The sequence below is a fragment of the Botryllus schlosseri genome, chromosome 11 (assembly GCF_051294905.1).
Source record: "Botryllus schlosseri isolate E-star chromosome 11, Bs_hap1, whole genome shotgun sequence".
NCBI lineage: Eukaryota > Metazoa > Chordata > Ascidiacea > Stolidobranchia > Styelidae > Botryllus > Botryllus schlosseri.
In genome coordinates, this window is record NC_137246.1 from 14,233,036 (window position 1) to 14,339,560 (window position 106,525).

Genomic DNA, 106,525 nt, shown 5'->3' on the forward strand with positions numbered 1-106,525 from the left:
CTTGAAATGTGACTTGACTCGTGACTTGACTTGACTCGACTTGACTCGAGTCACCTCCAAAAATCGAGTGACTTGACTTGACTCGAGTCACCTTTGAAAATCGATTGACTTGACTTGACTCGAGTCAAAATGTGCAATGACTCGAAATGACTCGTGACTCGAAGGTAGTGACTTGATCCCAACACTGTACCTTTGTACCGCTAACTGCCTCAATTCGGATTGTTTATTGTCTTCATTCTGTGCTTGCGTTGTATATGTTGTGCTGCTTATAAGCTTTTGTGCTTGTCCCGAGAAGGGAGATGTAGTGGTAGCTCTATGGCGCCACTAGGGTGTGACGACATCGCAGGTGCTTCGGTGCTTGGTCGTCACTGAATACATGGCTGCTTGAGAACTACACGTCTCGTATATTAGACAGATGTGCAACATTTTACAATTCATGTGAACGAATTAGGATCGTTATCATAACTACTTACTTACTTGAGTAGGCTACTTTTAAAGTCAGTCAATTCTACTTCAAGTAGTTTTAGGTTGCTAATGGAAGAAGTACTTCTACTCGTACTTGAGTAGATTTCTTGACTACTTTGACCGCACCTCTGGTTATTATATTGTGGAATCGGGAAAGAAGGACACTTTTTCAAAATTTTCAAACTCAGAATACCGGAGGCAAATCCTGAAAAATTCAAAAAACTTTCCACTTCGTGGTCGGTTGACTAAAAAAGGTCAGCTTTCCGGCTCAACTCCAGAAATACAGTTTTTCTTTCACGCTTTACGTTGGATGACTAAAAAAGCATCATTTATTCTCATTTTCAGTCGAATCTATCCACTATCATAGCTCTAGGCAGCTCTAAGCAGTAAAGGAGGACGAATTGCCGAAAAGGAGGACATTTAGGCGTCCTCGGAGGACATTTTCAAAAACCTGAAAACGGAGGACGTATGGTAGGCTTACCATACGTCCTCTTTTAAGAGGATTTGTCCTCTTTTTTGACTTTTTTGAAAGCGTCCTCGGAGGACGCCCTTTTGTCCTCTTTTTTGAGATTTTGTCCTCTTTTTTGAAAATGTAGGTCAGATTTAGAGCAAATTGCGAGTGATATACCGTAAATTAGTACAGAAGTGACGCCCCGGAGGGTATTTCGGAGCGAAAAACGCTATATTGAGCCCCGAACGGAAAGATGACCTTTTTTTAGTCATCCACCTAGCAATGCGGAGAGAAAAACGGTATATTGAGCTCTGAGTGCGGAGAGATGACCTTTTTTTTAGTCAACCGGTCGCAAAGTGGGAAAAATTCACCGGTTTTTGAGAACTCTACTCCGGTTTTGCAAGTCTCAAATTTCTGAAAAAGTGTCCTCTTTTTAGATTTCCAAAATATGGTAAGCCTAACGTATGGTAACCAATATTCCCTCTAAGCTGCGCACATGCGCAGTGCTGACACGGTCTTTGCGCACATAAAATCTACGTTGCGCACAAGAAATCCGAAGTGATGACCTTTTTTTAGTCGTTACGCGCTCTTGTCCAAGGGTCCAAGAGAAAACATTGATGGTAACCCTAGTCCTACGCTAAACCCACATTTTATACCTCTGTTTGGTGATATCGAATGGTTCGCATTTATAATATACTGATTTTCCTCACTTAGATAGCAGTTTCTGGCAGAGGTGGTCAAAGTAGTCAACAAAACTACTCAAGTAGACGTAGAAGTAGCGAAAATCTACTCAAATACAAGTAGAAGTACTTCTTCCATAAGCCACCTAAAATTACTTGAAGTAGAAGTAGAATTGACTGACTTTAAATCTACTCAAGTAAGTAAGTAGTTTTGAAAGCAGTCTTAATTCGTTCTCATGGACTGTCAAAAGCTGCAAATTGAGCTATATGTGGAAGGTGCAGAGAGCTTGATTTGTATTGATGCATCCTAGGAGGTATCAATTTTCGACAGAATAAGCATTCTTTCGCACCATGGTATTCAAATCATAGTATTGATACGAAAATGCGATACTAACCCATTGTTTACTAGAAGAACCCGTTTTAGGAAATATTATGGCATGATGGCGCCCGACCCCACATTATAAGGCCCCAAGTAGGCGAAGTGCAATACTAAGAAGTTCTATCGGATACGGTTTCAACACTTTGCGCGATTAGTATACGTTAATAACAAATATTGTGGATCGTAAAATTTATATTTAGTGGAGATTTATTTTAGGAAAAGAGAGGCACTTGAGGGACAGTTGCTCCTATGCTTCAACATGTATGTTCTGCAGGCAAAAGAACTGAAAGTAATTAGAACTCAAAGTATATGATACTCGGAAATGAAAGTGGAATACAAATACCACTTGTAAAAAGCGCAAAATATTATTTAATTTCTTTTTTCCATAAAGATTCAAATGTGATCTGCTAAAACAGGAGTAACGTTAAAAAAGCCGGATTTTTCAGATAAGCAGAACACGTCATGGGCTGCTAGATTCCGAAACGGTAGTTTCAAACGTTATGAAATATTTGATATGGGCGATAGATAATGCGGTGTGAGCGGAACCAGGCAATCCGGTACCTAAATTATATTCACTGATAATTTCGTGTAAACATATATGTAACTTCAAAACTACTGTGCGCGAAGCGCAACAAAATTTCTGGGCTTTACTTGACTTTTATGAACATTAAATGTTAGTACTCCGTGAAAACAGCACCGAAACTCATGCTATCTTTGGTATTGGGATATTTAACTACTTCTACTAGACAAACTGAAAATATCGAAAAGTAAGTAAGTAGATCACAAAATATTACGCAGTAGAAGTAGAGAAAATCAGATCTACTTGAGCAAGTACCAGAAGTAGAGGAAAACTACTTCGAAAAAGTAGAAGTACTTCGTTACTGACCACCTCTGGTTTCTGGTCGCATTTTCAAGTACCAGTAGGCCAGCTACCAATAGACGAAATCCCATTAGTGAGGTTACTTGACTATTCTTCGAAATGTCAATGAAATGTAGGTCATGGCACTAAGTCTCGAGTCACATGACTTGGTTTGAGTCATGCGCAATGACTCGAGTCCAAGTCGACTCAATACACAGATTGAATCGAGTCGAGTCATTTCCGTATTTTGATAAAATGACTCGCGTCAAGTCGAGTCATCAGAAAATCGTCTCTCGAGTTATTACAACCCTGGTACTGCTACTTGTAAATGCTACCGGAAAAATGTTATAAGTTAGGAAAATTAGTATATTATGAACGCGAAACATTCGATATCACCGAGCAGATTTGTAAAAACTGGGTTTCACGTGACATTAACTCGGAACTGCACAGTCAACATAATGACTTGGACTCGAGTCTAAACACTACACTGTAAAAATTAAAGGTGGATTTTAGGGTGGAATTAGGGTGGAAATATTGTTTCCGCCCATGATCAAAGGAGGGTGACTATAATACACCTCCTGAAAGGTGATATCCTTCTTTCCACCCCTATTTGACTGTGGATGATGAATCTGCCTTTACGCGTGAGGTGCGCATACGGGGTTGTTGTCGCGAAATTTAATGCGTTTGCCCAAGGTGGCTGGTTAAACACACATATGAAGGCCGGAAGGACATTGGTATGTAATATGTGACCCTCATATCGGTACACAGAGACAGCGAGATAATAGTTATAAGCCATCGCGCAACCGTGCACAATCATTGAATGAAAATCTCTATCTTCATTGCGGGGAGCAGATATTTGTTCAATGTTCAGTTTGAAAGTGTTGGAATCAAAAATTATTCAATCGTCCGTTGGTCGTCCGCTGTACTAGTAGTTCGTCCGTTACTATGTATATGTTATGTTACTATGTTACTACGTATATTAGTTATATGCCGTTACCGTATATAGTTAGAAGTTTGTTGTTGCCATTGTTACGGTGCGAGTTACTGAGTCTGCGATTTTTACTGTGACGTCAGAATGATACAAACGGTGAATGAAATCGTCAGACTGATGCCTGCTTCTGATTGGTTGTTGTATCACTAAAAAGTTCGGGTGGTAAAAAGATGGCGCCGACAACACAGTTGTCTGCGACAAATTTTGTAGTAAGAGAAGCGAGTTTTTTTGAGTCCATGGAGTATACGAGAGGGAGATAGTTGGCTTTGGATTATGGATTGGCGTTGTCATGCTTGTATTAGAAATGCGTTATCGTGTTGGACATACTTGCCCAGCCTGTCAAGTCTTCGGCTGTGAAATTGGATCGTGCAATCACGTTGCCACGGCATGCAACAGCTACAGATGCCATTTAGATTCTCATCACATGACGGTGCAGGCCAGATATTCATGAACATTTGCTAATCAATCTGTCTGTTTAGGTAGCCATGAAATTGTTAGTTAAGCTATCAAATTATTGTCCGCTGATTACTGTCGACGACGCTTCTGAGATAAGAGAGGTTTCGGAAATACACAAAGGTGAACTCCATGACCGTGACTTCGAAATTCAGTGTTATGGCAGAAGATTAGGCCAGTATCTAGATCTGGAGTATGCGGATGTCGGAGATGATGACGTCTTCAAAGAGGACATTGCAATATGTCAAGTAATTGTAAGTAAGCACACACTGAATTCACATCATTTACTTGCTGCTAGCTGAACATTTTTAGTTGTCCAATTCTGGTGCGATAGGCGTTACATTTCTATTGTCGAATTTATCCAGCGTATAATTCACTGGTAGCCGTGGCCCGTCGGTATACATGTTTTGTAGGACTGAATTCTGCAGTACACTCCTTGTTTTGTAATGCCACACCTGGTCTGCTCATATACCTGCCTTTGATTGCGTAATATTGATAGTACATTGACTCTTGCTGGTGCGAGAAAACATTGTTGTGTTTAAGAACTACGATTGGTGGTGTGTCGCACGTCCAACAGCTTTCAAAAATGCTTCATGAAGACTAAGTTTCGGTGTCACTGTACTGACTGTCCTATCAAGTTAATTCGAATTATTCCACGCCCGCAAAAGTAAAGTATATGCATATTGCATATTGTATATCCACACAAGTGCATGCCATCTCACAGTTTGAAAGGCAATGCTGCAAAGCCAATTTTGGTTCCGTCAGTATTCCTTGATCCCATAAGTACACTTCTCTTTACCCAGGTAAATATTGCATTGCCGAGAAAATGAATGATCCATTGGATGTGCTGTCGGAAATCGCCCTCAATTTGACGCCAGGTACTCATGACGGAAACGACCGTTCTGGTGAGTTATAGTAAATTTTGAACTGAGCTGTTGGTTTTAACAGAACTTACGATCTCGTCAATTATGCAATCAAGTATTTAATTGTGATCCATTATTTGCCATATGTGCTCATTAGTCATGTTCAATTGTACAGCAATCAACATCAGGACTTGCCATGAGTTTTTGTGCCGTTTTTGATCTATGCCAGGGGGGTCAACCTGTAGCCTTAGAAGCCGATATGAATAAATAGGTGAGCTCGGAGTATAAAATAAATGGACATAATCGACATTTTAATGCGGATATTTGGCTTCCAGTTGGTGCATTAGGACTGTGCGCTGGAATGCGGCCGCGTGCTGTTTTAATATTAGGAAATCAGGCCGTGAATAGCAAAAAGGTTGGTCAACCCTGATCTACAGCAATGCCTCCATAGCAAACAACACACTTATGCTCTGTAAGTTGGTTGTATTTTGTATTACAGAATCTGGCGATCTGGACTGGATCTGCCATTTTCCTCACAAATAAACTTCTTCCTGTCTGATCAGGTACGAATATTTATCGATATTATCAAGCAGTTGTTTGATTTGAAGTATACATAATTCGGGACTGTCAGAACGATCCGACAGTCCTAGTCGAACTTTGCATTTTATAGCAACTATGTAATTGTAGTTTAAACACATTTTTTCAACGGTATACATCCCATTGCTATTAAATCGTTTTTAGTCTGGCAGTTTTTCATAACTAATCATTTGGCTGGAAATTCGACAACAGAGCAGTCATGTTTTTTATAGCTGCAACCGATGAAATAAGATCAGATAAGGGCATTTGAATATTTACTCCTCAAACGCCCTGCTGTTGACAAGCCCGTGCACCCTTTTCATCGCAGTCGCAGTGAAGCAGTGGTGTACAAATGGCGTTTCGCAAAGCAATTTCTGGGTGTCCACACACTCAATTGGCAACATGAATGATAACCTAATTTTTAGGCCCAGATTCAGATCATCACGCCGTATATTTAGGCGATTACAAGTATATAAGTGGTGATCTGCAAGCCATGTTAGTGTTATATACTTCAAGTGGACATCTTGAGTAGTACAGCTTTTTCAAAAAGTAGAACTAAACGCATAATTTTAGCTGTATTTCGAAGGTGGCCACTTTTCAACTCGATAGGTGCATATTCGCAACTTACTCAATATGAGTAATAACATGACAGTTGCAGTAAAACAGAGTTACAAATTTAAAAACTTTTGAGGGTGTCCAGCCCGCAGGACTGGACGGTCAAAAAGAGGTCGGCATGGTGACGACAAAAAGTTGGTGTCAGCGTGAGCTGCTGACTAACACCTGGTTGTCAAGTCCATCTAATGTTCATATGCCCGAGCCAGTGGCGTTAAACGCAGTTAACAAGGCTATACTGAAGTAGAAGTAGGAAGACATAATTTTACTCGGTACGAGTTATGTTGTAAACCAGCTACAAGTAGAAGTAGTTTGACAGTCTTTTGATACTACTCAAGTGAGCATGTATTTTTGAATAGTTATAATACGCTGCCAATATGTATGTTTAACCTGTTTCACAATACCAAACCTTTCTTCAGATGCCCAGATCAGCCTACCTTACAATTTGTTCTGCTGTGGAAAAGAAGGAGTGGGCCATCTACTTTGATAAGGAGACAGTCCGAGATATCAACAGCTTCCATGAGGGATTTGCAGTGATGCTTTCAGTCTACTGGATATTCGACATACAGTTTTCGACAAACATCAGAAATTCCCTCACTTTCATATCAGTTCTAGAATACTGTTGAAAGAGATGAGTTCTGCTGTTCGCACCAAACTTGGTAAAATCTGTGACTAATTTAAAAATAAAGTTTTGGAATAATGGCCATGTTGTGATTTATGTCAACGTGAATTATGAAGATTTAATTCGGATTTTGTGCGCATCTACGTCGTTTGACGAAGACATCCGGATAGGATGAGGTGGTATCTGGATAGGCTGATGAGGTGGTTTACCGATAGCATAGGGGAGGGAAATTTTCCACCTAAAATAGGTGGGGGTGGAGAAAATACCACCTCCTTTGGGTGATTTTTGAAACACCTCTGTAAGGTGGCCACAGTTTTTACAGTGTATGACTCGGACTCGGCACGCTACTCCGTGACACAGACTTGACTCGGTGGTGAATTGAAAATAACGCGACTTGACCCGAGTCAAAACTATAAAAGTGAAATTGACTTGTGACTTGTAACCTTTGTGACTTGGTTAGATGGTTACATAACCCTGGTCGAGTCGCAGTGATGACCTTTTTTAGTCAACCCAACAAGATTTCCAGTAAATATTTGAAGATCAGCTGTTTTCAATTATCTTTTATGATTTGATAGTGTCCTCGATTTCTAAATATGGTATTGGTAACCTTACTCAATAGCCTGCTTCTAAATGGTTTCCAAAGCACGAAAATTGAATACCCTTTGCCAGATTGCTGCCACGGAGTTGCCATTTCTTGTTGGTGGCCAACATTCGAAACTTCCACTTTATGACTTTGGTGAAGACTCAACCAGAACTCGCTGCTATATTGCCTAGCTTTCCCGTTAAAACACGGGTCCGAGTGTTGAGAATTTGGTAAGATTTGGAAAATTATCCTCATTTCACACACTGACTAGACTAGACGGTGCCTTAAGGACCCACTCTACCGACACTCAATGATAATAATTGATGACAGGCTCAAAAGGTAAATAAACACTGGTCTAATATACATTGCAAATTAGACCCTGGCCGTGGCTACGTTGTCTATATCTGGTGGTAATTGTCCGTATGGTCATACTTGTTTTTTTGGAAGTATTTACACGAGTATGGCATAATTTTACAACCTGAAAAACACATTTTTTTTTCAAAAAGGTCTTTTTTTTAAACACTGTTCAAAACATGTTTTAAACAAAGTGTTTTAAAACACCGTTTGTTTTAAATGCAACACTAATGGAAACCCTACAATATGGCGACGCCAAAAGTTCATTTGAAACGCCGTACTTGCAGGATGTTCGTTCTATGAGCTGTATTTGAAGGAGACACGAATATAACCACGGTTGGGCTGTTACTATTAGAAGTTTGATCGGATTCTCCCTCATCGCACATTGCACTCACGTACGAGTTGAGTGCTGGGTCATCCATTGTGCGCCTGTGTTTAGTTTTTCCACAATGATTAAAAATTGAATCTACTGAATTCTCCCTATAAATTTTAATCGCGATGAAGGTTCTGAAAAATAGGACGAGGGCCTACGACAACTTATCGTAATTCGCCCCGCTCTTCGACGGCCTAAAGGACGACGATATAACCACTTAACCAGTTTCTAAGAATGAACATAACGGCTAACCAACGAAGAGGAAGAAACAACGTTAAATCTCATCGCTGTATTTCAACCGCAAACGCCCACATAAACTAAATCGGCACACGATATTCCACCGACATTCCTCTATCATCAGGAGTTGCTAAAATCGCGAAAATAAACATGAAATTCAAGTAATAGGCAGTTAGTTGGGCTTAGCGCTGGCCAGCCCGAGTCGGCATTCTGAACATACGCTATGAACAGCGTGCGAACACGCGCCAGCAACGGAACAGACTCCGCCCTCCCTCAAGCCGGAATCTCCTCCATTATAGCCTATTGCACTGATAGCGGTCCCCGTCTCCAGCACGCGATCCCGTTTCGAAGCAAGCACACCGTGTTAGCGCGGATCACACCAACTGAGGCTTGAACTTACCGCCACCGCACGCTTCTTGATATGATGGCAGACTGGTGTCGCAACGCACGCCGTGATGGTTCCTACTCGCTGGACACGGCGGGAAAGAAACTCTGACAGTGTCGTCACGTGACATCACGTGTCTATACACGACCTTAGCCGGCGCAGTGTCGATGTCTACACAAGGCTGATTGACTTCGGGTTGAGTTGCTTCTACTTCCAACGCTAGAAAGTTATCGTGTCGGTTATCATTGGTGGCCACTGACACGGTTTCGGATTTGTTCCGTTTCTTGAATATCCCGCGAATGTACCCGTTTCGCTTCTTGGCGGGATACGTCAGGCATACGACTAGGCCTATAATCAAAACCACGATCAAGACCGACAAAAGACCAACTGTGATGCTCTGCGTCTTGCTGATGCCATCGCCGTCTTTCGGGTAAATGATGATTTTCGTGTTCTGCGCCGAAGCGTTCGAGTCCTCGCCCTTCTCGCACTGCGTGCCGGTATATCCGTCCATGCAAAAGCACGAATACTTCCCCGCGCCTTCGCGCTGGCAGATGCCTTCGTTCATGCAGGGATTGTCGCCGCACGGGTCTTCCAGCTCGCAGGCGTCTCCGTAGTATCCGTTCTGGCATTTACACGCAGCGATTCCGTCTCGTTTCAAGCACCAGCCGTGCTTGCACTCCTTGGAGCATACTGGACTCGTTTGACGACAGGACGACCCGGTGAAACCGCTCGGGCATACGCATTCTGCTCCGTTTCCGTTGGATTTGCATGTTCCTCCTGGGAAGTAATGTTGCATTTAGATATTCGGCAGGTCTCCGCGCGCGAGGTTCTAATGGCCTTGTGGGTCTTACTCAGAGATAGCTAGCCAAAGTAGTCACATTTGTCAACACAAATAGGCGGACTTATCGAAGTTCCCATGATACAAGGGCTGCGATGACTATTTCACTAGTCAATGTAACGCAAAACCCGTCCCACAACTACTCTTTACTTTACAAAACCCAAATAGGTGGAATTAGTTGAAAAGCATCCACTTTAAGTAGCGTAAGTAGGAACCTGCTTGAGTAGTCCCAAAATATAGAAGTGTTTCGTTTATGAGCTTATAAGCCTAGGGCACAAGCAGGGCCTACCACAGGCTTATACGAAAGTATAGGCCCGACATTAAAGGACCATAGGCGGTAAAAGACCATGAGACCAGAAACAACAACAAACGAACAGTGCGCTACAATTACAGCACGGTAACGGAAATTCACGTTCTCGCCTTTTAACCGTTCTACGAATAATGTCAAAATTTCACTATTATTTGTGTACGCAAAAAGAAAGAATAACCTATACAGCCACTATAATTTGACGTAGTAAGCAAGTAGTGGAAAATTGCGGATGACTGTGACGTCGCGGGCCATATTATCATGTAAGACCGTCAACTGTCTGCGGGCCCGCGGGCCGTGTGTTGCCCGTCCCTGTTCTAACGCGTGTGTCAAGTGTGTTAATCATGATGAGGCAGGTCATGTGGTATTCAAGTCGCACGCACATAGTTGCTGTTTGTAAAGCCGTATTGGTTCAACAACATCGATTATGGATATAATGCCTTGTAGTCATGTCTACTGCAGACCATATGGACTTACTGTTAAGTCGAAGCGATAATTATATTTATAGGTATCCAGAAACTGCTAAGATCATCGCCAATCGGAAATCTCCAATTCTTTGGTCAATCGCACATTATACATTACATATTATCCGACTAAATCATCACGTTTCACGTGAACACCAAAAGTGCAATGAAATGCAATAAACCAGATGTTTTCCTGTAACCTGTGTAGGCAAAGCTTTTGCTCACGTTGCTTTGCAGTATGTATCGCTATTGGAATTGCGCTAGGTCATTCAAAACACCGATTTTCTCACGCAACCGCAGAGCTAAGCCGTCCCCAGCGGGATAACCGAACGAAATCAACCGTCTCCATAATACTCTCTTAGCAAAACGCGGTACTAGAGTCGCGCATAGTCGCGTCAAAACGGCTCCTCCACGCTGGGAAGCACCCCGCTGCGATACAGCTTACTATAATCGCCGCTATCTTGAGACCGTCTGTTGTCTTTCGGATTACTGGCTTATTTCATACAAGCACAATGCGATCGCACCTCTGCAATCAGTTACAAGACTGTGTTTTCGCAGCGTTGATTGCCTTTAATCGCAACCGTACTGGAGAATTCCCTTCACGTCGCAAAGACATTTGCATCGCGGTATTGCGACAGCGAATGGTTCATTGTAAATCTCCCCATCAGCGTCAAGACAAATAAATAAAAGATACGAGACTGTTGATACAAAAAGTTGTTTTGAATTCTCTACTAGTTGCTGACGATTACCCAGACTAGTTCCAGTCGAAAATATTCGGGTTTATTTCAATATGATTATATTATTTATAATTGTCTACAAATTATTAACAAACTCAACTTAGTCGAATACCAATTACATTATTTCGTGCCTTACATCCCAGCAACGTATACAGAACATATAGTTTGTTGACGTGGGCCGCAATTTCAATACCGATATGTGACGATGGTGAACGACACAGTTTGTGACGATGGTGAACAACACATACTCTGGCGTATTTCAGGTTCTGTAGGTCGAAATGATCAATGCTTCAGAAAAACCCGGAAATAAAATTTAACGAGGTCGCGAAAGAAAGTATACCATGCTCGATTACATCATCGTTGAATTGTGGAGAAGGCGGACTTCTTGAATTTCATAAAGACCGCACTTTTCATCCGTAGTCTATCGCATAGTGCCATGGTATAGCGCACAGCCGCACAGGCGAAATTTGAATGAACTCCGAATACATATACCAGTGCGGGTCACATTAGCCCAGTAATTGAACGCACGCACATTTAACACCTTAACACGGTTTCAATGTAATTAGCCAAAATATCATTGTCCCGGTACAACAGCTAATGGATTTTACCATAATATGTCACAAAGCGTCTGCTTGACCCATTTGTATCGCTTGCCGCAAGAAAGTAACCAGATACCTATACTATACCAGGCTCGCGAGCGTACACAGCACAGCGCTACAATAGGGCGGGAACGCGATATCGTCTGGAAATTACAAACCATGGGAAAATCGACCATTTTTCAAAATAAGGTATCGATTTACCGTTGATTGATTCAAAGAGTAAATAATACACCGGTTTTGCTTACGGCGTCAATCAATAGCGCATCACCGTGTTAACCACAGCACTTCTATTACCAGCGCGGTATAAATAGAAGTTGAGCATATATGAACTCATTTTCTGGATAAACATAAGCGTCTTACCATTGAAGCAGACAACTTCCGAACACAGCGACCTTCGACGCTCGCATTGCTGACCCACAAAGCCAGGTCGGCATTCGCAACGATACCCTGTCAGGCCTTCCGGAACGCACGAGCCACCGTTTTTGCATGGATTGTTCAAGCATTCGTGATCCTCGCACAGCGACCCCGAATAACCCGGCGAGCATTGGCAAGTGTAGCCGCTAGACGTTGCCTGTAATCATAGTAATCAGGTTTCGGATATTTGGCTTACCCACACCTAAATGTACGCGGCCACGTACCTTGCATTGCCCGCCGTTTTGGCAGGGACTTGCGTCGCAAATGTTTGTGGAATATTCGCACCGCTCTCCCGTAAAACCGGGCTGGCATTCGCAAGCGAAGGTGCCGAGACCGGCGTTGCGACAACGCGCGCCGTTCTTGCACGGTTTGTGATGCACGCAAAAATTCAAATCTATACACGAAACAATATCAGTGTTTTGGGAAAATTCTCTCAGAAACCGCGCTGCCAGTAATTACTCACCGAGGTTGCAGAACATTCCACCCCAGCCCTGCTTGCAAATGCATTGGAAGGGCGATTGGCACGTGCCGTGTCGACAGCGCGGTTCCGGCACGCATTTCTCGCAGAGATTGCCCTGCCATCCATACCGGCACCTGATGAAAAATCGAGATTTAGCTCCTAAATTTACACCGCACAAGTGTGCCTGCGAAATGTTTTGACCTATATCGATAACGGGTGACTTACAGGCATAATGACTCCGTCTGAGTGGGTATTAAAATCAATAGGTAGTGTTATCAGAACATGAATGTTTATTGTTTATGTACTCAAGGTTCTGGGAAAAGTTTCTTGGCCGTATATAATGTGAACGTAACTTACTGGCACTCGTTCGGTTGCTTGCAGAATCCATGGGCCGTGCTGCATCCTGGGCGACATATAGCTGTAACATGGACGGAATCATCATTTTTGAAGCATAAATACGAAGCCAGAATCGTACATGGTCGTGGGCCCGAACATATGCGTAACCAAACAGATACTCTTTCCATTACTCCGGGTATGAGTTGCATATTAAAGTCGATCGTACGCTATAAGACGGGTTGTTGATTGTTCGGATTGTTCCATAGATACAGACCGCGGGGTTAAGAATCGGGCGTTATCAAGAGGATCAAAGCTTGTGATGTAAAAGGCGATAGACCTAACATGAATGCTAATTTGCCGCAACGGGTAGGCGAGTTACATCTTCACATCTCAACCTAGAAGTGTGAATGTAATGAAATCACTAATTGAATGGCGGTCCGCCGCCGTAATTTAACGATTCAGATGAACACCTCAAGATAGCAAGGAACGAGGAGCTTTGACAATAGTTAGTTGTCGCGTAATAATAAACCAATTACTTTTACACACTTCTACCGAAGATGTGAGTGAAGCCGTTCTTGTTTACTCACGTTCTAAGCAGTAGTTCCGCGACGATCTTGATTTCCAGCCATCGAGGCATACTTTCTTTCCATCGTTATTACAAGTCCAGTGTCCGAAGCGGTCGTTCCGAGGCTTACAGTAATTGCTGCACCCACTCCCGTAGTAGAATTGTTTGCAACGGACTCTATAGGAAAATCTCATTAGTCGGCCTTGCTGGCTCTGTGTTTCCGTTTTCCACGTCCTGCCAGGTCGGAGTGGCGATATATCTTTGGTCATGCTAGCGATGGACGGCCCTAGAATAACAAAAAGAGTTGCAATTTGGAGGGGCTGTTCACACTTCCATTTGTGTGCCTTGAAGTCGACTTCTATCAAAATACACCAATCAAAACTCTTGTCAGGAAAAGGAGTTCGTATACCACATAAAAATAGTACATTGCACGCTCTCTCATTCGAAATTTCATGCCAGTGACGTCATATTTTGTTACGATTGTTGATATACAATGTTGCTGTACTAGTTGCTGACGATTACCCCTGACGAGTGTCAGCCGAAAATATTCGGGTTCATTTCAATATGAATATACGATGGCATTGTTTCGAATTGGTGTCATACCTGCAATCTTGCCTTCGATCTGATCATAAGCCGTGATAAGCAATGAAAGCGAACCCTGAAGTGTGAATTGTGATAAAACAATTATTCGTCCAATACAATTGATACAAGGTCTTTGACATACCGGCCACGTGAAATTGAAGTCCGCCGTCAGTATGTTATCAGCGTAGTCGCGTAGGTTGAATTCAAAAGCATTTCCGCCAAGAGTTGCTGATCGCCGGGAACCAAAAGTACATCCGGCACGAGATTTGTAGTGTGTGAAGCAAACGTTGAACGCCGTTCTGCACTGAAGGCTGCACGTACTCCCATGGTTAAATTGCGAATTATCTTGACAGCATCTACCCTGCGCGTCTCTGCCACCATTATTTTGGAATTCCTCTATTCGAAGTTGAACAACGCCAGATCCGTATACCTGGAACGAAAAGAAACAGCTAACATATCCTGCACATGGCTCGGTTAAAACTTAAACCTTTACCAACATACGATCAATCTACTGACACTACAATCATTCAATAAACAATCTCACCTTTTGAACATTTAATAAGGCTAATAGAAATATAAAATTCACAACAAAAACGCAGCTATTCATTCTTAATCTTTGGCCAGCTCCGTCGGCCGAAACAGTTACAATAATATCATTTTCTGCAAGGAGACATAGATTCATCAGCATTGCACTGACGTCGCATCTAGAGAATTCAGCTCCCTCTCTCACAAGAACACCAACCGACTGACCGATGGTCGAGTGAGAAAGCCTTTTTTCTGCCCTAATTACTACGCTCGCTTTCCATATGTCGCGAATCGTAGCTTTTAGATAGCGCATCTTCGAGACAAAGTACTTTTACCTTTTCGACGTTTACTTAAATTGTATGATATCTCCACTTCAACTTCAAGAAGGGTTTATAAATACTTATACTAATAAACTGTGTCCCGCATCAATTTATTTGTGACTCAGGTTTGTATACCAGTTCACACGCTGGGAGCTGAAGTCAAGTAGGTCGAAGTCGCAAGTGGCGATTGACTTGCCTACGAAGTCAGGTTCTCTATCCCATGATATATGAACGTATAGGATCTATCAAATATAATGCATTTCGCATAGGAGTCCACTTAATAAACAGTAGTTCTCTTGAGAGACCACTTCAAGCAGTGCGTCTGACAATCGCTGATAATTGGTAATACCTTGATTGTTAACGGATTAACTGGCTTATGTATTACGAACTTCCAGACAAACGTCGTATCAATGTGAAGTCCATGACCTGCGGATATCACCGAGGCATGCCAATAGCTGCGCGAAGTAAGTATAGACATCTGGCTTGCTGTGTTGTCGTCTGCCTCACCCGCCAGCTGCTGGTAACAGCGAGAGCTCTTTTCTGCGTCGGCTACCCGCGATTTATGTAAACAAATAACTGCGTTCGGTACAGAGAATGCCGAGCCTCGTCTTACTTAAAAAACTTTGTTTTTCCTTTCTATGAGAATGTTATGTAGCTGGAAACAATGAAGCAGGAATATCCGTCTGAAAGGCGACTCTTTGAACAAACGTAACGCAGTTTGGGCGGCAACAGGCATTTAGAGAAACCAATCCTCGCCGATGACTACCAAACAAAATGTGTTGTATTGCCGGCGTTTCTTTTTCATTTCTAAAAATAGGTGGGTGACCGACAAACCATAGAAATTTACAAACAACCACGTCTACGGCCTTTCGATCCAACTTCAAATTTCTGCTCAATGTAATAGTGTTTAAAGACACCGTAACAACAGCGAAGGAACACTTCAAAACCGTGAATCGAATATCAGTCTGTGGGGCTGACGACCGCTTATATCCAACTTACCAAGACACTGCGAGTAAATCACCAGATTGTATCTGCCTTGCAATGTGCATTTGCTGCGACAAGGCTGCCGTACGCTAGTCCCAAGCAGTTGACAGCAGATACAATAGAATTTACAGGAATTTAAAGCCAACAGTGCTAATTGCGGATCAATTCTTGCAAGCCAGAGCTCTTCTTCCTGACCGCTGTCTTGTACGAACCCACTCGGAAGAACGCTGCATACCTTACCCGTCAGACCTATCACAGCACCTTTCCTTGATAAGTTCGGATGCCCCGATCCTTCACGGTAACCACCATCAATGCTGACGGCCGGGTTTCGACTTCCTGAAAAATGCTCGTTTCAGAGTTTCCAGCCTCCTTCCAGCACTACGCCACGTCTTTACAAATAATAAGCCCAGACAGAAACTAGGATAAGCAAATATAATAACGTATTAAGGACCACACGATCGAACACTAGGCGAGGTCTTGGTCGTTTCAGCATCCTCCTATCTCTTCATTACACAGCCGAATAGAACTTAAAACCGCCGATTGCTATACCGTAACTGCATCGATACAAAGATATACGAGAATCTCAAGGCATTCGGCGACGAGCCTCAAGAACCTTATCAAACCAAACGCGTGCAGCACGAATTTGCTCATCCGCAAGCCTGCGAAATTGAAGGCGACTTTATTTTGAAAACATCCTCCAGTATAAAACGACAAAGACAATCGCGCTAATCCAGCGGCCGCCAACGGATACAACACGCTACCATCACGAAGGGCTGGGCATACCGATTCAAATACGAAATTATCCGTACCTCGGCATTGTGATGTTTTTATCAACAGGAATCAGTTTAGCATTCCGAGCTCGTAGCACATGGCTGGACTGGACAATACGTTCACGACGATTATCGATAAAGGCAAAATGTTCAGAAATTACAAATCAATCTTGATTGGCATTCTACACTCAGAAAATTTGTCTGTTACGGCATCATGTGCTATACTCGATTTTTGCCCAACCCTTCTCCTAAGAGTTCTAAAAGTTCCTGCTTCTTCGTCGAACCGCCTGGATTCAACACGAGCAAGCAAGACGACATCAAACAAGTGGCTAAAACGATCTTCCTCGTGCTCCGACTACAGTCGCATTAGCACATGATCAGGATCCTATTGGTATGTACAAAAACGGATCATTCGGGATACAAAATAAAATCACGCTAAGAATGTCTCGAAGCACTGGCAGTCCCAATCATCGTCAAAAATCTCATCCCGCTACGCCGTGGCCCCGGCTTTACTTGGGCTGGTACCCTTGCTGGCCGTAGTATTGCTGGTAGTTGGTGTAGTAGTTTTGGTACTGACTTTGTGCCTGCTGCTGATAGTACTGAAGCCACTGCTGTGAGTAATCCTGTGTAATAATGAAAAGGATTTAGAGCACTAGAGTTGCACTAAAATCTAATGATGATCGCCAGAAATGTTAAAATTGGTAATGTGAAGTCGTGGAAATTACATTGCATTGCACATAAACATGTCCGATTGAATGCCGGAAACATAAATTTCACACAGCGTTGGCAAAAGTTTCGTGCCGACCACGCTGAGAGATGGATGGATCGGTAAAATTACCTTTTTGATACCACTTTATTTCCGAGACGCAACCGTCGTGGGCAACACCATCAACACCAAGTGGTAAGTAACAAACTAGTCTACTATTTTTTCACAGTACTTGAGTAAGTGATATTTTTATACTATATATAGTATATATTATATTATATTACGCAACAGTTTTTTAAAGTTATTTTTCTTCGTTTCTCAACAGATTTTTCCCATTTTCGACTCGGTTATGTTCGCGTCACTTTCTCAAGTGAAAAAATAGCCGCTGTGGCACAGTAACTGAATACATTTTCGAAACTACACCATTTGAGGTATCTTTTATCATTTCGTGTTAGCCGCAATGACGCAGCCTTCCCTTTCGAGAGTGGCCCGGCCGCCTTCCAACAACTGCTGAAAGTATGCGACCTATCGACCAAACTTACTTTTTGAAACTACTTACTTCCAGTACTTTCAGACATGGCTTCGAAATCACTACTTCTACTTGTGATTAAGCACAAACGCTGACTACTTTGAACGTGTCTGATCTTTCCGCACGGGATAAATTTTGATTGAGCAATCTGTTGAATGACGAAACGAGTTCGCCCGCAAGAGACAATACAAGTCACTGTGACAAGAATAACACGGCGAATACCTGTTGCTGGCCGTAACCCGACTGCTGATACCCCTGTTGGGTTTGGTTGGTGTTTGACGGCTGGGAGAAGTTGTATCCCGTCGACGGATATCCGCTTGTGTTTTTGTTGGTGTTGGAAGAGTTGTACGACTGATGATGATTGATGTACGAGTAGGACTGGAAGGAGGACGATGACGATTGGAAATCCATAATTTCAATCGATACTCTCGACACTCACCGAAGCCGATTGAGGAGCCCCAGATTGGACCGATGCGCCGCGCTTTCCGGCACTGGAATTTTTCGAGTGGTCACCGCGGCCCTTGTTTCCTCCGAAGCTTTGATTTTGTCTGTAAAAGGCGAGATCACGCAATTTTGCTTAAACCGAATATCGAACTGCCTTACCTGTTGTAGCCACCGTAGCCTCCCCTGTTCTGGCTTCCTTGAGACTGCCACCCTGCAAAGACCAAGCAGTGAGATCGTACCACGACACCGCACAGGCAGTGTGGATCTTTCAATTTTTAAAGTAGACATCTTCGATTAACCGCTCACAGTATGCGACTCCACAATCGAATCTATTTTTTTAAACTATGACAGTACTTTTGACAGACCTAGGAAATTACTACATCTGCTTGTGTATTTGCATCAAAACTTACGCTATTGCTTCTACTAAGGGCTGTCACCGAGTCACAAGGTTCTGAGTAGAATTCACAGTGCAGAGGGTCGAGTCTGAGTCGTAGCATTGTCATTGTGTTCACTGTTCAGTCACGAGTACAAGTCATGCCAAAATCACTTTTTTACAACCCGGATCGGATGACATCGAATGCTTCGCATTCTTATACAAAATTTCCACACTTTTAGCACTTTCTCGCTATATTTTCAAAGTACCACCACCGATAAACGAAATGCCAATAATGTGGTAACTTTACTATTCCTCAAAGTTACAATGAAATGTCCATCTTGGACGTCGAGTGACAAGTCTTATGACCCGAGTACCAGTTGAGTCATACACAAATTGACCAAGTCGAGTCGAGTAAATTTCACTCAAAATCATTCGCGTCAAGCCGAGTCACCAAAAAATCGCGACTCGAGTCATTACAACCCTGCTACTACACGAGAACCAACCAATGTTAAATACTTTGACCGCTGCTGCATCGGAGCAATACTATTAACAGTTAGTTAGGTACTTTCGAGGTTACGTTTTACCGACACCGATCTAGCCCGCACCTTTGTTGGTCTGTCCGAATCCTCCCCCGCGGCCTCTGTCGCCTCTCGAAAAGTCTAGAACACCCGAGCGAAAAATCGTTACAGGCGGGCCAAATCAAACCTCAAACCCATCACACCGACCTCTTCTGCCATGGTTGAACGGGCGGGACCCATATCCACCACCCCGTCCGAGTGCCGGTGGACCGCCACCGTACGGCCGCGGGAAGTTCATCATGCCGCCACGACTCCCAGGCCTGCTCCAAGGCGCGGCCGGGCCACCGAACCGCTGGGCCTGCCCGCGAAATCTCGGCTGCTGGTGTCTGAAACCCCCGCCTCTGCCACCTCTGTTCCTGTTTTGATTGTCCTGAGAGGCTGAGACAGATGCAAGATTATTAGGGAAGCAACAAAGTCATCGGTGACATGGGTGCACATTAGGGCTCTTTTTTTACTAATTTGACTAGACTCCGAGAAAAATGCATCACGCCAAATTTGGCTCAATTCCAACCAGTAGATGGGAAGTGATGACAATTTGAAATTTAGTCCATTTTTACGGTGACAAAGTTCGTCACTTCGCCATGACTGAACATTGTGTTCCAGGAATGCCGAGAGCACAGCTTTCTCACGCATTTCCATCTCGAGACGGGCCTGTAGTAGCGTTTAAATAAAGAAATTGCTAATCGATGATAAAATTACGACGTTGATGAGCTGGAAACTAGACTACTTCGTTGAAGATATATAGGAAAGTATGTTTGCTAAATGATGGTCAATAGCTGAACTGAAATGCATGCCTTGGAGGTGACTTTTCTCGAAAGACGTCAACTAAATGTGTGCCAACAGGAGTTCGTGTACAATGTACATCTAAAATTGGAACATTGAGTCTAAGCGATCTATGCGCCTCGATTATTCGAAATTTCATGTGACGTCATATTTGGTGACACCATTGTTGATATACAATGTTCTTTCCAATTCTCTACTAGCTGCTGACAATAGCCCCTGATGAGAGTCAACTGAAAAAATTTGGGAGCATTTCAATACGATCACACTATTCAATTGAACTGAAATTGTCTTTGTGCGAAATTTGAACAGCCTAGTGTACCTACTTCGAGCTCGTTTTTCGGGAGGCGGCGCGTTCTTCGCCCCCTCCTCGCGGTACTTCCCCACCAGCTTTTTCGCTTCTTCCTCGGCCAGATCGGTGAAAACTACGCTATCAAAGAGATTTCCTTTCTCCGGAACGGTAAAGTTGGCTGTGACAACACAAAATTGAGTCAGCACGGCGGCACAGGCGGCGTTTTGACTACCCCGTCCCAAATTTACGAAGGCCGCGACACAAACACCCCAGAGTTCAGAAGCCGAGAGTAAATATCCCGACATTACGATACCTTTCATTTCAAGCACGGCCACTTCAGGCACCTCTTCCCCCTCGTCCGAAGTGCGTTTGTCAAAACGAGTCTTAAACTCCTCCTCAGATGGTACAATTACAACAGCCTTGCGCTGAAAGCCCGCAAACGGGCGCATTTTCCGCCTCTGGGCTGACGCGTACACATTTGTCTTATGTTGCATTCGCGTTTTGACGCACACGTCAAGCAGGCGGCGCCCATCGTAAATTTATCATGTCGGACCAACGACAAGCATGGGCAAAAAAAGAAGCAAAGCAACGATTCAGTTTCTTCAGTTAGATATCATTTTACAATGATCTGCAGAGTACACAAAATCGATATCGTTACGTCACACCAGCTAACGCTAACGGTCCTTATCACTTACCTGTCGAGCCACCTGGAACAGACTAGGACAGAGGGGCGGGCTCAAAATCGACCAGCTGCCATCCAAAACATGACCACGCAGTTGCAAAACATAACAAATTAACCAATATCAGTTAATGGAGTACATTCAGTCTTGACGTAGAAAACACTAAAACCAAGACAAGGTTAGGGGAAAGTCGAAACCGTCATGTCTGGCGTGTGATAAAACTTCCGCATTCTCTCAATTTTCTACGTTCAGAGTCAGATGCAAGTGCAAAGGCTGTAACAAACTTTGCTGAAGCAACAGCACTCATGCAGAATCGATAGGCTATTCAAGGACAGCATCCAAGTTCACATTTCATCCAATTTTGTTCACTGAATCTCGTTTCATCTTATGTTGTACGGGAATTCTTTTAGGGCAAGCGGTTTTTCAGCATTGTAAAAGACAAATAGTCAGTATAGAGTAGAATAAAATAAGCTGCCAACAATGATCCCATCTAGTTGAGGAGAAGGTTCAAAACAGAATATTTAGATATGAACCATCCACACCAGACATGGCCTGACAACTACAAGTGCCGAGTGTCTGATTTCCTATTGGAATCATGACAGTCATCCAATAGACTAGCTAGTTAGAATGGCAACGTATGGCAGAAATTTGTCAAGTCGCTACCTACTCCGAAGCATGTACACAGTAACAGTTACCCCTGACGAGTGTCAGCCGCAAATATTCGGGTTCATTTCAGTATGAATATACTATTTAACAGTAACAGTTACCCCTGACGAGTGTCAGCCGCAAATATTCGGGTTCATTTCAATATGAATATACTATTTAACAGTAACAGTAGTAAAAGAATACATGCAACATTCAGAAGGATTGTGGTGTTGTCTGGAGATATTCGACAGGCATCCAATTTCTATAGTCACATTCCATACAAACATACACCCTCATAAATACCAAACTGCGCAACTCACATTCCGGATGGCAGCAATTTCGTTCTCTCGCCCGCCCCAGTCCTCAAACGCAATTTAAAAGCGGGATTATCTTCCTACCTGATCGATGATGAAGTTCCTTCGCTTCCTGGACGCAATTTGCAACAGCCGGTTCAAACATTGAGTGGCATTATGGATCAAAAGCTCCCAACGGTTTGCATAGTTTTGTTTCCGACTCACACCCATAACCTGAAACGCAAACGTCGTGAGTGACATAATTTGGAAGTGTTCATATTTCGCCTTATGTCTATGCTATTTTCAATTCAATGATGCTACGGGACACCGCTACAATGGCAATAGCAAGCAATGTCAACATGTTCCTACATACATAGACTTGAACAACATCCCCCGCACACGGGCGATGGGTAATAAATAATGCAAGGAACAAGGTAGGGTTTTGTACCGAGCGCACACGGCAAATGTCTACATCACGCAAACGGCGGTTAAAATGAAGGTTCATTACACTGTGTGCAACCTGACGGATCATAATCATAATCAAGCAGAATTGCAAGTAACTGACATTGCTATTGTATTTGGCCATGGTGCAGATGCAGCCTATATGGCAAGTGATCAGTGAGTAAGGGTCAAAAACACTTACCTGAGCAGGAATCTCCGACTGCTATGTGAAAAACAGCAGAAGCTACGAGATGAAATTTGGTTGTTACGATATAGAAATTATTCAACATTACATTATTATATTCTTTATATACAGTAAAACTGGTAAATACGCACATTTCCGGGGAGCAACCCGCCCACAAGGAAAATGGCGAGATTGGAGTAAACTTTTAAAATTTCAGTAATGCAATCAAACTGTTGTTCCTATGCAATACACGAAGACATAGGCGCTGAACTCAGGCATGCTAGGCATGCAGCGCATACCTAGGGATTTTTTTGGGTATGTGGCATACCCAGAATTCGGTCAGGGCTGTAATTGACTGGCTGGTGAATTGATCGATTTAGAAATAAGCAATGTATTTCGTAGTGCTGCTGAACACGTAACGAAATCAGCAGCAACACATTCAGGCGCGTAGCAAAATCCCGTCCTTTTGAAATGACCATTCTGACGCTAATATCCAGTTGCAATTCAGTTAGTCGTATTTTATCAGTGTTGCGCGCGGCCGCGGCCAAATAACGAGACGCGCGTTTCCAGTTAGCGAGAATCGTTAGTACAAAATGTAACGCAACGCGATCTCCCGCTGAATGATTGCGAGATCAGTTTATTGATTGACGCGTGCTCGGCAATGGTCGCTGGCGTGAGTCTTAGCGTTTCCATCAAGCCTAGTTGCGTTGGCTTGAAGAATCCAATCTGCAATAGGCCCGAAGCGTACTACACCATCGCTGGCCTGCGCACGATACCATCGTTGGCCTACACAATTGCGTCTGCAATAGGCCTGGAACGAAATATATCATCGCTGACAAAACTGTCGTGTATCGGGCCTAGCATGCTTTGGCTCCTAACTCTCGATTGTGATAAAGATTGATATCACAGAACTGAATGACATCGAATGTCCGCAAACATGTGCGTGCGTACGTGCGTACTTGATTTTCGCTATACTTGAACATAACCATCAAAAGATGTGTGTCAAGGCTTGAGTTTTAAAAGATGAGAAAGGTTTGAACCACCTGAAATCGATGCCATTCTAAAACAACTCAGCTATGCGCCTGAATACATTGATCGGCGCGAGTATTTGGAAGACGCAACGCGAGGCAATAAGACCAAGAGCTCGATACTAAAGATGTCAATTTCTACAGGCGCGAAATGTTACGATTGTCATCTCCTGCTGTGTAGGAATATGATATCTGATGCGCCGGCCGGAACTATCGCGTCTTCTGTGATTGTGATGTCAGACTGGCTCAGATATTGAACATGGACAGAATTGATTGAAATACATACTGTACTGACCTTGAACAGACAGCGGCGTAATAACATATACGCTAATACTTGAACAGAACGATTAGAAAATGGCTTGCAGGCTCTCGATATCGAAACTTCTGACTTCTCTGAAATCAGAGTCACTAATGGATAGAGTCCAGAACAGACTTCTATTTGGGAAGATAATTCCTGTAACTTTGATTTATTAGCCGCCGCCGCCGAAGATGCGCATTCGTTTGTTCTCGGGGCGGAGTGACTGAAATGTCCTGATAGTCGGCGCGCGTGTTGGCAAATATGCTGCGGGAGATTGCGAGCTCGCTAATTGACTGCACAGTCGGAGTCGCTAGTAATCTTATAGTAGCGTGATGTGTCGAGTATATAGATATATCATACGTGCGAGTCCGTTACACAAGGCTGCTTATCCGGTCGATGTATTATCGGCATTGGTGCATATACTTAAGTATTATAAACTGATACTACCTTTGTAAATTTGAAATGAATTCAATCAATTGAGCAAGCGGCCGGCTGGCTACGCGCCTGGTTAATGGTATCGTAATTTTGTCGCCATATACAAGTGTCAGATGATATTCAATGCTTGCGAGTCGGATAAATTCTGACGCACCATGACGTCAGCCCTTTGTGACGTCATCGGCCTCGCATAGAGTTCAGCGCCTATGCACGAAGATGTCAGATTACAGAATTGCAGTAGATGAAGAATTGGGAAGGGTTGCAGAGCAGAGGTAAGGATGATTGAAAATGAAGAATAAAAATTACAGAAATTATGGTATTTACGAGCAGAAGTGTAATTTTAGGCCTTCCGAAGGATATGCAGAGTGCCCAATAACGTGATCTTTTGGATCACGTCGAATCAAACGTTGTTATTATTATTGTTAGATTACATTATATCATCAATTGCATTGAATTGCGTGATTCTTGAAGTTCCTACACATCACAAACATTTTCACCAATATAACGTGAACATTGTTTCGTTCCACAGTCAGTTCCACAGCTTAAAGAACAACTTCGACCCGACAGCTTGGTATTAAGGACGAAATCAAAAGAGTGTTGAAACTAGGCCGGAAACTACTTTCACAGGAACACTCAGCTGTTACCACCACCTTGTCTGATGTGCGTACTGAGATAGCAGCAGGCAAGTCCCCAACACGGAAATCGGAAACGCAGACATTAAACTCCGATAATGGATAAATTTACTGTTTCGCCAGCATTAGTCCATTCACACTCCCATACCCGCATTTTATCCATGATGTAATTCGTTCCGAGTACATTGTACCGTTTTTCCGGTTGTTCCTTCATCAGCTCCCTGCAGTAATGCGTCTTTCCAGACCCCGGCAGGCCGCACATCATGAGCACCTGAAACGGTACCGCAATTGCAAGGCAGAGGAAAAAGCGAATCGGTCGGTAGCGCATTTCTCATCTAGAACGAGATATTGCCATATCCAGGACTGGATTGGAAACATTATGTTGATAAATATTGAAAATGACAGGATTTACTGATCTTTTGACAGTGACGGGTCACCCACCTCGCATTCGCTCCTCGAAGTCGGGCCTTTAGCGGCTCGAGTTTTTTCTTCCGCCGGAAGCTTTGCGATGAAGACAAAGTCTTTTACCTCTTCAGGGAATTCGGAAAGCGGTTGCTCCTGGAAATAATTCGATCCCAGCACGTAAAAGAGGCGCTAAGTCACGTTTCAGCGATACAAATTCATGCCGTCTGCAGATCGCAATTAACGAGCGTAATTTTTCAAGACGGTCAGTAACGAAGTGCTTAAACTTCTTCGGATTTTGCGTATTTTCACTAGATACTCAAGTAGTTGTGTTTTAGATTAGTTCCACTTGTAGCACAGCAGTTTTCAGGAAAAATGTAATTACAATTACGATTTTGAAATGTAGAAACTAGTTTTGGGATAAGTTTGCATTACTTTCAGGAATGAAATTGTCATTACCACGCGACGTAACCCCCGCATCATGGCAACTGATTACACTTTCGAGGAGTCCATCTGTTTGTAGAGTCATCAGTCATTTTACATTAATCTTAGTTTTAAAGCAGCCGCCTTCTATTAAATGCAAAAAGTACGAGACCCCTTGACCAAATCCATTTTGTGAAGCTACATACTCAAATACAAATATATATTTTTACTTCTACTTGAAATAGCTTTGACATACCGTACCATGGTAACTAACTGCCACTTCTACTTGTAATCGATTAGAAATCCAAGCCCTCACTACTACTTCTACTCAATAGGAATACTGACTCCTCTGACCGCCTCTGGTCATAGTTACAAAAATATTTGGTAGGCCTAATATAACTTGGCCTCTGGTAACATTTGCGTACCTTCTGACCGAAATTCAGCTCGACGCTAGAGTTCTTGCACAACACGTGCGGGAACATCACAAGGCCAGGCGACTTCTTTTCGGTGCAGGCCACGCCGAGATATTTCCCGTTCTTGGTGTACGAAATGCTCATCGAGTCTTCCTCGGAGAAATCCTGCAACGAAAAAAAGTGCGCGTTGCAAGCAGGGCTGCGGAGTGGGGCTATTGTTGAATATTGTCTCGCTGGAGTCTAAGAGTCACATAGATTGAAGAATGGGTGCATAAGTACTATTTTATCTGTTGGAATAAACACGTTAAGAGTGAGAAAAATGAGTATATTATGAACGAGAGGCCTTCGATATCGCCTAAGAGTAAGAGCAGGTACGGGCAATTGTTTTTTCCCGTGGACCAAACCGGCGCTCTCCGGTCAGAAAAGAAAAACTCACAATGAAACATCCGATGATATCGCCTTCGTGAAACGACTCGCCGTAATCCGTGAACTTCCTGTCCACGGAAAATTTTCCAGTGCCCCCGTACCCGAATGACAGCGGCTCTTCCCCCAACTGCAGACCGGCGCTCTCCGGGGACCACCCGACACGAACCACCCGCGGATGGGGTTCGTCCGTGGGCAGGTGTCTCGCGGGGTCCTCTTCCGCGACCTGAACGTAATCGGATTATTCGCAAGCGCTCAAAGGTCTAGAAACTAGGCATGGACGATTCGAGTTGAGCAGTAAGAGATGATCTTCCACTAAGACTTATTTGTGATCGACGGGAATCGTAGTTTCGATACTTTTTTTCACCCCATGGAAGCCTTGAAATCTCGACTGGGTGTACCATGGCATACAAAACATGCAGCACAAAGCTATATGCGTAAACAGGAATGACATTTCAGAAAGCGCAGTGAAATAGGCATGGTCGATAAAGTACCAAATGATCTTTACGTGGGGTAGAACCGGCAGTATTTTCTTTGTGTTACCTATTAGAACTTTCCACATCCTCATGAGTGATAATTGAATGCTCGACTCAGAAGTCTAATACTGGATTTGGAATCAAATCGCTCAGGACACTAGATTGCACCCAGCCTTACTCAAAACCAGATACATGCCTTGCATTCGAAGCACACTTTGCCGCTCGAAACGCCGTAGGTGGCCCGCGTGCCGCCCCAGAGATACGCGAAACCCTCCATGGTCAGAGGCTGCCCGCCAGTGCGGTCTCTCGTGACTTTGAAATTTAAGTCGGCCCGGTAGGTGTCCAAAACGACCAGGCTATCGTCGAAGTTTTCTTCGGGCTCTTCTTCCGGGGGCGGGGTCCTAGTGTTATCACAAGGATATATAATCAAATTATGTGTGAGGGCCATCGCGTTATACCCAACCTAATCAAACTTGGGCCAAAATTGGGTAGGTCTACACTAGCCTAGTCTACCCTAGTGTCGTCTGTGTAGACACCATGACTTTCTAACACTAAGTATTCGAATTATTAAAAAAGATTTTTGTTCAGAGCTCATGTACAAGAACATACAGTATATCGATTGTCCATCTAGATTTCCAACAAATTCCTTCAACAAACGAAACCGCCAAAATACTATTAATAATAATAATCGTCAGATTATGTTTTCATCTGCCCAAGACACACACAGTGTACAATGTGATATACAAGACACGGTGCGAACCAACATGAGTACTCACTCCATCCTGTGCTGACGGGGAGGTCGATCCTCATGCTTTCTCTTTCTGCTTTGAGATTGGCCAACGTCTTTATCTTAAAAGCAGTAAAATATAATTTCAAACCGCGATTACACGAAGGAGCAGACAGCAGTGTCCTATGATTACGGACTGCGCCCGAACGAAGTGGAATTTAGAATTGGCCGCACAACACCGTATAACTCATGCAAAGAACTTGTAGTACCGTATCCTACGGTGACATGCTGTATTACTCAGTAAACCGCAAGACCTAGTTAGAGACCATACTTGATGCATCTGTAGCTTCAGACACTGGTTCGACGGTAGCAGTGGCCAACTTTTCCTCACTGGCGGCAGTCTGATCAGCAGCTGAAATCATGAAATACCAATAAACATGAACATAACAGTTGATCACGCATATCGTTTGATGCTTTAATCAACTCCCAATGACAAAGTGACACAGTTACACTACATTGTAGTATTGCAAAAGGCAATGCTCACAATATATCGCAATAAAGCTGGTGACCATGGATTGAACATGGAGGCAGTACTATGTTTCGACTAAAAATGCAACCCACTGCAAAATCCTCTATGTAAGCTCAAATTTCGGAGAAACCAGAATGGATCGTGTCTACAATTCTACAGTGAATCATCTACAACAGTGCTTCTCGGCCTTTGCCAGTTCACGACCCACACTCATTATAAGTATCATAGTGCGACCCACACTGAGATATGACCAAACGAATGAAAACAAATTACTGAGAAATGAAACAATGCTTTCTACATACATCCAACATACGGTACTATTGTCGTAAAGTCGAACTTGCAAATTAGATATTATCGGATCAAGTCTAGGCTTGATTGGAGACAAGCTCACACCCAACGTAACAATAAGAGTCTCCGTTTTCAGGCTGTACCTAGTCATAGATTTGCTTATAGCTACAGTTGAGAAGCCGGGCTCACATGGGTGTATGGTGGTGGACGACAAGAGAAATTTGGTGGCACTCTATACGACATATTGAGTAGAAAACTGTAACATTTAGAAATGTCTCGCGATCCATCTGAAATGGCTTTGCGGCCCACTGGTTGGGAAGCACTGATCTTGAAGCATAAAAAAATGAACCATCAACTCACGAGCTGCATCAGTCTTTTCTTCTACCGGTAAACTTTCTTGGTCCCCATTTTCTTTCGGGGGTTCTTCTGAATCCTCGGTCTAAACAGAAGATAACTAAGGGAGGCCGAAATCTGAGTGAGTGATGATTTTCCACTACGAGTCAAAAAGCACGGAATTCAATCAATATGCCACGAGGCTAGTATGTGCCTCAGAACGAAATAGACCTACGAGCACTTTATGACTAAACTAGCATTGTCAAGAGTCCATGCTTCCCAAGGTCATTGACTTCATTTACGATGCCCATGGCCTCAACGCAATCACTATTGGCTGAATACTGACCAATATATTTGATGGCTACAATTGAGGTGATGTTGGTTACCTACCAATTATGCTAACCCTATTATTGAATTTCACTTGTCCCAGCTGTTCCCAATTTGTACCTTAGCCATTGGTCACAGAGTTATCATGTGTGGCAACTGGTCGAGGTGTGTTTCATTTTCATTTCAAGCTGCAACTTCTAAAATCCAGTTGGGAATGAACTAGGCAGAGTGGAGAGAAAGACACTATACAGCCCTCACGTTCAACCGAGGTACCTTATTATCACTGACGTCTTTCATATCTTGGTCTTTTTCCTCAATATCTTGTTTCTTTGCCTCCTCAACAACAGGAGCATCTGCTTCTTGACTAACTTCCTCTGCAGGCTGAGGCGCTTCCTCCATAGGTGCGGCTTCATCTTTCTCTTCAGGGGTTTCATCTACTTTTTCTGCTACTTTTTTCTGTTCCTCAGGAGTACTATCAGGCACAGAGCTTTCTTTCGTGTCCATTGCTTCATCTTCAACAGTGCTTGTGTCACCTTTAGCCTGCTACAGACATTGCACGAGATATTGGTGATGACAACCGGACAAGTATCAAAATTTGAAATTAGAAGGTATGGATAATGGATTGATACAATACAACCATTAGGAAAACTATATAAACGCTTGCTCACTGCACTGACATATTACCGATAGATAGGGCGATTGCAAAAACAGCCCATGTTTCGTCTGAATCTGAAACTTGACTGCATTGTTTCTTGTATCACAGTGGTTCTCAATGTACAAGGGGATCACAAAAAGTTTCAAAATGGTGGTTTTCAAAGCAAAATCTTCCGTTTTTAGGTAAAAAAAATAACCGCCCTAGCTATAGAGATTGAATTTACTCAAATTAAAAGAAATTGGGTCATCATCAATGCAGTAGTACAGTGTTCTTCAACCAATCTGTACCAAAATATGCATGGGGTGCAACAGTACGAAAAGGTCACACAGAATCATGGGTTCTTGAATTAGGGTCTGCGGCAATGTTCCCTTTAAGCTGCGCACGTGCGCAAATGCGCAGTGCTGACACGATCTCTGCGCACAGAAAATCCAAGTTGGCAAAAAAATCCGAAGTGATGACCTATTTTTAGTCGTTACGCAGTACGCACTGTGGTCCAAGGGTCTGCACAGTGAGTTGGTGAGTGTGCGCAGACTCGTCAAAAATCAGAGGGAACATTGATCTGCAGACCCCATGGGAGTCCACAGGCTAGGTTCAAGGCGTGCAAGAATGAAAAATACACCATAGGGTCCAGGGGCGTAGACAGGGGGGTAGAATTGAAGAACGTTTTACCCCCTTCCAGGCTCGATTCTATCCCGAAAATCCCAAGTCAACGCTACTGCTATAACAACATTTCTTCACGTTATCGCCTAATTTCAATTTGGTGCGCGCGACGCCGATTGCCGACGCTGATTACATGCCTTTTTCTCGTCGATCTCTCGTCTATGCAAGCATGAAAGGGGCATTGTTACATTTTTCTCTTGGCGAGGGTTAGCGATCAGCTTAATCCCTTTATTCTGAATGCAGTCGTCGAGCAATAATAACATTTGTCACGCGTTTGTTCACGCGTTGTTTTCTCACCAACAGTTCATTGTAAACGATAACGAACATTAATAACATGAAAATAACAACTTATAACTCAATGAAATCATGTTTTAAAGCAATCGCATCTGATTCGTGCTTTGCCGAACTCAAGCCTGTTCCCCAAAACAGCATGAAGACACAATAAATTCGATTCGTATTTTATTTTTGACGCCATTGTTGTGCATTGTCTTGACCTCAATGACCATCTATACCTCATACTAGATTATGCCTTTCGTGATCGGTATCCCACCGGGACGGATTCAGCCTTCAATAGCCGCGCCGAAACTTGTTTGCGATTCCCTCGCTTTGCGAATAAGTCATTATTCACATGCCGGTGCAATTAGTATATGCGCCATGTTCGAAATGAATGGAATTAAAACGCCGAGAAGACGTTACTCTTACACGCGAATTGAATCATGTAAAAATTCATGAAGATATAACAGATTCTGCGCTGTTTTGATTGTTCGTCGTGAAATGTTTTTCTGGTATTGTTTCAAGGTCGATTACTCATTTGAATACAAATAAGATCCCCAAGCGGGTGCGCATCGTAACATGATCCCCGTGCAAGTTGTTGATTGCCAACTCGCTTTCAGTAATTACATCGGCCAATTAGTTACGCTTTCAAACGCGTACGGAATACAGAAGTTGCTATCGCTAAAGGTAGGCCCTATGGCGCATAGAGGCTCATTCTGCCCCCTTTATTCAGTTCTACTCCCTTTTTATCTCGGCTGGCTACGCCCCTGATAGGGTCTAGCAGCTTATCCTGGATAACGTCCAATCCCAAACCAAAAAAGGTCGAAGAGCACTAGTTTAAACAACAAGCGAGCTGAAATATACTTCAAAATGAAAACAGATAAATATCTGCACGAGTTATAGAAAAACCAATCAGTAAGGTGTCACTCAATCAGCAAGTGAGAGACAAACCAATAACAAAATGGAGAGCGAATAGGCCTGAACCAAGTATATGTAGCATTTTGAAAACATGAAGAGTAACATACTTGTGAGGTGTCTTGTTCTGAAATTGAAGTTTCCTGCGCTTCATCATCGATACTGACTTGGGAGTCATTGGCATTATCAGTAGAGAAATTCAACTCTTCACCAGTTTCGCCTTAAAAAGCAGTATGTTTGCCAGCTGATTTCAGGCTTTGAGGGCAATTTTGAGGGGTTCCAGTGCTCTGACCAGATTTCAATTAATATTTTCGGAATCAGTGGGAAACTAGCCTTCGATTGAGAATAGTTAGATAAAATTTTACGCTCCGGTCACCAGCTATAAGATTACCAAGTAAACATTCAAGTATACATTGGTCAGTGGTCACAGTTTGATCTTGAATTGGTTCCTTCTCCGTTAAGCAAGACTTAACAGTGTTATCAGACATCTACAATCACATCAGACATCACAATGTTGCCCATTTCCCCTATTAACTTTGCGTTATGTCAGATGACATATATTAAAGAGCTTGAATTTGGGTAATAGCATATCGTGAAATTATGCCCCTCCATAATCCAATTAGCAGCCAAATCAAAATATACGAAAAATAATATCAACATATAGTATCTGCAATGACCGACATGCAAGTTGGGCTGATTTGTTTCAGTGTTCTGGTGAGTGCACGTACTCTACACAATGTGTATTGACGACCAGCCGATCGATTGCAACAGCCAGGCCAGCGACGATTTGGGAATCTGGCATGCAACAAACTTTAAACAAATTCTATAAACCACGCCGGATCATCCCGGGTTTGGTTGACAATTCCGTTTGCGTTTGAACCGTGTGTGGAAGTAGGCGTAGTGCTGACGATAAGCGTTTGCAACCCGCGTTCGATTCCGAACATTGGAAAATAACTGTGACACCGGGCTCTGTAGGTCGGGGTACGTCAGTTTAAGAGACCGCAACTGGTCGTTCGGCATCATATCTGTTCATTACATTGCATTGTACATTATGTGTGCGTCTTGATCATATATGAAATAACCTGACGATTATTGACAATGTGTGGGAATGTTACAATCAAGTTTCAAGGTATTACAATAACATTATCATCAAATACCGTACGGTTTTAATGACAAATCACACTTACTTTCAATAGCTGACAACAGAAGTGCCATAAGATCCGCTTTCTTCATACTTTTCGTGACTGCGATACTCCTTTGCTCGAGCTCCTTTTTGAGCTCGGCAACTTTCATCTTCTTGGGATTAATGGCGGACATTGTGCTTGCCGGTTGCCGCCGAGTATTAACAAAGTATGGTAGTAACGGCTAAATGTTCACAAGAGTAATTTCGAAATTACGACTAGATCTGATTAAAGATGAACATAGCGCTTTCAAAATCGGACACGGAAACGGCAGTGGATTGGAAATATCAACCGACCAACGAATCAAAATATTGAACGGTCTTCATAATATACTCATTTATCATACGGTACAGAAATTACGCCGTCTCTTGGGACGAAAAAGCAACCCTATTGTTAACACATTATGAATATTATTCTCAATTCGATTCTGCAACAATGTGACCTCCTGCCTCGGAGCAATGCTCCATTACCGATATCCAAAGATTGCTTCGCAAATGAAGATGGCGCCATCAGCACAGTTCGAAATCGACGAGCAGCGGCGGCGTGTCGGTCGCAAAAGCGATGTTTCGCGCCATTAGTGGCCAGTCTGTACAGCAGACCAGCAATGCCGACCTAGGGTAGTTCGTTGACGGAAGAACTGAACTTCCGTGAATTGCTAGCGTCTCTTTTGCTAACGTCCAGTGACATCGGCAATGATTGGATTAGAACTGGACGGGCTGATGGGAAACGCTGCTATTGACAGTCTTGACACCCTGCCGATGCGTTGAATAACATACGAGACATGCGATGGGCGTAGCCACAAGAAGGGATTCAGTCAGTGATATCTGAGATATCCCTGCGTTCAGTGGTCCGAAGATTCTCTTCCATAATAATAGTATAACCCATTCTGACGCCAGTGCATTTGCGACACTACACAGTACTCGTTTCTTACAAATGGAATATGATAATGATTAATGAACCAGGTAATGTCGCCCGTCATTTCGATGATGTGGATTGCAATTTTATCATTGATATGTAAAGCGGTTAACCCCATCTCAGCAAATGTGAAATGGTCCCCTTCCCGTTTGAACGAAGCGCAATGCATAGAATCCATTATAATTTACATGACTCGTACGTTTATTAGTAATGACACTGGTTATAAAAATATCAGTTTTCAAAAAGCCGAAAATATATTTCATGTCTGTTGTCCAGAAGGCTTCGTAGTCTGCTAAAACGGCCTGATGCTTGAAGTTCAAGGACCACTTTTCCTGATAAGGACACACATTTTGTTGCTAGATTTTGATAACATATACCGGTAGCTAGAAAATGATAGATGGTTACAAACGTTTTACTGAGTCATATTTACTGTGATAAATCATCTCATATGGGCAATAATGGGGTGTGAAAGGAACCAAGCAACCGGCACAAATTGACAGAGACTTTCATGAAAACACATATTCCACTCCATCTATTTTGCGCAAAGCACCAACAGAAATTCTGAACTTTACACTTCTGTAAATATTGAATTCTTATCGGTACTCTATGGAAACAGCCCCTTAATTTCTCCGTCCCAATGTCGCATTGGAAGGGCAAAATACTTCTGCTTGACAATCGGAAAATAGCGAAAAGTAAGAAGCAAATCTAAAAATATCATCAAGCAGGGTGGCGGAAGTCAGATTTACTTGAGTAAGCACAAGTAGAGGAAAACTACTCGAGTATTTTGAAGAAGTAGAAGTAATACTTCATTACTTGACCACCTCAAACTAATCGGACTAGTCTGCCTGACTTCATCAGTGAAGAAAATGATGCAAGGTTGATCTTACTCAAGCTCCCCTCCAGACCCTATTCACCCTCAGTTCCCCAGCATGCAGACTACATGGTAGCAGTCGATTCGCATTATAAATTGCAATCTATAATGAAGTTCAGACAAACAAGAAATTGCACACTACATATCCATGCAAAGTTACAAGACAAGAAAATACGTATACGCTACAAAACAGTTTAAACTACACCAAAAACAGTACGTACAGTACACTAGTACAGCCACAGACTGGATTGATACACATACTCAAAATTCTGTGATTGTGATTGCAGTAATAATGGCAAGTCATGTACTTCAGTAAATTAGAGCTTGAGTCATTTTCACGAAATTTCAAGACACCTTTTGCAAGGAAATTCACGAGTCTTCGTACCCCATCATTGTCACAGGATAGATTATGGAAAATGTAAATTGATACAGAGATTGAAGCGACATACGGTACAGCAGTACCACCTTTATTAATGGATTTGGTTGAAGTTGGCCCTATATAAGCTGAAGAGGGCGGGAATTGCTTTTCAAAATGAAGCAAAGTATATTGTGTTGTGTATGGAGACTACCCTTCTTATTGCAGACACGATTCTGCCAAATACAAAGTACAGAATAAAATAACCAGACTTGAGTTCACTTATCCTCTCCCGGTAAACAAAAAAAAACAGCTAAACAAACTAAGCACAACATAATATCAGTTGAGCAATGAGTTGGCAAGTTTCCACAACATGAAACATGTTCTTTAATCACAGTAAGATTCAGACAACTCAGGTAGGCAGCATTCATTCTACGATATCTTTATATCTCTTTTCGAATTTAAAAAACAGTTAAAGAATACACGCGAAGAGTACCTTCGTAATATGTTGGAACTTGACCAAGGCAGCAATGGAATTAGACGTAAATCGATGGCTTGAGATGATAATATCCATTTAGCTGGGTTTCATTCATTGCCACGTCATCTTTACAGATCACATGCTTGTTAATGCAGCTGAGGTAGAGGTGGGTACTTCACAGAGATGTGTTCCAGGCAATTTTCAAACAGTGGGTAGGTTGGATACCAGTCCCATTTCGGATTTGGTGAAAATGGTCTCCTTCGCCTACGCCGTCCTCTGTGACGCATATTGGCGATACTGGAGGTCTTACAATCGATGACCTCAAATTCCTTGTTTAAACATATCTCGACCTGGGCAAGGAGTTGAGTGTTTTTATCCTGAACATTGAACAGGTCTTGTTAATGATATCAAGTGATGAACCATGTTAAAACAACTCACTGCCTCCATGCACTTCAACTGTGCTTGATGTCCTGTTGTAGACTGAATGGCCTTTCGTATTTCTTCCAACTTTGAAACGTTACAACATATAATTAATTATGCAATGCATACTAAGACAATTCCAGCTGCCTATTGGCAGCGAGTTCATAGGTAGGATTTTCTAGATGTAAAATAATTATTAAAACGTTACATGTTAGAATTACCATGACAATAACTATACAGTATGTGTAACACATGAGGGTAACAATTACTAGTCGATTACATCAGAAAGGGAATTATAAATACCTACTAAATACACTAAGACTGTAATCTCGTTAGATCAGTGGTTCCCAACGTTGGGCGATTTTGAGAAACATGGGGGCGAAAATGTTAGAACGTCTAGTGAGATATATTCAATTAACACGGTAAAAAATGCATGTAAAGACGGCATATTTTGCATACGACGCGAGAAGAACAACTCGACTCAGCGAAGAGTAGACACTGGTTTTCAGAGCACCTACCACCTCGGAAAAATGGCCTTTTTTAGTGAATTCACCAGCAATCAGATTTGGGTGAATAAATTTCCCGAATATGTTTATGTCCTCTTTTTCGGACCCGTAAATATGGGGGCGAAAATTTGTATCGAGATTGATAAGGGTGCAGCAAGGCGAAAAAGGTTGGGAACCACTGATCCAGAGGAAACAAGGTATCAACTAACAACCAACATACTTGATAGATCTTGTCTTTTGATGGGAGTATTCCGCTAGATTCCAACATCCTGCATTAAGAAACAAAAAATTCAAATGAAACATGGGAAATGCTTTTCCTCAACTAGGCGTGGTCAATAATATAAATCTCCCACCTGCCCAATGAGTATTTTGACTGCAAATCCAAAGATTTCTCGAAGTACAAATGCTCCGACTGCAAGGCAGCAAGAGATACACCGCAAGTGCCATGCTTCAGCCACTCATGTTTCCTATGAGTCGAGAAGAGTGGTCAAGACACAACATCATATATATAATAATAAAATTGTTCAACCAACCACAAGGAATCAGTGGCTTCATCTACAATTAGGTTGGGCCAGTGAGCCTCCAGTCGTGTCCACATATCCTGTTTAATGAAGATTTTGTAATATAGAAATCCAATAGCAACTCTTTCCACAAGTACCTCTCACATAATAGTAATAATCATGAATTAATACAAAATTCACACCTTAAGCTCGTTAGGTCGAAAAGGCCACGAGTCGTTGCAGTAGCTAGGATCTCTTCCACTAGCTACTGAAGGCCTGAAATATTTAAAATTGATAAAGAACGACATACCCTTAATCTGGCAACTCATCTTACCATAGCCCATGTATTGTCCAGCCTTTTACCACTTTGGGCATGATGCATTTTCCAGAACCATGGGTTTCCTAAAAATGGAAATCAAACAGCTCCATATCAAAATCCCACTAAAGTGAATAAGATCCTAATATGACCCTGCTATATATACATATGGTACTGATTCAAAAGGATAGAGTTTAGCAAATATCTTATGCACCTCATACATTCCTGAGTGGAACTGGTGGCAATGGCAGCGCCACATGCAACTTTCTGTTCAATTACCTAAATAAAGCACAACCACCTAACCTAACTATTTTATGAACATCGACTTTGTTAATCGCAATGCAGAACTTCAAGCCTTTTAACTACAATATATAATATTCTAAGGACACTATAACAATAGTAGGCCAAATGCAGCCAGGCATATGATGATGTCTACTTACATTTATCAAGAGACATTGAGTCTCCGGCCATATCTGGGTATAAACCAAAAATTCCCATTGATTTCTTGACTTCTCAATAACGCAGAATATTCCCCCAAATCCAAGAACCACCAATACTTTTAAAAGTGGTGGTATGCAAGTTTTGAAAGGCTGTAAATAAACGGTACACGAATAGAACGATGCTTCAAAAGCTGTTGATCAGCAATACTGTGTCAGTTTATGTTAACAAGAAGAGCTGTTCAAATAACAAGAATTAGAAGATATTGTTCATATTCATGTCCAGAACGATAACAGAGGTAACTAGTAGTAACTTACCATATCAAGTCAAACGTGTTAACACGACGTGCATCAGATCAACAACGCCCAGCCCAATGTCCGTGAAGTTTGAACCTAGCTGTACTTCGCAAGTGCCTTCATTCAATAACAAACGTTCTTTCACAGTGAACTCCTGCGACCTGCGCTTGCCACAAGGCGGACACACGCAAGGCGGGTATCAATCAATTCGACTCGTTGAATTTAGGCGTTCAAATTGGGGAGCCAATAGAAAATAGTGATTTGTCCATGCGCGTGTGGTTGTTGTGTTATCATGGAGCGCACGTCGTACACAATCTAGCTGCAAAAACCGAACCGGACCGCGACTTGACATATCGATCTCGCCTTCCGTCACTTGCCACTTGCCACTTGCCATGGTTATGCGTCCGGCTTCTCGAGCGGTAGGTCGTGGGTTCGATCCCGGGCCGGGTCATACCAAAGTCTCGAAAATTGGTATCCGCAGCTATCCTGCTAGGCGCTCAGCAATCACGGATAGCATGGAGGAGAAAAAAATAACGGGGGCGCAGACTAGATGACCTCATGGGGCCGTATCGCAACTCCGTCGTCAAAGCGTAGCTACGCTGTAAATTGCTATGGTCAAAGCATCTCGATGGTGCTCACTTTATATTAGCTACTTTTACTTTCATTCAGTGTGCAACTGTGCATGCCTCCTCTTTACATCGCCTATAGGCCCAGGTGGTTGTCTGATCTTAAGACTGACGAAATTCGGAATCTACACCGTTCTGCCTACGGCTTGAGATTCCTATTCCTTACACTTGACTAACACCAATCCAACACACACAGCAGAGCATATAACAGCGTACCTGTTTGTGTTCATACAGCGAGCGACGACACGATTTTCACACGCTATGTGCGCTGCGAGATATAATACCTAATTCGAAACATTTTGCTGAAAATAGCCCTCGCAAGCGTTACGGCAGTGTTTTAACGGGAAATTGGCGATCTAAGAGTACGCGCAATTCGTTCTACATGAATTATAAAAACCCACTACATTTATGACAGGGATATATATCCCTGATTTATGAAAACATACTTAGTAAACATCGGTGCGTAGCGCGATCAAAAATTTCGGGATTTGACATGTATTGTGGAATGTTAATTTGCTCTGAATACTCATTGAGGATATGTCCTACTACCACATCATCTACTGCGAAGTGATTTTTCTTCAGCGCCCCCCATATCGCCCCCTTCAAAATCGCCGGCGCCCCTTGGGGGGCGCTGGAGGCAAGGTTAAGGAACCACTGGCCTAGGCGATGTAAAGAGGAGACATGCACACTGAAGAAAAAGTAAATAAGATAGTATAGAAAATGCAAGCAACAAGAAATGGGCCGTGGCATGTCATGGAAGGCGAGTGATCGGGGATTAATACCGATATACATCATAGCTTAATATTTACTGTCAGTCCTAATTTAACCAAACAAAAAATAATTTAACTCTAGAGGTGTTATAGTAACGAATTGCTTCTATACTTTTCGAAGTACTTGAAGTAGATTTTGCCAACTCGCATGACTTCCTGAAGTGGTTGATTTTAGACTACTTCTACTTGACAGTTTTCAGGGCAAAACTAGGCCTGAAATACAAATTGACTCGAGTACAAGCCGAGTCAATACACAAATTGACTGGAGTCGTTTTACGCATATGAATAAATGACTCGAATGAAGCGGAGTCACCAAAAATCGTGACTCGACTCATCACAACCCTGGTGGTCAGTAACAAGATACTTCAATATTGCAGAGGTTTTAGACCACTACTGCTTTAGTTTTTGACCCAAAACTACTTTTTACACAATGCATGCCATTATATTTTGGGATAGGTTGGCATATCACTTTCCCAAGTGAAACTGATGAACAGCCCACGTGTAACAATAAAATACCTCATCTCTGATTGCGACCGAATCTACAATTTTATATCTGCATATTGAGTAATTGTCAGACCTTACGTTATATACTACTACAAGTAGTAATTTCTTTTGCATTGCTTTCACTTGAATGCTGACTACCTGGACCACGTCTGTTATGCACTGTACAGTTTGACATTGAAATATTTAATATAATAGCAGAGCAATGTAATGTAATAAACGACTTTCCTTATTACGATTAAACTTGAAATTCATTGCACAACCAACGCATTATATGCTCTCCTTCTTTTTTCCAAAATTCAACATTTCGCATTATGTTATCAATCGACTGACGAACAGTGCGTTCAGCAGTAGCTGGAGGGTGGTCTCGAAAGAACATCTCAACATCATCGGCCCTTTCTGCAGTTGTAAAATTCTCGGTGGTCATTTTGATCAATCTCGCCATCAGAAACATGCCCTTCAACATGTCATGAAGCTCGTCCCAATTCGATTTCAAGAACTGCCAAGCCAAACTTCTGCCAGCAGAACCACCCGTAGCGACAGCTCCGATAACGTCCACCTTGTTGTTCGATCGAACTTTGTCAGACATTGCGAATTTCAACACCTTGGCAAGTTCATTGGTATCTTTGACGCATCCCAACGATTTCTGAATACGTTCCTTTTCTTCGTGAAGGTCAGAACTATCGTGGAGCTGCATCAATTCATCCAGTTCACTTCCGGACGCATTGGAAAGCACAATTTGATATACAGGCGATCTCAAATCAGCAATAAGAGTCTTCTTACCGGAAATATGTTCATTGAACCTTCTTCTCGCTTCAGCAATGGTGCTCTCATGGCCGTATTTTCCTATACGTTGAATCAGCATGCTTCTTAGCATTGCATCCAAATGACCTTCACCGGGTCTTGCATCCCACCCAAGCATATTCGAAACATTCTCGTATATTGACAATACATATGACTGGTATTTTGCATACACTTCAGGAAAATCGGACAGCAATATCGAAAGTTGCCCTATACTGCAGTCTATATCATTCCACACCGCATAGCTGGTCTCCTTTTTGAAAGACTTCAGTGCTTGAAGAAAACTGACGGGGCTTGACAACCCAGATAAGCTCAGTGCAGCGAGATCGTTTACAAGATTCAAGCGATCATAATCATTCACCCTATGCAATTCAACCCCGCTGGAAAGTGCTTGTAACATTGGTTCATCATACTGCACTCGATAATAACCACAGCATTTTGAATTGATTGTTATCCAATCTCGTGGTACAACTCCTTCAATAACAACTTCATCTGCTTGCTTTTCCAAAAGAAAACAGCGTGTAAGAGCTTGATCACAATGATCAGTGTCCGTTACCCTGGAGAATGAAATTACAAGAGGAATTGACCAGAGTATAGGATCAGTAGATTTTCCTGTTGAATTTGTACAGAATTTACTTTGTGTCAGTTTCAGCGTGACACAACCTTCTGTATCGAATGATGATGATACATGAACTACAGGAAAACCCATTTCTTTGGTCCAATTTTCCATAACTCTACAGACTGGCATGCTACTTGCCCGTTCAAGTGCATCCCATAAATCCTCTGTTGTAGTATTTCTGTATGCATGCCGGGTCAAATAGTTATTCATTCCATTTCGAAAACTTTCATCACCAATCCAGTGGTACAACATCCGAATTATCGATGCACCTTTGCTGTATGAAATAGCATCAAATATCTCATTCACATCATCAGGATGACCGATTGGCACTTCGATGGGGTGACTACTATGTAACGCATCCAGATCCAGCGCACGTTTGTATTCCTTTGACAAAAACAGTGACCAAATGTTGTAATCTGGTAGGCAGTGATCCGTTGCTAAATACTGCATGAAAGACGCAAATCCTTCGTTCAGCCATAAATGAGTCCACCATTCCATCGTTACTAAATTACCAAACCATTGGTGTGCTAGCTCATGGCATACAATCAAAGATACCCGCTGACGAGCTTCCGCAGAGGAGTTGTCAGGATCAATAAGAAGTGCAGTTTCACGATAAGTAATTAATCCCCAATTTTCCATCGCCCCGCAGCTAAAGTCTGCTATCGCTATCAAATCTAATTTCGGAAGAGGATACGGGATGTTGAAATACTCTTCGTAGTAATGAAGACACTTGAGAGCGATATCAAGAGCAAATTGCCCACGATATGATTTGCCTTTAGGAGTGTATACCCTAACAGGTATTCCATTGCCAGTTAGCTGTTCAACAAAATCGAACTCACCTATCACAACAGCCAAGAGATAGGTAGACATCATAGGAGTGGTAGCATATTTTAGCTGCTTCCAGCCAGAGTCTTCATAGTATTCCTCCTCTACAATGATATTCATGTTACTCAACGCATTCAATGCCTTGGGAACTACCAATGTTACATCAAACTTGGCTTTGACGGCGGGTTCATCCCAACAAGGAAAGCATCTTCTGGCATCAGTAGCTGCGAACTGCGTTACCGCACCATATTTCTTTTCGTGACCCACTTCATATTGGTTACGGTAAAAGCCTTTCATCTTATTATTTAGAATTCCATCATAAGATATCTTCAGAGTTCCTTCGCCAACAGCAAGGCACTCATCAAACCTCACAGTCATGGTCTCTTCATTTTCTTGTAATGATATCGAACCAGAAATAGGAGTTGAATCGTCGGCGGAAAATGTAGCAGATGAAGGCTGAATTTCTGCTGCATTCATGATTATGGTGTCCGTAAGCTTGAGAATCTTTAGAGTGACCTCCACTTCTCCAGCGAATGTAAACTTTTGCAAGCATGGCTGCAGCCAAACACTATATTTAATAGGCAGAATCCAGGATGGCAGCCGGGAGAAATCTTTGTTATTTGGCATTTTATTTTTCACACCTGTGGAACAGAAACATCTCAAAGTGAAACGAATTTACAATCATTCGCAGAAATGATCCAATGGATTTATGGTTCACAAGAATATCACCACTAAACTCTAAACAAATATTCATTCACGTTTAGGAATATTTTCATAATAGGGTGCACAATATGTAACAAAATGTAGTAGGCCTATCACATAGGACTAAGAAATCATGCCAATCTATACCATAGCGAAACATAATATCTGGAATGAGACTGTGGGATGAATTTCTTGAGAGCAAAGGTTTTGGGTAAGATTCGTGCTTTCGCTCATATTTTCCGGTGTTATAGTAGCAAGTAATCATACAACATTAATACAGAAAAATCGATCCACATTCTCGTGAAAGTGACATGTTCATTGTGCCAAATTAACCAAAAAGATTACTACTGCTAGGAAATATTTCCAGCTAACAAAATCAAGCAGGTCCGGCGCGTAGGCTTCAGCACGCCCACACAAGATCACCCACTTGTTATCCAATATACACCCATCAACAGACATGGTCCAATCAGTTCTCTGTATTACTCTATTATCGTTGTTTATCTCATCAAATTGTTCCTAAGTCAGCAATCCAATAAACTGCTGACAAGCTGAGAAAAGTGACATTTCCGCACCTCACTACAATGTAGATATAGATATATCAACCATGAGCTACCAACATTTTTCTGCGTTCAAGTGACCTTGTACTGTAACCAGATACTCAACAGCATAAGTCAACTTCTTGACACTCGAGTATCAACACTTTCTTCCACAACATAGTCAGGTAAGAGCAAGTGTCTCCAACATACAATATTGCTCACCATAATTTATTTTACTAATCAGAACATAATGAAATGGAACGAACAACGAAAACTCAATCAACTACAATTGCATTGCCACACTTTAGATGAGTCCTGTGACGGCGATTCCACAATCGTCTCATAGAAAGCGAGGACACCGACGGAAAAAATTATTCTGGCTACGTGTTGATTTTATCTCAAAGTAGAGCAGGAGCTAAAATCGGTTGGCACTGCATTTTTCGAACAGGAAAGTTACTGTTTGCAAAACCATTCCGATATCTCTTTTCTGTCTCGTCCCCACCATTCCACGTTCTTCCGGATACTATCGAGAGACTGACGCACGGTGCGCTCAGCCGCAGCAGGAGGATGTTCATTGAAAAATACCTCTACGTCCTCAGCCTGTTCGGCAGTGGTAAAATTCTCGGTCGTCATCCTGACCAGTCTGGAGATGAGGAACGTCCCTTTGTACATGTCATGCAGCTCGTCCCAATTGGATTTCACAAAGCGCCAAGCGATATCTCTGCCGACTGCGCTGCCACACCCGACGGACCCGATAACAAAGACTTTGTCGTTGGACCGGACGTTGTCAGACATTGCGAATTTTAGCACTTTGTCGAGATCGTCAGTTCGCGACACGCTACCCAGCGACCTTTCGATCCTTTCTTTCTCTTCATGCAAGTCGGCGCTGTTATGGAACTTGATTAAATCGTCTAGCTCGTCACCTTCCGCGTTGGCGAGAACTATCTGGTACACGGGCGATCTCAAATCTGCCGAGAGACTGGCTTTGCCGGACATGTGATCTTGATACCTTTTTTTCGCCTCGGCGATCGTGTCTTTATGACCGAACTTCCCGATACGTCGTATTACCATGCTCCTCAACATGGCACCGGCGTGCCCATCGTCGGGTTTTGCATCCCATCCCAGCTTTTTGGCGATGCCTTCGTACAAGGAAATCACGTAAGACTTAAACTTGGAAAGTACTTCGGGTGAATCCCACAGCAAAATGCTAAGTTCTCCGATGTTGCAATCAAGGTCGTTCCATACGGCGTAGCTAGTTTCGTTTTTGAAGGACGTCAATGATCGAAGAAAATCAACCGTGCTCGACACCCCGGATGAAGCCAATGCAAACAGATCATTGACGAGGTTCAATCGATCAAGATCCATCAAGCTATTCGTTTCGACTGCCCTCTGCAGAGCTTCAAGCATTTCCTTACTGTACTGAGCACGATAGAATCCGCAACATTGCGAATTCATCTTGATCCAACTGCCTTTTGAAACACCGTCGAGGACGATCTCCTCTGTCTCCTTGTCCATCAAAAATCGTTGAGCTTCCGAGTGAGGAGATTTCGGGGTCGCAACGATGAGAGGGATTGACCAGACTTTCTTGCCTGATGCAGTCGTAGAGTTTTGCCTGGCACAAAACTTGCGCTGAGTAAGTTTCAAGGTGAGAGCGCCTTCCGTCTGACATGACGACGACACGCCAATCACTGGAAATCCCATTTCCTTTGTCCACGACTCCATTACTTTGTTCACCGGCTTGCCGCTTGCTTCACCTAAAGCTTGCCACAGATCTTCGGTTGCAGCATTTTGATACGAGTGTTTCGTCAAGTAATCGTGCATTCCCTTCCTGAAGCCTTCGTCGCCAATCCAATTGTACAACATTCTAATTATCGACGCGCCTTTTTGGTAGGAGATTGCGTCAAATATTTCATCGATTTCATCCGGATGATGAACTGGGACTTCGATGGGATGGCTGTTGTCAATTGCGTCTAAATCCAACGCACGCTTAAAGTCGTGCGCAACAAATTGTGTCCATATATTATAATCTGGCAGGCAGTGGTCTGTAGCTAAATACTCCATGAAAGTTGCGAAACCTTCGTTGAGCCACAAATGCGTCCACCATTCCATCGTCACTAAGTTGCCGAACCATTGGTGAGCCAGCTCGTGACACACGACCAAGGCTACCCACTGACGAGCATGAGCGGACGAGTTGGCTGCATCGATTAGAAGCGCGGTTTCTCGATAGGTGATTAAGCCCCAATTTTCCATGGCACCGGCACAGAAGTCGGCAATTGCTACCAGATCCATTTTCGGGAGTGGGTACGGAATCTTGAAGTAGTCTTCGTAGTAATGCAGGCATTTCACAGCGACATCAAGGGCGAACTCCCCACGGAACGATTTACCTTTAGCGGTGTACACTCGGACAGGTATTCCATTATTTGAATGATTTTCGATGTAGTCAAACTCGCCAATCACAATTGCTAAGAGGTACGTTGACATGATAGGGGTTGTTGCATATTTGATAAGCTTCCAATTCGAATCCTCCTTGTACTCTTCCTCGTGTATGATATTCATATTGCTCAGGGCACAGAGCTCCTTCGGAACAGCCAGAGTAACGTCAAATGTAGCTTTTAGAGCCGGTTCGTCCCAACACGGAAAACATCTTCGTGCATCAGTAGCTTCGAATTGCGTCACAGCACCAAACTTTTTCACTCCATCCACCTCATATTGATTACGGTAAAATCCTTTCATCTTATCATTCAAAATACCTTCGAACGAGATCTTCAAGACTGCATTGCCAAGAGGAAGAGGTTTGTCAAACTTCATTGCCATGGTCTCTTCTTTTTCTTGCACAGATATGGCAGCCGGCGAAAATGTGACATCGTTGGCGCAAAATTCAGCAGATCCAGGCTTAATTTCGGCGGAATTAACGATTATCGTATCGGTGGGTTCATTGACTTTGACGCAAACATCAACCTTACCAGCGAATGTGAATGTTTTGAAACATGGCTTCAACCACACACTGTAGTTGATGGGCGATACGCAGCCCGGAAGTCGTGAAAATTCTTTCTTGCCAGCAGACATCTTCTTCACAATATGTAAATTACTATAAGCTAGGAAAATATGAAACAGAAAGAAAGATGTTTATAGTTTAAAGAACAAGTGCTAATATTTGCTTACTTTGGTGAAGGACAAGGGACAAAATAGTTTCAACTACAACTGACCAGTTTTAACAGAACAGAGTGCATGTCTCTTTTCAACTTTATAGGTATAATTGACTATTATATATGCAACTGAGAGTATTATAAAATGTGCTACAAGTTAAACGCGTAGAGAACACAAAGATGATTAGCATTGAAATCGACAAGTGGATAAGAAAAAAGAGCAGAGACAGCGGCATCGACTGTTCCCATATAAGCATCAATAGATCTGAATTATTGACTGGAACTAAACCTCAAGACCGGAATCGTGGTTTCCTCTACAATGTTTGGATTTATTGAATAAATATAAATAAATTTCAAATTTTACTGGGTAGGCTACTCCATGAAATTATTGGGTTGTCTGAAATCTTTTTTAATAATAATTTAAATTCACTCTCTTCCAAATGTTGCGCAGTTGGTCTCATTCTCAGACGTCATATACTCATATTTCAGTGAAACACGGCGGTTCTTGTTCCCACACGCGCAACTAATTATTGCAAATGTACTTGATCACATCCCGCCCAGAACGTGATGCAAGTGATACACTCTACAGCAGATTTTGTGGCCGGTATAATTTGATCATCCCCGGATAAAATATCATTATCATTATTATGATTACATGAACACGAACAGCCTGGCTACGATTCAATCTTCTATATATTACCAACGTACCCTACATTACCTGGATCTGGATATAGGCCTAAATATCATATTTGTCTACTAAAGTTTTGCGTAAAGTTATTCTGGTTTTAGTTAACATCCGTTTAAGCAAATACCGTCCTTGTTCATACGTACTTTTCCAGAAAAAGTTCAACTCAAACTATACCAAATACGGTGTAAAACACCAAGAGATAGACTACAACACTGTTGGCACCGGCACTGCAACTGTACTATAGTCGTCTACTCGACTCGTCTGACGTATTCGACCAACCGTACCGAGCCGCGGCTCCTCGGCTCGGATGGAAGCGAAGCACTCAGAGAACAGTTACTTTTGAAAGCCATTCATAGACAACTAGACATTTAGACAATGAAGTCGTGGTTTTCATACCATACCAGGGAGTCGTTTGCGTTTCTCTCCGCGATCGCAATCGACGCAAAGGTACTGACTGTTGTCTGGGCGAATGTACTGACCCTTTTATTATAAGTAATCAGCTTCCAAATAGGTCTTGCGTGGGTCCGATATAAGGTGCTGAGCTTTTTTTAGTAATCTGCATCTCCAAATAGGCCGTGAACAGGGGCGAAGGGGCTGACCTTTCCTATTTAAGTAATCAGTTAACCCAGTGGTTCCCTACCTTTTTCGACTCATCGCCCCCTTTTTTCAAGCTCAACGCCGATCGTCGCCCCCCAGATTTTGTGAACCGAAAAATCGGTATACAATCTGTAATCATCGGCAGGTTGACTAAAAAAAAAAGGTCAACTTTTCGGCTCGCTGTCGAATTTTACCCTTTTTCAACTAAATTTCCGCGGGTTGACTAAAAAAAAAGGTCTTTCTCCTACTTCACTCAAATATAGCCGTTTTAACGCGTCATCGCCCCCTGTCGCCCCCTTTGTCCATTTTCGCCCCGCTATCGCCCCCCTAGGCCGCCAAATCGCCCCCTGGGGGGGGGGGGCGATATCGCCCACGTTGGGAACCACTGAGTTAACCAAATCTATACTTTTGGGTCGCGGATGATTTTCAAATAGTAGATTCGATGATGAACACAAAAAGGTTGAAAATCACTGCAATAAAGTATTACGCCTATACCGACGGATGATGTCTCCATCAAATGCCGACAGACGACAAGTAGGCAATATCTATAAGATAGTGTAAGGTGAAGCGTCCAGCTATTTGATCGGCGGGCCATGGATTCGATCTTTCATCTACACATTCCCTTGTCTCTAGCGGCACATATGCACATGCACAATGCACATCATGCACTCATGGTATGCAATGCATGCACTTGCACATATCGTGTGTACGTACGTAGGCCTATATCATGAATCGGCGTATATGCCACAAAAATATTCGTCCTAAATGCGACTTCAATGCACATTTGACAGTACCTATAACTACGCGAGTCCAGGCTGAATAGTTGAATACCCGTCACTTACCTCTTCTATTAATGATAGAAAATAGTTGAATACCCGTCACTTACCTCTTCTATTAATGATAGAAAATATATTCTTGGTTTAGTTTATCGCTACAGAACCTTCGCCCGCGGGCAAGTCATCAAGCAATGATTGGTTGTGAGGGCGCAGCGACTGCACATTATTTACAAATTCATTGTTTGTGGTATTCATTGTGTTTTTCTACACAATGGGCATTTAGCCTACATCATGCCGATATTCTCTATTTTGATACTGTAGCTGCCTACTTGTAGGACAACCCACTCCTAAGCTTTAGACAACGCTTATGCGCATCAGATATGGCGAGGAGCCTAGAGATAAACCTCCAACACTTGGGAGGGTATTCCAGGAATCGATCTCGAACCCGCAATCTGCGGGTGTTGCAGTAGTGGATCACTTGTACCATTGTAATGAATGAAACAATGTGACGCTTACGACCACATTATATACCGATTGTAAGATTGTGGTTTATTCAATATGGACGATTGGATGAACTTGTATATCTTGGGATGCTCGGTAGTTTTAGAAGGATAATTGAAGCAACAAATCCTAACTATAATAAAATGAACAGCTCCTAATATCTACTTAGCAACTCGATGAACACTTCTTTCAAAAATAAACGTGTTATCGTACAAATGCATGTTTTAACAGAATAGCCGGAAGAATAACAACACTGCTAAGAAGAAGAGTCAGACGGACACACTCAAGTGTCAAAAATATTTCAATTAATCAGTCGAAGCAAAATCCACACGGCACACAGTGATAAGTCACATGTTTAAGGTCACCAATCCAAGTTGAGTGGCAACAGTAAAACTATACTAGTTTGAGAGAAGAATACTATAAACAAACAGCAGCTATAAATTAGTGAAAATTGATAGAAAACATGGAATCCTTTGCAAGCTGCAATAAAAATCTTGGCATGCAGGAAAAGTAACAGTTAGGATACTTCAGATTGTAATAGTCTTTGTCAAAAGTTTATCCACTATTATTGTATGAATTTAGCTTGCACATCTTTGTAAGACAACGAAAACCGGGCGTACATCTCCCATCATCTTGATTTACACTCCAGAGCAATAAAGAATCACGGTGATCTCATTCTCCAGAGTCCCCGCTGCTGGAAATATCCCATCCGAATCGATTGTGACTGATTTTAAGAGCAGACCTCAAGTTAGGCACGTGAGCAAATATATATCGAGCAGCTTGCTTTGTTTCTTCGAGAGTTTTTGATCGTAAAATACGATCAGCATATTTGTAATAAAGCGAGTCTCCGTTACTCTTGGAACTGTAAAATGTGCAAGGTTTGGTGTGAAACATGGATTCAATGCTGAAGAACACACCTAGTGTTGACAGACAGTCTCGAAAGAATTAAGAAACATTGAGCACTTTCCAGAAAGGTTGCTGTTGCGTCGTTAGAAATAGTGAGTGAATGAAAATTATGGAATTGCTCTGACAATTGGGCTGTTGAGTTGTTGAGCTCATTTTTACCCCCAAATTTAGATAAAATTCTGAATATTATCTTACCTCCCAAGAACGGAATCGAAGAGTTGAAATGCATTTTTCCTTTGCAGCATCGCCACTAACACTGGGCCATTCTTCATTTCATCAATCTATGAAAATTTTCGAAATCAAATCCAACTCTTGTTGAGTGCAAACAACAGAGCTCACATAATTCAAATTGCTGTCAGAATAATGCAGGATCTTTACCAATTCTTCAGCTTGGTTCTGTTTACACCATACCATTCTCATTGCACAAATTTCAAATCCCTGAAATCACAACAATGTTATGTGCAAAACAGTGTTGGGATGGCTTGAGTCATGACTTGACTCGAGTCATATTTGAGATACTTCTTTATTGACTTTGACTTGACCTGGACTCAACGGATGACAAATATGCAATGACTCGTGACTCAAAGAAAAATTTACAAGTCATCGAATATTTCACTTCGCAAACCATTATGAGCCTTTTAGTCGCACTAGAAATCACAACATCATCAATACCAATCCTGAATTTACTGGATTCTATTAAAATTTACGTTTTCAATATGATTAATTCCATAATCAAATGCAGACACAACAGCTTTACTATGCCTGTAATGACCGTCTCTGCCTCTGACTGGCATTATAATTCCTAATTTCTGCCTGCTATCAAATTACAATTCAGGGACTCCATAACGCAGAAGGCAGGATTGCAACCAAGTCAAAAAGCTCCGAGTCACGAGTCAATCCCACTTATAGTTTTGACTCGAGTTCAGTCGAGTCATTTTGAATTCCCAACCGAGTCCAAGTCAGCAAGCAGAGGGTCAAGTCCGAGTCCAAGTCATTGTGTTGACTGCTTAGTTTCCAGTTAAAGTCTTGTTAAACTTGTTAAACCCAGTTTTTATAACTTGTTTGGTCATATCGAACGGTTCCCATTTACAATATACTAATTTTCCTCACTTTTAGCAGTTTCTGGTTGCATTTCCAAGTACCAGTACCAATAGATGAAATCCCAATAGTGTGGTTACTTTAGTATTCTTCAAAATTACAATGAAATGTCGGTCTTGGCCGTCTGATTTTCTAGTCATATGACTTGGTTCGAGTCATGCGCAATGACTCGAGTCCAAGTCGAGTCAATACACAGCTTGACTCGAGTCGAGTCATTACTAGAGCCACATTACAGCACACAGCCATATTCTGCCATTTAATTTCTTATATAGTAAACAATTTTAATTGCATTTGAGTGCGATTGCAACTTAAGTGTGCACTGTGAACCATCTTCACATCTTTCATTACTGACGCCAATCCTATCTCAAACTATGCAAGCACATGATGTCGATTAATTACTTACTTGATTAAATAACTGATCCAGTATAGCGACATAAGGTGGAGCTTTCCACCGATTGTTATAAAAATTGTCGCAATTCTGCAGCGGCGGTGACTCATTCTGAAGCAAATCGGGCATGAGAATTGTCACAACTGGCTCGAAAAGATCGTCTTCGTTTTGAATTTTCCTTTTCCCCAATCCTTATGATGACATGAGGGTTAGAGACAAATAAAGACAAATAATGAGTGGAATAATTACCAGGTTTATTCGATGATACTTGTGCCATACGGCCTTTCATTTTTTCTGTAAAGAATCAAATATAAGAACATACGGCACTGAATATAAATGCTTTTGAACAAACCTGTACACATATACGGATCAACGGCTGGGCATGGCACACATTCCATTGCCAACTCCTGGGTCTCTTTACAACACAATCCATATGGAAAAAATAATTTCATTTCTTCACAAGCACTGGCATAGCTGTCAGAAACTGTAAAAACAAAAATGAAATTCAGTTGCATCAATATGTCAGTAAATTTTTCGTCGTCATAAAATATCTGAGGAATTGAACGATGAATCATGTGATTCTAGAAACAAAACCGCAATGTTCCTTAATTAAACACCAATCTTGGCTAGTGACAGCAGCCAAATCATCATATTTGGACCGTTGGTTCTTAACCGGTAGCTGAATGGTGGACCACTAGAGCGTTTGGAGGTGTTCCATAGAGCTCTCATGCAGTTTTTAAGTTGATCAATGGTTTTGTTTTGTTCAACTCATCATCCCAGTAAAAATATACGTTAAAACTGACAAACTACTTCAAGCTTTTCAGTGTTGAGTTTGTTTGTCACTAATCCGTCACAGAGAAAGAATTATTGGTATATTTCAAAGGTAACTTTTACAGAACCACTGCTTTAGATGGAGTAAGAAGTAGAAACAGAAATAAATAGATAATAGAAAGGTATGCAAATATAAAAGTTTGAAAATAAAAGCTCAAAGTGATGTTCAGTCATTGTTTATGCACCGTGTATTCCATTTGAAATCAAGTCGATCCCAAATAGAGCTCGTAGCGTAGGTGGGCGTCTTGTGTCCAACGACTCATGGCTTTTTCGCGAATACAGTCTGCTTCTTGCTATCTGCGGATTTTGTGGTCCCGCCAACTCACAGAGGTGTCTGATTGCGTTGCTTCTTTGCACGCATGCAACTAGTGACAAATCCGAGAGCATGTGATCGAGATACACTTGACACTCGCCTTGCATCTAAATGAAGTAGACATATCCTTGCATATCCGGCTCATAATTCTGCCACAACAAATGGAAAGTAAATTGATGAACAAAAACTTGGTATAGTCTGTCGATGAATATTGCTACATGATTTATGATGGCACTTATATATTGCTATCTCGTTTAGTTTAATGTATTTTATATCAAAACACTGAGATGGCAGAGTGCGCGCCAAAGGAATATGAACATTTAAAATATTTAATAACACATTGAACCGTCAATATAAAGTCGGAATAATTATTGAGTAATGCATGCTTTTGTTTGTTGAAATATATGGTCAAACAGGTACACATTCACACATTTTAAAAATGTTATCTATTATACGCATTATCGCATACGCAACACATACTATGTGCACATATTTCGAATTCTGGGGGAACAAGTAAATTATAGACGCCCAAGTCTACATGAAAAACACACGCATTAAATTGAGTGTTAAATATAAAACTCTTTCTGTCTTGGCCTTTCAATAATTTCATATAAATAAAAATCCTACTTCTTTTATGATAGAGGGAGCAACTTGAAGTGCTTCATGTTCCGACATCTTCACAATGTTCATTGCAACGATGGTAAAATCTTGCCTGTGAAGCTCTCTCATGATCTGTCAACAGCAATAGTGAGATAATGAGATAGTCCATGTCTTGAAAACTGGCTTCGAAGGTTCATATATATGGATGACACCAGAGTTGGATCAATTGTAATTTGTAATTGTAATTGAATGTAATTAATTACATTTTTCAATGTATTTGTAATGTAATTGTAATTGAAGCATTTTTATTTTGTGTAATTGTAATTGTAATTGTAATTTGACAAAAATTTTGCTCAATTACAATTTCAATTACATTAAATTGCTATTGAGACCTGACAAGCACAACCTAAAACAATTGACTTAAAATGCATTCTCTTTAAATGTCAACAAGGAATTTGGTGGATCCATTCGCGGAAGCCCTTGACTGCGCCCTTGCGTGCGAAGTTTTTTTTTATTTTTACCGCTATGCTGGCCTCGGCTGCCATTGTACACAATTTTTGGATTACTGACCAACAGATGGATTCGCAACACGTGACTCACGATTGAATACGCCGAGAAGCGAACTGCTGAGCCGGCTAAAAGCAGCAGAATTGATATTCCCATAGCTGGCGATCCAAGCGTCGAAATTTGATATGTATGGTCCTAATCGAAAGCTAGTGTCGCACTGATTCCGCAATAAAAGTATATTTCCAGGCAATGGTACCATCCCAAAATAGTCGTGAAAGTCTGGGAATCGGCATTGTTCTGAACAATCGCTGGGCGTAATTGGTAATTGTTGTGGTCATGCTGCTGCAGCGCTCTCACTTTCCAGAACAGTCGGCCTTAAACGGCTATTTTGGAGCAGTTACATTGCCCTGACGAGATTTTATTTTGTATTTTCGGAATTAGTACATCAATAGCTTACTATAAAGACCAGATGCATCAAATTTGGACGCATGGATCGCCAGCTCTAGGACTACAAATTTTGCTGCTTTTAGCCGGCTCTGCAGTATGTTTGTCGGTGCATTCATCCGTGACTCACATCTTGCGCATCTATCAGTGGGTTGGCAATCTACAATACGATTTCAGATCACGATGCTGCATCGTTATTTCGTCTGGCTAACTAACCAGACCACTGGATATTATATAACGTCTTATCTGACAAAGCACGGTTTTGTTTTCACTCCTCATCCTAATTCCTACGTCCCTCGATAAAAATAATATTATTTCTTTAATTATATACTATAGACGCAAATCCAACACGTGCATATATTATAATACTTTTTCAACGACATACTGCACCCTATCCTTAATCCTAACCCATAGGAAATTAGGTAAATAACATTTTACATTTCCAATTACGTGAGCCATAATTACCGAGCATTCAAAATACGCTTATATTACGCCACAATGACATCTCACATAGCATACTATGTACGCACATAAACGCATTTATTACTACACAATCTGAACTAGACTTGAATTGTTGTTAAATACGACGCTACGGTTGTCAAGGAGCACGGTTGAATTTATGATTATTAAATTACATGTCCAACAGCAGCAATTGTAATTGTAATTGTAATGTAATTGAAGCATGCAAGGAGTAATTGTAATTGTAATTGTAATTTGATATTTTTAGCATGGAGTAATTGTAATTGAAACATTCATGAAAGTAATTGTAATTGTAACTGTAATTGAACTGAAATAATGTAATTGATCCAACTCTGGATGACACCACTTCAAATAGCGTAGCATAGCATACCTTGATAAAATGTCTCGGAAACGCATCTGGCTTTATCACAAGTACTGAAGTTAACGGCTGATTGCAAGTTGTCATGAAGGAATATATCGATTCGTCCAAAGATGATAGATGCTTGGCGCTTACGCTGCCGTCACCGTTATGAAACGAATCTTTGTGATTGACATCCTTCTTTCCTGTATGAGGTTTCGGCACAATGTCTTTGTTCAGTAGATTTAACGAAAATTTCGCAAGCGGACAGGCTCTTACAATCATCACCAATATAATGTCATGATTTTCCGTGCTCTAATATCATGTAACAGGAAATGTAGCGTTTCATCATGATACAGCTGAGTTTTCTGGCCGCAGTTTAGGAAACTTTGGGGAAGTCTACAGATTAACTCAATACTTGGTGTTCCAAATCTGTTTTAAACGTATATGGAAACATTTTCTCTGTAGATTTCAAAAGCAGCCAGCAAATAAGGAAAGGAAATTTCAGCTACTTGAAACACAACGTAAATGTGTGTGTCCGAATTCTGCCATCTCAATTCGAAATAGATATTTCCTGTAAGTATTTGCACCAAAAAGTCACTCTGCAATGATTTCATTCATGGATCCAAACCAGATTTTAAAATATTTCCATTGCTCGTAGCCTTGTTTTGTATACATGATTTGAAAGGGATATAAACTTGAATAAAGATTACAATCTACAGATTTTGAAACATTAGCCAAAATCAACCAAAATTATCTCCCCGACTTTATGATCAAAACTCTACGATGAAACTCCAAACAAAATAGACTTACCGCTTTTCTTCTTCTTTTTCGATGATCCCCGTTTCACGTTATCCTTGGAAGGTGTGTTGGTGTTGCTCTGCTGACAGTTGCCGACACAATTATTATTACAACTACAGTTACATTTGACTTGCTGATGCAGCCGATACTGCAGTAAGCGTGCGGGGGGTGGCAAGTATTTCAACAACGGACGACTCTGATTGTCGGGGAACAGTTCCTTATCCGAGAAAAATGCGTTGACCTGATGATAAACAATGTTAGGTACCGAGTGGAGGGTAATATGTCATGGCGAATTACTTGGCGATAAGCAGTTTCAGGCGACGATGACATCATCCACGGAAGTTCCGGAGAGTGTGGCCATTGGTTGCCGTCGCAGTTGGAAGATTTCATTGACGATAAAACCTCGCCTAATACCTGGTTTAAGGTTCGATAAATTTGATTGGTATTTCGGTAGCACGAAAGAAAAGTCACACCTGAAACGCGTTCACTCTTCTCATGACCACAAGTAGGACGGAGGAATTCTGAAGCTGTAAGATACTACGGCACCATTCCTTCGTACCGACTTCGTAAAGGCATAGCTCCTGTACGTGAAAGGAGCATTGTCTATGAATACCCACAGGGGAATAGCATGTGACGAAAATCAATAACCATCTTGAAACATCAACATTAGAGGTGGTCTGTAACTAAGCACTTCTAATCAAGCAGGTTTTGACTTGGCTATTTACTGAAATAGTTATGTTTTGAGACCACTTTCATACAGTCTTCATTTTTTAGGCAAAACTAGGCCAGAATACTTCCTTCTAATTGTACACGAAAATAAATTTTTGAGGTTACTTCTACTCCTAATTCTACTTGAGTTCTAGCAATGAATATTTCGACCACCTATGATTAATTTCCGATTGAAAGCTACTTCTTACATTTGCCAAATTTTTAGGCAGTGACGAAATTCTTTTCAGCCCCAAGACTTCAAATCCGTTGAATGGTTCCATGTCGTAGTCTTCATCGGCGTTGTCCATGTTGTAAATATCCGTGCCTATATTGTCTTCCAGGCAAGGAAAGTCGCCATGGACCAGGCCTGAATTAAACGTTATACTCAACACATGAAACTCGATGCTTCTACGACAATATTGAAAACTCACTTCTTAGAATTTCAACGCCTTCCTCCATCGCTTCGTCCCCGATGACACAGAATACGACCACTTGTTCCATCTCGGGATTTGGGGAAATGTTGAGAAAATTGTTTAGAGGTAATGACATGGTATTTCCGCTGTCAACGTCGATGGCCTGGAAGCAAATGGTAGAGATTTAATGCAATGAAAAGAGAGCATATGCGAAATACAGAAGTACTGCTCGACATTGTGAGCCCATCGGAGGACATGTGTTGAATTTCATTGGTTCAGAACATTTGTTAGTAGATAGCTGATTGAGGATATATTATTATCCTAGTAGAAATCAGTTTTCCATAATTGCTTGTGGCCGTTCTCTTTTTCATTTGAAGGTTCTCGAATCAACTATTATAAAGCTGCAACAGCCTGTACTCTGCCGTCAGAAAGATCATCTCTACACTCTCGGAATATTTCATTAGTGTCATGTTTTTACTCGGCTATGTTATAGCCGAAATCGTCTGTTTTACCCGTAACTGTACGTTTGTTATTGCCGTTCGCGACTAGGTGCACTTGTTGTTATGTCACAGCGGCAAAATTCTGTCTATATTTCGAATTTGGCTAACCTCATTCACTGACGTACGCTCCTGATGAGAGTCAGTCGAAAATATTAGAGTCGAACAGATTTGGCAATATGAATATATTGTTTGTTGCTATAAACATCAGACTACGAATGAGCAAACTTCTTTAGTAATCTGACATCTTCCAAATGTTGCACAATATGCTATATTCAAGTCAAAATTAACGAATCAATCGCACTGCCAACGAATTCAAATATACAAAATGAAATTCAATAATTTCAAGCTCCACAAACGTCACCTTATTCATAACGCCAATCACATGCTCCGCACTTTCAGAATATGAAGCCGTATGGAAACACTGGCAAGTGACCTGCTTCACATGGCCTTCTTCAGGACTACTCAAACTAACCATCAAATCAGTCTGCAAAGCTAAGCACGGGTGTTAGAAATCTCATTTACGGACAGGAAATCTACGTTTTACCATGGATCAGTCCGTTTTGATGCACAATCCCGTTTTCTTTTGAAATGAGTAATATCGTGGACGGTCTGAACAGCCACACATCTTCATAATAATCGAAATCCAACGACGCGTCTGGATCAAGACGTGGGCAGAAATACGGGTAATTCCTATTGTAAACGGTACAATGAAAAAAGCGCTGTCAAATAAGGTGTAATCCTAACTTGCGACCTTTGGGGAATATTTAGAGCAGACGATTTTCTCTCATCCAGACGCAATCTCCTTGTGGCGATCAAATGATACCCCGTACTTAACACAGTGCACAGCACATTGCTGATGAAGCGCGTCGGAAGTTGGGGTGATATAACGAGGTAGATTCTTTGAATGGGCGATGTCACAATGTAAGAATCTTTTCTGTACTCGTTGGAAATTGTGGAATCTGAAAGTGAAAGATTGAACTCCGTAATAATGACGGTACGATTTTCAAAAGAAGTACTTCATGACATAGTTTTACAATATACACAACAATGTTTTCAATTCAATGTCACTTTGAGGATGATAAACGTTTTAAGATCTACACTTCTGATGCCGGGTGATATGTAATGATGTCGAACAAGCTTACATTGACTGGCAGCAGCACAAAACATCCTTTAGGTGTAGAGAACATACTACTATCTACCAGTGTTGGGATGATTCGAGTCACCTTTTTCGTATGGCTTGACTTGACTTGAGTCACTTTGCAAAAATAATTTGACTTGACTTGACGTTTCAGAAATGCGGATTGACTCTTGACACGTAGTAAAATTTACGAGTCAATTTCAAGTCATCAAGTAATCGATGTCGACCGTGTCTTGTATAAGTTCGGATTGTTAACGATACGCTGGTTTGACCTGTGAGAGCAACCAATCACTCAATGATTATGCATTTTACCAATCCTCCATTTGTTATATCACAAATAAATTGATCGCAAACGCAAACGCTTACAGTTTACGTTGTCGTAAAGTAGTAGTTAAGTAATATACTAGCAATATATCTCTGTTCTATAAACTGCTCACAGTGCCCAGTGCTCACCTAAACCAGCCCTCCTGTATTATTTAAATTGAACGAATATATTTTTATGTCATGGATAGATGGTAGGGTATTCCATCTCATCCTTTTTTCTGCTTTCTGACGTCTCGCATTTTATCCTGTATTCTCGCTGATAATTCAAGACTGACGACTGGGGCTACCGCAACCTGCGTAGTTTAGCAGTTGTACGTATGCGTGAGCGATAGAGCGCCTTTATGTGTGTATAATCAACTTTTTATTCGCTCTTCGATTCAGAATCAATGAGGACTCCATCTGTATTTAAAACAGTTGGCATAATGCAATGACTTTGAATCATGTGTCATACTTTGAAAAGCTAACTTGACTCGACTAGTGACTTGACTCATGATTTGACTGGCCTTGACTCGACTTGACTCGAGTCACCTCCGAAAATCGAGTGACATGACTTGACTCGAGTCAAAATATGCAATGAGTCGAGATGACCCGTGACTCGAAGGTAGTGACTTGATCCCAACACTGCTATCTACTGACAATGACACCACGATCTAGGATGCAGAAATCTTTGAATCAATTTGTATTGTGTTGAAGTTTACAAATTGAAATACCTTTACTTGAAGTTAGAGCAGAGTTTATCAAGAATTAGAAATATACAAGGTTGGCACAATAATTTGAGTACTCAATTCTGATTCAAGTATTAATTGTCATGATTCAAGTCAAGTAGTGATACCCGAGTTTTTGAGTACTGACATTATATGCGAAACTTCAATTGGTTACATCACAGCATTAAAAATGGATTATATAAAATGAAAAAATACAGGCGCTTCAACATACATTATTTTCATTGTGCTTACACAAAAGGTACATATTTGTACTTTCAAAGTTGCATACCGTCATAACATCATAGAGCGTGGTACTCGTATACTCGATTCCTAATTGAATCACTCAGGTACACGGTTTAGCCCATCCCTGGCATTATACAGAGTAACTCGTGAGTTGAAAAAAATTCGAAATATTTTGATCAATAAGAGTTAGATTTTATCTGTCTCTCTATCGATCTATACTTACATTTCGATGTTTCAAAGGCAAACACGGAGTCGTCAACATCATTTTTGTCACTGCTATCAATTCCATTGCAATTCGGCGAACTATGATCAGCAGTCCCATTGCAATTCGCTTGTGTGAGATTCTTCACGATTTTGCTATTCGGGTTCACGCGACCTCCAAACCAGACGCATATCTGTTGTTTTGCACGCGTTTCGCTTCGGGGATGATAAAATAAATTGACATCTGTGAAGTACATTCGAAATCAAATGGTGAATGCCGGGATTAATTTACAGTGGCGAGAACAGATTCGATGTGCCACGGTCGGTTGTAAAGTGGATGCCGTGCAATGCAGGGTAACAACTGACTGCACGTATCGCAAGCAAGGACGCTGTTTCTATTAAAATTGATTCCTTAATGAGTCAGATTACAAATCCGATTACTAAACTCGACTCATTTATTGCCTATTTGAAAATTAATAAAATACTTTCTCAGTCAGACGTTCAATAGCTACTATAACCTATTTCATTTTAATATCAGAAGACCTGGAAACAAATAAATATAATAGCACCGTATTTATAATGATGTTGCTTCATCAGGTATTATACATAATAACCAAATCAGGTATAACCATCACGTGCCAGAAACATATAAGCTGAAAACCGACCCATTGAATGGAGACCAGTCGATAGCTGCTCGCCATACGTTGCATTTAACGAGTGTTTTTCCGACATCCTAGCAAGCACCGGATCTCTGGGGCCAACTGTTTTTCCCCAAGTCTTATGTGCCGCGTGCCCTCGTATGGCAAGTAATGCGCACGGAACTATCGCATCTTGATACTCGGCCTCTTCCCGGTAGCTGTAATGTGCTGCAAAGCAATTATCATACTTAAAAAATGCTACAGTAAGCTACAAGCTACTGCCTTACATGTATTTTCATCGATATATCTTCTCGGAACGTAGCACAAACGTAATCCGACCAAATCAAAGCAGGAGGTTTGCAATCGTATTCCGATGTCGAGAACAGCAATTGGAAACATAAACGCTTCTCTTTGCAGAAGGCACGTCGTTATCTGATGGCGAAGCGGGAAATGTAAATGATGCACAGGATTTGATATTAAGACAACTTACTTCTGACTTTGACGAAGAGCTCAATTCCGAAGGCAGAACACATTCATCGCTCGATATCGACTTAGAGAAAAAGCCAGGATTGCTTTTCAAAACTTTCTTTATGGCCTGTACGGGCATGGTCGTCGATACATCACAGATTTGAAAGTAGCTAGCATACTGACACGTACCATCATATCGTTAGAAGCCGCGACATATGTAGACAACGGCTTCATTGCACAGGTAACGTCCGTTTCGGCCAAGGTGTAATGCAGCGGCGATTCGGGCCTGCCGTGCCACGGGCAGACGTCTTGAATCTTGTTGGACTGGAGAAATTGCCTCACAACGTGCAGGAAGGCGTCCTCTCTCTGTGTCGTGGAACAAGTTTGCAGAAGGTGAGTTCACAGACATAGCTGAGGTATGCGGTGATGTAAATTTAGCCACGTGAGGACTTGAGTAGACCAAGCGATACTGGTGCAGTTTACTCATGCGGTTTCGTTTTCATTCCACTTGTACAGATCTCCAAATCAAATTAGTTTACACTGCATCACATAGAAAGTAGTTGGCTAATAGTTCAGAATGGCTTTTACTAGTGAAATTGCTAAAGTCAGCCAAAGGTATACCTGTAGCCTAACCGTGACAAATGATCTTTGAAATTGTATGTCTTATTAGCTATCTTCACCACTTTTTAAAACAGCCTATTTGAGATCGTCTGAAATCCTATGAAAACCTCTGTTCTCTACCAATGCTCATAACGTTTTAGTGTGCCGTGGAAAGCAGTACCTTCGGTTTGATGGAATATAATAACATTAATGGATAAAATAAAGTGGTGATACCTTCTGGATGTAACTCACCTTTGACTTTTTTCTCACTCGCTTGGAATCCGGGTTATAGAAATCGTTCGGTACAATGACAGCCATCAATGAGAGCGACTGAGTGTCTTCGCGCCAATACTGATTCAAGGACACAACGTTGAAAGGCACATCGACGTGAGTCAGTTCTTTGCCTGATTGGTATTGAAGCCGATATGATTTAAATTGGCAATAATCAAAATCTAAATCAGTATCAAAGCTGTGTCAAGAGAAATTTTAAAGTATACACACACTGTGTTGCCATTCACTCTATTGCTATGCTTCTACTGAAATGTAGATCAATTTAGGCAATGCTCAATTTCAATCTCATATGGTGTTGTTGACCATTTTTATGAATGCAGAGCATTTCTGTCGATACGTACCGTTTTATAGTTAAAGTAATACTGGGAAAAATCGAGTACCTGAGTGATTTGATCCTGAATCGAGTATCAAGCTTCAATTGTAGTCAAGTCATGAAGTCATAGCAATAATGAAGTCATAGCAATAATACAGACTTCAGGAGCACATACATATACCTCTTATTGTGATCAGCAAGTAAATAATGACATTAATTCACAGGAGTGCAGTTTCCATAAATGTGAATGCTCGTAGCCTAGCGATGCATGTTTTGAATGATATGATAGGGCCAATCGAGATTCAAAGTACCAGGCAATGAGACAAATATATTGAAATAGTGATTCTCAATGATTCAATATTCCCCATAGTACAAGGGGCAAATAATTTAGGATGTAACCATTTTTAGTAGCATTGTTTTGTCGTCATACCGAATTATGTTGACGTTCTTAGCGATACTGCTGCATCTCATTTTATTCTGGATAGGTCACAGACTGTAATGCCCTATCATGCAGTCAAATACGAAAACAGGGGGAGAGTATTACCATTGATGTCCTCCAACAGATCATGAGGATCCAGGTCTCGACTGAAAGTGTCGTCAGTTCTCGGTTTCCGGATATCATCCAAATCTTCTGGCACCTATCGTTACACAAAGTGTAATTCGCGAGCGCCACCGTGATAACATATGCGAACTATACGCACCAAAGCTAGAAGCCACGACAGCAGCAACGGATAGGTGACGGAAAATCCGACGTTGTGATCAACTGGGCTGGCTTTGTGGCCGCCGCAAGTGCGATGCAGGATCACTTGTCCGATTGATAGCATGTTGATTGCCAGCAGCACCATTTGTGTATCGTCGGTTGAGAGCGTTGGTGGGATGTTGTGCACCTCTTGCTCGAATGATGACGTCTGTTACGAGATGAAGAACACTGTAAGATTGCCAATTTCTAACGGACAAAAACTGATGCATGTCATAAACCATATAATTTTACTCACGCAAAACCCAACTGCAAATGTGGTAAATGCAAAGATTCTACTGCACAGATCTTGAGAAAAAAAATGTCACTGCCAAGACTCGGGGGTCTCTCGTGTCGATGGCTTTAGATTTATCAACTATATCAACACAGTACAATGCAAACTACCAGAATATTCGACCCGCTGAAGGAAGGAAGGAACTTAGTTTATTTTTGTCCTTGATGTTTTTGCGGCATATACACCGACTCATGATATATATACACCTGATCTGTGCATATGCATACCATGAGTACATGATGTGCATATGCCGTTGGACAAGGAAGGTGCGGATATAGCCTTTGACGGCTTTCTAAGTCTTGCACCACCCCTCCATGCTATCCCAGTAATGCATGAGCGCCAAGCAGGGAAGTCATGGATACCAGTGTTACTAATCAGGTCTTTGGTTCGACCCGGCCGGGGATCAAACCCACGGCCTACCGATCAAGAAGCCGGATGCTTCACCATTAGGCTATCTTGTCGGTCATAGAAGACCGTGGAAACAGTCGTTAAGCTACACTGCGTTATACTCACCATGTCAAAAAGTAAATCAGAGCCTTTGTGATGTTTTTCGCGTTCCTTGTCCAGCAAAATCTTGAGTTTATACCTCGTTTCGTTTCTGATGCTTGAGCCATTCACAAGGCTTTTATAATAACTCTCTCCCTGGAATCGTTCAAACACATGCCTGTGTGTAATAGGAATGCTAGACCAGGTCTCCTACCTTTGGAGTCGATGACTGAAGTTTTTTGTCCTTTGATTTCGATTTCTTGTGTCCGTTCGCTGGAAAAGATGTGAGACTTGAAACCCCTGACTTTTCCTTTTATTGCAGTGTCTTACATACCTGAATCGGATCCTGAGACTCCATTTACTTGATTCAACAACCTGAAAAAAATGGTAATGGTCACTCAAGTTGTATGGTTAGGTAAGTACAGTTAACATTGTGAAAATCCCACCCTCTCAAATACATGGAATTATCATGATTATGTTTATGACTGAGAAAAAGTTGATTTGTACCAGAGCAAAGTAAAAACGAACCATCATCATTTCAAATTTCAAGTTTTATTCATAAAATTTTAAGATTTCAAAACATCACAAGACTGCGATATAATGAAAGATAGGAAGGTGCCGAAACGACTATAGGAGTAGTCTTTGAGATCAGACACCCACCTTGGCCTAGGCGATTTAAATAGGAGGCATGCACACTGAATGAAAGTAAAAGAAGATGATATAAAATGATAAGCGACAAAATCCTTTAAAAATATGATTATAGCAATAAAATTTTGGTTGCTTCTTCTCACATAATGAAGATCAAGATTTATGCGTGCGTTAATCCATAATCGCTTAAAATGAAATATTCGAGAACTCGTTGATTTATATGTTACTTTTCATTTCAAAATCTCACGAGATTTGGTCATAAGAAAAAAAGTCCTAAGACAACTCTGTAAGACTGTGATTGTAAAAAGTGTTCCCAGGGTTGCAATGACTTGACTCATGATTTTTTGGTGACTCGACTTGACTCGAGTCAATTCTTCAAACGCGTGAAATGACTCAACTTGTACTCGAGTCATTGTGCATGATTGAACCAAGTCATATGACTCGAGACTAGGATGGCGAATCAGATGTTTCATTGTAACTTCGAAGAATAGTAAAGTTACCACATTATTGGTATTTCGTCTATCAGTCCCGATACTTGGAAAATAGAGACAGAAACTGTTAAGAATGAGGAAAATAACAATAATATGAATGCGAGCCATTCTATATCACTCGAACAGAGTTCAGAGAAGTGGGTTGAGCCGGATTGAACTAAACAGTGAACATAATAACTTGGACTCGGACTCGAGTCAAAACACTATGACTCGGACTCAACCCTCTACTAGCTAACATGGACTCGGACTTGACTCGGTGGTGAATTGAAAATGACTCGACTTAACTTGAGTCAAAACAATAAAAGTGAGATTGACTTGTGACTCGGAACCTTGTGACTTGGTTATAACCCTGATAGTACGGTATTGTAAAACAAAAGGCATGAGCAAGAAAATGCATCTTGCATGACATGGAGGAGCACTGCAGATCGAGCACACCAAAAGATTGGCATAGCATACATAATACATTAAGATTTTCCAAATTTTGGACAACCCTAATGGGTAATCAAAGGGACCCTCTGGAACAAGTGTGGTACTGGCATTTTCCACGTCTTAGGGGTGGAATATTTCATGACTAATGCGCGAGTCATATTGGAGCTGAAGTCAAATAGGATTTTAATATCTAACAGACGATATTACCTTAATTCCAATGAATTTTTTCTCAGGCCACACTAACATTTATGGTGCGCGATGAATGAGTGGGATAGGTGTTAGAGTTGATAGGAAAGATCACAGATTGGATCTCGAGTCTGATATTCTAATTTCAGCAGATAAAGTCAATAGCAAAGTTTTCAGCAAATTCCAATGCATTAAATCCAACTGGAGATTATCAGTAGGAGCAAATTGAGTTTATTTTTATTATTTCCTTGAAGTGTTTACCGATAGTACTCGAGACAACGCTGCTCAAAGATTAATTGATGGTAATGTTCAAATCTAATCTACTCACCGTAAGCAATTGACAGTGGAAAGGTAAACACACAAACCTGGAGTATGAAGGGTTTTCTTTCAATCTATTTGCAGAATATGAACTCGAGCTGAGCGTGGCATCCTGGTCGTCTGGACATGTAATAAGATATGATGAAACTAAATACATATGGAAAACATGCAAGTTGTACCTACCCCTGTCAACGGTCTTCTTGCTGTGGGACTCGCCAATAACTTGAACTGTGGAACTGGATTGAGAATCATACATTGACCCGTTTTTTGTTGCTCTCGGCGTTACAGATGATGCTTTTGAATGCTTCTGTCTGCTGGTTTCAGCCGGGTTGTCGGAACCTGATTTTTCTGTGATATTTTCTGGACAACCTTTTAAAATTATGTCCCCATCAGACAGATTTTCGTCTCCGATTCCAGTCACACAAATTTGTGAATTTTTACTCGACGTAGTCGGGGTTACTTTATCAATGGATTTCGCTTTCAATCTAGACTCAAATGTGGCAATGTGAGAATTCTGAATGCTTACTCCTGATTATGAAATGGCCGTACTTTCGCCTGTAGATCTGCCAGGTTTGATCGATATCCTCGTCATCGCTAGAATCGGAATCGCTGAAAAATTTAGGAATCCAGTATCCATTCGTTAACAGGAATGATGCCTGTGTTACGTCTATGATAAGATATACAGCAGGAGAAAATAGAAGAATATAATTATTCTTGATAAACTAACAATTAGCCCAATGAACGATGACTCGTCCTTGTGCATTCACTGTCATCTGCATTAATGCTATTTTTTTTCACTTTTTTGCCCATCTAATCATGAAAATTTCTAGCCGATGTCATTCAATTCCTTGATTTTGGCGCCTAGATAAGCCCAGTGAGTGATTTGATTATTGCTTTTGATTATGGGACCAAGCAAGGAAGAGTGAACGAAAAACGCAATCCTGCCAGATAACAGATGCTCATAATTTAGGTAGTTTGGTATTTGACAGAGCAATAAAATTACTTCATAAATTTATTGCAGAAAATTTTCACTCTCAAAATTTTATTCAAGCCCCCAACTTTAAACCTTCTAGTAGAGACATGTAAGGAAAGTGTTTCACTTATCATGAGTTATACAATAAATATACAAATACACTGGGTGCATAGAATTGAAATTTATTTCTTTCCAGTTATGCTACCAGTTAAGTTATGTCATAAGTTACGACTCTGTAAAAACCAATATGTTATAACAGTATAAAACAGCTAATACCTTGGGATTGCATGCATTTTGGTCATATTTTGCACTCTCCTTGAGGCGAACGGCAGATCATTTGCCGACACGCCAACAGACTTGGTCACAGGTCGTTGCACTTCCAATGGCTCGGGCTTCTGAATTAACAATGCATGAGTTATCAATGTTAAACTAACTTTTGTACTTGGCAGTGGTACAAGATATCTTTATATAGTGGCCTAAAAGATTGAGAGCTGCCCCTACCCAAGGTCATGTATGAGGTGTAAAGTGTAATTTGCTTTTTGTCTCGCAACAACAAAAATAACGATCATTGATCAAATTGGATATCACCCGACATAAACTTGACTGTATATGTAAGCTTGACTTGGCCGAGGTTTGTATACGAGATTACTGAAGATATTCTCCCATAAACTTGACCAGCACCCTGGACATTCTGGCGAAATACCGAGTAATATCAAATTTTGAATGTGTACAATTGCTGAGTTTATAATTTGAGGTGAGTCAACACTAAAAAGACTTCACAATACTCCGTCAGATTTCATAGCCCCATATTTGCCGCCAGAAAGAATATGAAAAAAGTTCTGGACAATGCATTGGGGAAGCGACCTTCTGTATTCAGCATCGTACTTTCTGTATACTAAATAACAAAGGCTGTCTTATCTATATAAACAGGCTTCACTACTGCTTAAATACTCAAGTTACTGACAGACATGAATATTCTTAGAAAAGGTTAGATTGTATATTACAAAAATCAGTCACGAATAATGGTTATTACAAGTCAGTCACGTTATACGTACACGATCGGTACCGGGTAACGAATTTTACTAGAGATTTGCAACACTTCAATCCTTTCCTTTATATCATCCTCAATCTATACCAATTAGAAAAGAACAACAATATTTAAAAGATTAAATTTTACCATTTCCACTTCCTGAGCCTCTGTTTTTGCTTTCTTGTCCGCATTGGGCCGTAAATCAATAAATACGGTAGTTCGACCCACGACATGTTGACCTAAACAAGAAATACGAGCATGGTAAAAATACAATGAACAGCAGGCTACTTAACGTATAGTGATGTCAAACAAGGCATGTTTTGACTGTAAATAATAATCGCAGAACTGGATTTGAACATGTCCATGCAACAAAACATAACCATCAACTGAAAGTGAGTGTCAGTTTTCATAAGACATTGTAGTAATAACAATCCTCAACAAATATATATTATATACAAAATTATACTGCATCCTCTATCCTTATAAAACTTACTGAGCACAATGAAGGTTATGGATTGTGTGCCGAGTACAAGTACAACTATTTTGTCAGTAGAGTTCAGCCTTGGCTGGGAAGGAACGAAGCAGAACTTCTTCCTCTTCTACAAACACAAGCGGATTGCCTACAATTGCACAATGTGAGTAATTTTGTTGTCCCACTATTTCCACTTCTACTTTGAAAATTTTAGAATCCAAAATGTTTACAGCCCACATTTGAAATTTCGTCACTTATAAAGCACATTACAAGTTCATGGATGGAATCGCATTAATTTCACGAGTGAAATTGTCAATGTAGCAGTGCTCAATAAATCTTTGTCTCTGAATCTCAGACTACAGCTTGAATTTCAATCACGCGGATGTGAAACCGATTTTTGTCACAGCATCATTATTGACGTGTTATAATACAAGATGAAGAGTAGCAGTTGCCTCGATACCTTCATTGTTACCGTCTTCAATCTTCAGTAGTTTGCTTTCTGATTTTGGCGGTTTGTCGGCCTGCCGAGAATCTTCTAAACGAGTTTGTTTTTGGCACAAATCCAGCAGTTTATTCATTACTTTAGTCTTCTCTTCTTTGTCTAAAATAGCATTTGATACACAGTCACAGCACAATCAAGACGGCGGGATATGTCGCAATATGACAACGTAAATCTTGCATCGTTTCAACAAGCATATATACCATCATGATCCGGGTATCGAAAATTGGATCATATCATCGTTACAATGACCTGATGTGGTGGCATCGCTGTTATAAGGTAGAGCATGTATCGAACTTGCTTCAGTAGCACAGGATGAATATTACAGAACAGATGAAACAGATGAAACTACACCTACTCGGCTATTCTAAAGAAGTACTCCATTACTAACCGTGACTACCTCTCCACAAGATAAATTGTACCGCTTGTCAATATTCAGTCAAAAATGTTTAAAAGGATTGTAAAACAATCGCAAAAGTGCAACAAATACCCGTTTCTTTACGAGGTGAGTCTGCGGACAGTTCGGTGAGGTCGGTTGTCGACGAGTCTTCGACGATATTGCTTAGATCGAAGTCTTCTAATCTCTACATTGAAAAGATACATGCGCAATCGCAGGTTCTGATAATATACTCCAGTAGCTGACCTCTAACGACAAGAGAGAGGTGACATCAATATCTTCAAATTCAGAAAATATGGAAGATTCACTCATCTCGGTAGCAGTTGCACTGTTTGAAGATTCTTTTGAAACTGAAAATCATAGTTGTTCAGTGTTCCCATATAGCCTACTATTAAGAACAATTTGAATATGGATGTACCTTCATTTACATTTCGATTTACATCAGCAGCTTCGAGAGGACTGTCATCTAACACCGGAACGACTGGTGTTTTACGGTCTTCAATTTGCTCTGAAAATAGAATGTATCTCACCTCTGTTACATGTAAATATGCATATGCAAATACCTTCGTTTGCAAAATCTGTGTTAACTTTTTCTTTCAGGTGTTTTTGAAGTCTTTGAAAGAGTAACGATGTACTTTTCGGTACGGAAGGTGATTGAGCCTTTTTAGCAATTGTGGACTCTGGTCTTACTGAAGTTGTGTGTTTCGGAGATACGGTTTTTATGGGACTATCTGCAAAATACAAAACTCATCACAATGTGCAAGCAAACATGTCGTTTTCATACATGATTAACTTTAATAAGAGCTTATTGTCAAAAGCACTAAAATAAACTGTGTGACCTCAACAACGCCACTCAATATATTGTTGTACAATATAACTGGCAACAGACATTTTTCAGGATAGGCATATATGTCTATGTCTACTGCACATATCACATTTCAAAAACTCATACAACACGGTAGGCTAATCATGCCACTATCCTGGTACCAGCAGTAACCAAAGTCTACGAAATGAGATCATAAATAGGAATATAGAAAAGATGAAATAATGCCATCATAATATGAGAATCAACTTAAATGTTGAGAGCAATGAGAATAGTTAGAGATTTGAAACTCTCTACCTCTAGTACTGCAAACCAATGAACCCAGCCACTTTAGTAACTCAGCCATAATGGATAACGATTAGTGAAAAAAGTATAGGCTAGTATTGGATAAAATGGGGGACAAAGTGCATGTGAAAGAAAACACGGTTCCTCAACATTACAATTTCAAGTTTAAGCCGTGTTCAAAGAAGTAATATTCAGAACACTGCATAGTTCAAGAACATCAGTGAGTTCATTACTGCAGATTTAAACTACTGTCTTGGCCACCTCTATGGTGATACGTTCAATTTACATGCATGACTCAGCATGTCGGGTGGACTTGTTTTCAATAGGGTTACCATATGTCCTCCTTCATGAGGATTTGTTCTCCTTTTTCAAGCAATCGATAATGTCCTCCGAGGACGCCTAAATGTCCTCCTATTTGGAAATCCATCCTTCTTTATAGCTTTGACAACCAGGGTAGTGGACAGGCTTAATTAAAAAGCGCTATAAATGACGCGAAATCTGCAATTCGGACGGTCGATCGGGTCATTCGGGAGTATGGCAGTATCGTTGAAATGTAGACTACGTTGTTGTGCCGATAGCAGACGGCATATATAAACGTAAGACCTTGATAGCTTCCCCACCCTGTTTCACGTCCACTTGGTATGATTATAACTTTATTATAGTTACACGAGCTTTCGGATCTTGGACTAAGTTATAATCCTACAAGTGGACGTTAAACAGGGTGTGGAAGCTATCAAGGTCTTGCGTTAAAATGTAGGTAATCCGGGAGTCGAGTCGGAAAGATGACTTTTTTTTAGTCCACAAAACGAGATTTTTAGTACAAGTTTTAGAATCAGCAGTTTTCTAGTCCGGTAACCTGACTTCAATGATTTGTTAAAAGTGTCCGCCTTAGAGGATCCCAAAATATGGTACTCTATTTTCAAGGTCAATTGATATGTTTGAATTATTTTCAAGACTAAAAAAAGCAGACTGATTACTTGTTACGCTTCCAACTTCTTCAGTCTTTTTATCTGTGGGAAGGGATCGATCAAAAATGCCAACAGACTCGTCCGCTGAAGAAGTCGTCTGAAAAATATAGCAAGCTCATATCGGAAGTCTGAACAAATAGGATGCATCTTATTATGTATATGTAAATTTACCCAGCAACTATTCTCCAATATAGCAACTGGTCACGCCTTTTCGAGTATGAAACCATTGGAGAAGCTCTACAGTACACATTTGTGTAAAAAGTACTGTAGTCATGATAATGGAATTCAAAATTTTCTTTCTGATAAAAGTCAGCAAAAGCAAAGGCTTACCAGATAATTTATATGCATTAGTCGATCAACGTAGGAAGGCTAATAAAGAGATATAAAGTCGCAATTGCAAATATAGCCTGTCTTTTGTAGCTGTGATCAAGGGGATATATAGCATGTAGTTAATGACTTCAAGGTAGTCGTAAATATCAGAGATTGGCTCCCAAACTTTTCAAACAGTAGGTAGTACCAGAAAAACATTACTTGAATTATCTATTACTGTTTAGGCTATACTAGTTACATGCTAGCACCCTATCGTTTCAATACTGGCACAGAAATTTACCTCTGAATCGGAATCCATGGCAGGTAAATCATTTTGAACTTGTGAAAATATGTAGCTCCATTGTCCACTGGATTCATTATCCGGCTTATGATGAGATTGAACTGTGTGATAACATGATTTATTAGCATTTGTTTATTACGGTATTGTCATTCATCAGGCAGGTATCACTATTTAAAATCAATTAAACAAACAGTCTCCTCGGCCTACAATAGAATTAAAATACAATCAAGTTCTCATGGTCTAGTAGCTCTGAACTATTTAGTCTAGATATTCATCCACGCAGAGCCAAAATAAAAAAAAACTCACGATTGTCATCGTTCAAATAGAGCAGTGGTTCCCAACCTGTGGTACGCGTACCACTAGTGGTACGCGAAGGTCTTCCAGGTGGTACGCGAGTACATTCTGTTTTTTTTCTCGACCAAATGGAGTCATTAGTTCAGGTGGGGTTGATTTTGAGTTTTTTGAAGCATGGCCTCCTCGTATTCGACGCTAGCTTCTCACGCTAATCCCTAGATGTTAATTTTCCCTTCTACGTGGGAGTGCGAGCAAGGATTTTCATTCATGATGACTATCAAGTCGAAGAAACGAAACCGCCTTGTTGCGCTCATGCATGACTTTCGATGCGCTGTGAGAAAACGTATGCCACTCGTCGACCAGCTAGTGCAGGAGAAGCCAACCGTGACCCACGGGCCAAATGTGGCCCGCGAGAAGATTATGAGTGGCCCGCGAGATAATTCTCGAAATTAGTTATAATATCAAGTATTGAATTACTCAGGTAATTTACTGTGAACTTCCAAGACCAACAAAAACTTGATTAGTTTGACCCCGAAATATGAGGATGTTGATCACTTAAATACCAGTTCCGACGCATTGGCGTAGCCTGGAGCCAGCAAAATTTTTCTTAGATGTCCCTATATTACCATAAAGTAGAATATTCCGTCGTAGATTTATTTGGCTTGATATTTTTCTTAGCACATCGCGCGATTTATTGTCAGTCTATTTCTTGCTTTTTGTAGCCCTTCCTGAGTATAAAAATATGCCCAATCTACTTAATTGACGATATTGGTAATTGTGAGAGAACGTGCCGTCCAACATCCGACTTCGCGTCTGCACTCGCAGAGATGATGATGAAGATGAAGATGATCGGCGATGAAACTTTGGCACAAAATGATAGACGCATGTTCACCGAAATCGTCGCTAATAATATGTCGGAATCATCCTGCGTTTGCCAAGAGAGCCCAGTGGCATACATAGGTTACTCGCAATATATGCAAGTAACATTAGTATTGGCCGAACTTATTCACTAATTTGAAAATTTTTCGCGCTTGGCGCGGGTACTTCATGAGTGCACTGTTCACACTGACTTTTCATGACATAATTGTTATCGATTTTGATGCGTAGTGATATAAGTCTTGTTTCCGTCATTACCTAATCCGGTTCGCTTCTATCGGCTGGATAAAAAAGGTCATCATCATTCAACACGCCCGCGCAATGGTTCGCAAATATCATGTGGCCCTTTGGTCGAAAAGGTTAACCGCCACTGAGCATAAATCACATACGTGCTTGTGACGTCATAAATGGTGGGAGCATTTTGACCTCCTTCTGCGCGCGTAACTTGTAGGTGGTACGCGAGCACTGCATAAAACCTCGTAATGGTACGTGGGTGGAAAAAGGTTGGGAAACACTGAAATAGAGTGATAATATACTTTACCCGTGGAAAGACTTTCATCTGAATCACTCATAATGTGTCGTCAGTAGCTATATGCTTTGCAGTAGCTACACTCAATTCGACCACCACAGTTATCACTGTATGCATACGGTATCTTTATTACAATTATCATATGGTATGGTACTATATATCTGTTAAGACAAATATTACAGGTTGTAGCTTAGAAATTTCACCACAAGTGCACTAATAAATCTACATTATACACATATCATACTGAGGCTGGCTAATCTTTGCGCCAGGTAAGCATAGCGTCGCTAATCAAACGTATCAGAGTCGTCGCAACAGAGGCAACCCACATGAAGTTTGAATAAATTGAATGCAGTCTGGCACTATAACTCAAATTACAAAACTAAAATTTGTCCTTATCATAATACCTACCATTCAAAAGCATCAAAGAATGGAAAAACATTAAATTGCCTAGATGATTAATAATGGTCACATTATAATATTACGCTGGCCCCCAATCCACTCATATATAAAACGCATACAAATCTACAAGTTCACCATGTTGTTTATCGGTCGCCCAGCAAATTCGTTTATTGTCGTTGTAACGAAAAGCGGTTCGTTCAGCGACCACTGTGCGATCAGTCATTTATGACTTTACGAGCTTCATAAAACAGGTGTAGTTTGTACATCCATTGGATTATTTTATTATATTCTGTATACAATTAGTTACCAGTGCAAAACACCATCGAATTGATCAATGAACACCCGCCCTGGCCTACAAGTAGGCTACTTACACATGCACACTGGTGAATGAGACATGTGAAATAATAATCGCGTCAAAATATCCAGACGTAATGACGAGACGTGTTTTGGTACGACCGTACGAGGTATCGATGCATGTATTTGTAAGTTCTGTATATATTATTGATATGTTGTTAAGGTATAATATTAATAGGGTTACCATACGTCCTCTTTAAAGAGGATTCGTCCTCTTTTTTGACTTTATTGAAAGTGTCCTTGGAGGACGCCCTTTTGTCCTCTTTTTTGAAATTTTGTCCTCTTTTTTGAGCGGAAAGTGAATTTTTTTTTGTTAGTCAACCCTGCCCCACAAAGTGAAGGAAAAGACTGTATTTTAGGCACGGATCAGGAAATATGACCTTTTTTAGACCAAGTGGGTAAAATTTACCATTTTTTGAGAATTCTCCTCCGATTTTGCAAGTCTGAAATTTCTGAAAAAGTGTCCTCTTTTTAGATTTCCAAAATATGGTAACCCTAAATAATAATAATAATGAGTACATCAAAACCGTTTTCTCATAATGTTAAACGCAGACTGCGGGTACCGGGGCCCACAACTTGAGCTCATGAAAAGCTACCTGACTGGACGCCAACAAATGGTTTCAATCTCCAGCACCGTGTCCTCTCATGATCTAATTACCTATGGTACACCCCAAGGCCCAGTGTTTGAACATGCCCTCCTCACTTCATATCATTTTGAGGCCTCCTCAGTGAGTATCCTACCGCACTGTTCGCTGATGATACTCGCCTCCTCTCTACGGATCCTCCATATGGCAAAGTTGGCGGCCCATAATAATATTTTCGTCAACGCCGCAAAATTCCAATTATTGGGCGTACATTCTGGGCAAAACCTGATTGCTGGTCAACCTATTTCCAATCCAGAAAATGCGAAATATCTCGAGGTTTTGGACTCGTATGGTCGACTTCAAAGGTCATCGCTCCATCAAATATTTCGGACTTCAAGTGTGGAACAGTATCTCGTCAAGAATGTTCACTTTCAAGTCGAAATACAGGCAATCTCTGCTGAATGAGTAGGCAGGCATACTAGTCAGCCCTCAAGATTACTGGACCTCGACCTGACATATCTCTCGCCTTCACAGTCACATGCCACCTCATTTTGTCGCTTGTGCTTTTATGTTATCTTCTTTTACTTTTCATTCAGTGTGCATGCTTCCTTTTTACATCGCCTAGGTCAGGTGGGTGTCTGATTTCGAAGACTCTGCTTCAAGTCGATTCGACACCTTCATATATTTCATTGTATCGCAGTCTCGCGGTATATTGAAATGATCAAAATTGTAGCAATAAATTGAATTGAATGTAGGTCGATGAGCTTGATTGAGCGTTTTGTTCTCCGGCTGGTCGTCGGCCGGGTATTTTGAGCCGAGACATATGAATTTAGCTGTTTTGGCATCCAATGGCCAGCCGCTACATCAACGTGCAGGTTGCTGGTGTAATAATAACCACTCAAACGGGCTCTTTCAGAGGAGGTCAAAGTAGTCAAGAAAGTTACTCAAGTAGAAGTAGCGACGAAAAAATCTACTCAAGTACGAGTAGAAGTAGTTATTCCATAAGCCACCTAAAACTACTTGAAGTAGAAGTAGAATTGACTGACTTTAAATCTACTCAAGTATAAGTAGTTTTGAAAACAGTCTAAATTCGTTGGCATGGACTGTCAAAAGCTGCAAATTGAGCTATGTGGGAGGTGCAGAGAGCTTGATTCGTATTGATGCATCCACCAGGAGGTATCAATTTTTGACAGAATAAGCATTCATTCGCATCATGGTATGCAAATTATAGTATTGATAAGAAAAGGCGATACTAACCCTTTGTTTACTAGAAGACCTCGTTTTAGAGATCATCATGGCATGGCGCCCTATCCCATATTTTAAGGCCTCAAGTTTAGGCGCAGAGCAATACGGAGAAGTTGTATCGGATACGCTGTCAACACTTTGCGCGATTAAAAGGCTATACGTTAATAAAAAATATTGTGGATCGTGAAATATATATTTAGTGTAGCTTTATTGTTGGAAAATAGAGGCATAATTACTACACTTGCTTTTACGCTTCAACATGTATGTTCTGCAGAGAAAAGAACTGAAAGTTAGAACTCAAAGTATGATACTCGGAATTGAAAGTGAAGTACAAATACCACATCCAAAAAGCTGTAAATATATTTCATGTCTCTTGTCCATAAAGCTTCAAAGGTGATCTGCTAAAACAGGCGTAACGTTAAAAAAGCCGGATCTTCCAGATAGCAAGACACGTGGGCTGTTAGACTACAATATGATAGGTAATTGATAGATTGCGAAACGGTAGTTTCAAACGTTATGGTGGGCCATATTTACTGTGATGCGAAGTATTTTATATGGGCGTCAATGCGGTGTGAATGGAACCAAGCAATGCGGTACCTAAATTATATTCACTGATACTTTCGTGAAAACATATTTGTCACTCTAGAACTGCTGTGCGCGAAGCGCAACAAAATTTGTGGGCTTTAATTGACTTAGTGTAATGTTTATGCGTCCGGCTTCTCGAGCGGTAGGTCGTGGGCTCGATCCCCGGCCGGGTCATACCAAAGACTCGAAAATTGGTATCCGCAGCTATCCTGCTAGACGCTCAGCAATCTCGGATAGCATGGAGGAGAAAAAAAACGGGGGCGCAGACTAGATGACCTCATGGGGCCGTATCGCAACTCCGTCGTCAAAGCATCTCGATGGTGCAGGCGAAAAAGAATACCATATCTCTCTCTCTCTTATGAATATCAAATGTTGGTACTCCGTGAAAATAGCCCCGAAATTCCTCAGGATATCTTCCGTATTGAGGAAATAAACTACTTCTACGTGACACACTGAAGATGGCGAAAAGTAAATCACAAAATATTACAAAGTAGAAAAAATCATATCTACTTGAGTAAGTACCAGTAGAGGAAAACTACTTGAGTACTCCCAATAAGTAGAAGTACTTCGTTACTGACCACCTCTGCTTTTGATAACACGCTGGAGAGGAGCTCAGAAACCATTGACACTTAAAAACTAGCCACAGCTGATATGCCCATCGTGCACAATTTCATTTCAGATAAGCCGTCGATTACAAGCTTTGGAACCGGCGGGCTTGCGGCATGTTGCATTAACCGAATCGTTGGTAACCACAACCTAGCCCTTGAACTGTACCATTCCATCATTCGCCACCAAGAATGATACTGGACTATTAGAAAAACGTAACTTTATTCGCACCAATGACTCAATCCAAAATAGCAACAATCATAAATATGTATATTTTCTGCCAATACACGAATCATTGCACATTTCAAAAGTACAAAACAAAGAGTATTCCATTACCCGACCACATGATTTTGTAATCATAAATCTGTCGAACACTTGATGAATAGCTGACCAAAAAAAAGCACTGGCAGTACTCCATAAAATAGCTATGCAATTGCACTAATTAATGCCACAGAGAAGCAAAAAGAGAAGACGCGTATGGCTTTAACCAGCAGATAATGTCAAGTGAAGCACCTGTTCGAGGGTATGAAAACATTCACGGAATATATACATTCGGCAGCTGACCAGCGCTGCCATTCTCGGAAGGTGAAACCGTGATGCTACCGCTGGTGATGAGATATCTGACATCGGTTCTGATTGGCGTAGCCGGCACAGGCGCCACTGCAACATGAACTGCGTTTTTCCAGTAAACAACGGCTCCAATAATAAGAAGTGCCGTTCCGCACACAGAGCCGACTGCAGCAGCCACATACATTCCTACTCCGGTGCTGTTTCTTCCTGTAGCTGTGGGATACAGCAGCTTGATTCTGGTAACCGCTTCGAGCGGACTATCAAAGTCCCTGAAAAGCAAGAAGTCACTAGGGATGGCTGTTGTAAAATGAAAAGATAGATATCTCACATTTCATCGGTGATATATTCATTCCCGCCAAGATTCAATCTCAGGGTTCCATTTGACGAAGATTCCAACATATTTTTGACTATGTCAACACAGCGCTCTTCCATGCTAATTCTCTCACTTGCCATGGTATTATTTGCGCTATACGAGTCAGCATCTACACCCGAGTCAGCAGAAATATTTGACGGTATTTGTAAAATGAAGCCGACAGTGTCATTGCCCTTGTGTCGAACATCAGTTACGCAATCCCTGCAAGATATCGCGAATCATGAAAGTATTCAAAACTTGAACATCAGACCTAATAATTATACTCGCAAATGTCCGTTGCATCCTTGATGACTTCGACGAGACCTACGACCAGGTCGTCTGACACATTTCTCCCTTCTGTCACACCTTCTTGGAGTTGATCGGATAGTCCAGGTATTAGGGTTGTGAAATTCCCGCAAACAAACATATCTATGAATGTTAATGATATGTTTATTGTTTCCTCAACAAGACCGACACAACTAGATATCAAGGTTTGCGTAAAATTGCTATAAACAATAGAAATACCAAGCCAGGGTTGAATGAATAGTTTTCATTCAAAATTCATTAGATTTCTCTCTCGTCGGTTTCCCAATATCAGAGGTGGTCAGTAACGAAGTACTTCTACTTTTTGAAAGTACTCAAGTAGTCTTCCTCTACTTCTGGTACTTACTCAAGTAGATCTGATTTTCTCCACTTCTACTACGTAATATTTTGTGACCTACTTGCTATTTTCAGTTTGTCAAGTAGAAGTAGTTTAATCCCCTAATTGGCTCAATACGAAAGATAGCCTGAGGAATTTCGGGGCTGTTTTCACGGAGTCCCAACATTCAATATTTATAAAAGTCAAGTAAAAGCCCAGAAGTATTGTTGCGCTTCGCGCACAGTAGTTATGCAGTGCCAAATATGTTTTGACGAAAGTATCAGTGAATATAATTTAGGTACCAGATTGCTTGGTTCCGCTCACACCGCATTGTCGCCCTTATCAAATATCTCATTACAGTAAATATGGCCCACCATAACGTTTGAAACTACCGTTTCGCAATCTAGCAATTACCTATCATTTCGTAATCTAGCAGCCCATGACGTGTCCTGCTAATCTGGAAAATCCGGCTTTTTTAACGTTACACCTGTTTTAGCAGATCGCCTTTGAAGCTTTATGGACAAAAGACATGAAATATATTTCCGCTTTTTAGATGTGGTATTTGTATTTCACTTTCAATTCCGAGTATCATACTTTTAGTTCTAATTACTTTCGGTTCTTTTGTCTGCAGAACATACATGTTGAAGGATAAAAAAAAAGTGTAGTAATGCCTCTATTTTCCGAAAATAAAGCTACATTAAATATAACTTTTACGATCCACAATATTTGTTATTAACGTATACTAATCGCGTAACCGATACAACTTCTCCGTATTGCTCTTTGCCTAAACTTGGGCCTTATAACATGAGGTAGGGCGCCATGCCATGATGTTCTCTAAAATGGGGTCTTCTAGTAAACTAAGGGTTGATATAGCATTTCATATCGATACTATAATCTGCATCTCATGATGCGAAAGAATGCTTACTCTGTCGTAAATTGATACCTCCTGGGATGCATCAATACGAATCAAGCCCTCTGCACCTTCCGCGTAGCTCAATTTGCAGCTTTTGACAGTCCATGCGAACGAATTAAGACTGTTTTCAAAACTACTTACTTACTTGAGTAGATTTAAAGTCAGTAAATTATACTTCTACTTCAAGTAGTTTTAGGTGGCTTATGAAAGAAGTAATTCTACTAGTACTTGAGTAGATTTTTTCGTCGCAACTTCTACTTCTACTTGAGTAGCTTTCTTGACTACTTTGACCACCTCTGCCCAATATACAGAGAGCAAGAATATTTGGGCATAGTGGCATAATATAAACTCACTTTTCTATGAATAAGCAGTTAACATAGGCCTACTTAATGGCACCAAAGCTATAACATAGAACTAATTCGCAGTTATAATACCTCGGTCAACTTCTGTAGGCTCTGTCTCGGTAGAATCCGGGTCAGTAATTTTGTGCGACACATTCCTGCGTATAATCGCTGCCGGCGGACATACAATTCCACCTGTAAACCAACGAAACCTTAACGGTACTATCGCTTTATCGATATTCAGTAAGATACCTCTGTAGCCATCGAAGACAATATACTCATGATCAGAACATATTTTCCATTCTGATCCATCCACCCGAACCTCATACGTCTCGTTGTCACTGCATCTGTGTTCATAGCATCCACCTTGTAACTTCCCCGACGTGCTTACCTGGGAATCAAACAATGACCTAGTTGAGAAACACAGATTACAAAGAACACAAATGTCACACTACCGTGGAATTGATCCGGTGAAGATCAGATTCAAAACAGCGACTGTCGGCCGAGAAAATTTCACCGCCCAGCTCCTCATTTTCTTTCCTAAGTGCATCCGATATGTAATGTTTCGAAAATTGAAATCACCGTGACATCGTTACCTGTTCTCCGCTTTCAAGCATTCCATACCAGGAGTTGTCTTGTAGATCATGCAACCGTCGAGATACTTGTCAGTCTTACAAACGGCTTTATCCAGATGGAGGTAGTGACACCCACTGCAAATTAACAGAAACATTGACGCCCACGCTAAAAAAACTTTTTTCGTGTCAACCTGGCAGAGTTGTCGGTACAGAAGTACTCGGACGACTCATTCGGGCAGGCTTTCTTCGACAGAAACTCGCAGCCCGCGCCCTTGCCCCAAGCGAGATCTTCCGCGTAATCATAATTGACGTGATACCATCCCATGTCTTCGAACGCGGCGAGAGTAATTCTATCGAGCACAGTCAAATGAGGCTAAAATTCAGGAAGGTAAATTACAAAGTGCCAGGAGAAGAGGTGGTTCGTGGTGCAGAACCTGAAGATTGCTTTTATCACAACTATCATTGCAAGAATATATGTATATTTGATCTCAAGACTTTTTGCGTATTGGAATGAACAATTATGCAGTTGACCAATTCCAGTTTTACGTAAACAAATAAAATTTCTGTAAAACTTACAGATCTAAAATTAGTTACGGTAGCAAATAGTTTGTTTTGTGTGCGTCATCTGCCGTTTTCATCTTTTCCATTGCTATTATCATACAGAATACTCCAATGCTTTGTTACAATGAAAATTCCATTGTTCGTAATTCTGATTACCAAATTGGTTAATCCTTTTGAACCTGTTTCAATGTCATTAGTGTGCCGATAAGTCTCGATAAGAAAATAAATGTATTCACGCAATGGATGTTGTGATGAAAGCAATGTTCCAAGAAAATATTGAATATTGAAAAAACTAACCCGGCTGATTGTCGGTGCCATTAGGGATCCTTGCATAAACCGGCCCTCCCAGTGCGAAGATGTGGTGACGGGTCTCTGTAGGACAATATGTATTGATTACACTTCAGGAGAATTGAAAAGCAAGCTGGGCTGCAAGTGTCTTGTGACGTCATGTCACATAACAATTAGCGATTCATCCGTGGCTATAAAGACAACGGGACAAGTCGCAAGTCGGAACACTTGTAACATGTATGAGACATATAATGAAGAAAGTTAGCGCTGCAGTATTCCACAAGGCATACGATGTCAAACTATTGAGCAGTGGTTTCTAACCCAACGTGCCCATTTAGTGTTTACTCTTTCCCATGCGCAGGCCGATGCCTAAAAGGAGAAATTTTAAATGATCCTTCTACCTGAAGTCTATGCTTCTGACTTCTAGCACCATTTTTGGATTTTCTAAAATCTTTTAATGGTATCATTTACATTGTTCGCCGTCACAAATTATGTTGACAAATCGAGTTGGGGAAGGGCTACTGTTAAGATGGCAAATCCTGGAATTAAGAAGTGCAAACAGGACAACAAATCATTCAAACCATCATGCATTGGTCGACGCGTTAATCACAAAATAGAAATAGAAAATTGGAATTACAGATCATAAGTACGTGAGAATCATAGCCATGCAAAGACACACACGTCTCATACTTGACAATGAGCGGACAACTGAAAAAGTAGTGTGTCAGAAAGATGGGAGCAAGATTGCAATCATTGTCAACTCTTTGTCCTCGATATTTCTCGAGTATTTGGTCAAGACAAGTTAATATGTGCATTAAAAATGATGGATAATGCTGTGAAAGGTATCCTTGATACAAAATGTGGTATCCGTGTATATTATAAAATATATCTGTCATAATCAGATATACATTTATGATTCGGTAATTTGAGCAGAGAATCAATTATCCGGCCTAAAGAAATTAACTTCTGGAGAAATAGTATAATGGTGGTGTTAGCAACCAACAGAAGAGTTAAAATCACTCAAGCACATTATCAGGATCACATCACAGATCAATCACATTCAACGCAATTTCACACTAACGAGTTGAACGATTTCACCTGAGGCTGGAAAAATTCCCTCGGCTCGCGTCCCAGAATTCATACCTAGTAGCAAGGACCAAAGAAATTGCAGTTTTACGAATAGCCTACCAGATTATAACATCTTAATCGAGTACTGCTGCGAATTGTCGGGCTTGCACGTAAAAATTATACGTGCAACATCAGCGGCTTTTTACTTGGTATTAACTCTATACTGCAACTTGGCAACTTGGGGTACTTGATGAAACGAGATCTGGATACAGTCCGAAACAAGGAAAGTTACATTGTCAAATTTTGGCAACATAGGAGTATATAACCAATGATATTGGCAGTTATGAGTTAATTTCCTCAGAACTATTCAGTAGGCCTACATCTGTACACTGTTCACAGTTCACTCAATTCTAGACAATTACTGCCTCCTTCGACTTGTTGTTACGAAAAGACTGGTTTAATACTTCACAACCAATCCATTCTCTGTGCACGATACATAATAAATCAAAGTACATTGTATGAAAGAAATCCAGCTTACCACAACATGATTTTCCAAGGGACAACCATTGACTGTCGGGCAGCCAAAGTGATCTCTAGTCTCCTTTATCACCGCTGGCGTTAAGATGTTTTTCACTCCGTCGATGACTCCGACAGAATTTTTTCTTCTCCCACAAATCCATTGTATAACCGTTTTATTCGCCGCCTTCAAATTTAAAACAATAGTTTGAAGTATCTCAGCGAAGGAAGGTCGGACTGTCACCTCTAGATTGTTGATCTTCATTTCGCAACTTTGGAACTTGTCAAAAAGGTCTTTGGAGAAGCCCAAAACGTGAAGTATCTCGTGAAGCGATGTCTTGAAAGATACGATATATCAATCAATTTCACCAAAAAGTGCCCGGAAACGCATGGCATAAAATTGCTATAACAAGTCGAGTCTCACATCATAAATAGATTGAAAGCAAAGTTGAACTGTTACAGGTCGAACATACGACATTCGGAACTTCAACAGAATAATAGGCAACAAAAATATGCAAAATAACGAAGGAATTAAATACGATCAAAATAACAAGAGATGAATAGGACAGGAATAAATGTACAATGTTGATCACAAGCTGCTGGTAGACTGCAAAGCAGTTTCGGCAGAACGCTAGGCGTAGGCCTTAGAGCCCTGCATGCTGAAACCCAGGCGAAAACCGGCAACTTAGCCCCTGAAACTAGGGAGCGAGCTGGCATGGATAACCAGGTAGGCGATGCACAGATTTTACAGATTTAGCGAGTGCGCTCTGAGGTTGCGACTATTTTTCCAGTCATTCGGTCAAAACCTTACCGTGAAGGTAGAGAGCAAGAGGGAATCCAAACAAGTGTGAATACTGAATACCCCAGGCATAAACCAAATAAATGTATTCAAGATCCGAAGTACAAACTGTCCAATGAATCAATTGTAAGGCCGCAGGTAGAAAGACAACACTAGACAGACGAATGCTTATTCAAGCAATGGCTAAAGTTCCACTTGACAGGTTACAAAACTTGAAACAATTTGAAGAGGTGGTATTGGCATAGCCTCAACATTGTGATCGTAATAACAAACTTCAGGATCTCCAGTTCAATACATTGACCTTTGTGCACAAATTAGGTCGATTTAAATTATTTGACAAAGTTTATACATATCTCACCATGTATGTGATGTCTTCGTTGTACAATGGATCTTTCAAATACTTTGGGCAGTAGTTTATAAGTCCAGCGATGGGTCGGTGGTACTGATCCACTTGGCAATATGTTGCATAAGCTATCAAACCCTTGACGACATTCAGAAATCTTAATTATGATCACGTCTGCTACGATGCTACACAGTAACACCCACATTTTGTTTGCAAAGAATAGTGTTCTTGGCGTGCACGTATAAAACCATGTCCGCATCTAAAATGCCTGCTCCATCTTTATACAACCATTGAGTGGGAACTGGAGTATTATTTCCGTAAATGGGATATCCACGAAGATGAGCGTCTGGGATCTAAAAGATTACATGTCAAATCCCAGAAGTACTAGTGGCACACCTGAGAATAAATATGTGGTGCCACACTAGTGTGACACCTACCACAGCACACAGTTCGGGAATCACTGGTCAAGAATCTATATATATATGACCGATATCACGATATGGTGTAGGTATTGTACGGTATTTCTAAAACGATTTTAATAATTATTTCTGCAGTACTTCTATGCCGCAAAGATATCGTATCTGAATATATCAAACAATCTAGGTCTAAAATATTGAATAAACTTCATCGTAATATGGGACATACCTTAAAATCATCAATACAGGTTTCTCCCGAGTAATCTGGGTCGGCTGCGGCACATCTGAAAATTTATTACTTAATTACATACCAGAATTGTATATAGCTCACGATACTGACGACATAGAAGCAATATAATCGAACATTCGCATATAGCAGACATAATAAAAAATATGCAAGAGAAAACTTCGTGAGTGCTAAAGACAAAGCTAAAAACAAATGAAAATGATCAAAGAAATCAAGTTGAACAAGAAAATGCGATGACGGAAATGATAAAATGATAGCAGGCAACATGCAATAAGAAGAAACAACAATTGATCAAACACAGCATTCATATGAATTGAAACTGGTAGATACAATGAGCTACTATCACTACAAGTAGTTGCATAAAATGAACTGTTTCAGAATTTGTGTGATGCCGATATACTCACAAGCAGTTTGAAATTACCTGGATAGTATTGTATACAATGTCTGAAAATTCAAGGGATGTAAAACAGTTACACAGAATTACATGTGCGGCTGCATCCATCTCAACACCACACTGTACAGATTGTAGCCTATTAGCCCATAACTCGAGCCGTGGAGTATATACTTTCCTGTTCAGAAGTAGTACTTTTACAAACATAATATTCGTTGACTAAACTCTAAATGCAAATCACCTCTTAGGTCTTAATCTTGTTGACGGTCGTTGATCAGTCCAGAAATTGTTACATATTCGTTCAGGAGTTCTGTTGAATCTCAAACGGTCTCTGACTGGAATCACTGAAAAATCAACATGGCAATCATACCATTGATACAAAGTGGGAGCACCGGTTATATGACAAATATAACTTCAATAAGTATTATTAATATATATGATAGGCAACGCCGCTTCCTACATAGCCTGCATTGTTGTGATGGGCTTTCATCAGTTTAGTGGTCTTCGTTCGTCCACTAATACCCGATCAGCGAATTGGCGTGATATCTTACACATTAGCTTCACTCTTCAGTACCATATTTCATCACAGTACCAGAATTTTTCACCAGGGTTAGCTTTGGTTTTGGTATTCATCAATATAATCTATCACAATGGGTTGCACAAAGACTAACCAACGTTGGGACGTGATTAGATTTTGTGTTACTCTCGGGGACGATACAACACACCAATATAACAAAATATATGGTGAAATAAACAGGGGCAAAACAAATAGTAGTATCTATGAACATGTCGTGCACTTCAAATCAAGTTAAGAGACACTTCTGTGTTTATTTATGATTTGTTGACAAAACACGACTGGCATAAGCATGTCAAGTGCGGTGGGAAGAATATGAGAAAAAATTTATTCCATATTACACACATTTCATTCTAGTGACAATGACAAACTATGACAATCATAACATCTATTGTAGGCCACGACTCAGTATGATAGCATATATCAACAACCCATCGGTAATCAATCGTAGAATCAGTCTAGGCTGACATTTTCATGTCAATAACAGAATTGATAAATTAAGCGTTAAAGGTCTTTCAATTAATTCTATCAAACTACATTTTTAATGGCCAAAGCATAGCACAATCCACAACACTGGTCACTCAATTGAAAAAATGAAATCGGGTGGAAATGTTTTCAGGGGTTTCAAGGTTGCTGAATATGAATTAGTTTTGGCAGATTGATTCTAGTTTCGAAGATACGTATACCCCTAGATAAGCCCAATTACTGTGTTCCCCCCTAAATATTTCATCCAGAGTGGGAAATAAAAAATAGCTCTTTTGACTTTTATACTGCGTATAAATATATAATTGACTATGAAGAACCCTCTTGGGATCGTCAGTTATTCAATCGATCTGAACTTAACCTGGAGCGATACATTTATTTGTCAAAAGAGCAGTCTGTCAAGCCTAAAAATTGTAGTTTTGCACAACAGAAATATATTTGCCCCTGTACCAATTGGTCATTCTACCTAGATGAAAGAGGATTATGAAGACGTATTAAATTTGTTCTTGAAAACATCAACTACAATACTCATATGCGGCTCATTTCTGTTGACAATTAATGGCCCATTTTCTGCGGAGTCAATCAGTGGAAATACTAAGTATCCTTGTTTTCTATGTTTATGGGACAACAGGGCAAGAATCCAGTGTTCGCGCATGAAACACTGGTCAGAATGAATCAGTCTTCAAGTTGTAACAGCCTTGTAATCAAGGAGCATTTGATACCAGGGTTGTAATGACTCGAGTAATGACTCGACTAGAGTCCGAATCGAGCCACGAGTTACTGATGACTCGACTTGACTCGAGTCATTTTCGTATTTTGAGAAATCGACTCTAGTCAATTTGCATATCGACTCGACTTGTACTCGAGTCCTTGCGCATGACTCGAATCAAGTCATATGACTCGAGACTCAGACGGCCAAGACCGACATTTCATTGTAATTTCGAAGAATAGTAACGTATCCACACCATTGGGATTTTGTCTGTTGGTACTCGTACTTGAAAATGCGACCAGAAACTGCTAAAAGAGAGGAAAATTAGTATATTATAAATGCTACCACCAAACAGAGTTATAAAAGTGGTTTTAACAATACTTTAACTGGAAACCGAGTAGTTATCATCACAATGACTTGGACTCGGGTCATAATATCATGACTCGGACTCGACCCGCTGACTTGGACTCGGACTTGACTCGGTGGTGAATTCAAAATGACTCGAGTCAAAACCATAAAAGTGAGATTGACTTCTGACTCGGAGCCTTGTGACTGTTTGATACCAAGGGATATTATTGTGTTTTCTCCAGTGCGCATCAAATTAGGGTGAATGAAGTAGTTTGTCAAAGTACTCAAATAATAGAAATGCTTCTACTCTTCAAGTAAATCTGTAGATAATTCCGGGGACTCTCAAACGAGCAGCTTGAAGCTGACGTCTTTGATGGACCCCAGATTTAAATGAAGATGAAAGATTCTAATTACATATGAACAGAAATGCTGCTTGGAACTCCTTCATTTGGGGAAAATAACTAAATGGCTTTCAATCGTAAATCGTAAATGAAACAATTTTATTTTAAGTATCAAATTATTATTATTGGATTACAAGTGAAACTGGTTGAATTGATGCAACGCTATTTGAGTATTTCTTGTATATCAAATTGGGGTTTATTTGCATGGCACATAATATCCGTTAAAGTCTTCAACTAGGATAAATCTAATACCTTTAAAACATAGTGACATGGCTGTATTATGATTTAAAACCGTCTTCAGCCTGTGCGTTGAGTGTACAAACACCAATTAGATTGAATTTCTCAAATTTATAACGTGACTGAGCTTTTTTATATAAATAGGCTACTCCATACGGCGGGAATATGAGAATTTAGTCAAAATATCTTCACAGGTTATCTACAAAAAGTAGGCTTACTTCTTGGTGGGTTGGCTGTTGCAAACTGTATAGCCTACCTCAAAAATCTACCAAATGACGAAAGTATAGCAATCAAAATTGATCAATATAGCATATAGAATAAAATATGTAGTGGTTTAAGAAGTACCTAATTGCTTGCTAATGGCCAGCAAAACAACTTAGAAAATTGCTAAAATAAATTGGGTCACTCAAACTAAAGTATCAAAATATGAAAAATAGCTTCGAAGTACATTGCTAGTTGCTGCGCATCCATCTTATCCACTTGTGCATTGCTCATAAGCGAGTTGAAAGCATACCTGATAATATATTGTGAATTTTCTTCACAGCTTGATGCACACTTTTATTCAATCTTTTGAAGAATTCGCTGGTCATCTTGAAACTGATGTACTCATTTTGTATGAATATTTTAATTCTGATAGGTTTCAATAGTTCTTTATGATGCTGCTTTGCATTAGGCCTTTTCCTTCGTGCCTGAGCACTGAGGTTCTTTTGACGACCTGGGATGTTGACCTGTTGCGAATCAGATGCTGAGCTCTCTGCTGGTGAATTTTGATCACTTTTGGCGCTCTTTGCTTCGGTTGATCTTTTAGAACGATGAACTGTTTTCGGTACTTCAACGCCGGCAGACTTCTGACTGGTAGACTGGGACTTGACAGTATTTTCCGGCACGACTCTATCGATCGTCTTTCTGAAGTTGTAAAACTGAGGACTTATTCCTCTTGTCGGTTTGATTGAATCGTGAACACAATTTCGATGACATGACGTATGCAGTATCAATCCCATTACTTGAATAACAACAAACTTTCCGATGGCACCACGAACAATCATTGGTCTGTTATGCGAGGAAATATAGGAACCAGCATAGCACTCGCAATCGATATTAGCACCAAGCCTGAAAAATATAATGAAGATTTTGGTATATATCTAATAACAGATCAATATTAAATAGGGATACTGATAATTGTTCTCTATAGATGGGGCCGGGGCAAGGCACACAGCATTTTATTATTTAGTTTGGCGGACTTGATAAAATTCTGATCAGTTTGATTGTTCTCACATCGGGTAATTGTTTCAAAAAATGGGATACAGAATCTTTTATTTAGTGATGTGACATTTATTTGGTGATATCCGTTTGGAATCGGTGTCCTGTGCTCACTCTATATTTCATTTTTTAATTATTTTTTATTAAATTACTTTAACTTGGAAAATCATCGCTGCTCACCTGATATATCAGGCAAAAAGGCCAGCGATTCCAATCAGGATTCCTATAAAAATAGCCAAATCGTGATAGTGGGGGAAGCGGGGGTTCTCTCAGAGAGAAGACATAAGATGGATATCAATGAAATTTCGTACGAATAGAATTCTAGTATTTGTAGACCTCTTGCTGGTGTCAGAGGTTCAATTCATAAAAAAACGGGGATCGACGTTAAGTTTTAACGATGTCATTAAGTAAACTTTCACTTTCCGTTTCTGATACGTCCTTTTCCTTCTAGGCTGTATGTTCGTGCCGAAATCCATACCAAACTAACACCATCACCATGCAACCAGGGTGAAGTTAGCCCTCAACGATTTTGCCCTCAAAGTAAAAATTACCAACTAATATACCAACGACAGCATGAATCCAATGGATCACCATTTTTGAAATATCGACCATGATCGGTAAATTTCAAACGCCACAGTTAGTATTTTCATGATATCAAACCAAAGCATTGGCCTACAGCAAACCAAGAATGATAATATTTTAAGGGTTGATTATGGTAATTAAACCTTGACATAACCTAATATATTTCGCTTGACGTAGCAAACACGATGTGCATATCCCTATGGTTACTGATGCCACCACAAATTAACATGATCGCTCTACAGTGGAAGAAATAAAGGGCGTCGAATCTTGAAATCATAACGAATAAAACTGATACCTAGCACACTAATCACACACCAAGTCGTGACTTCCGACAACAACCTAATAGGGCCAAGATCCGAGGATGAAGATTCTCTGTTAAGACTAAGTAACATGATCGCTCTACAGTGGTAAAAATAAAGAGCATCGAATCTTGAAATCAGAACGAATAAAACTATTACCTAGCACACTAATCACACGCCGAGTCTCGACTTCTGACAGCAACCTAATAGGGACAAGATCCGAGGATGAAGATTCTCTGTTAAGACTAAGTAACATGATCGTTCTTCAGTGGTAAAAATAAAGAGCGTCGAATATTGAAATCAAAAGGAATAAAACTGATACCTAGCACACTAATCACACGCCGAGTCTCGACTTCTGACAGCAACCTAATAGGGACAAGATCCGAGGATGAAGATTCTCTGTTGAGACTAAGTAACATGATCGTTCTTCAGTGGTAAAAATAAAGAGCGTCGAATATTGAAATCAAAAGGAATAAAACTATTACCTAGCACACTAATCACACGCCGAGTCTTGACTTCTGACAGCAACCTAATAGGGCCAAGATCCGAGGATGAAGATTCTCTGTTTACACAAATTAACATGATCGCTCTACAGTGGAAAAAATAAAGAGCGCCGAATCTTGAATTCAGAACGAATAAAACTATTACCTAGCACACTAATCACACACCGAGTCTTGACTTCTGACAGCAACCTAATAGGGCCAAGATCCGAGGATGAAGATTCTCTGTTAAGACTAAGTAACATGATCGTTCTTCAGTGGTAAAAATAAAGAGCGTCGAATATTGAAATCAAAAGGAATAAAACTATTACCTAGCACACTAATCACACGCCGAGTCTCGACTTCTGACAGCAACCTAATAGGGACAAGATCCGAGGATGAAGATTCTCTGTTAAGACTAAGTAACATGATCGTTCTACAGTGGAAGAAATAAAGAGCGTCGAATCTTGAATTCAGAACGAATAAAACTATTACCTAGCACACTAATCACACGCCGAGTCTCGACTTCTGACAGCAACCTAATAGGGACAAGATCCGAGGATGAAGATTCTCTGTTAAGACTAAGTAACATGATCGTTCTACAGTGGAAGAAATAAAGAGCGTCGAATCTTGAATTCAGAGCGAATAAAACTATTACCTAGCACACTAATCACACACCGAGTCTCGACTTCTGACAGCTACCTAATAGGGCCAAGATCCGAGGATGAAGATTCTCTGTTAAGACTAAGTAACATGATCGTTCTTCAGTGGTAAAAATAAAGAGCGTCGAATCTTGAAATCAGAACGAATAAAACTATTACCTAGCACACTAATCACACGCCGAGTCTCGACTTCTGACAGCAACCTAATAGGGACAAGATCCGAGGATGAAGATTCTCTGTTAAGACTAAGTAACATGATCGTTCTACAGTGGAAGAAATAAAGAGCGTCGAATATTGAAATCAAAAGGAATAAAACTGATACCTAGCACACTAATCACACACCGAGTCTCGACTTCTGACAGCTACCTAATAGGGACAAGATCCGAGGATGAAGATTCTCTGTTAAGACTAAGTAACATGATCGTTCTACAGTGGAAGAAATAAAGAGCGTCGAATATTGAAATCAAAATGAATAAAACTGATACCTAGCACACTAATCACACACCGAGTCTCGACTTCTGACAGCTACCTAATAGGGCCAAGATCCGAGGATGAAGATTCTCTGTTAAGACTAAGTAACATGATCGTTCTTCAGTGGTAAAAATAAAGAGCGTCGAATATTGAAATCAAAAGGAATAAAACTGATACCTAGCACACTAATCACACGCCGAGTCTCGACTTCTGACAGCAACCTAATAGGGACAAGATCCGAGGATGAAGATTCTCTGTTAAGACTAAGTAACATGATCGTTCTTCAGTGGTAAAAATAAAGAGCGTCGAATATTGAAATCAAAAGGAATAAAACTATTACCTAGCACACTAATCACACGCCGAGTCTTGACTTCTGACAGCAACCTAATAGGGACAAGATCCGAGGATGAAGATTCTCTGTTAAGACTAAGTAACATGATCGTTCTTCAGTGGTAAAAATAAAGAGCGTCGAATCTTGAAATCAGAACGAATAAAACTATTACCTAGCACACTAATCACACGCCGAGTCTCGACTTCTGACAGCAACCTAATAGGGACAAGATCCGAGGATGAAGATTCTCTGTTAAGACTAAGTAACATGATCGTTCTTCAGTGGTAAAAATAAAGAGCGTCGAATCTTGAAATCAGAACGAATAAAACTATTACCTAGCACACTAATCACACGCCGAGTCTCGACTTCTGACAGCAACCTAATAGGGACAAGATCCGAGGATGAAGATTCTCTGTTAAGACTAAGTAACATGATCGTTCTTCAGTGGTAAAAATAAAGAGCGTCGAATATTGAAATCAAAAGGAATAAAACTGATACCTAGCACACTAATCACACACCGAGTCTCGACTTCTGACAGCTACCTAATAGGGCCAAGATCCGAGGATGAAGATTCTCTGTTAAGACTAAGTAACATGATCGTTCTTCAGTGGTAAAAATAAAGAGCGTCGAATATTGAAATCAAAAGGAATAAAACTGATACCTAGCACACTAATCACACGCCGAGTCTCGACTTCTGACAGCAACCTAATAGGGACAAGATCCGAGGATGAAGATTCTCTGTTTACACAAATTAACATGATCGCTCTACAGTGGAAAAAATAAAGAGCGTCGAATCTTGAATTCAGAACGAATAAAACTATTACCTAGCTGTAATGTAAATATAATCTTATGGACGCAGAAACGTTTGCTATAGGCTATACTCTGCGACCAAATCGAAAAGCAGCCAGCAAATTATAAAGGTATAGATTTCTCCCGATTGTGAATGGTTTGTTTACAGTCGTGTAATGAGCGGTCTTGGAATCTAGGTGAATAGCAAATAGCCTGACTTTTTCATACGCCGATGTTATCTTTAGGTCTTCATTCCAGGACTCCATCCCAATACTCTGTTATCTTCTTTGTCTAAACAGAGAATCTTCATCCTCGGATCTTGGCCCTATTAGGTTGCTGTCAGAAGTCAAGACTCGGCGTGTGATTAGTGTGCTAGGTAATAGTTTTATTCCTTTTGATTTCAATATTCGACGCTCTTTATTTTTACCACTGAAGAACGATCATTTTACTTAGTCTTAACAGAGAATCTTCATCCTCGGATCTTGGCCCTATTAGGTTGCTGTCAGAAGTCGAGACTCGGTGTGTGATTAGTGTGCTAGGTATCAGTTTTATTCCTTTTGATTTCAATATTCGACGCTCTTTATTTTTACCACTGTAGAGCGATCATGTTACTTAGTCTTAACAGAGAATCTTCATCCTCGGATCTTGGCCCTATTAGGTAGCTTTCAGAAGTCGAGACTCGGCGAGTGATTAGTGTGCTAGGTAATAGTTTTATTCGTTCTGATTTCAAGATTCGACGCTCTTTATTTTTACCACTGAAGAACGATCATGTTACTTAGTCTTAACAGAGAATCTTCATCCTCGGATCTTGTCCCTATTAGGTTGCTGTCAGAAGTCGAGACTCGGCGTGTGATTAGTGTGCTAGGTAATCGTTTTATTCGTTCTGATTTCAAGATTCGACGCTCTTTATTTTTACCACTGAAGAACGATCATGTTACTTAGTCTTAACAGAGAATCTTCATCCTCGGATCTTGTCCCTATTAGGTTGCTGTCAGAAGTCGAGACTCGGCGTGTGATTAGTGTGCTAGGTAATCGTTTTATTCCTTTTGATTTCAATATTCGACGCTCTTTATTTTTACCACTCTAGAGCGATCATGTTAATTTGTGTAAACAGAGAATCTTCATCCTCGGATCTTGGCCCTATTAGGTTGCTGTCAGAAGTCAAGACTCGGCGTGTGATTAGTGTGCTAGGTAATAGTTTTATTCCTTTTGATTTCAATATTCGACGCTCTTTATTTTTACCACTGTAGAGCGATCATGTTACTTAGTCTTAACAGAGAATCTTCATCCTCGGATCTTGGCCCTATTAGGTAGCTGTCAGAAGTCGAGACTCGGCGAGTGATTAGTGTGCTAGGTAATAGTTTTATTCGTTCTGATTTCAAGATTCGACGCTCTTTATTTTTACCACTGAAGAACGATCATGTTACTTAGTCTTAACAGAGAATCTTCATCCTCGGATCTTGTCCCTATTAGGTTGCTGTCAGAAGTCGAGACTCGGTGTGTGATTAGTGTGCTAGGTATCAGTTTTATTCCTTTTGATTTCAATATTCGACGCTCTTTATTTCTTCCACTGTAGAACGATCATGTTACTTAGTCTTAACAGAGAATCTTCATCCTCGGATCTTGTCCCTAATAGGTTGCTGTCAGAAGTCGAGACTCGGCGTGTGATTAGTGTGCTAGGTAATAGTTTTATTCGTTCTGATTTCAAGATTCGATGCTCTTTATTTTTACCACTGTAGAGCGATCATGTTACTTAGTCTTAACAGAGAATCTTCATCCTCGGATCTTGGCCCTATTAGGTTGTTGTCGGAAGTCACGACTTGGTGTGTGATTAGTGTGCTAGGTATCAGTTTTATTCGTTATGATTTCAAGATTCGACGCCCTTTATTTCTTCCACTGTAGAGCGATCATGTTAATTTGTGGTGGCATCAGTAACCATAGGGATATGCACATCGTGTTTGCTACGTCAAGCGAAATATATTAGGTTATGTCAAGGTTTAATTACCATAATCAACCCTTAAAATATTATCATTCTTGGTTTGCTGTAGGCCAATGCTTTGGTTTGATATCATGAAAATACTAACTGTGGCGTTTGAAATTTACCGATCATGGTCGATATTTCAAAAATGGTGATCCATTGGATTCATGCTGTCGTGGGTATATTAGTTGGTAATTTTTACTTTGAGGGCAAAATCGTTGAGGGCTAACTTCACCCTGGTCTCACGCACGGAGTCGCACCGGCGTAAGTATAGTTCATTCACGGGCAGCATGGAGGAGAAAAAAAACGGGGGCGCAGACTAGATGACCTCATGGGGCCGTATCGCAACTCCGTCGTCAAAGCATCACGATGGTACAGGCGAAAAAGAATATCATCTCTCTCACCATTCTACTATAGATATCTATAATTCCACTCAAACAGCGTAAGTAAATATAAACAAAACATGACTACCTGAGCACAATAAGTAACGACGGTGCCGACGGGATTCGAAGCTACGCGACGGAGCCGACGGCGTTCAGCGCAGTCAGCAAACAGTGTCCGCTTGGGTTGTTCAAAAATAACTTTTTATGAATTCCGAGAATTCAGTGATTAAATTTCTAGATTTCTTAAAAAGAAGCCAAATTTTAATCCATTCCAACCGGCGATCGCGAAGCTGTTGCAGTTTGAAAATTTTGAATTTACTATAAAATATTATTTTAAAAACATTTTTCAAATATTATTGGCTATCCCATGAAATTGTTAAGTTATATAAATAAACGATCGATTCATAACAATTTTGACTAAATTCCAGCCCGTAGAAGCGAATATATCTGAGTTGTTCGTTAATAATTCTGGGAATATTAATTTGGCAATCAATCTTTAATTTTCTCGATTTTTCGATAGATGGTCTTATATATGTCTCTATATGAAAATAGAGATCTAGACATCGGCCTCGGCCTACATATATATATTGTGTTATATTGAAGTCATCAAAGTCGTTCGATAGTCTCAAGGAATGGAGAAAGACAAATCGGCAAAAGAAATATGCCGGGCCTGACGTGTGGAATAGTATCCCGCCGGCCATCCGACAGTCGACGAGCATGTCCTGTCCACATTCAAGTCGAAATACAAGCAATTACTACTAAATAAATACTAGATTACCGGACCACGACCCGACCTATCGATCTCGCCGTCCATGACATGCCACCCCATTTTTATCGTTTGCTTTTATCTATATATATACTACTATCTTCTACTTTTCATTTAGTGTGCATGCCTCCTCTAACTACTATATATATATAACATTGGACTACTCGAAGTCACTTCGACACTTTCCTATCTTTTCATTGTATCGCATTTTTGTGGTGTAGCCTATTGAACTGAAAAACAATTGCTAATAAACCAATGCTGATGTTTCGCTAGCTGCGAATAGCTACTAGCTCCGAATGCCTGTAGGTCCTTAAAATATATATCAGTTGCCGGAAATGAACTTAAGGCTACTTCATACATTTTGTCCAATAGGGTTTGAGCGGGTTTGCATAAATGTCATGCAGTGAGATTCGAATAAAAACCTTGCGAGGTAGCCAACCCCACATACGTCGTACTAGTACATCGATTGCAGAATATATTTTCAAAAATTGTACCTTTGTGTTAGCATTCGCCATGTGAAGATGATTATTGTGGTTTTGAAACCTACTCGCGATCGCGGGTTGTAATGTTACAACTTGTAACTAGGGCTGGGCACAATGATTCGAGTACTCGAATCTGAATCGAGTATTAATTTTAATGGTTCGAGTCGAGTAGTAAAAGACGATTTTTTCGAGTACTGAAATTATACGCTCCTCACCACTGAAAGTTGATTTATCAACGAGGAGTTTATCAACGATCAACGAGTTTATGCTAATTTCACTGTTGAAGCCTTGAAACCTTGATTGGTCGTATCGTAGCATACGAAACATAAGTTTAAAGCTACGAACGTTACTGGAAATAGCACATTTCTGAAGTCATGATCAATTGATCATCCCACAATATTGTCACCAAGTGTAATGAAATCGGTATGGTCGAAAAAAATGACAAAGTATCCTTAATATGATGGATAACAGGCATTATATTCTTTGTGGTCGCTTAAAAGGTACATATTTGAACTTTGACAAATAATATTCTGCTATGACGTCATAATGAGTGATACTCGATTACTCGACTCGACTCGAAGCATTTTACGTGATTCAGAATCGAATCACTCAGGTACTCGATTTTGCCCAGCCCTACTTGTAACCAAGTCCCGTGTCGAGTCTGAGAGTGTAGAGGATCGGGTCCACGTGTTCACTGTTTAATTTTGAGTTCAATCCGGTTCAACCCACATTTTTCAACTATGCTCGAGTGATATAAAATGGCTCGCATTCATATTATCATACTTTTCCTTGTAATCCTAAAAATTGCTGGCCATATTTTCCAAGTATCAGCTGGACTGATAGACGAAATACCAATAATGTGGTGACTTGCTATTCATCGAAGTTCAATGGAATGTCTGTCTTGGCCGTCCTAGTCTTGATTCATGCACAATGGCCAGAGTACAAGTCGAGTAAATACACAAATTGATTCAAGTAACCACGAAATCGTGAGTCGAGTCATTACAACCCTGCTTGGATCCGTGTCTTCTATTTCAAGTAGTTGTGGTATGTAACGACGGCCGAAATAGCAGTTTCTATTGAACAAATACTCAACAGCCCTCAAGATCAGAGTTGAACAACTAGATAATTCCACAAATTAAAGGGGCACTGCGCTCTAAATATGATGTGGTCTCAAATTGAAGGGCAAAACGAAAAAAAAATTTTGGCCGCAGCCGTTTTCTTCAGAACGCCACCGTAATGGAGCTGCAATTTATTGAAATTTCCAGAAACGCACCCGGCTGCAGCTGTCGCGGCTCCGGGTAATTTCTTAACCCGTTACATGGCACGATGACTTCATCGTCGCACTTGCTGGACGCGATTACGCAGGCACGCAGTGGACGAACTGTAGATAGTTGTCAGCCGATGTTATGAAGCAAATATGTCTTACACGCCAAGGTGGTGTAGATACGGCGTTCCACGGACGATATTCAGTCAGCATATTTTTCTTTTAATTGGGCCTAGTGTATTCTATTTCTTGAGGGCAGGAATAGATCATGTCCTATTCTTATGTTATGTTTAAAACATTACCATCACCAATCAGTGTGCCCTCTGAACATTTCAAAATTCAGAGCGGTCATAATTGGTTTCGCATTCAGGTTGGAGAATCATAAGATGATGGCTTGGGGATTAGTAAGATTATAATATAATGAATAATATGTTTTAGGGTCAGCTGCGGAGTTGTGGGTTCAGGTTAGGTTTGCGTACCGTTGGATTTTGGTTAGGGATGATGAATTTTCCTACAGTAGCCTACCCGAACCACCAATTTTGAATGTCATGAATTTTGTCATGTTCATGGGGAACCCTGAATGGTGGTATTCGTGTTGTGGATAAGAAATTACTGTTACCCTGAAAAACGGCTACAGCAGAAAGTGCTTCTCAACCTGTGTGACGGTTCGTACTTGTGCGAATGAAAAGAATTTCAACCAAATAGTCAACCAATGTTGAGTGTGAAAGAAAAACTGTATTTCCGGAGTTGAGCTGGAAAGTTATCCCTATTTTAGTCGACCGACCACGGAGTCTGAAAAATTTACTATTTTTTCAGGATTCTATACTTGATCCACTATTCTATTTCTGAAAATTTTGAATAAGTGTCCTCCTTTCTCGAAGTCATCGTGCCATGTAACGGATTAAGAAATTACCCGGAGCCGCGGCAGCTGCAGCCGGATGCGTTTCTGGAAATTTCAATAAATTGCAGCTCCATTACGGTGGCGTCCTGAAGAATACGGCTGCGGCCAAAATTTTTTTTTCGTTTTGCCCTTCAATTTGAGACCACATCATATTTAGAGCGCAGTGCCCCTTTAAACCGTTACATGGCACGATGACTTCATCGTCGCACTTGCTCGACGCGATTACGCAGAGGACGAACTTTAGATAGTTGTCATTCGATGTTTTGAAGGACTCATGTCTTGCACACCAAGGCGGCGCTCAACGTACGGTGTTAAGTCAGGATGATTTGTGTCTGGAGCTTGTCATGACTCTATAGTATTTGCCAGTTGACTGATACTGAGATGCCGTTACAGTTGTATATTGATGCAGATACAGCTGTCATTTTCAAGATGTATTAACGACAGCACAGTGCACAACCTTTGGAGTAGTGGTCTTGTGGAATAGACAGACACCAGATATTTTGCATCATTTACCCATGGCATAGCAACTATCTTGATACGGTCCAGTTTACTTGTTCAAGACACAGATGTATAGATAGTCAACACAAAGATATCATTATTTCATTCTCATCAAAGTTCCAATATTGTTGTGGAAATTTTTATCGTAACATTGTTGTTCTCAGTTTCACAAACGAATCTTCTGTCTCCATCAGTTCATTCATGCAATTCCTTTGACACGTAGATAACGTAAAATTTGTTAAAATTATTAATGGTATGGAACAAGATCTTGTTGATGACGTAACTTCTGATGAAGATACAGATGTAGAAGATTTCGATGATATCACGATATTTGGTGAGAGCCTGCCGTATCAATTCGAGCCACAATATTCAGAGGAGGAATTCGACCGTCTTGTTGCAACTCTAGAAGCACAAACTCATGTCTCTGTAAGTATTGTACCTGTGTTTCTTGAATGCAATTTATCAATCTCATTGTATTGGTCAAAGGAATCGTCAGAAAACCAGAGTCAACTTCGGACACTAGACAATGAGTGGTGCAGTTGCTTGAACTGTGCATCCATGACAAACCAAAATGAGCGCGTCTGCTGCAGGGAAATACAACAAATAATAGAGCTTCTTGGGAATGGAGGGTCGATATGCATAACAGAACATGAAGATTTTCTCCTACATATACATCCCTCCATTCTTGAAACGTTTTTCAAAGTGAACAGAAAAAACTGGAATAATAACAATCAACCACATGGTCCTGGCAGAAGGCTTTCTAGCAAGTGGGTCCTAGAACATTTTGTGTTGTTTAGTATTGGACCTATGACAGGGTCTTGGACTTATGACATGGTTCCTGGATATAAACGACAATTTCCTGCATTCTTCACCTTTTCTCGCATGCTTTTATATATATGCCTACACTTTATAAATTGGGAGCATTATACTCTCCGTCGTATAAATGCTGGTATTAGTTTTCAGCATTTTTTTATTGCTGCAATATCCTTTGATGTTTTTCCTAGTACCCTAGTGATGATGGACTGTATGTCGGTTTCAAATGGCCGATAGAAAACGAACTGTGATTGATAACACTGCAGCTCTGCTATACATGTCGAAATCAGTTCTGTTACTGTATCATTAGACAGTGACCTGGAACTGTTTGCATTCTATATTCCACCAATGGCTGCTGTGCCTGATACATCCACTACTTTGCTTACTCGTTTATTAAAATAAATAATAAAAGAAACATCCGAGGACTACATAGCCAGGGTATTACAACGGGGCAGTCAGGCAGTGGAAGAATGAAATTGCTAGTAAGCTACGCAGCATCGCACCACATGCCATACAACTCGAAGATGTACGATAGAGATGTTTTGTATCTAAGTCACGTTCTAGAACGACGTTTTGAAAGTAATTCCTCTTTAGAGGGGGCTGGTTCTGGTGCAATGCTGACTGGATGCACACTTCTTGAAATGTTACTGGGGAAGTTGATGCCAGTGCGATTCTCAGCAGTTCGCCTCAAAAGCTCTCTCGCATAGTGGTTCGTCTTCTTTTCATACATGCTTTTCAAGATCCACTCTTTTGCTGACCGAGAGTAACTTTTTTTGTATCGTAGAACACCTGCTTAAACAAATATAGAGTAAGTAACTGAGTACCTTGACTTGCAAACATCTGCACAGCAAACCTTCTTGTGTCACCGCAGGAAATCTGCCAACATTCTCATTGTGGTCCAGGACAGCCAGTTTGGTTCGTGCAAGCATTGTGTCATAAGTAAAATGAAGACGTTTAGGTGCAAATTTCAATATCGTCCGTGGAACGCCGTATCTACACCACCTTGGCCTGTAAGACATATTTGCTTCATAACATCGGCTGACAACTATCTACAGTTCGTCCACTGCGTGCCTGCGTAATCGCGTCCAGCAAGTGCGACGATGAAGTCATCGTGCCATGTAACGGGTTAAGAAATTACCCGGAGCCGCGACAGCTGCAGCCGGGTGCGTTTCTGGAAATTTCAATAAATTGCAGCTCCATTACGGTGGCGTTCTGAAGAAAACGGCTGCGGCCAAAATTTTTTTTTCGTTTTGCCCTTCAATTTGAGACCACATCATATTTAGAGCGCAGTGCCCCTTTAAGAGCGAAATGCCAGTGATCTAATTCTAACCTAGTTTGGAAAAGCTGAAAATTTTCTAATTGTCCAAGACTGCTCAAGATGACTGGGCCTCACACGCCTCAATAATTGTCATCGCTTCTCCTTTTATGTTATCACTTAATGATTTTCATCAGGGTTGTAACCAAGTCACATGGTTCCGAGTCGCGAGTCAATCATACTTTTGTGGTTTTGACTCGAGTCGAGTCGAGTCATTTTCAATTCATCACAGACTCGAGTCCGAGTCCAAGTCACCGTTTAAAGGGTCAAGTCCGAGTCATGGTGTTATGACTCGAGTCGAGTCCAAGTCACAGTATTGACGTCATGTTCAACTCATGTTTTCAATCCTGCTTGGGTGATATCGAATTCTCTGTTTGCGAAACATGCTCATTTTGTCCCTATCAGAGCTAGCCTTGACACGTGTTTATTTAGGCAGATAACGGACAGGTCCTGGCCTCATATACCGATGCTAATGATAACTTTACTAATCTTAGAACTTAAAATCAAATATCTCTCTTGTCAGTCTGATACATCACCAATACAAGCATTCAGTTTTTATTATGAACACATCGACGATAGCTCACGAATAGCTGATAGAGAACCAACGAATTCACGTCTACATACTATCTGATAGAGAACCAACAAATTCACGTCTACATACTATCTGATAGAGAACCAACAAATTCACGTCAAGATACTAGTTGATAGAGAATCAATAGATGCATGTTTATGTAGAGGTATTTACAACAGGCCAGCATGCTGTAAAAGCGTGCATGCAACTATGTGCATTGTGCAGTGACAACAGAACAGATACCTTTTGATTATACTAAAGGTTTTCCCAATTGCATTACCGACTACATCGCAGTTACAGCATTGGAGAAATAATTGTACAATGGGGCTGTTCAAAAACATTTTTTCAAATTTTCTGGCTACTCTTAAAATTGCTAGATTGCCTAAAAATCAAATTTGGCTCAATTCCAACCAGTAGAAAGCATGTAACCACCCAGTAAAATAAAAAAGAAGTTATTTTAGAACAGCCATATTGTACAAACATCACACAACATTAGCCATTCATTATTACTCACGTGCACAATGCACATACCTAACAAAACGTCAAATGGACGAAGGGCATTGTGTGTTTTCACAGACAGCAGATCAAATCAATGAGTTACACCTCAAAAATACTAATGTGGAAAGGAGATCCTCAAATATGTTAAAGCGGCATGGCCGTAGAATGAATCCACATCTACTGAATACACGTTCCACTAGTGCACGAGATGCAGCAATTGACAAGCATTTTTGAACCACACTGAAGAGCATTGAATACTCATTCTTTCTAGTCGCCCATAAATTAGGCTTACCATATTTCGGAAATGAAAAAAGAGGACACTTTTTCAGAAATTTGAGACAAGCAAAACTGGAGAAGAATTCTCAAAAACAGGTAAACAGGTTATCACTTCCGCTCAGAGCTCAAAAACACGTTTTTCACTCCACATTGCTAGGTGGATGACTAAAAAAAAAAAAAGTATTCTTTTCGCTCAGAGCTCAAAATCACGTTTTTCACTCCACATTGCCAGGTGCATGAATAAAAAAAAAAGGTCTTCTTTTCGCTCAGAGCTGAAATCACCACTTTTCCCTCCGAAATACCCGCCGGAGCTTCACTTCTGCGCTAATTTGCGGCATATCACTCGCAATTTCCTCTAAATCTGACCTAAATTTTCAAAAAAGAGGACAAAATCTCAAAAAAGAGGACAAAAGGGCGTCCTCCGAGGACACTTTCAAAAAAGTCAAAAAAGAGGACAAATCCTCTTAAAAGAGGACGTATGGTAAGCCTACCATAAATGCAAAGAATCATCGCCTTCAAATCTACACATGAGCTTATCAGTCTCTTCACCATCTGAGTCATTTCATTGGCTCTAATTGAACTTTGATTCAATTGTTTGCTTGTATAATTGAAAAGTCTTGAGTACTTTAATTGCGGAGGATCTATTACCTCTTCATCACTGGACGATTTTGTACAATGCATTGCTACTATGTATCATTTTCTGTTGTTTTTACGGCGGCATATCTGATATATCAGACAAGTGCAACGAAAGCAGTGGTGACAAATAGCGATGTCGGCAGAATTCGTCGGATTCGTTGATCTAGCCATTATGATTTGCAAATTTCTTCATCTTCAAGTCATATAAAATAAGCCGAGTCAATGACTTGGGTCGAGTCATGCGTAATGACTCGAGTACAAGTCGAGTCAATCCAAATATTGACTCGAGTCGAGTCATTTTCCCATTTCAAGAAAATGACTCGAGTCAAGTCGAGTCATAAAAAAACCTCGACTCGAGTCATTACAACCCTGATTTTCATCCAGTGTGCACGCTCTCTACGCCAAAGTGGGTTGGTATCAGATTAAGTGACTGATCCGAGTCGGTTCGACACCCTCATATCTTGTAATTGTATCGCAATCTTGCAAACCTTCATCAAATCAAAATTTCAATATGATAGGACACCGACGAGGGCCCGCACCTGCTTTGGTCATATCAACCACTATGACCCACACTGCATAAGTTGTATCTCGTTGCTGTAATATATGATAACAATTTGCTATTTTACTCAGGCAGCAATTCATGATACCATATGATTTCATCGTTGCCAGCTTCTTAGTTTCTCTTATTTTAACTTGACGGGGTGACAAATAAATAAACTTGATTGGTTTTGAGGCGTTTGTTCCAAAAAGGCAATGGAATTATGGTCACAGACTTGGCTGACACGATTCATTCAATTCGAATATCTGGAGGAGAAAAAATATTTCCAACTATGGAGCAAGGCAAGGGAGAGAGGCGACGAATCAACAGTCAACACTTAGCAGAAAGTTACAGATTAGTCCTGACCTGTCAGTGTCCAGCAGGGTACACAAAATATAACGTTATTCGACCTAAATTAATTGTAATACCTCCATGTCCGCGTCCAGGTTTCTACAACTGCAATACACAGCCCCATCCCCACTCCAGAGGCTTTACATCTTTACATTTCTTATTATTCCATATTCGGTTTTGGCAGAGGCCATCCCGACAAATATGGCTGTACATGTCAGATGTCAAATAGTATCAAGTGAATAATACCCAGTATAGATGATCACAGCCAACTCAAATCAAATGAATTCAAAGAGGATAACTCGACCTAGCTCTCATGTTATTTACCACCAAGCACCCTCCAAACACGGAAGTACATGCTATTGATACAAGGCCAAGCAAACTCATGACAGTCACTGGTAAAAGTGGAGCAGTCCATTTCGCTCATTGCGACTATACCCAATCAGATGAATTGTGAATCTAGTAACTCGTAAATATCAATTGCGTATAATACGAGATAGGGGATATGAGAAGAAAAAGAAATCGGGACTACTCATCATACTGCAGTCATCGGACAAGGGCAGCTTGGAATAGCGATAAAAATCAACAAAATTACGACTTGGGCGACTCATTACCGCACATGTAGGTGGGCATATCGACCATGCTGATTTGCTCATCAGCAACCAAAGTATTAGTCATGGCTAGGAATTCATGCTGCAAAACAATGACTCCCACAGATGAACTAAGTCGCTGGCGTCATGTAGGTAAAATGCATCATCAAAGTTCTGCAGATGACATACCTACGCCCTACGCAGATTTGCTATTGTAGTAAACACGAAAAAGTTTCAATACGAAAAGATAAATTAACCGTATAGTTCAATGAAAATGCGTCGAGAACCATCAATTTCGGCGATCGTCTGCGGAATTCAGCAGCACAAGGAAGCAAATTTCATAAATACAACACGGTCCCGAAGCATTAACTCTTATGGTTGCTCGTCAGCCAGCGCAGTCCTTCGTCCAAGCCATCGCCCGTGGTAGCGCATGACGGTTGAACGTACCAGTTTCTGTCTCTTATCCTAGTCAGACCAAGTTTTTCTTGGATTTCGTGGGTCTTCATTGCGTCTGGCAGATCTTGCTTGTTGGCAAATATCAAAATAACAGCGTCCTTCATCTCGCGGTCGTTGATAATTCGGTGTAGTTCTTGCTTGGCCTCGTCAATGCGATCGTGGTCGGCACAGTCCACAACAAATATCAGGCCCTGTAACAAGAACATGAACATTCAGACAACGGCATTCGATTATTATTCCATGCCCATGAGCATTCAATTTGACAGATGTTTTTATGATTCAAGAAATGAGTCCCTATTTCAGTCGCTTCAACTACAGGTAATGGACAATGGACATGCGCGCATGATGACACAAATGCGGTCCTGACTTTGCAAAGTCATGGAAAATTGATATTTTCAGCAAGCCTCTGCAAACCAAATGTCCAGATTTCTACACAGTTCAGGGAATTCCCATTCCTGCCAGGTAATTTCTTACTGTACATTGTACAATAAATGCTGCTATGTGAAACTGCTTTCGCTGAAAGCCTGTTCAAATTTGATCACTAGACATGGGGTGATGATTAGGGCTGGGCAAAATCGAGTACCTGAGTGATTCGATTCTGAATCATGTAATATGCTTCGAGTCGAGTAATCGAGTATCACTCATTATGACGTCATAACAGGAATATTATGTCATAGTTCAAATATGTACCTTTTTATGCGACCATAAATAATGTAATGCCTGTTATCTGTCACAATATAAAGATAATTTGGTATTTTCTTGACCATACCGATTTCATTGCACTTGGTGACAATGTTGTGGGATGATCATGACTTCGGAAATGTGCTATCTCAAATAACACTTGTACTTTACAGTATATGTTTCGTATGC

At 40.8% G+C, this 106,525-nt stretch overlaps 7 protein-coding genes, 1 long non-coding RNA gene and 1 pseudogene across 11 annotated transcripts in view; all 9 read right to left on the bottom strand.

Annotated features, from left to right (window-relative positions):
- Positions 1-8,530: 8,530 nt before the first annotated feature.
- Positions 8,531-14,938, bottom strand: LOC145450872 (uncharacterized). Its single transcript, XM_080329373.1, has 9 exons — positions 14,730-14,938; positions 14,328-14,615; positions 14,207-14,261; positions 13,626-13,889; positions 13,060-13,120; positions 12,706-12,836; positions 12,467-12,636; positions 12,189-12,399; positions 8,531-9,660 (listed from the first exon to the last, which is right to left on the bottom strand). The coding sequence occupies exons 1-9, from the start codon at positions 14,871-14,873 to the stop codon at positions 8,873-8,875; spliced, it is 2,112 nt and encodes a 703-aa protein (XP_080185499.1). The 5' UTR covers positions 14,874-14,938; the 3' UTR covers positions 8,531-8,872.
- Positions 14,939-16,656: 1,718 nt separating this feature from the next.
- LOC145450868 (heterogeneous nuclear ribonucleoprotein U-like protein 2) lies at positions 16,657-33,426 on the bottom strand. 3 transcript variants are annotated; one of them, XM_080329371.1, is made up of 20 exons: positions 33,157-33,418; positions 32,080-32,189; positions 29,740-30,006; positions 29,167-29,245; positions 28,321-28,401; positions 28,039-28,111; positions 27,459-27,663; positions 26,800-27,012; positions 26,376-26,528; positions 25,567-25,683; positions 25,274-25,396; positions 22,213-22,341; positions 20,803-20,971; positions 20,524-20,667; positions 19,565-19,795; positions 19,445-19,498; positions 18,623-18,674; positions 18,459-18,567; positions 18,242-18,397; positions 16,657-17,407 (listed from the first exon to the last, which is right to left on the bottom strand). In XM_080329371.1, exons 1-20 carry the CDS (start codon positions 33,284-33,286, stop codon positions 17,294-17,296), a joined length of 2,709 nt encoding a protein of 902 aa, XP_080185497.1. In that variant the 5' UTR covers positions 33,287-33,418; the 3' UTR covers positions 16,657-17,293. The 3 variants fall into 3 exon arrangements, 2 of the variants coding, with proteins under 2 accessions (XP_080185497.1, XP_080185496.1); XM_080329370.1 differs by having other exon boundaries at positions 29,740-30,009; positions 33,157-33,416; XR_013918617.1 differs by lacking the exons at positions 16,657-17,407; positions 18,242-18,397; positions 18,459-18,567 and having other exon boundaries at positions 19,445-19,795; positions 29,740-30,009; positions 33,157-33,426.
- Positions 33,427-35,009: 1,583 nt separating this feature from the next.
- LOC145450873 (ribonuclease Oy-like) lies at positions 35,010-38,426 on the bottom strand. The gene is made up of 9 exons (XM_080329374.1): positions 38,267-38,426; positions 37,952-38,101; positions 37,530-37,597; positions 37,399-37,471; positions 37,229-37,296; positions 37,049-37,162; positions 36,916-36,964; positions 36,208-36,276; positions 35,010-36,146 (listed from the first exon to the last, which is right to left on the bottom strand). Exons 1-9 carry the CDS (start codon positions 38,267-38,269, stop codon positions 35,916-35,918), a joined length of 825 nt encoding a protein of 274 aa, XP_080185500.1. The 5' UTR covers positions 38,270-38,426; the 3' UTR covers positions 35,010-35,915.
- Positions 38,427-40,313: 1,887 nt separating this feature from the next.
- On the bottom strand, positions 40,314-43,688 carry LOC145450870 (puromycin-sensitive aminopeptidase pseudogene; annotated as a pseudogene).
- A 144-nt stretch (positions 43,689-43,832) lies between these two features.
- Positions 43,833-46,747, bottom strand: LOC145450871 (puromycin-sensitive aminopeptidase-like). The gene has a single exon (XM_080329372.1). It carries the CDS (start codon positions 46,689-46,691, stop codon positions 44,079-44,081), a length of 2,613 nt encoding a protein of 870 aa, XP_080185498.1. The 5' UTR covers positions 46,692-46,747; the 3' UTR covers positions 43,833-44,078.
- Positions 46,748-49,517: 2,770 nt separating this feature from the next.
- LOC145449947 (dynein axonemal assembly factor 8-like) lies at positions 49,518-74,332 on the bottom strand. Its single transcript, XM_080328389.1, has 41 exons — positions 73,937-74,332; positions 72,226-72,326; positions 71,625-71,712; positions 70,103-70,270; positions 69,958-70,047; positions 69,786-69,889; positions 69,633-69,726; positions 69,104-69,244; positions 68,319-68,410; positions 67,418-67,536; positions 66,718-66,777; positions 66,352-66,653; positions 66,216-66,288; positions 64,431-64,471; positions 64,311-64,369; positions 64,124-64,252; positions 63,281-63,487; positions 63,124-63,217; positions 62,228-62,379; positions 61,565-61,741; positions 61,398-61,502; positions 61,195-61,339; positions 60,935-61,135; positions 60,292-60,513; positions 58,411-58,618; positions 58,204-58,349; positions 58,021-58,151; positions 57,178-57,322; positions 56,956-57,113; positions 56,512-56,619; positions 56,336-56,452; positions 56,051-56,279; positions 55,271-55,443; positions 53,497-53,601; positions 52,742-52,976; positions 52,078-52,209; positions 51,975-52,019; positions 51,741-51,916; positions 50,579-50,677; positions 50,435-50,520; positions 49,518-50,195 (listed from the first exon to the last, which is right to left on the bottom strand). Exons 1-41 carry the CDS (start codon positions 73,965-73,967, stop codon positions 50,006-50,008), a joined length of 5,478 nt encoding a protein of 1,825 aa, XP_080184515.1. The 5' UTR covers positions 73,968-74,332; the 3' UTR covers positions 49,518-50,005.
- A 3,568-nt stretch (positions 74,333-77,900) lies between these two features.
- Positions 77,901-89,691, bottom strand: LOC145450364 (ciliated left-right organizer metallopeptidase-like). 2 transcript variants are annotated; one of them, XM_080328875.1, is made up of 16 exons: positions 88,984-89,684; positions 85,959-86,061; positions 85,309-85,363; positions 84,867-85,016; positions 84,679-84,801; positions 83,766-83,858; positions 83,544-83,708; positions 81,947-82,021; positions 81,280-81,461; positions 81,110-81,223; positions 80,969-81,053; positions 80,766-80,904; positions 80,607-80,708; positions 78,904-79,048; positions 78,596-78,841; positions 77,901-78,536 (listed from the first exon to the last, which is right to left on the bottom strand). In XM_080328875.1, the coding sequence occupies exons 1-16, from the start codon at positions 89,513-89,515 to the stop codon at positions 78,233-78,235; spliced, it is 2,613 nt and encodes an 870-aa protein (XP_080185001.1). In that variant the 5' UTR covers positions 89,516-89,684; the 3' UTR covers positions 77,901-78,232. The 2 variants fall into 2 exon arrangements, with proteins under 2 accessions (XP_080185001.1, XP_080185000.1); XM_080328874.1 differs by having other exon boundaries at positions 83,544-83,858; positions 88,984-89,691.
- An 11,110-nt stretch (positions 89,692-100,801) lies between these two features.
- LOC145449880 (uncharacterized) lies at positions 100,802-101,733 on the bottom strand. The gene is made up of 2 exons (XR_013918377.1): positions 101,281-101,733; positions 100,802-101,216 (listed from the first exon to the last, which is right to left on the bottom strand). It is a non-coding gene; the product is annotated as an uncharacterized LOC145449880 (long non-coding RNA).
- Positions 101,734-104,751: 3,018 nt separating this feature from the next.
- Positions 104,752-106,525, bottom strand: part of LOC145449879 (ADP-ribosylation factor 6) — a 7,594-nt gene continuing 5,820 nt past the window's right edge. The window contains exon 2 of the mRNA XM_080328320.1: positions 104,752-105,846. Within this exon, the coding sequence (XP_080184446.1) occupies positions 105,565-105,846 (282 nt within the window). The 3' untranslated portion in view covers positions 104,752-105,564. The remainder of the gene's footprint in view (positions 105,847-106,525) is intronic.

Coding starts and splice junctions, on each gene's coding strand:
- LOC145450872 (XM_080329373.1), bottom strand. CDS start 14,873: ATGCTGATGAATCTATGTCTCCTTGCAGAAAATGATATTATTGTAACT. Junction 13,890..14,206: donor GATCGAAGGCAAGATTGCAG/GTATGACACCAA, acceptor TTGTTATTCTAG/GGCCGTCCATCGCTAGCATG. Junction 12,637..12,705: donor TGGAATGTTCTGCAACCTCG/GTGAGTAATTAC, acceptor TTTCGTGTATAG/ATTTGAATTTTTGCGTGCAT.
- LOC145450868 (XM_080329370.1), bottom strand. CDS start 33,286: ATGTCCGCCATTAATCCCAAGAAGATGAAAGTTGCCGAGCTCAAAAAG. Junction 25,684..26,375: donor AGCTGAATTTCGGTCAGAAG/GTACGCAAATGT, acceptor AATTATTTCCAG/GAGCAACCGCTTTCCGAATT. Junction 18,568..18,622: donor GGCTACGGTGGCTACAACAG/GTAAGGCAGTTC, acceptor CGCCTTTTACAG/ACAAAATCAAAGCTTCGGAG.
- LOC145450873 (XM_080329374.1), bottom strand. Junction 37,163..37,228: donor GAAGCCACTGATTCCTTGTG/GTTGGTTGAACA, acceptor CTCGACTCATAG/GAAACATGAGTGGCTGAAGC. Junction 36,965..37,048: donor TCAAAATACTCATTGGGCAG/GTGGGAGATTTA, acceptor TTCTTAATGCAG/GATGTTGGAATCTAGCGGAA.
- LOC145450871 (XM_080329372.1), bottom strand. CDS start 46,691: ATGTCTGCTGGCAAGAAAGAATTTTCACGACTTCCGGGCTGCGTATCG.
- LOC145449947 (XM_080328389.1), bottom strand. CDS start 73,967: ATGAGTGATTCAGATGAAAGTCTTTCCACGG. Junction 69,890..69,957: donor AAATCGAAATGTAAATGAAG/GTACATCCATAT, acceptor TATGATTTTCAG/TTTCAAAAGAATCTTCAAAC. Junction 52,020..52,077: donor TGATCCGTATATGTGTACAG/GTTTGTTCAAAA, acceptor GATTCTTTACAG/AAAAAATGAAAGGCCGTATG.
- LOC145450364 (XM_080328874.1), bottom strand. CDS start 89,515: ATGATTGTTCGTGGTGCCATCGGAAAGTTTGTTGTTATTCAAGTAATG. Junction 85,364..85,958: donor ACAAGATTAAGACCTAAGAG/GTGATTTGCATT, acceptor ATAAATTTTCAG/ATGTGCCGCAGCCGACCCAG. Junction 78,537..78,595: donor GAATATATCACCGATGAAAT/GTGAGATATCTA, acceptor CTTGCTTTTCAG/GGACTTTGATAGTCCGCTCG.